This window comes from Lagopus leucura, unplaced genomic scaffold, assembly GCF_019238085.1.
Source record: "Lagopus leucura isolate 7727_CA_CO unplaced genomic scaffold, USGS_WTPT01 Super-Scaffold_73, whole genome shotgun sequence".
Lineage (NCBI taxonomy): Eukaryota > Metazoa > Chordata > Aves > Galliformes > Phasianidae > Lagopus > Lagopus leucura.
The window spans coordinates 63,222,997-63,365,918 of record NW_024962252.1 but is presented as its reverse complement, the minus strand read 5'-3'; the positions used below and the strand labels follow the sequence as shown (position 1 = coordinate 63,365,918).

At 41.5% G+C, this 142,922-nt stretch overlaps 5 protein-coding genes across 13 annotated transcripts in view; 2 read left to right on the top strand and 3 right to left on the bottom strand.

Annotated features, from left to right (window-relative positions):
* Positions 1-25,653: 25,653 nt before the first annotated feature.
* Positions 25,654-50,558, top strand: COG2 (component of oligomeric golgi complex 2). 5 transcript variants are annotated; one of them, XM_042878046.1, is made up of 18 exons: positions 25,654-25,791; positions 25,987-26,148; positions 26,864-26,929; positions 27,328-27,408; positions 27,971-28,074; positions 29,008-29,116; positions 30,838-31,017; positions 33,265-33,389; positions 34,675-34,801; positions 38,253-38,392; positions 41,447-41,508; positions 43,444-43,595; positions 44,760-44,960; positions 45,764-45,836; positions 46,733-46,875; positions 48,510-48,649; positions 48,738-48,918; positions 50,153-50,558. In XM_042878046.1, the coding sequence occupies exons 1-18, from the start codon at positions 25,720-25,722 to the stop codon at positions 50,252-50,254; spliced, it is 2,220 nt and encodes a 739-aa protein (XP_042733980.1). In that variant the 5' UTR covers positions 25,654-25,719; the 3' UTR covers positions 50,255-50,558. The 5 variants fall into 5 exon arrangements, with proteins under 5 accessions (XP_042733980.1, XP_042733989.1, XP_042733998.1 ...); XM_042878064.1 differs by having other exon boundaries at positions 25,703-25,791; positions 26,025-26,148; XM_042878055.1 differs by lacking the exon at positions 26,864-26,929.
* Positions 50,559-53,552: 2,994 nt separating this feature from the next.
* AGT (angiotensinogen) lies at positions 53,553-71,688 on the bottom strand. Of its 3 annotated transcripts, none has more exons than XM_042878110.1 (5): positions 71,667-71,688; positions 58,744-59,563; positions 55,606-55,870; positions 54,846-54,990; positions 53,553-54,568 (listed from the first exon to the last, which is right to left on the bottom strand). In XM_042878110.1, the coding sequence occupies exons 2-5, from the start codon at positions 59,558-59,560 to the stop codon at positions 54,377-54,379; spliced, it is 1,419 nt and encodes a 472-aa protein (XP_042734044.1). In that variant the 5' UTR covers positions 59,561-59,563; positions 71,667-71,688; the 3' UTR covers positions 53,553-54,376. The 3 variants fall into 3 exon arrangements, with proteins under 3 accessions (XP_042734044.1, XP_042734035.1, XP_042734027.1); XM_042878101.1 differs by lacking the exon at positions 71,667-71,688 and adding an exon at positions 64,489-64,581; XM_042878093.1 differs by lacking the exon at positions 71,667-71,688 and adding an exon at positions 61,466-61,630.
* Positions 71,689-74,653: 2,965 nt separating this feature from the next.
* Positions 74,654-102,210, top strand: CAPN9 (calpain 9). The gene is made up of 20 exons (XM_042885197.1): positions 74,654-74,866; positions 80,576-80,645; positions 81,067-81,185; positions 81,648-81,781; positions 82,392-82,560; positions 83,054-83,137; positions 83,404-83,489; positions 85,500-85,577; positions 89,840-90,000; positions 90,694-90,851; positions 91,503-91,711; positions 92,504-92,540; positions 94,026-94,106; positions 94,638-94,695; positions 95,244-95,308; positions 97,626-97,694; positions 99,074-99,152; positions 99,958-100,074; positions 101,297-101,355; positions 102,146-102,210. The coding sequence occupies exons 1-20, from the start codon at positions 74,654-74,656 to the stop codon at positions 102,170-102,172; spliced, it is 2,073 nt and encodes a 690-aa protein (XP_042741131.1). The 3' UTR covers positions 102,173-102,210.
* Positions 102,211-116,248: 14,038 nt separating this feature from the next.
* Positions 116,249-137,459, bottom strand: CUNH1orf198 (chromosome unknown C1orf198 homolog). 2 transcript variants are annotated; one of them, XM_042888795.1, is made up of 4 exons: positions 137,109-137,459; positions 129,213-129,263; positions 120,614-121,162; positions 116,249-118,696 (listed from the first exon to the last, which is right to left on the bottom strand). In XM_042888795.1, exons 1-4 carry the CDS (start codon positions 137,454-137,456, stop codon positions 118,640-118,642), a joined length of 1,005 nt encoding a protein of 334 aa, XP_042744729.1. In that variant the 5' UTR covers positions 137,457-137,459; the 3' UTR covers positions 116,249-118,639. The 2 variants fall into 2 exon arrangements, with proteins under 2 accessions (XP_042744729.1, XP_042744732.1); XM_042888798.1 differs by having other exon boundaries at positions 137,130-137,459.
* Positions 137,460-139,225: 1,766 nt separating this feature from the next.
* TTC13 (tetratricopeptide repeat domain 13) overlaps positions 139,226-142,922 on the bottom strand; it is a 37,127-nt gene continuing 33,430 nt past the window's right edge. For both annotated transcript variants that reach the window (XM_042888603.1, XM_042888611.1), the window contains exon 23: positions 139,226-139,376. In XM_042888603.1, the coding sequence (XP_042744537.1) occupies positions 139,253-139,376 (124 nt within the window). In that variant the 3' untranslated portion in view covers positions 139,226-139,252. The remainder of the gene's footprint in view (positions 139,377-142,922) is intronic.

Genomic DNA, 142,922 nt, shown 5'->3' with positions numbered 1-142,922 from the left:
TTGTGCACCAGGGGAGATTCTGGTTGGACATCAGGAAATACTACTTCTCTGAAAAAGTGGTCAGGCACTGGAATGGGCTGCCCAGGGAGGTGGTAGAGTCACTGAACCTGGAGGTGTTCAAGGAATGTTTAGATGTTGTTGAGTGATATGGTGTAGTGAGAACTATTGGTGATAGGTAGAACGTTGGACTGGATGGCCTTGTAGTCTTTTCCAAACCTGCTGATTCTATGATTTTATGATTCTCTGATTTCTCTGTTGCTGATGTGGCCACAGGTGAACTGGAACACAGGAGGTTCCCTCCAAACACCAGAAGAACTTCTGCACTCTGCAGATGGTGGACAACTGGCACAGGTTGCCCAGAGGTAGTGGAGTCCCTTGAAAACCTTAGTCATGCCACTGGGGCATGGTCCTGCGCACCCTGCAGGAGCAGATGGACCCAGAGGTCTCTGCCAGCCTCAACCACCTCATGATATCCTGTGATTTGAAGCTCAGCCTCATACATAATTCAGAGCAGCTCAAGGGCTGCCCTATGTTTTGACATCTTTGGGTCATCCCTGTTCTCCCACAGACACCGCTCCTTCTCCACTTGGCCCTGGCAGAGGCATCCCCAGGTGATGGCATCCCCCAGGAAGAGCCAGGGGGCCAGCATGGCCCTCTCCAGCCCTCGTGACAGTTCCCATCTGGGCAGTAGCCTGCATAGCCAGAGGGTGAACCCTGCCATCAGGAGGCTATTACAGGCCCATTCTTCATGTTGCCATTAGTGTGACGGAGAGGAATGGCTCTAGCCAGGAAAAGGCATTAGCTGAGGTCATTAACAAGAGGTTCTGGGTATTCTTAGAAAATCACAGCATTAGTGAGATGACTTGAAATATTTATTAACGTGGGGAATCATGTCTGTTTGCAGATTTCTCTTTTTTTTTTTTTTTTCTTATTGGAGGCTGTGAAGCAGGCCTGTGTGGAACCCAGCAGTGGTCTTTTCAATCACAGAAAGTGCTTTTAGAAAACATTATGGTAATGTTCAGCACTAAAAATTGTTTCTCTCTGAAAAAAGAAAAATCATTATGAGAAAATAAGAAAATATGTCAGAGAAAAGAGTGTTCCCTGCAGGAAAACAGCTTCTTCATCTGCACATCAAGATGGTTTCAAGCAACAAAATTCAGATGGTGAATGGCAACCAAGCTTGAATACAAGTCATGTCCTACTCAAAGAAGAAGACAAAATCATTGTTTCCATCATTGGATTTTCTTTTTCTTGCAATCAGTGTTTATGACCCAAAAGAAATTACGCAAGCATGATAAATGAACAGACTTTCAGGGTAAATTTTGAGCTAGTTTTTAAAACGACTATCGAATACGCATTTGGAGGTCTTTTGTAGGTACTTCTAAGTCTGGATGCTACAAACTTTGAATCTTCTCCTTACAGATAGCTTCCAAATGTCCACTGTAACTATTTTCTTTTGCAACTGTCAGAGTCACAACACTTGGCAAACACTACAGATCTCTGCCTACATCTGTAACCTGGGAAAGTACAGAAGCTACACAGTTTACGGGAGGGGATTTCAAAATAGGTTCTCAAACACAATTTAGAATCAGACTCACAGAGATGAAACCACTTCTAGAAAAATCCTCTTTGAAAGTTATTCACATGCACATCTCCAGCTGAGCATGAGCACTCACACGAAGTGTGTGTGACTGCAGATGAGAGGGGCTGCTTGTTCTACTTGTTGTTGCAGCAGTGAAGGGGTTGTGAGAGTTACCTGATGAAAGGAAAAATGATGATAGCCTTCGTATTTGCAAGAATTTAGGTGACTGTCACAAATAGGCGACACAGCGTTTGTCTTTTGTGTAGGAAGCCAGGCAGAAATGGCTGTGTGGGTGTGGAGCTGTGTGCACGTTCGTTACGGTTGATTTAGCTCATGTCAATAATTCTGCTGAGATAAGTAACTGAAGTGCCAGAGGCAAATGAATGCAGTTAAAGGCACCTATCTGAACTTCTCTAGAATCTGAAATCGAGTGTAATACCTCCACAGTTGCTATCTAAAGGACAATGTCAGTCAGTTCTGGACAGAATTTGAGTTAGACTGGAAAGCTATCAAAATATAAGAATTTACTACACAAGAAAAACTAGCGAGTGATTCTGTTGCTAGCGTTGTTTTTAGCAATCACTGTAATGATTAACCATTTATCTTCTCTGTATCAACACCAAAGCAAGATCCTAGGGACCAAAAGGAGATTTAAATAATCATGTAAGCATAGGCTTTATACATTTCTAGCAAACCTACCACGTCTGTTCTACTTATCAGCGGGGGAAAACATTGAAAAAGGAAGAACAGTGTATTATTAATCATTTTTAAATGTAAATGAAGAAGCATAGAACATGTAACATACACTGACTCTCTGAGTCATTAAGGGAAATCTGCAAGGCTCAAAGTCAGAGAGAAAATATCGACTTAGGATTATACCATGCAAATCTGATAGCACATGGCAGTTTCCCACTAATGCGAAAGAAAGCATTTCATTATTGATAAGTAGAGTGCATTCGATATGTAAGTAGCTGGAGTCAACATAAGTGCTAAGTTAAGTCATATTTACCATGCACAGCCTAAAAGCAGGTCAGAACACTAGAAGGTGACTTTAAAATCTTTATTCAGAATCTTTAAAATCTTCATTTCACTGTTTACAAATCTGGATATGCAGCTTATATACACCTTGGTTATCCATCCCCTTCTTTTAGAGAAGGGACAAAGATGGCACTGATCATATATTCAAAGCTACAGATAACTGTCTATGGAGATGGAGAAATTCCTTACTATTCTCTTTTTTGTTTAAGCAGGACTTCTCAGGTGACTAAATGCTCATCAGCACGAATAAAGATTAATAAAGCCTACCCCAGGAAGATCTTCCTACCACTGTCAGATGACTTTTCTTCTTATTAACAATATAAAATATCTGAAACCGGAGCACTGTTGTTTGGATTTAATTAGATATGTAGATATCATAATAAGCATGTGCCTCTGGACTGGAAGAATATCACTTTCGGAAGCAAATCCCCAGAGAAATGATTCTGTGCTATATACACAAAACGTATTTCCTTATTTTTCCATTATTTTTATTGTTATTGCTTTTAATGCTATTGCTGTTACTAAAAATACTCTGCAGAAAGTCTCCTTCAAGTGTATGCTTGCACAAGGAAGTTCCTACTTTTACATAATTAATTCTTTCAAGATGGAAATTTTTGTGGAGTTGTTCCACCGCACATTTTCATCTTCTATAATGTGTAAAGGAATTAAGGAGGCTTTAAGGCCTTTAGAAAGATCATTCCTTGGTGTGACCTCTAGAAACAACTATCAAGACAGGACTTTATCTCAAGAGGAGATAAACTGTCTAAACGGAGTTCAACTGAAATTTATCTTCAAAATGCCTTTAACTTGCACTGAAAAATGTCTTCCCCATTAATTTAAAATGCTACAGAAAGTACATCAACCCCTCTGAAAAAAAAAAAAAAACAACAAAAAAAACCCAACAGTGCACTTTCACCTTAAATGGATAGAAGGCAAGAATGAAAAATCATCCAAATTAATAATTTCTGAAGCCCTGAATTGCAATAATGCCATCTGAGAACCTGTCAGAAGTTGCAAATATGAATGTAGATCCTGACTGGTTTGGGTTTTATGCTGCAGGATGTCCTAAAAATAGCTGCTATCCCTGCTGCTTTTGTATGTAGATGGTGATGGTCCCCACAGCTTTCCATAACAGATCAGTGAGAAGCCAGGGGCTGGTCATGGTTCCTGGAGCCCCGGTAGGAGAGAAGAGACTTACAGCTGAGTTCATGAAGTGAAACTGCAACTGAGATGAGAGAAGTTTGCTGAAAAAATGAAGAGAAGTTGTAAGCCCTCAGAAACTCATTGGCAGTGCAGCCAACTTCATTCACTGATGCATGGGCATAAAATTAAATTGCTTTCTCATCATGAAAATACTGAGGGTTTTTTAATACCTTTCTTCTGGGTTTTCATTCTTTCATTATTCCTCGATAGTCTTTCTGTTTCCCTTTGTCTGAACAATGCTTTTCCTTTTCTCTCTTAGTTCTAGAATTTTTGCTTTTGTCTGTCCACATCTTTCAAGTTTTTAAACGTGTGCTTTTTTTTTTTCCCTTTTAGTAGTCCCACAGATACCCACTGATTCCAGTATTTCACTTTGTCTCTCTCTACACCTACACACACACAAGCACATAGCTATCAGTTTTTTCTTTTTGGCTGACAAGTTAGAGTGAACGAGAAGGCTATAATTAACCAGAATTGATTGTCTTCAGCTTCAGCCACCTTGGAGTGCAGTTCCAAATGAGAAGTGATCAGCAAACGTGTTACAAGGAAGGCAGAGAAGATGTCAAGAAGGTTTCTGAAGGTTCTTTTACTAATCTGGAAAGTTTGGAAAAACAAAAGTTTTGCCTAGAAATACAACATCTTCAGCTGAAAGCATGTTTAGTACTGACAATCTTGCTTCACTGGAAGGTTTTTTCAACCAACCTGACAGTATGTGGGAAGTCAAGAGTACAATTTGCTCCCAGAAATCTGAGATTGATTTGTTTGATCTCCATTCACCCAGCAGGGCAGCCTCTGGCCACACAGCAAGGCAACAAGGAGCTGCTCCTCCTGTCCATCCCACCAAGTCTTAGACTGTGGGAATTTATCTTTGGAAGATGACTGGTTTTGTCAGTCGTTTTAGCAGTACTACCGACCAGCTGAGGACTGGGGTATCCAGGAGCTGTCTGCATGCAGTTAATCTGGCGTAAGTGAAGCTGATCAGGTCCCATGGACCAGTAGCTGTCACAAAACTTGATGTTTCCCATCAGGAGTGAGAAAGCATTTGGTGCACAGCTGGAGCAGAGTTTCCAGTTTAGCAAATCTAGTTGCTCTGCACCGACACCACTTGGTGAATCAAACCAGGAGGTGGTAAGTAGAGACAATCAAGGAATTCTCTTTTAAAGACCTCATTACTTGTACAAAGTGAAGGGTCTTTGAGATACAGGTCATAAAGGCAACAGCCGAGAGTCATGGCTTCACATGTGTAACTTTTCAAACTAATAACCCTCTGGGAGAATTCTCAGTAGTCTGAAAAAAAGAAAGGCACACTGTACTATCTGACATGGAAGTTTGTTAAATGAAATTTAAATTAAAGTCATTCCAGACTGAAAGAGTTTTTGGCCTTGTGCACTAAAATAGCAAAAGTCACCACTAGCACAGCACAACAATATATCATACTGAACACTCCCTTTTCATACAGTAAAAACATTTCTTCAAAGATAAACCAGGTGCAAGTCTGTGATGAAAACTGAGAAGACTCTACAAAGAAATACTCCTTTCTCTGTTGGTCACATTAAAACAAAGAGGGAAGAAATTTTCTCATATGCAATCAGAACTCTGTCTCAGATGACTAAAACATATAATTTTATATAAACTAAAATTCCCTCTCAACCATTACTTTGTTTCAAATAGATCATTAGGTAATTTTATTTCCTTGGTTTTTAAAAATACACTCGAGAAATAGCAGTTTGAGTGAACGGAAGTGTAGGAAATGAAAATAAATTCAATCAATTAAACACTGTATTTTTTTTTTATTAATAGGACAATTTGGTAGCAGCAGAGTTCACTAAGTCTTACAAAGATGGATGGAGCATGCAGCAAATTCAAAAAGCCAAAGCTAGGGAATGAAGAGGAAAGCTCTGAATATTTTCAAAAACAATTTTCAGAATGATGCAACATTTATAAATCAAATAGATCAGAGGTAAGCAATAGCATGAAGAGAAAACAGGATAGATTGAATGAAAGACCTCACCCACCTAGAACTGTATGTCTTCAATCCTCAGCCACCTAGAACTGTATGTCTTCAATCATCAGCCATCAGAAATGAACCTGCTTGGAGGTGGAAATATGGTATTTCCTCCAGCCTATTTCTTTGGCATCTCTGCTGGCACCCTTCATCACTAACAGGCTGATGAGAAACTGAGCTCTTGGCTCCTATCCATCAATACTTGTTGTGAGAGAAACTAAGATATACCCACCTTCACTGTGTCTGAAGATCTGTACCCACTCTGAATTAATTCCCAGTTTCTAATATGGCATTTCAGGACCAAGGGTCACCCATATATATTAAGAGGTTTGATCGTGAGAACTGGACCAGGGTGGAGCAGACATAGAGGGAAAATTCCTATGTTGTCTCCATTTGAATTACTAGAGGTTGCAGGTATAATCATACTGTACACAGATGGGCCACACGATACTAGTAAGTCTTGAGCAATACAGCTCTGATCTGGATTTAAACTGACAGTCGGAGAGGAATGAGATACAGAGCCTCTACGTCAAGTCATCTAATCCTTTTTCTGTGATGTGATTTTAATATAATTCTTTGCATTCATATAGCATAGCTTAATCTGAATTAGCTTTCTGAGCAAGATCTGGCATGAGCTGATCATTTAGCCTCTCCAACCTGTTTTGTCTCAGCCAGTCATAATTTTAGGTCTCTTCAATGTTTTCTCCAGCTGTTTTGTCGTGACCTTCAGTAGCTCTAGCTTCCCTCTGGCTGACCCAGATGCTTTGCTCTGTAATCTGAATCCTCAGCACTCAAAGGTCAAAACTCCTTTCTAAGCTTTCAGTAAGCTCTTTCATAGTAAGTTTTTAAAGGAATATAGTTATCATGACTTAGGAAAGAAGGAACTTTTGTCATTAAAAACTGCTTAGCATAAGAGGGAGAACAGGAACAAATGATCGCTTTTAATAAGGGAAGAGAAATTGCTAACAAGAATCCAAAATATTTTAAGCTTGGACTTGAGAAATGTATGACAGGATGATATGAAATATAGATGACAGGAGGGTATGAATGCCTAGATGACAAAGTTTTTGTGGACAATAAAAGATAATTTAGAAAATCAGTTCTAAAGCAATTAAAAAAAATCTCATATCACCAGCTTCCACAGCTGAGGCAGCAAGAAATGAAAGACAGATTGTTTAATATTTGCCCTTTTTCTTACTTTCTTTTTCTAAGCATCTAGTATCAGAGACAGGATGCTGAGTTGTAGGAGTTGTTGCTCTCACTCAGTATGGGCATCCACCTGCAATGAAGGAGGAAGGGCTGGATAAAAACTTTCAAACCAGAAGTGCCTTCATGCCCCAAATGAAGAGAAGTAAGCACAGAACTGATTATAATAATATTTGGAATGCAGAAAGTTGCTCCCAGTGCAGAATCATCTCAAGAAAATTCTAGCCAAGGAAGACACTTCTTCTTTATATATTGTGTTGACTAGATCTTTGGATGCAGTGTTAACATAGTGCCTGTGCAAGCTATTCTGGTCAGGGGAATTTTGTGAACCACATGATCAATTATTCTGCTGCACAAGGAGCAAGCTGATGATGATCTCAAACAAGCTATAAATAAAATGGAAATTATTAAATAAACAAGTCACATGATGAATGTCACTGAGATTAGCTATTATGAGGAAAAATAACAACTTCTTGTGGGGAAAAAAAAGAGCATACACACTAATGGCTTTGCTAATAGGCTCAGCTCTGTGTCAGGAGTAGAAAGCAGACAGCAATAGAAGGAAATACGAGCTACATGTATTTCTTGTCATGGGCATGCTCTGAATGCAACAAGCCAAAAGCCAACATAAGGGACAAGCCAAAAACTGTTTACATATCCAGGAAGGGAAGAAAAGGGAAGGAAGAGATGATCCAAACAGGATGCTGTATTTCAGGACATAAGGTGGGAAGTGTTAGTCACAGTATCAGGCATGCACTTCTTTCACCAAGTGTGAGGAACCGTCTGCTTGAAAGCTTTGACTCTACTTTCCAAAGCTATCTGGTACAGTGTGTTTTCAAAGAATGCAGTGAAAGGCCACAGAATGAGACTTTGAATGGTGGAGCATGTCATGACAGACAGGAAAGTTAATCTACTCCTTTGTTACTGAATCTCAATTATCAGACTCTCGAAAGTACTGCAAAGAATGGAAATTTCACCAACAACATTCCTATAAAAACAATAATCAATTCACTTCTATCCATCCAAAGAGTTAAGAAGCCACAACTTTTGCTAGGAGCAATGCTGCCAGAAGCTGGAAATTAATGAGGATTCTGAGCTTCTGAGCTCCTAATAACAAGCAAAGTCTGAGAAAATGCAAAAGTAGGTGAAAAAGTAAATTCAAACAATCAGGGCGGCAGGTGAATGTTTTTAAGCCGCCTACTTCAAAACTTTCATTTCCCAAAGTTCAGTATCCACTTAAAATTTGAAGGCAAAAGCTACAAAACTATTAAAAAACTGGTAACTTTTTAGACTTCCATCAACTGTAGAAATTTCAGCTCAGGGTGTTTGTGCAGAACCATATTCTTAATCCAGCTCTGATTAGCAAATTTTTCAGCTTTACTTAGCTGACATGGCAGAAGTGATGATGTCATGTACATAAAGCATATTTTCACAGCTGTGTGTCATGTTAAAAGTGTGACATTGATCAGGATATCAGAACTCAAAAAGAAAGTGCTTTTCATAGCTTTCAAGGACAGACCAAATATTTCTTGGCTTCCAGTTGTTGCAGAGGAATTCCCCAAGACTGCAGGAAGAAAGAGAGAAAAGTTCAGCACCTCTTTACTTTCAGAAGTCACACCCAGTGAGTTCATTTGTGTCATGATTTATTTCTTCTGCTTTTAACAATATCAAAGTGTGAGCTTCTCTTTTTTCAACCTACAAACACTCCAGAGAACTAAAGTCTATTCAGTTCTATCTGTAAGGCTGCTGTGGCTTATCCAGTAGCCACATATATTATAATGAATTGAGGATTCTTTTCTGGATAGGTCTGTTTCAGAGGATTGCAGTCTGGAATTTCTTGTTCCAGATGGTGAATACCATGAAAAGCTTCCCTATGCTTTCTTTTCTGTTATTGAGTATTTAGCTGGCATTAAGAGAACAAATAATAATAATAAAACCCAACAACAATTTATGACAGACACCCAGCAAGGCAAGTTCTGTCCTAAGCAGCTATAGATTTATAGAAAAAGAAAGTAGTTCTACCTGGGAAGTGTCAGGCAGCCTTACCTCCAGGCAGTGATATGAACTTGGTCTGGTTTTTCATGTTTCTTCTCCATGTTATTGGTTCCTCTGGGTAACTTTGTGCCCTATTTTTCACTGGTTGTATTGGCTCAGTATTAGTCTTCCATAAAATCAATGGGGACAGTAAATTAAAAAATATAGATTAAAACGAAAAAGGAGGTTTTTGCCAACCTAATATTAATGACTTATCAAGACAGCTAAGCTTGGCATATGAAGGCAGCTTTCTTTGGCTATCCAAAATAATTTCTGTCATAATTGGCTCTTTCTCATATTTCTGAAGGATGTGTCTCCAGCACAGTACCATGCAACTGACAATTTATGCTTCACGCAAGGAAACTACAGAAAAAATAGTGCCTAAGCCACAGCAGGGAAACAAGTGGCCATAAGTTTGCTACCAGAACTTTCTTAAGCCACTTGATTAATAATTTAGAAGTGACAATATTGCAAGGAACCGTTTAAATCAGTAAAGCTCGGGGTTGTCACAAACTGCAAAGTCATTGCAGTATTCAGTGACTGGAGAAGTTATTTCCCCAGATGATTGTTAAATAACTTCTACAAAACAACCTCCAGCTACTGCGGAGGCAGTGATCCTACCAGTTCTATTGTCCTACAGTGACACCAAGGAGCAGCAGCTCTGGATTTCAGTATGCCACCCAGCTGATTTGGGCCTATGTGTGCATTGACCTGGAATGTGATGTTCTGTCTTTGAGGAGTGGGAAATGGTGACAACAGACAACAGACCCAGGCTGTGGCACTTCATAAGCTCTATTTGCTGGTGGCTGCGAAGGATTAATCTGTTTGGTAGGAGCAAAGCATGGCTGGTATTTCTGTTACCAGAGAGTTGCCTGTTTTATCTGCAGCCTCTACACACCTTCACTGCCAAGTCCTGGGTAATGGAGCATCCCTTCATGGTAGAACCACCTGCACACTCAAAACCTCAGTGATTATTCTTCCCATGTAAGGAGAAGAACTTTGCAGATAGTGGGAAATACAGGGATTATAAAGTGAGAAATCAAGTACCCTTCCCTCTCTGTGAAAAGGAATAAGGCTGGACTGTTCTAGTGTGATGGTCAAGGATATTCCTGTAAGGACTGATAGCTAACACAGAGTCTGTGTCTTAGATAAGGAGACATTTTCCATCAGCACCACATTTAATCATTAAAAGAGAACAATAAACCGAAGAAACAGCACTGAGCAGTGACTTCTTGTAGAAACAAAATTATGCTAATGCAGTAAATGATAGAGGTGCAAGAATGTGCTGTATTAGCAGTGAAGAAAGGAGTAATTCCCACAGCATTGCCTTCAAAAACTCTCCATCCAGTTTTTCTTACAGAAGTGTTTATTAGAATACAGAGATCTGTCCTAGAGGATATACAGATAACACTAAAGTAGTAGAATAGCTTGCAACATTGGCAGGATCAGAAAACACAAAACACCACGATGGTCATATTTCTCTTGTGCCTGCAACAATCTTCTCATGCCAGACCTGATGTGGGCCAGCTCTGCTGAGTATCTATCTGCATTATGCCTCACTTCACTGCTCAGAGCTGCAGGCTCCTCAAGCTTTAGCTTAAGGAGAAAGCAGGGAAAGGCTGGAGGTGGGCCATGAACACTCCCAACAGCGCTCTTGGTGAAGTTTCCTCATGTTGATAATAAGGTAGATCCTCTACTCCTCTCACTCCTGTGGTGTTACTGTAACTTGTGTTGTTGCCACTGAGTAGAGCCCTCTGACGCTCTGCTGCTGGCAGAATTCTACAGAGTGGATTGAGATCCCCATAGCTTTTTGACTGGCTTCCCCATTGTGCTCTGTGCAGCTTAATCAAACTCGGCCAGATACTAATGTGGATGCTAATGAACTAATTAACATTTATCAGTAGCTGTGCTTCCTGGGAATGCTATGTGAGCTGCTCTTCACATATGTCACTACAACAGCCCCTGTTCCTAGCTTAATCAGAGATTTCCACCTGTTGTTGTTTTTCTACACTGTTTGGCCAAACCTTGATGGAATAGAAGGGTAATGTGAACCAAAGATAGGAAGAGTTATACAGCACAGTCATTGTCACCTCACAGATCCCTGGAAGGTGCATCCATCAATGGGAAAGGCAGCAATGGGAAGACAAATAAAGGTTCAGCCACCTGAGAGTGGTCTTGTAAATCTCATAAATCAGCCTAAGAAGCTGGGCTTGATCTTTTTGGTAGCATGCTTTAGAGGAATGTTGTGTTTTCCAGGTCTATTTGATACAGCAAGAATGAGGAATTAAATGCTTGATATATAAATGTGACAAACCAATTAACTGAGCTTAAAAGGATATCTTCAAAAAATGATTCCAGGTTTTAGGCAAGGCAGAGCTTGTTAAAGAAAGTAAAAGAACTGATGTGTATCTTCTTCAAGGAAATACTGATATTGCTACAATATGAAACATTTATAAGGGAGTCTCTGTGTTAAAATTAAAAGAGATGTGGTTAATTCGGACATGGGGAAGCATGCACAAAGCCTACCAAAGGACTGAATCTCCACAAAGGGAAAAAATAACATATGGGACAGATTTGCCAAATTCCAATGCGTGATCTGTTCTTCTGAAGAAGACTCCAAATAGGCCAAACTCCAGTTCTTGTTATACTATTTTTTCTACAGCTGAAATAGATTTCTTTTGGTTAAAGTGAATTTTAAATCTGAACCAGTATTCACATGGATCCATATCTGGGCTATTCTTGCAGGAAGATCAAAGTGAAGAATTGGAATGTGAGAAAGAGTAAGAGAGCAAAAACTATAACAGATAAGAAGTGGGAGGGAAGAGAACATGAAGGAATGTCTTTCAGAAAAGTGTATGTAGGTAAGAGAGACACTACAGAAAAAAACAGTGAGAAAGACAACAAAGCACAAAAAACCGAATCTTTCTACCAAATTTCTCCTCTTTCTGAAAATGTCAGAGGGATGAGGCACTAGTGCTGGTAAAACTGCCTTACAACTGTGGAATGGAAGCCTCTTGGTGCATTTAGAACAGTCAAAGGATGACCATATAAGTTTTGGGTGGTTTGAAAGAATGATGGTTTGATAGCAGGTACTGGAGATATCCATCCAGCTACGTATTAACTTGCAGGGAACTTCAGACAGAAATAAAAGTGATAAGTTTTGGTGCAGTTGCCACTTCTTTTGAGTGTCATGCAGTTCTGATCCTAAGACAGGGTTGCAATTTGTTAAAAAAAGAGCTTCTGTCTCCTGTGTGGCAGTGTCCTATTAATCATTGAGGCAGTGTTAGGACTTGTGTGTGCAGGTACAATGGTGCCTTGTCATAGGGTGTATGACTTTGAGGAAAGGAGAGTCCCAAAGCAGAGACATTTTTAGGGATTTCATAAATAATCTTCCAGAGCCTTTACCTTAAAATCAACCCTAGTTATTTGCAAAGAAGGGGGGCAAATAAAATGAAAATAATAAAAAAATATTTTAAATAGTGTATTTCAATTTTACTAAATAAAACTCTAATTTTTTTCCCCCCCCCAGTGAAAAGATTATTTTTTGAGTTCTTTCAAAATTGAAATGAAGCAGGAAGGCAGGAAACTGCAAAAGCTCCATGCTGTGAGGGGTCAGTTCTCCACTCTTGAACTTATGCACAGCCATAGACGAATATCATTACAATTTCTGTGCTTTCATTTCCCTATGGGGTAAGGCATTCCTACTAATAACATCACGGTTATTTTGCAGGAATAAGATGAAGGTTAAATAACATTGCTTTTATATCCACCAGTAGAAAATGCTAGAAAAAAAAAAAATAAAAATCAAGTATTGTTGATAACTGAGTTTCCACAGAAGACATTGGACAATTGCAGAGAAAATAGTAAATGATAAATCTCTTGAATGATTGACCTGAATTTCCCAGATATGATTCATTTCAAATAGGATTGTTTTCTTAATTTCTCTTGAGTTAATATCACTTCTTGTCTTTTCTGGTGTACTTTCTGTGTCCAGACTCTCTTAGCTGAATAGTCAAAAGGGTGAGGGGAGTGGAAGGAGCCTCTCACCCCATGTCACACCAGCCAGTGACATGCCAGCTGGTGCTTTGGGGCAGCTAATATCCCTTCACCTGCACTGATAAATCAGTGTTTTATCACTTTGTTTTAGAGCTGTCGAGAGGCGGAAATAGCTGGGGCAAAGTTCTAAGAGCAGATTCTCATAGCTTTTATTCCCTTGATGCATAACATGCTATGTGAGTGTCTGAAACACAAAGTGAAGACTTGTCTTGAATTTAATGATGCAATTGCCCCATTCCATAGCAAACTGCAGGAATCACTAATTACATCTCTTAGAGGCCAAGCTACTAAGCGTACATCAAATGAGAAGCTAGGAAAAAATAATTACTGTTAACAAGTGAACTGCAACTATTATGCAGACTTCCCTGGTGTGCAGAAGCTGCAAGCCATAATCTGAATAAGATGGAGGATAATAAACAGCAAATGTTGTTAGAGCACATGGAATACCTTGTGTCCTCTCTTAAAAAAAATTAAAATATAACAATCTAAGAGGTCAATGCAAAAAAAATACCATCACAGATTTCTGCCCTAGGGTCAGAATGACGAATTAAGATGCTGATGAGTCTGCTCTCTGCAGAGCTTTCTGAGCTGAAGCAACAAATTACATTATTGCCACCAACCAGGCCAGTGAAGACCAGTGGAAAGTCCCTCTTCCCTTTCACACTCTCTCTGCTTCCAGCTGGTCCTGTCAGCTCAGATGTCGTGAAGAAAACTCTTCTTCCATGGTGAGGAGTGAATATGTGCTGTAAAGATTGGCCTGAAATAAAACTGGGCCAGCAGCCAAGCTTGGATTCAGTAGCTCTAAAATAAGTCAATTTACCTTCTCGCCAGGGATGAGTGCCCACCCTATGGCTGTCCCCACCATTCCTAACTCCCCCACACTCTCTCTGCTCACCTCCATTGCTCACTTCTCTCTGCACCCTACTTTCCAGGTCTCTACAGAGCTTTTGTGGGCAGCACAGGTCCTGGCATCACTCAGTCTGTGCATGGGGTGCTGCAGAAGAGGTCTGGGAGCTGCAAATGCACTGCCTCCCACCAGAATGCATCCACTGCTCCCATCACCATTCCTTGTGCCACAGGGCACATGAAGCTGTTTCTCCTCCTGAGAAAGAGGCATCAAATTATCCTGAATTAAAGCCTGCAGTTAAGCAGTTGCTGCAGAGGGTTTGACTGATAGGATGCAGAATTGGGAAGAGTGACACATGATCATAGCAGTGATTGGTTCTTACTGTGTATGAACAAGTGTTGGTCTTTTGTTTCAGTAATGGGGACACTGCAATCACTGTTTGTGTCAAAAATGGTGGTTTTTTTTTGTTTGTTTTATTTTGTGGGTTTTTTTTGACATTCCATGTTATTTTGCTTTGAGGCATCTGAGTGAATTCAAGAATTAGACTGGGAGAAATTTCAGTAGAATATTTTTCAGAGATTCAATAAATATCCTTGTTTTTAGACACCATCAAAGACAGAATGTGGGGCCAGCTGAACTGTCAGTCAGAGTTTCTGTAGCAACTGCTATCATATATATATATATACATATATATATATATATAAATAAAAGAAGAACTGAAAAGCTGAAGTGGAAACACTTTTAATTTACAAATAAGAATAGAGAAAACATTTTAGGAAAGGGATGTCGCAGCATGGGAGAGAGCTGAGAGAACAAAGTGGAACTGAAACCACCCATGCCATACTTTGTGAGACAAGGAGAGAAAATAGCAGTGAGTTATATTCATAGCAAGGTGACCCCATGCGCTTTCACGGCTGAACTCACCACCTGCACAAAATAGTCATGGCTTAGGGCCTGTGTGACAGAAATAAATTTTAAACTTGCATTTTCTACACTGCAAGCAGTATTCTTTTCTTTCTTTTGCATTCCCTTGTCCTTGCTGAGTGTGACAATCAGAACCTGTGATCTTGGGGACTATTAGAAAAGAAAAGCAGATATGATTATGGTTTTAGTCTACTTACAGCTACTCTAAATGCACCTCAATCTTGAAAATCCCTCCAAGCTTTTCTCTTTTTCAAACAATATTGTCATTGTTTTTATGTGAGTGGTAACATACCCAGCTGGGCATCACTTAGTATACGTGTAAAATACAGCTTACGAAGCTTCTGATGAATACAAAAGCAATGGAGATAGATCAAGATAGACTCTACCTGGCCAAGAGGAATCCAGCTGTGATTAGCGAGGAAAAGCATCATTGCATAGCACCACACAGCTCAGCACTACCAAGAATTCTGAAGGCAACAACTTAAAAGTGGGCTTCAGAAAGGCTTAGAATATTATAGACTTGTCTTCACCATGACTCAGACAGGGACTATCCTTTCTCTTGTCTTCAATCCACTTTTTGTTCAGTATTCCCAAATAGCCCATAACTCTTCCATGTTCCTTTCCTGTGGTTTCTTTACTTCAAACAATTTACACAGCACTCTTGGACATCTCAGCAGTATCTGCATATAGGTTTGCTAGGTAAGTTCAGTCTACATCTCCTTCAGTATCATTCTTCCTCTGATTTTGTCCTACTGCTCTCCTCAGCTGAGATGCAAGGATACTCTGGGCTTCCTCAGTCCTACAGGCTTTTAAACAGTAACTGTGCCTGTCAAAAACACCTCTCAGTCCTGCTCTGGGCTGCACCCATGTCTGGGAAGTGTGAAGCTCTGTTTTCAGGCTGAGAAGTGCTCTTAAATTCTCTAATCATCCATTCTGGGCTCCCCAGTACAAAAAAGACAGGGATCTCTTGGAAAGAGTCCAGCGGAGGGCCACAAAGATGGTGAAGGGCCTGGAGCATCTCCCCTATGAGGAAAGGCTGAGTGAACTGAGTCTATTTGGCCTTGAGAAAAGACGACTGAGAGGGGATCTAATCCAGGTCTATAAATATCTGAGGTGTGGGGGGCAGAATGGCGAGGACGGACTCTTTTCAGTGGTGAGTGGAGACAGGACAAGGGGAAACGGCTGCAAACTGCAGCATAGGAAGTTCCGCACAAAGTGCGCAAGAACTTCTTTACAGTGAGGTGATGGAGCACTGGAACAGGCTGCACAGGGAGGTGGTGGAGTCTCCTTCTCTGGAGATGTTCAAGACCTGCCTGGATGCCTACCTGTGTGACCTGCTGTAGGGAACCTGCTTTGGCAGGGGGGTTGGACTCAACGATCTCTGGAGGTCCCTTCCAACCTCTACAATTCTGTGATTCTGTGATTAAATGCCTTCCCATTGGCCCCTGTACATACCAGCAAGGATTCACCCGCTAATGAAAAGCAGCTGTTGTTCATTCTGTCATCTGGCTGTGGGAAAGTGAAATAGAAATGGAAGCACCAAGAAAACAAGCGGTTTACTGTGAGACTTACAATAAAGATCCTCAGCAAGCGGTGGGAGTGGGAACACTGAGAAGAGCTGTCACAAATGCCTCCCTGCACTTCAGGGTGCCTCAGGTGCAAACACCCTGCTAGTTCAGCAGGTAGGGGTCACAGGCAGTGTCTCTGCACCCCTGCACTCTGCCTTCCACCTTTACATTTCCAGGAGGACCAAGAACCCCAGCTGAGTACATTCAGTGTCATTCATGCAAGGTCTACATGCAAGGAAAATCCATGTGTGCTCCAAAAGTGGAGAATGGCCCTCACTGATCAGTGAGGGAGGAATGGAAGATATTCTTCACAGCAAATGAATATTGAGCATGTCTGTTTCTTATCAGTCTCCATAGCATATTTTTCCCATATCTCACAGGAACCTCATACTCATAGACAGCAGAAAAGACAAAACCATGGCTTTTGCTTTTCAGAGACTATCAAAGGTGGGCATTGTCATGTTGTCACAATGATTTTTTTTATACCAAACACTGACCATTCATCAAAGCAAGTCTCTTTAATCTATAGAAAGAAGTAATATCTTGCTGTGAGCCTTCTGTGCAAGAAATGAAAGCTTATTTGAGCTATTTGTGCGCTGCATTGCATAGAAACTATCCTGCTGTAAAGGGATAGACTTAATGACCAAATAGGTCATTTCTATTGCTAATTTCTTTGCTTATATCTCAGGAGTTTGCGTGCTAAAAATTCTTCTTCATAAGAAGAGCTTTCTTATCCTAGTGTACATAAATTACACCTCTGGTAAAGCACAGATTTGTTCTACTTTTTTATGACTCATGATTTTTCCTGCCTTGCCTTCAGATACTGAAGGCGATCCATCTTGAAAGGATCTGATTCTTAAGAACCTTCTGAATATGTGGTCTCTTCAAAGTGTTATATCCTATCTAAGCCAAAAGCACTACACAAGTAATTGCTTGAAAATTTCATTACAATATCTTTCCACACTGTAGCTAAGGTCAGGGGAAACTTCTTTCTAAAAAGGTAGTTGGCTGCAGAAGCGTCCCATTAAGAGCCATTAATTACATTTATACTGCAGAGGACAAGCTGAAAATGGTGGAATCGAGAGAAAACGTGAAGTTATCTCTGATCACTTATTGCCAGGTGTAAATTAGGTGGTAGCCTAAGTGAGACCTGACAAAGATGGCCTAAGGACAGAATGTGGACTGCATATCATAACCTTGTTGCTTTGTTTTTTTCCCCAGCTCTAACTGTACAGCATTAGATGACAGTGACTCAGCCTGCATCTCATCTGCCATATGTCTCAAATATGGTCTTTTCCCACTTAAAAAGTTTGCCTGGGCAGAATGAGAGGATTTTTCACATTTGCCTGTGAATTCTGGGCAGATGGCAGTATTTCTCACTAGCTCCAGCCATGTATGTCTGGAAAGCAAGGGGTATCTCCTCAAAGCGCCAACAGATCAGCTGTATAGTGCCTGAGATGCAGGAACAACACATGAGCACAAGGCTGTGCCCATAAATCCTGCACTTCTCAGGAGCACCCATTGGTTAGCACACGCAACTGATGTGTCCACAGGCAGATGAGTGCAGCACTGAACAGTCTACACTGCTCACTGCAATCAGCTGAGTCTCACTGTGTGTTGCATGTGTTAATTTGACAAATCCAGGACAGAGATAGTAATATTTTCTGGGCAGATTAAAAAGGTTGGTCCCTGGTGATTAATAGTGCCAAGGCCTACCTACCTGTGTGCTGACTGAAAACAATAGCATGACAAATACAAAGAAAGGAATGACGCATACAATATTTCTATGAGGAGTTCTTGAAACTGTCAAGATGGGCACATTTTTTTCCAAAATATTTGTATAAAGAGGAGAAAGATCTTTCCTCTGACAGTGGGTCTAATTCAAGGCCTTTATCAACAAGTATATTTTTGGTGATTTCAAGGTAAGGATAAGGTTTCCTTATATAGCTGCATCAGAAGGGTGCTTTAAATGACTGTGAAGACTGTGAATTTATGTCTTTTGAGTGTATGTGTCTGTGATAGGTGCAGAACTTGAACTTACAGCTGCCCAATCCTGGTCAAGATCTCATGGACAGAGTGTTGATCAGGCACCAGGTGAAACACTGGGGGAGGGGAAAAAAAGATCATTCTCTTTTTAGATCACCTTACGGGGAGCAGTGCCATGCCAAGTGAATAACAAGTGTCTGTCCATACATTTGCTGTCCTAAGCAACTTGGCATGCTGTAATCATGGAGCCATCTCTGGGTGAAGCAGGGAAGACCAACCAAAGATATTCCATGATTCTTTGATTATAAGGGAAGACTGATGGCTGATCAGAGAGGCAAACACTGAGGATGGGATGGGATGGGATGGGATAGGATGGGATGGGATGGGATGGGATGGGATGGGATATATATTGCAATCAAGTGCCTTGCTGGCTCTCCCCCCCCCACCAGCTCTGCCAGTGGCAGGCAGCTTTAAGCTTCTTTCCTGTAAGCAGCCCTTTCCTGCTGATTCTATTTACTTTTGGGGATGGCTCCCAGCATTGAGCAGCTGAGAGGTTGCCAACATTTGATGATACTTCTCTCACCACCCCCAGAGGAGGAAGGTGGGTGAGGAGCAGAGCTCCCCAGCAGTAACGTAGCAGGATTGGCAGGAAGGGCAGGATCTCACAGAGAGGAGAGGAAGAAATATTTTTCATTTCTCATTTCCACTTTTTTTCTGATCACTTGCTCTGATACAAGCTGAAGTGCCAGTGCATACTTCAGCATAGAGAAATGAGAGGCTGAGACAGAGCCTGATCACAGTGGTTGCTAAGAGAGTAACCGAATTTACAGCAGATGGTGTTTATTGTTACTTCCCATCTGCATAAGGATTAAGAATTCTTCTCAGAAGAAAACAATGCAGCCTGACAGCATCCTGGTAGGAAGGGGCAAAATTAATTCCAATCAAATACAGCTTTCCTCATAAAAGAGATCTTTTTCCAGACCTTTGGGTAAGCTTAACTTCAATAGAGTTTAGAATCATTATTTTTTCTTTAATATCACTAAGTTTCTAGCTATGCAGTGTCATTTTTAGAAATGTGAAGGAATGGAGTCAAGTAAAGGTTAAGTACATTGCCTCTGATCAGAAAGAAACTCAATGCCAGAGTTAAGATTAAAGTTTCAGCTCCCCAAGGTCTTACAGCAGGATGCTGTTCCACAAAGGAACCGACAAGACTTCTTGCAAGCATCTGTCCTTGGCCCAGGGACTGCCAGAAGAGAGCTGTAGCTATGCTGTCTATGAATGATCAGTCCCTTAAGATTGCAAACGTCTCTCTCACATTCAGCTCCCATCGATAAATGTTGACTTAGCATGCCTTTTTGCTTATAGAAAGAAATTAAATTTTTGTTCTGTTGATATAATCCATGTAAAATCATAGTTATAGCAAGATGATTAGTACACTGAGCATCATTATGCTTTGACTGGGTTTTCTTTGTATGCCACACCGTAAGATTCATACATTACATACATTAGTGCTGCTGCCACTTTCCTTTGAGTTGGGCCTAGGCTTTAGTAAACAGACAAGAATCAAAATGATGACAATTATGAAATAGCAATAAAACCTTAATCTCGAAATGGAAGGAAAAGAGAGCGAAGAGTTAACAGACAACAAAACAAATAATAATAATATTCAAAACAAGGATAGCAAAAGGATAAAGAATGAAATGGTAGTTTGAAAAAATAGTATCATTTGAGTTGGAAGAGACCTTAACAGGTCATCTAGTCTAACTAGTCCAACTTCTCTGCAATGAACAGGAACGCCTACTGCTGGACCAGGTTGCTCGGAGCCCTGTCTAGCCTGACTTGTGTAGCAGGCCATACTGTATATAGTATATAGTATATACTATATACTATATAGCATATAGCATATAGTATATAGTATAGTATGGTATATGTATAAAGTGTATCTTTTTTTCTTTTTTTTTTTTTTGCTCTCTATTGCTTGCTTATAGAGTTTTAAGCCTGGCACACCCTCTTTTACTTTCTGCAGTTTTTGTCTTGGAAGAATAAGCAGTCTGGCTATTTTTCTGGGATTTCTAGAAGCAAGACAGACCTTGGCAGATCGCTGGTGGTGCACAAGCAGATTGCCTGGGTACGTCAGGGAATTCATGGCATTCTCAGCAAGGGGACGGCAACTGAGCCTGCTGAATCTGACCAAAGCAGCTGCCTGGATGGCAGTAGACAGCCATCCCTTGCAGAGTGGCTGCACAGTTGATCTCTAAATTCACAGCAAATCCGAAGCAGCTGGGATATGTCTGATATCTGGCATATGCACTGCATAAATAGAAATATCTCTCTGAGATTTCTCGAACAGAAGTCTGGAAATCCTACATACATCTGCAGCAGGTATCCTAGTGGTTGATAATTTAGTGCAAAAGTCATGACAGCATAAGACACTGAGTAAGCTGTCTCTTTGAGAATTGCAGTGAAAGCCATTCAAAAAGGGCACAACAGTAGAGGAACCTATGTGGTGATGCCAACAGAAGATGCTTTGCCATTTTAAATTGCAGTTATTAAAATCCTCAGACGTATTCTTCCTCTTAACTTTATACAGTAGTGACATATTTTAGCCTTTTTCATTATTTCCTTTCCTTTGCTGATAATAGATGAAGTCTGTGTGTGCATGTGTGTACGCTTACACACAGTGTAAAATATACATGCAACCCAACTCATATCAGTGCCTTCCCATTTGTAGTTTCTCTAGCAGCTTGGTTGTGCTCATGTTTCTTAACTGACACATGCAAAAAACCTTTGCAGGCTTTGTTTCTCGAAGTCTTACAATAGAAGATCTGCTTACCACTTACAAAGTCATCCAGTTCAACACAACTTGGTGAACCCAACAGGCTCTGTGTTTGTTGTACACTGATACAATCTGCTCCCACTCTAACCAGAAATACTTCCCCAGGCCAGCTCCTTAAGTCTTTTTTTTTTTACAGCCTGGAAAATATACATGGATTTCTATGTTTGTGTGAAGCATTAGTGACATCCAGTGGTTACCAACACAAATGGTAAGAATGCTTAACCCCTGTTCTCAAGGGACACCTAATATTTCTCCTTCTCCTTCTGTAACAGGCAGCTTGAAAAAGTAGAAGGGCAGAAAAGATGTGTTTCCTGGAACTTTGACAATACATCCTTATCTGGGTTTGATTAAACCTCACTGATCATGCATTATGTAATTGTTCTTTTTCATCTGTATTATGTGTAAGAACCTACAGAGTCCCTTTGAGAAACCGGGTGGCTGAAATCATGCCACCAAAGGCATCTCCCATCAAAACAGATATAGATTACAATGAAAACCAACTAAACAATCAGATATGAGACTACTGGGAAGTATTAGCTGTAAACATACAAGGGTTTCACTAGATAGTCTTCTATGGAGGTGTGTGAATGACAGCATGAGAAGATGAAGAAAGAACACAGAAAGAAACAAAAGCAACAGCCATAACATTCTTCTGATGAAAAGCATCACAGGCACTTTTGGGCAGAGCGTTGGCTAAGAAAGGCTGGGGACTACAAAAAAAAAAAAAAAAAAAAAAAGCTGTTGTTTGAATTATCTCCTATTGAAGAAAATGCGCTTTGTTATAAATAATCAGGTTCTCAAAGAAATAAGCAAATCTATCATCTGTTTCCTTTCCCAATGGAAATAAATTGATAGTCTCTGAATTTTGGGCAAGAGTCTGTTGAATCAGCCACAGGCAGTTATCTCAGCTCCAATGCTGCCAATTCTGCGCTGTCTAGGATATTGATCAGTTTCAAGGAGCCAGCTGAGACACCAACAGCCCAGAAGAAATTTTCAGATTAACTCAAAATAATTAAGTTGAATTATGAGAGCTCCCATCACAATCATGGTGAGCATCTCAGAAGGAGTTTTTTTATGTAGAGTACTAACTCATACAGAGCACATCAGGGAACAGAGGCTATTCTGCAACTTTTTAACATGACATACGTTCAAAACATGTTTTAGGCCAGTTCGTTTTCAAACTCCAGTTCTATTCTACATATGTTCACTATAGATCTTACAGTACATATCATACTTAAATCAAAACAAATCAAAACAAAACCAACCCAATAGATCTTAATCACAAAACAATGGCATTACTTCAATTTTATTGTTAGCTTCCAAGTCACATCACCTGAGGAATTAGCAAACTTCCTTACCTTGTCCAATTAGGAAAAAGTGTTTTTTTTTAAATTTGCCTACTGATAAGATAACACTAGAATTATTTACGTCTTTAGAGTTAGGCAGTGACATGTTGCAATGAGTGACAGTCGTCCAAGAAATCAGCAGCATTCATTCATTCAGTGTTCAGGACTGGAACAAGGGGCATAAACACTTCTTTCTGTATTCACGTAAGCAAGTTCATTCCTATGTCTTATGCATCAAAAGAAAACAAATAAAAAGCTGTAGAACATTAATATTAGGAAAATATCCTTTTTCTTGTTGTGAACTTCTATGTTTAGCTGGAGTTCTTTGTTTCTAGTATGTATTGAAAGCAGCAAACACCTTTTTTCTCACACTTTTCCCAGAGCCAAGAGATATGTTGATGGAGAAGTCATTTCAGTCAGGCAAGATACTCAAGCTAATGCATCAGTACTGCCATGATAGTTTGTCAAATATTATCCACATTTCCTGAAGGATTTTTGTACCTAGAGCGTTCACCACAAATTACCTGTAGTATCTCTGTCCCTGCATGATGCACACTGTCACACTTCTCTCCTTTATCATAAATTGCATGTCAGGCCTTCAGCTTTTTAAAATGATAGAAACAGAGAGAAGTCTTAAGAATGTGGTGGGAGGTAAAAGCAGATGCTTTCTTTTCCAGCTTACTTAATGTATACTGGAATGAAAGTATTTCCAAGATAGTGGATTTGTTACTGGCAGCCTTCAAGAAAATTATTATATAATTATACTAAGCGTGATTTGTCATATCATTACACATCCCTCACAATGCTCATTATTTGAGAATAAGAAGGCATGCTGGAATCTTTAAAATTCAGTGCCCACACAAAAGCTAAAAGTAGCTATTCTACTCACTAGCCCCTACAACAACCCTATTCAGGTAGTAACAATAAAGTGAGATAGACTTTCAGATGCTCTCTCTTCATTCATTCAATGAGTTCATTAATCATATGCTATCCAAAACCTGCAGATTATATAGTGATTCCAGCTTTCATAGGAAGTTATTAAGTGTCATGCCTTTGTGTCTTGGGAAGAATGATGAGGAAAAAATTTAAAACCTGTGCTTTGCTAGACCTAGAAATCTTGAAATGAGTGATGAAAGTTGGGAAAGGAAAATCAAGAAAGGCTTCATAATAGAAATGAAATAAATAATCCTAGCACAAAAATAATAGAAGATAGATTCAGGGAGAAGTTTTTTACAGAGAGAGTGGTGAAGTGCTGGAACAGGTTGCCAAGAGTTCTGGATGCCCCATCCCTGGAAGTGTTTAAGGCCAGGTTGGATGGGGCCCTGGGCAACCTGATCTAGTACTTATCTAGTGGCTGGCAACCCTGCCAGTGACAGGGAGGTTGGAACTTGATGATCCTTGGGGTCTTTTCCAATTAAAGCCATTCTAGGATTCTATGATTCCTACAGTGCTGTGAAATGGCTCAATTCTCCTCTTGGTTTGATCTGCTGAGTCATGGGGATGCTCCGGTTTGTGCATGGCTGTGCCAGATGAAGGTGGCAGCCTTATTCTGGTTTTACTGTTAATTTACTGAACTTGTTATATTGCAGTTTCCACTGGCAAATGATTACATTCCACTCCATGGTTATTTTACTAGTACAACAACAAATCTGAAGGATATAAACAGTTCATCAACAAACAGATTCAAGTGGAAGCATACTCCTTTTTCCTCAAAGAACTTTGTAAGCAAACCCCCAAATTGGTAGATACTTTTAGAGCAGCATTTGTCTTAGCTAACACAAGAGATCTCAGCTCCCTTGTAAAGCACATAAATTAAAATTGTTTAGAAGTTTAATTTCCAACATCTTGGAAATTCATTTAAATTGAAAAGATGGGTGAGCAGAAATATGGCTTTGCTCCTGTACCAGCATAAGCTACAGAAAAACAAAAAAAGAGGGAAAAAAAGAAAAAAGAAAAAGAAATAAAGTGCCAGCATGGATTTATGTGGTGGATGTATCTTTCGTGCTTTGCAGCTGATGACACGTGACAGGTACTAACCTTGATTGCCAAACCTGAGATCTCCAACGGGGCTGGGTTGTGCGAAACCTCAGCCTCAACGTACTTTCCAAATGGACATGGTGAGAACGGCTGTTTCACAGGATGCAAATCAGCCTGTCTACCACACAGGGACAACCAGCACGCAGGTGGGGTAAAATGCCCACAATTGTTACTGAACTCTTCAGTTCTTCATCCTGATAAGTCATGGAAATCCTAATTAACTACATGCCGGGAGAGACCAGCTCAACAAGTTAAGCTGGGATGTAGGCTTCCAGCCTGCTAATACCCATGCTGCACAGATCTGCAGGGCTTCAGCCTTCCTTTACTGACCTCCCTACCAAAACCCACACCTGTTGCACCCAGTGACCCTCTCCCACCACTGTCCATGGACGTGCAAAGAGCACTGCAACAGGGACACCAGTGCAATGGCTCAGTACAGGTCAAAGAGGCAAGGTTAAATGGAAAGTAAAGCACTTATGTGAGGAATGAAGTCACTTGTTCTTCCATTCTGAGGCAGCATACAGAAGCACAGGATAGCCAGGCATATTTTTAGATCTGAAGTTACCTTTATTAACATGTGAGAAACTGCGAATGAAAGACTTGAAAGGAAAGAAGATGTTAACAGAGTACAGGCAGCAGAATGGAGGAGGTGGATTATGCTCCGATTCATTTCTGATACTCAGGAACACATGGGCACAACCTGAAACGCGTGGACAAGGAAAAGCTGGTTTTGCTGTCAGGGGCAGAGGTTACCAAGAAAAGCAGCAGGAACTCTACTCCAAAAGATATCAAACCTCAGGGACCGGGCCTGGCACGGCCTGAGGCTGCCAGCTCAAACGACAAGCCCCGCACTTATCCCGGCCCCGCCATTTTGAGTTGCCCGGCCCCGCCCGCAATGCCGCTCGGAGCGCTGCAGGGGGCGCTGCCATGGCGGCAGGGGGTGCCGCGCCACTATCGCACGCCGGGCCCGCCCCGTCCGGGCCGCGGGGCGGATGAGGCGTTGCGCCGGCAGCTGGTTCCTGTTGTCGTATTGGGCCTGCCGAGCCGGGCTGTCATGGAAGCCAGGAAGATGAACCTGCCGCGAGGCCCCGAGAACCTCTGCTTTGACAAGGACGAGTTCATGAAGGTGGCTGGGGGCCGTGTGTGTCCCGGGGATGAGCGGGGGGGGCTGCAGCCACGGTCGGGCTCTTTGATCCCGCAGCGGGGAAGCTGCGTGTGTGTCGCTGGGTTGATCCAGGGGAGGGGATGGGTGGGATGGGTGTGTGCGTGCTTGGTTTGCGCTTCTCCTTCCATCGTTCTGCTTTTCCTGTTTCGTTTCCAGCCGGATTTTGACGTCGATCACTTTGTATCCGAGTGTAGGAAGCGCGTGCAGTTGGAGGAGCTCAGGGAGGATCTGGAGCTCTATTACAAACTCCTTAAGACGGCCATGGTAGAGCTCATAAATAAGGACTATGCGGACTTTGTTAATCTCTCAACGAACCTGGTAAGTGCTGCTGTCTTGTTTACGCTGTGCATTGTAACGTGCTTCTTGTTTTTACATGTGAAAAGCATATGTTAGATTTAAGGCATGTTAAACAGTGTCTCCTTGCATTGAGAGGAGGTGAAAGACCATTCCTGGAGAATTTAGCTGAAGTAGAGGATTGACCCATCATATATGTTTTAGAATGCACTTTTGTTGTATAATTGATGAGGAAAATAGATTCAAGGCAGATGCTTTCTGTTTTCATCTTCTAATACTTGTAAAATTGAATGCTGTGAGTCATTAATATTCAATAGTAAAGTTTCAGACAAGGCCACTCTGCAGTATTCTTCACTAGTCTTCAAACTTACTGTCCATCTTTAGAAGTTCCAACTCATTTTACCGAGTTTTAATCCCTTCTGTGTTAAAATTACTCGTTCCCTGTTTCTCCTACTCTTTTACCTCATTTTACAACATCATACAGGTTCAAAGATTGAGGTTTATCTTTTTTATTGTAAGAAAAGTTGTTACAAATTGTTATTTTCTTTCACTTTTGGCTTTATGTGACAATCTGATATCTGTATACGTGCATTTAAAGTAACATCTTTTTGTACTGCACTTAAAACTGGAGTCTATAGGAGGATATATCTCAGTTCTCCTTCAGTATCTATAGAATAATAGTAATTCACCAGCTAACTTACCAAATGAGTTGCAAATGTTTTTATGGTAATTTCTTTAGGTTGGTATGGACAAGGCCCTCAATCAGCTTTCAGTACCCTTGGGACAGTTAAGAGAAGAAGTTATGGTATGCTCAAAAAAGTCATTATAACTTGTGTTCACTTCTGTATGATATGTAAACTATATTTTATTTTTGTCTTTGTTATAATCTTTAAAAATTATATTCCTGGTTGGGTAATAGAGGAGATGTGTTTTCTAGGACTTGCAGAAACTACATTTCCTACATTGCAGTACTGCCTTTCAGTCAAGCAATTATGGATTCCTTAAATAATGAACAAGTGAACTCCTGCAAGATAAATCTATACAGAATGTTGGAACTATTTCTGCCTTTTTTTTTTTTATTTTGAGAGTAGTTAATCTGTTTCCTATTCTGCATTGTTAGAGTTCGGATTTTTAGTTGTTTTTTTAAACTACTTCTTCATAGTAGCAAGCCAGCTTTTCATGCTGACTTTTTTTCTCTCACAGAGTCTAAGGTCATGTGTCAGTGAGGGAATTCAAGCAATAGATGATCGTCTGTCCAAACAGGAAGATATCAGGAAAAAAAAGGTACGATAGATAAACTATTACCTTGAAGAGATGTCTATTAGGGCAGTTTCTGACATTAACCCCTAGAAAATTGAATTTATAAAGATCTAGGCCATGTAGATGAATGCTGTGCAGAATTTTGCGGTTGTTAAACTGAGATATTTTGGTTGACTGACTTCATTTTTATTACGTCTTCTTGATGATAAATACTTTGTTGGAAACACTGGCTCAGTTGGCTTTTTGGATTACAGTTGCTCTTACTTTTGTTTGTAGCAGTCTGTAAACTTGTATATTGTGAAAGTAATTGAAACAGCAGCTTAATTTTTGTATGGGGGGAAAAATAACATTTGGCTTCTTGCTTGACTTGGAAAAATTCAGGGGTAAGAACAGCTGTTCTCCCACATTGAGGGATTTTATAGACTCACGTGGTCAGTAACTGATACACGATTTAAATATTAAGAAGGCAGCGATCTTACATCAGGGGAGAAAAATAATATTTTAAAAAAAAAGGTATCCCAGATATCTTCGGAGGTATTGTAGTGGGTTTGAGGTCAGACATTAAGAAGTCTTTCTTTACTTACAGGTGTGTGTCCTGAGGCTTATCCATGTTATTCAGTCAGTTGAGAAAATTGAGAAAATTCTACATTCCCAAGGCACTAATGAGTTATCCACTTTAGAAGGAAACAGGTAAAAAATAAGAAAAAGTGCTTGCTTAATTGATGGGACCAACTGAATTTTATGGTATTGTTGTAGATGAATTTACAAATGTGCATTTTTGTAATTATGGTGGAATATGTGACTATTATTTTAGTTTTGTTTTTTTTAAGCTTAGTCTTCTACAGACTCAAGTTTTGATTTTTAACAGCATTGTGGAAAGTGTCCTTTCCCTCTATCTTGGAGTGATGGAAAATGTCTCTTAGTCAGTTTTGTAACTGATGTACCATCTGGGTGCTTGTAATAGTTGATTGTGATGCAAGTGTTACTTAAAGGCAGAGGAAAAAGACAATTTCGTGAACCTGTTTGAATGTGAGATAAGCTCTGGTGTTCTGCTGGATCATACAGCAGTGAGTGGGTGGAGGTGGACAGAAGACTAACTAGATACACAGAACAAAAAAGCATATGCAGGTGTTTTCTGTCAGGGTCAGAGACTTTGCAGAATCATGTTTGGAAGCAAGACTGCTTCAATGACTCAAAATTTATTGGCACCATATAAACTTGAGAAGGATGGTTTCTCTAGAAATAGCTGTTGTTAGTTTTACCACTGGACAGAAGAAGGAAATAAGGAAATTGGGATGGTAAAGAGCACTTACTGCAGTTTTTGAGCTTTGTGAGACTGACGTCTATGACAGCAAGCATCGTCACAAAATAACAAAACACTTCATACTTCTAGGCAGGATCTCGTGTTCCTCAGCTTCTGCTCACAAATCTTGTATCTTCATGGGCCCCAGACAACTGTGATAGTCTATGTGTTATTATCATGTGGTTGCAGCAGTACTAAATTTCAAATATTTATGTCAAAGCACAAAAATTGAGGAAGGGAGTCACCTGTCTGATGCAGATGAAAGTAAGTTGATACAAAAGGATCTGTGTATGCTCATTTTCTCATTATCTCTTTTCTAGCCCGCTTTTAACTGGACAGGTTTTAGAGAGAATTGCCACAGAGTTTAATCAACTACAATTTCATGCAGTACAAAGCAAAGGAATGCCCCTTCTGGACAAAGTGAGACCAGTGAGTATTGCCTAGTATCCGGCTTAACCTTTTGCATGATCGAGCTAAAATGATACTATTAGAAAACAACAGTCCATTTCCACAGAAGAGAAAATTATTTTCAGGAGGCCATTTTATCAGCTGCGGTGAAGTGTTATTCCTTGTGTTTTGTTTGCTAATTTTAGGATAAATTCTTAAAATAATAGTGGGAAATATGACAGACGCTTTTGTTAGCCTAAATGCATCTTGCAGTTTGTCTGCTTAATAATAGCAAAGCATAGTTCCAGAAATGTACATTGTTTTTGTTAGCTGCAGCATCCAGACCAAAATATAAATTGAATGTGCTTAGAGTGGCTGACTTGAATAAATTCAAGTTCATCTCTTGCTGGTATTTGGTGCCTAACTGTTGTGGTGTCCTGGCTGGTAGGCTGATCTCCCTGATAGCCTGTTTATAGCAACTATCTAGTGTAAAAGATGAACTACTGATTTTTTTTTTTTTCCCTAGTCAGAAGGAACAAAGGCAGGTGCTTAAGAAGTAGATAGTATGAGTTGAGGTAATGCTTCAGGCAGATTAGCATGGAATCTGTCATTCTTAATGGCTTTTGAGCTAGTGAGATGTTTCATCATTACAGCTTCATGCTATTACTTATTCCTACTGGCAATATGAGCTTGTTTTATATCAAGACTTCAGTGGTACCTTGTTGATTCATGGACTGCTCACAAGACTATTCTGGCTACTGAATATGAAATAGCAACAGGATGTAGTAGGAGTAGTATTTATGGTGGGAGAACCTTTCTTGTGTAGCTTTCTTAAAAGTGTTTGCCTGGTGTCCTATACTTTTTGTTGATATCCCAGTTTTGGTTGGGTGATCTCTTAATAGAGCCTGTTTGGTGCTTTTTAAAATTTATTTTGGACTGGTGATGAAAAATTTGAACGTACCAATGTTTTGGTTGTCATCAGATAGTGGTTTCCATGACTTGTCAGCAGTTGGGTTATTGGCTTTGTGTATTCAAATCAGATTCTCTGATCATGTAAAAAATAACTTTAAGATGGATGTGTGCAATAAGTGTTAGAGAGAGGATTTGGCTTGTTGAATTGATAGTTCAACTTTGATTAAATTATTGCATGTTATTGAATTCACTTTCAGTACAGAGCTGCAAGGGACCATCTTGGGCCAACATCGTATCTGCAGCTAGTGTAGCAGGGAGTTGGGTCTAATAGAAGAAATGTTGTAGAGGATATACACTGAACAGGAGGATATATGCTAACTGAAGCAGCTGTTTAGCAGAAGTCAGAAGGAATGTACTGACAGATCGTTTTTTTGCCAGTATAATTCAGTGTCTTTGGTATGTGACAGAGGGATAAATGCTGCAGTTGTTACCCAGGTAACATACTGAAAAAGTTTTGTGTATTATCACACATAGTTTTTCAGCTGAACAAGGAATAATTATCGACCTATTTCTTCACTATAATGAGTACCTTAGGTAAGTTATGATGTCTCTTTCAAAATATACAAGAAAATAATTGCCTTTTAATTTAACATTTATTATAATAATACTGTGTTGAATAACGTCTGTAACCAAGTAAGCTTGTGTTAATTCTCATTTGATGTTAACATTTATCAGAACTCGTGTGCCTTTCAAATAAAAATTGAAAGCTGAACAAAGTATTTCTGGAAGAATTTTCTTCAGCAATGATGGCAAGGCTTTTTTTAACTACCGTGTTTTGTTTCTCTTCGTAGCGTATAGCTGGAATAACAGCTATGTTGCAGCAGTCTCTGGAAGGACTACTCTTGGAGGGACTTCAGACTTCAAATGTTGACATAATACGTCACTGTCTTCGCACTTATGCAACAATTGACAAAACACGAGATGCAGAGGCATTAGTTGGTCAAGTGCTTGTAAAACCTTACATGGACGAGGTAAGAGAAAATCAAGAATCCTAGGAAAGTGAACTGACTTGCAAGAATACTTATTTTTCCAGCTCTGGTTAGCAGTTTCAAAGTACCTTTGTGGAGGGAGCGAGGGAACGGACTGTGTTGTTTTTTGTTTCTTTTATTTAAGGAAAAAAGGTGGAGGAATTCTCTATTCACCTGTCACCAATTTTGGGTATATCCATTCGAGGTTCTTTACCTATGTTTTTCTTGGGCAGGGGAGAGATCCAACTGACAGACTTGAAACTAAGCAAATGACTGTAGTAAAATACAATTTACTCTGGACCAGAGTGCATTGAATCAGGACTGAAGTGAGCATTTTTCATCAGCAGGCTCAGTACCAAGCAAATGCAGCAAAAGTAGTTCTTAGTGCAATGTCCTTTTCTTCCCATTGTGGGAAGAGGCAACATCTGCAGTTCCCACCAGTGCCAGGACAAAAGTAGGAGCAAGATCAAGGGTTTGTTTGGGAAGCATTGACGCTTGTAAGAGCAGAGTGGCAACAGATGCTAAGAAAGTTTTCATCAGTGTGTTGGCAGTTATGTCCAGGTCAGGTAGTAATGATGTGTCATTGCAGACAGATAATTTTTTCTCTACTGGGATAGATGTGAATCAATGTCCTTTTACAGTATAAATTCTAATGCTAGCTAATTGCCCTATTTTAGGCAGTTTCCCTGGTTTTCACTAGATTATCAGAACATTTTATAAAACTATTAAATTCACTTTTCTTACAGAAAAAGTTAAGCTGGGCCAGTGCCAGGGCTATAAAGTTGTTCTAAAACTAGCATTATGCATGGCTTGGCAGTGTTAATTATGATTTCCTACAGGAAAGTTGAGAAGGGACTTTTTGTAAGGGCGCATAGTGACAGAACGAGGGGAAATGGCTTTAAACTGGAAGAGGGTAGGTTTAGACTAGGTATTAGGAAGAGCTGTGAGGGTGGTGAGACACTGGAACATGTTGCCCAGAAAGGCTGTGGATACCCCCTCTCTGGAAGCATACGAGGCCAGGCTGAGATGGGGCCGTGGGCAGCCTGGTCTATAGCAGGGGGTTGTTACTGGGTGATCTTAAAGGTCTTTCCAACCCAGACCATTCTTTGATTCTGTGTTTGGCTCCAAGCTTTCACTTTTGTGTCCTTGGGGAGGAAAGGCCTTGGAAGTATGAGAGCTGCCTTGGTGATTGTGATTGCTCAAATTGGTGTATGCTGATAGGAAACAGAATAGATCTCCTTTCCCTCATCATTGCTTCTAAAAGAGACAACACTTTTCAGTGACTTTAAGTCCCAAGTTACATTACTGTATCTTTCTCTTTGCTGTCTGTATTTTCCTTTATTGCCATTACTCTTGAAATGGAAATGTTTTAATGGTGTTCTCCTGGCTCCATAAACCCCTAAGTGAGAGGCATGGGATGATGCAAGGCACTGTTCTGCTTTCAGGATATTTAAAACAATTATTCTCTACTGGTTTTTTTACACTCATATTAAAGAGTTGACATTTCTGTTAAGACCCATAAAAGCAATGTGAACATTATTCCTAAAAATGCTGAACATGTAGCATTAAGCAGTATTAATTGCCTTTTCAAAGGTTAGCATGCCTTCCTACACATAAATGCAGAAGTGAACTTAAGCTATTTGTTTCCTTCTTTTATTTAGAGGCAGTTTGCCATTCAGTGTTTCTAACCAAGGCAAGCAAAAGCTCATCTGTGTAACTTTTGATAAAGGAGTTTTTCTAAATCAAGATAGGGGAAATAAATTACTATTTTTTTTTTTAACACTTAGTAATTCCTTCAGCAGCCAAGATATGAAATTATTTACCTTCCCCGGTGAAAGAATAGTCTATCTGATAAAATGTGAGCTGTTTATCATTGTCAATAGGATGCCTCTTCCCTTCTTTAGCAAAGGAAACATTTAAAATTGTTCTGTTTTTAGTTTATGTGCACATACTCAGAAAACAAAGCTGATGGCTTTTGGATGGTAGAAGAAGTAGAATGTTGGTGACATCCACTTAAGAATGGACTTCCTTTGGGTGCTTTGTAATGCTGTTGGAACTGCTGCAGTGGGAAGTGGTCTTCTTTCTCTCAAGCTGATGTGTCCTGCTTGGAAACTGGGGAAGCAAAATACTGAATATTGCAGTATTTTTGGATATGGTATTGGGAGTTTTGAGTGAATAGACATCTGAATCTTTTATTACTGTGTTTCATACTTGCTCTTCTGATGTTCAGCATTGAACTCTTCCTGACAGGTGATTGTGGAGCAGTATGTTCAAGCTCATCCTAACGGCCTTCAGGCCATGTACAATAAACTGCTGGAGTTTGTTCCTCACCACTGCCGTCTCTTGCGTGAAGTTACAGGGGGAGCTATTTCAAGGTAAATGTTTGGGGTTTCTTTCAATTGCTCTAAGGTTATCTCAAAGATAATATATTTTTGAAGTATCTTGTGTATTGACCTTCCATGCACAAATGACTTAGAGGGTCTTTCCGGAGGATTCATATTCAATTTTGATTTGCATCACGTGTGTGTTTTTAAAACAGTGAACAAATTTTCTTGATCTGGGGTCCACACCTTCACAGGAGGCGAATAAAATCCTGTATTTCAGTAGTAGAATTGAGTACTAATCACAATTAAATGTGTCACAAATCTAGAGTTCTGTTGTGTTTTTGTTTTTTTCCGCTCAAGTAAACATGATTGAATGTTTCATTCAAGGGCATCATAAAGCTATTAGAAAACAGAAGTTCAAAAGTGACTGGGTTGCTAGGGTGCATCAAAAAAGTGGAGATCCCCAGCAATTTGACAGATTTATTGCATGACAATGTTTAATTGATTTCTATGGTACTTCCACTGTTGTCTTAAAAAGAGCTTAATTCCCTATGCAGTTAAATTGCCTTTTCTGAAGTTTAAATGTTTTATGTGTACTGAATCGTATCCACTTATCCATCTGCTTGCAGGCTGGTTAATAAAGTGGAATGCTGTAATTAGCAGAACTACAAACACATCCCATAGGGACTGCACTGTTTTTCTGGTCATCATTTGCTCTTAAGTTGTATTACTGTTACAATACCTCTTTTTCTTTCAGCAAGTTTTTTTATCTGTATTTGTCATAATTGAAGGTTTTGACTTTTGTATACTGAAATGGAAAGAAATGCTTGTGTCTCTTCTGCTCTTGATTTATAAATTTTCCTAACGAGGGTGGCTTTCATTCCTTTGGAATCACTGTAACGTGTATAAATACAGCTTGGAACAATGACAAAAGAGAATTCTCTTTCTTTCCATTGCATAAGTCACCTTGCACATATTTGCTGTTTCTTTCAAGTTTGGAGCTGTTTAAATCTTGAAAATACATGAGTAAGAGTTAGGAGTTTTCAGCTGAAAAGCAGATGCTTTCCAGACGCACTTGCAAAATATGTAACTGATAAAATTGTAAAACACTTTCAGGATTATAAAAATACTTGCAATTTGTTGAGATCATTGGGATCATCCCAATGTGGAAGGAAGAACAGTGTAAAAAAAATCAGCATTCCTATGTTTATTAAAAAAGAAAAAAAAAGTAATTACATTTTGTCTAATGCAGTGCATGTCCTTTTAGTTATCCTTACCTCTAAATAGAAGCCTAGTGGTAAAATACAACCATGGAATCATTTCATTTTTATTTCAGTGAAAAAGCAGATATTGTTCCTGGATATGATTTCTTAGTGAACTCAGTGTGGCCAGAAATAGTACGTGGTTTAGAAGAAAAATTGCCATCACTATTTAACCCTGGAAACCCAGATGTGTTTCATGAGGTAATTAATTTTGTGACTTATTTTCCAATTGTTATTTCTGTGACACATGTATGAATGAGTGATATGCTCTAGCTTTCTTTTCCTACTGCTTTTATGTAAACTTCTGTTGTGCATGGCTTGGAAGAGAAGACTATCTCACAACACTTGATTTTTTTTGTAGTAATTAATTCTCCCCTCAGGTTTGTCAGCGTCGTGGTTTCAGTTTGGTACCTGGTATGGTGCTGTGCTTTGGATTTAGCATGTGAATTGTGTTGATAACAGAATGGTGTTTCTGTTGATGCTGAGCAGTGCTACACAGAGCCAAAGGCCTTTCAGCTTCTTGTGCTGTGCAGCTGGTGAGGAGCTGGGGATGCATGAGAAGGGGCTGAACCATGATGACTGATCCAGAGTGGCCAGAGTGATGTCTCCTATCTTGTGGGTTCATGTGGAACTATAAAACTGGGGGAGTTAGCTGGAGGGGCTGCCACTGCTTGAGAACCAGTCAGGCATTGGCATCAGTCTGCAAGTGGTGAGCAATTACATTGTGCACTGCTTGTCTTATGTATTCTATTATTATTATTATTTTCCAATCTCTTTCCTGTCCTGTTAAACCAATCTGTCTCAACACAGAAGATTTACCCTTTTTTTTTTTTTTCTTCTTTTTCCCCCCAGTTTTCTCCCACATCTCATGCAAGCAAGCATGGGGTGGAGGAACAAACGGCTGTGTGGGGCTTAGCTGCCTGCTGGGTTAAATCACAGCTGTCAGGAAAGCTCTTACAGGGGTTACTGGAAGCCAGTTTGTCATGTGAATTTGGCCTTAAATATTTGTTTTAGGAGTGACTATCCTTTTTTAGTTATAGAATTGCAACATTGATAATGGTGGAAGTGGATGGCTATGGTGTTTTTGCAAGATCAGGTCTTCTGTATGTAAAGGGCTGTTGTCTTAGTTTTTTTATTAAACAGCTGGGTTACAGCTTGCCCTAATACCTCTCAGTTTCCCACAAAGCTTCAGTCATCCTTCAGGCTTTCACCTAACGTTGTGACTTGTGCTGTTTGCTTTATACAAGAATGTATTTTATACTTAGATGGTTTTACTCTTTTAAAAGAATTATTCTTAAAAGCCTTTCATCTTACGTTGAGCTGATATCAACCAATGGTGCTGTTGTGTTTATTTAAAAAAAAAAAAAACAACCAAGAAACACCCACAATGACTTCCAGTTACTTGATGTAATCAGTCCAAAGTTCTTAAGTTCTTTCAAGACTGCTTTTGTCTACATAAGATAAAACTTGGAGTCTAGGCCATTAATATATTTTATCTAAAAATCACTGAAGTGCCAAGTGTAAAAGTGCTCAGATGTCTGTGGAAGAACTGGTAGGAGTAGTTATAAATGAAGGAGGGAAAAATGCCTGTGAAACATTTGCCATGTTGCTGATAATCTATTAGTGCAGACTGTAGTCAGTAGTCTTCTGTTTCCTAGGTTCATAGAACTGCAGAGTAGTCTTTTTCTCAAGTTGGTTTGGTTATTTTGTATATGTAAGTATAGCTGTAATACTCAGAAGTGTTATTTGTTAAAGGGTCTTTACCTGTAGAGGGAGTGGATGGAAAAAACATTTCTTTCAGGTCATGCTGTAAAATCAGACTGGCTTAAACATGTGTTAAAGTAACTGTGTCGTTGTGCAGAGTTTTTAAGTTGTTTTAGGTTATTGTGCCTTTCGTTCAAACTCAGATTTGTAGTTTTAGAGGCATTTGAGAATAATGTATCTTCTGTTTCTCAGCACTGATTTGAGTTTAGGTTCCTGTATTTGAAAGCTGCTGCATTTTTTTTTTTTTTTTTTTAATATTTTCATCATTCAATAACTTCGTCAGGTATCCAGTCCCAGAAGCTGAAAGGGAACCAACCTTGCTTGTAGTTCCCTCTCTTAAATATAATATTATCAATAACTAGGTAATGTCTCTGAGTTGTCGTCTGTTTTGAAGGTGTCAGAGATCTTTCTGGAGTGTTCTGTTTATACCTTTGACTAATATGTCAGGCAGTTGAGCATTAATGCCTTGTTTATCTTTTTGAAAGTATTGAGTTTATTATTTAGGAAAGCAGGTAGAAAGAACACTGATCTCTCATTGTTTCTGGATTCAATTCCCACATCTCTTACAGTTTTATTGTGTTCTAAATACAACTACACAGTGACAAAAGTAGCTAATCTGAAGACTTTTGTGTGCCACTTCCAGAATACCATCTCCACACCATGCAATTGCCACATCACAAGAAAAGCATACTGTAATTATACATTTGACAGAAGGCTCCAAATGCACTGAGACATGCCATGCAAAAGCTTGTCCATGCCAGTGCATTGCCCAGGATCGTTTCTGGGGGCGGAACCTACCAGCATCAACTCAGGAACTTCTGGGGATGTTTTACTACTTCGTAAGAGAATCTGAGTGTGTTGCTCACCGGCTGCTCTGGAGTGGGGTAAAAGTCCTGCTGCTTACAGCCCTGCTCTATAGAAGCACTGAGAAGTAAAATCAGTGTACCCCTAGAGAAGTAGAATTAGCATATCCTAAGTTGGAAGGGAACCACAAGGATCATGGAGTCCAATTCTTGGCTCCACACAGCACTACCCAAAGTTCAAACCCTGTGCCTGAGAGCGTTGTCCAACCACTGCTTGAACTGGGTTGACTGGAGATTAATCCAGGCATATTTCGTTAATTCAACAGTGGCTTAATGAGCACAATCTAATGTCACAAGACAACATCTGATTTGTTTTCTGGGCGTTTCTTGTTTTGTTTTGGTTAGGGGTGTTTCAGTATTGTTGGGTTTGTCTGTTAGCTGAACAGAACTGTGCATGTCACCATGCTATTTTTCATTGCAGAGAGGCAGATTTCAACTGGAGCTATATTACAACTCCTTGATTTACATAGTTTTTGTGCTCTGTTAGCATGTATTTGTTGTTTCTAAAGCTTACATTTGGGGAAACAGTTTTAGAAATTCCTATACTATAGCTCTATATAACAGAAATAAAATACCATACTTTCATTCTCATGTGCTTTTGGTGGAGCATATTTCTGGAAGTAACTAAGAACAAAAAATCCATCTGCTGTCTCCCTTTATTTCTCATTTACTGGGTCTGACTGTTCTTAGTGCTGTGCACCAGTGTTGCTCCACCTTGGTGATTCAGCTCAGAAATACTTACAGGTCTCTCTGATCTGGCTGTTGAGGTAGCTCTGACAATTTAATGCTTTTCAGAAGTGCCATGCACTGGGTTTTCATGTTCCAGTGTAACACCTATTAGATAACTGGCTCTGGTTTCACTGCGCTCCAGGATTTTGGCATTATATGATTAGGTATCGGTGCTGGCCCATTCTGAGCCTTGAGCTTAACTGTAGGCTGATATGGGAGTTCTTTTCAGAGGGTTGTGGCCTTCATTGCTTAATGGGACCCTGGCAGTGATCAGAATGCTTGTTTTCTTCCTGCAGAAGTACACTACCAGCATGGATTTTGTACGGAAGTTTGAACGGCAGTGTGGCTCACAGGCCAGTGTGAAACGGTTGAGATCTCATCCCTCCTACCACAGCTTTAACAACAAATGGAACTTGCCTGTTTATTTTCAGATAAGGTTGGTAAGCATCTGTTGGTTGTTTCAAAAGTAAAATGTGCTGTGTGTTATCTCTCTCATTCCAGAGTCAAAGAATCACTGAACCGTAGGGGTTGGAAGGGACCTCTGGAGATTGTCAAGTCCAACCTCCCAGCTAAAGCAGGTTCCCTACAGTAGGTTGCAAAGGTTGAAAAGCGTTCTGAGAGTCTCTCAACAACTTCATATGCTATTTGTTGCAGGAGTAGATCTTGTTCCCTTGAGGGTAATGTGGCACTGTTAGTTGGGAATCAGATCACAAGCAGAGGCAGCTAACAGTTTCCTTTCTCAGTTTTCTGTTCCACATGTCTTTTAGTTTGCATACAAACAGTGAGGATGAATGCTTGAGTTTATGGCTTGTTCTTGTTTACAGTCCACAATATTAATGAATTCTTTAATATGCTTTTAGTTGAGAACAAGCTGGCCTAAGAACTGTTCTGGCTGTGTTGTATACACTGTGTTCTACCCTAACTCTATGTAGCCTCTTGTCCTGCATTCTACTTGAATGTGGTTTGGATAATGTTTTCTATGCTGGCAAATCCAGTCACAAGATTTTCTTGCCTTTGTTTCCCACTATGCTACACATTTATTTGTTCCACCTCAGCTGTTTGTGGGGCTGACCTACGTGCTGGATCACTGAAATTACCAGGTTTTTTTAAGAAATAAAAGAGGAGAAGTAGGTAGTGGCAGCAAAGAGAATGATATGCAAAAAAAGAAGGATAAGAAAATGAGGTTTATTTTTTAACCTGGATCACCATGGTGGCTTTCCTTATTGCATGTCTATAAATGATGATTATGGTACAGCCATAGCCACATTTATACATCATCTTTAATCCAGTGTAAATCTGATGCTGCTGAAAAATTCCATCTGGGTATCTTATGAGAGCTGGAGCTAATTCAAGACAAGTGTTAGGAACGTGGGGATGGGAGCACGTTTGTTACTGTTTTGATGATGTGCTATGTTTTGTAAACTGGTGGTCCTGGCCTCCTCTGACAACCTTCTTTATTATTTTTTTTTTCCACTTGCACAACTGTTCTGCAGCTGTGTAGTGAACCAACATGAAGAACTGTTACCTTGGGCAAAAAAAAAGGCTGACTTCCAACTCCAATCAATTTTTCCAAGCCACTTAACTGTACAAATATTGATGCTGGCCCAAGGGAAAGGGCAGGAGTACTCACTACAATAGTGGTGCTGACTATGCAGACTGTAAGTGTCTGTAGAACTACAGCAATTATAAACTTCTTAGCAAAAGGCAGGTATCATTAATGAGTCTATGAATCCTCCCTTTTGTTTGAAAGCACAGCTTTTCTAAGAAGTGACCACTTGATCAAGCTGTAATACTGCTGTTCTAAACATTGAAAACAATCTTCAGCGTATTCTTTTAAAAGAAAATAATAATCTCTTAGGTGTTTTGAGTTCTGGCTAACAAAAAGGAAAAAAATAGTAATTCTCTTTTAAGATTACTGTAAATCCAAACAGTGCACTATTTCAGGAGATGATTGGGCAACAGGAGTTGCTTCATCTTTCATCAGTATCATTCCTATATGTTGGAATGATCTGATAACTTTTGGAATTGCCCATGAATCCTTTAGTACACGAATAATGAAACATATTCATAGCGTGGAAGCTTTTTCTTTGCTGCATGTAACTATCCCCAAGTCACACAGGATTTGTAGTGAAGTGTGTTCTTCCACTATTGCACTTATGGTTAAGATTGCTAGTTTTTTCAATTACAGAAATTGCCCAGAACAAAGAGCCCTCACTAAAGCCTCTACAAAGGAGTCTGTAAGGAATAGACGGATGTAGAGGCATTTCTTCTGTAGCAGTGCAGGTACCAGCTGCCTCAGTAACTCTTTTCCTTGCCATTTCTTTCAATTACATCAGTACAACAGATAATGGGACTGTAAGGAACTCACGCTTGTGATTGTTTTCCCGTGTGAGAAATATGCAGCAAAAGCTGAATAATTTAAAAAAAAAAAAAAAAAAGTGATTCAGTTCTCTAATTCATTTCACTGTGAGACCTGAATGTGCTGCTTTGTCAGTGAAAGTGTTGCACAGGCAGGAATTAAGATTTGAAGCCATTTCACGAATCCTTCAAAATCCGTGCTAACTCCTGGTAGTAGCTGAACAAGAAACCTCTTGTGGGTTTCTTTCTCCTTAATGTGTCAATCACTGATATTGCTACTTAAATTACTTTAAATATGCATCTGGTACATTAGTAGCTGGAACAGGAAAAGCTGGGCAGGTGCCTGCTCTGATTTGGAAATGACAGCTGAGAAGTTTTAAAATGATCTTTGCAGGTTCATAATTAGAAAGTTTGGTAGGTGTAGAGATTTCTGTGATGAACATAAAAGCAATAAGGAAGAACAACAAAAGCTTTCTATAGAGAAGTTTAAAATATAGTTTTATTGCAGAGTTAGGAATAAAAATGTTACTAATGATTACATTTTTATCCAAGGGAAATGCTGTTCTTATTTGCTGTTAAACTTCAGGGGGGGAAAAAAAAAAAGGCAAAAAAGAAAAAGAGGAGGGTAGGGCATCCTGTGAGGAACTATTGATTTTTGTCAGGTACAGAGTTGTTTGCAGAACCTTATGCCACTGTCCATTAACAAACACATAGAAAACTAGAGGCTCCCAGTGCCACGTGACATACCTGAAGGTCAGTTTAAGTAAGTATGTGGTAATATGTTCACTTCTAGTGTGAAAACAATAACAATTAGGAAAAAGAGCCCACTAACACAAACCTTTCTCCATAAAAAAAAAAAAAAGATCTAAATGCTTGACATGATCTTAATTCTAAGTTGTATATTTACTTGTAATGTGTATGTTTTAAATCTGCCTATATAAAATGAAATGTTGTCTTTCAGTATTTGTTGATTGCTGGCCTTATTTATATCCTGGGTTACATTGAGGAAAATAATAAATGTATAACCTGTCAGTGTGTATACACTAATGGCATACAGACTGAACATTGAAAAGTATTGAGGCATCAATTTAAGAAATGATTTATTTATAATCAACACTGCTCTGTTTTTCAGATTTAGAGAAATAGCAGGGGCCTTAGAAACTGCACTTTCAGATTCCCTGGAGGAAGCACCAGGTAAACTTCCACTGAAAATTAGTAGTTCTCCCTATTGTGATGGAAGCTGTATTTTAAGTAACAGTGATTATTGCCTCTTCATCATTTGCTGACTTGCATCCTTAGTGTTCACGTTTGCTGTTTTGTTGTTTTTTTTATGAACAGATTTAACAGTAGACTACATTTTTATGGGGAAGGCAATGTAAAAGCATTGTTCGGTGATCACTTACTAAAAACACTTCTTATGGTAGCAGTAATTAACATAGTTGTGGGTCTATTCCCTTATTTCAAAAAAGGTCTAAATTTCCACTTGGCAACCTGTGCATGATATCTAAAAGGTTATGCTTTGTTGTTGAGGCACATTTCTCGTTACATGTGGAGAGGAAGATGTCTATCTGTTGGCAGCATTTAGGCTTTCTGTGGTTTGTATTGTTGGCTTCTACTCAAAACATGTACGTTGATTTATGAGCAGGTGAGAAGGCAAGCATAGAAAAGATTATAGTGGAAGGACAAACCTAGGGTATTTCTTAGAAGTATATTTTAATTAGACAAGCTTTTACTTCAGTTAATCGAGTAAAATACCTGTGAGGAAGGCAGTGAAAAGTAATGTACATATATAATGCACACATATGTATACATATCTTTATACACATCTTGTGTGTAATATTTTGAACTTTTAAGCTAAAGAAAGTAAGGAGGAAAAAAACTCATGAAGATGAAATGAGTAAATCCTACAACTTCGAGGCATTTATTTGGAACTCACGATCACATTAATTAGCTTTTGGATTCTATGCTATAAAATCAGAATCATAATAGTCTGGGTTGAAAGGGACTTTAGGATCATCGAGTTCCAAACCCCCTGCCACAGGCAGGGTTGCCATCCACTAGGTCAAGTGTTAGATAAGCTTGCCAAAGACACCCCATCCAGCCTGGCCTTGAACAGCTCCAAGGACAAGGTATCCATAGCCTCTCTGGGCAGCCTGTTCCAGGACCTCACCACACTCTCAATGAAAAACTTCCCCCTGACATCTAAATCTAACCTCTTTTAATTTAAAACTATTCTCCCTCATCCTACCACTATCTACCCATGTAAAAAGTTTATATATAGTTTCCCTTTAAATGTTGGAAGGCCATAATGAGGTCTCTGTGCAGCCTTCTCATCTCCAGTCTAAACAAATCTAGCTCCTTAGCCTGTCTTCACAGGAGAGGTGCTCCTGTCCTCTGATCATCTTTGTGGCCCTTTTCTCAACACTTCAAAAGCTCCACATCTTTCCTGGGCTGGGGGCTCCAGACCTAGATATGGTGTTCCAAATGGAGCCTCACAAGGATAGAGTAGAGAGGGGCAATCACCTCTCATCCAGCTGGTACACACTGGATACCCTTGGCCTTCTGGGCTGCAAGCACACACTACTAGTTTGCATTAAGTTTTTCATTTTCTACCATGTTTCTATGATAAAAATAAGATCGTAGTTCTTCAATTGCACCACAGTTTCCAACTCCTTCTGCTAATTTCCCATTGCATGCACTGGTATAGAGGCACTTCAGCTGGTCTTTCAGCCACATTATCTTTCAGGAGGAAAAATGTTAGTGCATAAACTGCTTTATAAGTATTTGGTTTCAATATGGATATTCCCACTGTTTTCAGTACCTGTTTCTAGCATGTTCCTCAGACTTAACTATGAAAGGAACAGTAGTTCAGTGCTAATACAGTTTTACTCTTGCATAAGGCCCTGCAAAGTATGCTTGTCATTAGACAATATTCTAAAGGAGTGAGGAACTGGTATTTTCAGAGTTTGTTTTAGTCCGTGTTTAACAAATCCTCTTTGCTACCCTTGTGGTTGTGTCTCAGGGATATTTTTTTGTTACATGTTGGATAATGCATTTATTAACATCAGTAATTAACATCTTTCAAGAGTGTGCTTAGGAGCTTAACTTTTGTTGCCTGATTCTTTTTAGAGGGCAGCTCGTATTGTCTTTTGGCTACTCACATGGTCTGGATGAGTCTTTTGAAGTGTTGGTCGGATCAAATGTTTTTACCATTGTTAGCACACCGTCTGTGGAAACTTAGTCTGCAAATTTTGGCACGTTACTCTGTGTTCATTAATGAGGTAAGAGAACAACGTAGTTATGGTTCTGAAGATTATGCCCATCAGTAAGAGTCCTCCTTAAAAAAAAAAAAACAAACAAACAAAAACAACAACAACAACAAAAAACCCACAGCTGATATTGGGGAATAATTGAAGATAAAAGAGACTTTTGGAAGTCCCATAGTCCAAATTCCTGCTCAAAACAGGGCCAGAATAGGTAAGGTTATGAAGACCATGTTAGGTTAAATTTTGAATATCCAAAGTTGAAGGCTTCACAGCCTCTTGAGCCTGCTTCCAGTGATTGACCACCTTCACAATCAAATATCCTTGTATTCGATACAGTTGCCTTTGTTGCACTTGTCCATTTCTTCTTACTCTGTCATTTTAACTTAAGGGAAAAGTCTGATTCCATCTCCTCTATGCATTCCCCTTAGGTTGCTAAAGGCAATGCTCCTCGTGAGACTAAATAGTACAGTTCTTTCAGCTGAATTGTCTCTTGAAAAGTGTTGATAAGTCTCAGGATTAAAACAGATAGCTGAGTGAAACGCGTGCTTTGCAGTAGAGGGCTTGAGGAAGTGAGAGAAAGGAGATGATTGACAACAGTGAGTTATGTTTCTTGACACCAAGCAAGACCTTGGCTAGCCTTGTACAGATATGAGCAAAGGGAGGATGAATGACTGGGGAGGGCTCAAACTCCTCCATTTGGTGATTTTATTGGCCTAGAAAATCCTTACAACTCTTCTAGATGTATGCCTGAGTATTCCTCTCAAAAGTGTGACAGTGGAATAGATTATGTGTTGATTCTTGGCTTTGACTCAAACACTCTAGCAGTGGAATTGGTTGTCTCTGCAGTGGAGAATTACCCATCCCACACAATTCACAGGTACAAACAGTTTCTGTAAAGTGGGTGATAATCAGGTCTGTTAATCTGAGCACCACACGGGTGAAAATTACTCCATGACTGTACTGCCTTGTTGTTTAGTGACAAAAAAGCTCTAAGTCATCACATTATGTAGTGCACCAAAATCTGCTTTGAAATCATCTCTTTTAATGTAATTGAGGAATACAGTTATCTCTTGCAATTGCAACATTATAATGTGAAAAACTTATTAATCCTTTATATACTGTCTCGATAAATGCAATCTTAACTGCCTTTACTGTTGCCCTCTCAATTTGACATTTCAGGTTTCTGTAAGGCCCATTTCCAGTGAGAATACAAAAGAAAGCAAAAAATTAATGCCAGCTGGTAGAAGGGAAACTTCTGTAAACCTCAGCTCTAATGAGGACCAAGGGAATGGATCTTCCCCAGAAAGTCAGCCTTTGCCTTCCATATCAAGTACTCAGTTGGTGCATGTTGCTGCAGATCTGGATAAACTCCAGGAAAAGGTTGGTGCTTGTGACTTCACATACAGAAGTCTTTGTCAATCTGTGTGCCAGTGTTGTTGGTTTTGGATCCTGTTAATTCAAAAATAAATGAAAAAAAGAAAAAAAAGTACTTATTTTTTAAAATGCATCTTGAATACTGAAACTGGAGTAGTCTGACAGAGAAAATATCACCTGGAATAAGGGGTCTAATCTCTACCTAGTTTGAGTTACAAGTTACAAGAAAAACCTGTTTGGATATTTAATCAGTAGCTGATAGACTCTACTCCTAAAATGTTTCTGCTCATTTTTTGGTGCACAGTAGCACTGTTCCCAGAGTCTCACTTTTGCCTGTAAGATCTCTGGCCTCAAAGTGTGGTGCAATTTTGGGTTTAATAGTATTATGTTCTCTTTTATAAAAGACCTCTTGAAAAGAGTTGTATCATCATCATATTTTACTAACGATCCAGAAACTTTAAAAGAGCTATATGATATTAATATGCTTTCAGTGGGAACTCTTCTAATGTACTTCAGTCAGTGAGACTGAAATTTCTGTATCCTGTGAAGCTGCATCTGGGTCAATAATGTTTTGTGAATTGTCAGTTATTTTCTCTGAGGACAAAAATGGTAATGTAGGGAATTCAATGAATAGGCCTTAATTCCCATAATATTCTCATTAACCCGAGTCTGGGTTTCCATAAACATGACAAAAAATCAGAGAAGATTGAAAGGGTCTTTTGATACACTTGCTAGCTTGCGGAGTACAGGAAGAGCTATTGAAATATGTTTATAATAAGATTGTGTCTATTTTATGTTTCACTCTTTAGATTCCTGACATCTTAGAAATGATTAAACCAAAACTTGAGATGATTGGCTTCAAGAATTTGTCTTGTATTGAAGGTAAATCTGAGAGACTGAATTCAGTCTTTCCCCCTTTCCCAAGTCCCTCTGCTAACTGAACCATATCAGCTTTTATGCAGAGTTTTATTGTTTACAATGAAAAGCTTGAAAATAGGAATGTTTTATGTTTGTTTATGTAATGGTGCTTGTTTCTGATCTGAACCATTCTGTGACTCTGAGAAATAGAAACTGCCTTAAATGGAACTGTGAAGACTAGAAAACATTTGATTAAAATTTACTGAGTCTAAAGTAGTTTCTTGGGAGAGAACTTGTCTAGTAATTAAGATGGTTCTCCATGAAGCGAGGAACCTCAGTCTGGAAGATCAGTATCAAATCTTTAAACTCTTGCAGTAAGGAAAATGGAGAATAAAGGAGATGGTTTGCAGTATCCAGTTGAAACTAAAATATTACGGGTAGATGTCCAAGTCTGTAAGAGAGGTAGGAGCTTGTGTACGTTGCAACTCAGTAGATGGTCTCCTGACAATTGCGAGTGTGCATTAGGCATGTTCCAGTTACTCCCTGGGGAATTTAGGTGCTGTGGAAAACAATTTTACAGTCCCAGTTTCCATGCTGGATCTGAGCTTTTTGATTCAAGCCCCTTGTTACGTTGGTAAACTGCTGGTACATTGCTGGAAAAATAATGTGAACTTGGAGAATGTCACTTTACCCTGTTTGTTTGTTTGCTTCTTCTGTGAACCCATTTTTCTGGCTGAGGAATGGCTGATATTAGTGGAGATGTCTTATAAATGGCTAATATGTATGTATTTATTAACTATCCTGTATTTGACACCAGGAGCAGCCATCTAGGACAGATGAGAGAGATGGGAATGATGCGGATTTGTACTGTGATGGGGCAGGGTAGCTCATCTTAAACTTTAGTATTTTTACTTCAATAGGAGCCTTGGAAGACTCAAAGACTTCCTTATCAGCCTGCATACCTACGTTGAATAGCAGGATTATCCAGGATCTCAGCGAGTCCTCTTTCACTTACCTGAAGAGTGCACTGGAAATTCCAAGATTATATAGGAGAACCAATAAGGTCAGTACTGATTTCAGATTTAAAAATACATCTAGGGGAGTCTGCGTGAAGAATGCTAACTGAGCAGTACATTTTGCTCCAGGGCTGTCTGTATCTGTTTAGCAGTCAACAGAACTATTTTATAACTTTCGATGACTTAGTGATTGCCATTTACCTCATAGAAAGGAAGGGAGCCCAAGGGAGATGAGGCTGAATTGTCTTCCTGAGTACTGAGAGCTCTCTACAGCTACCCAAAAGGAGGCTGTAGTGAGGTGGGAAACGTCTTCTCCCAGACAAAGCAGGACAAGAGATGGTGGCCTTACACTGCAACAGAGGAGAATCAGGTTGGATATTAGGAAAAATTTCTTCTCCGAAAGAGTGTTGAGGCAGTGGAATGGACTGCCAAGGGAGGTGGTGGAGTCACTGTCCCTGGAGGTGTTCGGAAAATTTGGAGATGTGGGACTGAGGGATGTGGTTAGTGGGCATGGTGGGGACAGGCTGATGGTTGGATTAGGTGGTTTTAGTGATCTTTTCCAACCATAATGATTCTACAATTTTTTTGAAATTTTAGGTGAGGTAGCAATGAGAATACAGGCTTGTGATGGAAGGAAAGGCAAGGAGTAGAACTATTAGGCAAACAAAAAAGGGTTAATAATAAGAATAAAAGTTTCCCTTGTGTCATAGCATGTATCAGAAGATGAGCTGCTACTGAGCTGCAGGCTTGTTTTAGAGTACGTTCAGGGGGGTGGTTCTTTCTGACTGCTGTGTCAAGAAACTTTTTCCCAGTGAGCTAATTTCTTAGATTTGATTCAGGAAGTGTATTGTACAGAAAGAACAAATGAGAATGGCCAAAAAATTAATATTGTTTTGGTGAGAAGTTAACAAAAGCTAATTCATAAATATGTTACCAAAAAACCCCATATCAGATATTGCCTTGTTTTGCTACTGTGATTTTGTTTTCACCAGGCTGTACAGTTGTTACTGTGGCTAGCTTGGTCTGATGTAAGAAAATGGCAATGTAAGAAAACTTGAGTAACAGTTATTTCAGGTGTACCCTGTGTATGTTTGGTTCCTCTGCAATAGTGAGGCTTGTCCAAGCTCTTGGATGGATGATCAGTCCTGGAGAGCTGAAACATTCTGCATCCAAGACTAGCTCAGAAGAAGGTAGTAATGGGGGTGGATATTGGAGTTATCCCAAAAGCATTCTTCTGGAAAATATGCTGAGGTAATAGGGTGGTATAATAATAGAAGGAGCAGTGTTTTCAGTTTAGTGAAGTATAATACAAGATAGTAGCTATTCTAGCAAAAGTGCATCATATATACTGAGTCTTTTCAGCTTTTCTTGAGGCCATTGTGAGTAGGAAGTGCCCTTATGATACGAGTAGCTGGCTGGCACGTGCATCCTCAGAAACTTGGGTCATTTTGGATATTGTTCCATAGTATATTCCATAGAATAACACTACTAAATGATGTTGTCATAGGGTCTTTCCTGCATATGAAGACCTCTTTGTTGATTGGGCTTGAATAAGTATCTATTTCTTGGCTTACATCCACCCTTAGCATTCTACATACATGCTGTAATTGGTGTCTGTCTTATCAGTAGATAAATTACAGGTTATTTGTTTTTTCTACCTTCTTTCTCTGTCTGCTCCCAGGAAGTGCCAACTAAAGCTTCATCTTATGTTGATAGTGCTCTTAAGCCCTTCTACCGACTGCAGAATGAGTACAGAAATGTACTGAAACAGCCTATGATCCATCAGTGGTTGGAAGGTGCCCTCTCTGAAAGCACACAAAGGTAAGAGAGCCATACATAACATTCTGTGCAGCAGGTGGGCTTTTTGTAACAGTAAAATTTTTGCTCTCATTAATTTTCCTTTTTTTAGGTATTATGAAACTGTATCAGATGTTCTGAGCTCCGTTAAGAAAATGGAAGAGAGCTTAAAAAGGTTGAAGCAGGCCAGGAGGACTGCAGCTTTGAACCCTGTTGGTACAAATGGGGGCATGAGTGATGATGATAAAATCCGACTGCAGCTGGCTCTAGATGTCGAGTATTTTGGAGAGCAAGTAAGTTAAAAGAGGAAACATTTGTTTACTGCTATTGCTGGTTTTGGGAACGGAGGGGAGGTACAGGAGGAAAGTTCAGCTTCATTTTTCAAAAGTGAAACTTTGTATACATTTTGTTTGGTTGACTTTTACAGCTGTGTAATGCAGATGACTTGAAACCTGAGTGTAGAGTCTTCTTGAGCGATAGATGCTTTCCTGTGATTTCTTACATAAATGAGAAAGCTTGTATTTCTCAATGTTCTGAATTCAAATATTTCTTAAGTACTCAGAAGCTAAAAAGAAATACTAAGTGGACAAATCAGAGGGAATCTTCTTCTCTCCTCCAGTAGAAATGACTCTATGGCTTCAGTTGTTGATTGCCTTTTCTCTGGGTATTTCCAGCCTTGCCTTAATGCATAGTCAAGGGTTTACATCCAAGAGCTTAGAGGATTTCTTATTTGTTGTGTTACACAGTAGTAAGCTCTTTTCAGTGCCAAATATGAAACCTTAATTACCAAAGTAAAAAAAAGGGGAAGAAGATAGTCCAGGAAATATGTGTAGTAGCTGTATCAAACTGCATAAACATCCTGATTTGCAGTCATCATTTCTGTATGTAATATGCAGATATAAACAAATAAGTGTAGTCTACATCATTAGTTGCCAAGCAGTTGTCATCAGTGTTGTTCATGAGCACATGCTGTGGCTGCATTATAACAGGCAGATACATTTGGCCTGTGTGTGAACTGATGCTTTTCTCATTTCTGAGGCTTAACTGAAAGGAAAGTGATTTAAGTGGAGGCATGAAAAGTATTAACAGGAAATACCATTTGGCAGTTTTTAGCTAGGAGCATGAGCTGGGTTCTTGGTTTTTGTGTTCCTGTTATGTGCAATAACAATATTGCAATGTGTGAATTTAAGTTGAATTGGGTAGATTATGAATAATCATTTAGGAGCTGATTTGGTACCTTTGGACGAAATTTGGAGTTCCAGCAACGAACACCTTTTCAGGATTATTTCATTACTAGTATATTTAGATTTCATTGCACTTTCAGGTTTATCATTGTTGTGTTTTTCTAACTGTTAGAACAACAGATTTCCTAGGTAAGAAATTTCTTGTAGTAACTTTTCTGTAGAGTTTTCTTTTTTTTTTTACCATTCATTAATGTAAGATAAAACATATGCTTTCCCAGTTGTTTTAACAACATGAGCTTTTGTTGTTTTAAAGCAAATCAATGCTGCTTTTGTTTCTTTTTAGATACGAAAGATGGGACTGGAAACAAACAACATAAAAAGCTTTTCAGCCCTTACAGAGCTTGTTCTAACTGCCAAGGATCAGGCTACAGTGGAACAATCCTAAGTGGTTTTGAAAACGTGATTGACGATGAAGGAGAACTATTTGTTATTTTCCCAAATAAGTAGCAATGAAGTGCTTCCTGCTGCATCTCAAGCAACAAATCGGTGCATCTTCTGTTTGTTTCACCAAAAGATTGAGAGTTTACCAATAGTTTTCCATTATATGGAAAGCAATCATAAGTTCTAAACTTCTTACTGCAGAAGTGGGAAGTGGAAGAAAATGTTTCCATTATTTTTCTTGTAAATGTTATTATGTAGAAGAATGAACATATATGATGAAAATAGTATGTAATAAATTGTCTTCCTAACTCTGATGTCCCATTTGTTTTTTGAATCAAATGTATTGCTAGTTGTCTAAATCTTCCTAAGGAACAGCTGTTCTGAAATAATGAAACTGTTCACAGGAATACCTGTCCGCTATTTATTGCTGTTGCTTTGCATTTATCAGCTTTCTCTCATCATGAGTCATGGTTTGCTCTTGTTAGGATTTCAGATGTTCTTATCTTACAGATTTTTTTAATGCACCTTGTTGGTGAGAAGTGCTCCGTACAGAAAGCTGCTAAGGTACTGTATAATTAAAAAGTCATTTGTAGTACCGGTACCTAACTTTCTGGCTAGTGCTTCCATAATTGTTTCCCTTCAAACTAGAACTTAATATACTGAGCTACCTGTTGTGTACATTATTGCAAGTGTGGTGGAAGAATTCGTTGGGACTGGGGAAACCTAAGTTTCCTAAGTGTTTCCTAAGTTTCAGTGGGATTTTTGCATCCATATTCTGATGGGACAGAAGACTGGGAAGAATATATGTGGCAATAACAGAATAGCTGCTGAGAAGTGGCAGACTGAGAAGATTTCACTGTTTTTTGGTAGTGTTTCGTATGCAGTTATATAAGATACAGTGTGAATAATGCCAGGAGAAAATCTGTCTTAATATGTTTCATTTTATAAAAAGAGTGAGAGCTTTTTAAACTGTTAGCTTGGCAAACTCCCTCATGGGTTTGGAACTCTGTCTGAGCTCTTCTTGGAATCTGCTTTGCTGCCTGTACTGAAGTTTTGCAGCTGGAGCTTAAATAGCAAGAAAATTATTAACTGTGGAGGTGAAAAAGAAGAAAGCAAAAAAGAACACATCCACCTTTCTGTTAGAACTTCATTAGTTATATGGAGTGAAGAGTAATACGTGGTAAGTATTTTAGACGTAAAATTAATGTCAGAGCAAGTCTCAGTAAAATAATGTTGGGAAAATGAACAGATGCCATGTTTTCCAGCATTAGAATATTCAGGAAAGCTTATCTTTTTCATACTGTAGCATGGACTCCAGAACTTCTCTCTTCCACGTGGAACCCCCTGATCCCTTTCTACAGGGCTGCTCTCCAGCCTCTCTTCCCCAAGGCTGTACATATACCAGGGCTTGCCCAATCCCACGTGCAGAAGTAGGAGCTTGTTCTTGTTAAACTTAATGCAGCTGGTGATTGTCCAGCTCTCTAGTTTGTCAGGATGTCTCTGCAATGCTTTACAGGAGTCAGCAGCTCCTCCCAATTTAGTGTTGTCCTCAGAGTTGCTTAGTTTGCCTTCAAGTCCTATATCCAAGCAATTGATGAAAATGGGGAAGAGAATTAGACCTAAAACAGAGCTCTGGAGAACCTTAACAGTGACTGGGCACTAGCCTGATGTAACCCCATCTGCTATTACCCTTTGAGCCCAACCTGCCAACCAGTTGTTCACCCATCATACTATGTTTTTGTCTAGCTATGTGCTGGACATCTTTTCCATTTGAAAGCTGTGAGAAACACCATGGAAAGCTTTGCTGGAATACAAAAAGATTAAATCAGGTGGCCTCTTTTGGTCAACTGAGTAGGTAATTGTGTCATAAAAGGAGATATAAGATCATTAAACAATTTCTCATGATTCCATGTTGATGGTGAACAAAGACTGCATTGTTTTTCAGATGTTTTTCAATAACTCCCAGAGTAATTTTCTGGCTTGTAATTAGCAGGCTCTTCTTTCATGTAATTCTTGAAACCTGGGACTGCATTTGCCAGCTCCTAATCAGCTGAGACCCCTCCAGATTCACAAGACCATTGAAAAATAGGTCTTACAATAACATCAGCCAGCTGTGAGTTCCCTAGGATGAATCCATTTGGACTCTCAGACTTAGGCATCCAGCTGGATGCATCTACTTTCTTCCTTTTCATCCTCAGGGTGTCAATGGACAGCTGCTTTCTACTGCCAGTATTTTCCTTGTTTCTCTTCTCTGTAATACTGAGCAGTGCACAGAGTCCTTTAGTATCTTGTAGTCCCCAACTACAAATAATGGTGTTTTGTCCTAGAACTTAACGGCATCATTGCCAGGGACTCCCTTACATTACATTCCCATCTTCATGGTAAAAATGGAAACTTTTATGATCTGCAGTTTTATTTGCGGTTGATTGTACCTTCTGGCTTCAATGAATAAGTAAGTGGAATAACTTAATCGAGCCTTTATGAATACTTGGAAGCTGTCTGTTTCATGCTTACAGCTATAGCATTGGCACTAACTTGCAACTTACTGTCTTGTAAAACATAAATCTGATTTAGAGCAAATTTCAAAAGTTGGAACAAGAGATCGAGTTGTTACAGGCATAAACCCAACTGAACTGTGGCAAAGCAATTAGAAGTCGGTTTTATTAGTAGCTTTCTTGTTCTGCAAATTCATAGTTAATTGCTGCTGTGTATATTGCAAGCGCAGTATTTATATGTTAAAGCATCAGGAATACATACAGAATAATTAGATAAATGCATGGATATTATAGCATTTGAAATCCTAGTATTCACAAGAGTGAGTTGTGTTATTAGTAGTCTTTTTTATTAAGTAGAAGAATCCACTGTGTATCTGTAGCACCGATAGCTAGCTGCTGACATGAGTGGTTTTGGGCAAGATAGAAATCTGTACCGCTGTGGATGACAGTGAGATACTGCTCTCTGCGGAATACATCTGGTATCGTACTGCAGAGGGGTTTGCAGTTACTGTCTGAATGCCATCAGCTCCAAAGGCAAATCTAAAAATGTGAGGTGGAAGTCTTGTGTGCCAATAAAATCAAAGGGAAAAGCTCTTGCAGGCTTTTGCAGTACCAAGATTTCACTCCCAGTTTCTCCCTTTCTCATTCAGGATTCAAGTCTTAATAATCTGTTGTTCCAGTTTAATGTTCCCAAGTTCTGCGACTGCTGAAATTTGGACTGTTAAAACCATTTTATTAACACATAGCAGCACACCCACCATTAGTATAGACTACTGCCACTAATACTATAATGTTCTTTTTTTCCCACCCCCCTCAGAAAATATAGTTTGGATGTGTTAAGGCTTACAGATCTACTCTAACCAGTAATGTTCTTTTTTTCACCATAAGACCGTAATAAATGCATCCCATATCAGTAAACATTCTAAGTAGTGAAATTAATGAAATTGTATTGGAATAGTAAGTGGGCCTCTTTTTTCTTTTTTTCTAAATAATCAGAGAAACTGCTGTCAAGCTATGAGAATTCATCTGCAGCACTTCATTAATGCTACCAGCCCTATTTTTAGTTTTTCCACAGAGTTGAGAAATAAATGTGTCCATCGAGGCTGCAGAAAGAAGAAACTTCCTACAACTGTGTTTTTGCTTGCAAGGCAAAAATCTTGCCTCAGTGGTACAAGTAAAGCCTTCCCATGCTGTTGGCAGCATTTTAAAGGCAAATACTGCTGATCAAGCTAGAAATCCCTGTGGATAATTTGAAAAATTGGAGAGATGTCTTGCAAAACTGATCCTTTTTCCTACCTTGCTGTAGTAAATGGCATTTGCACTTATAAAGTAACAGTGTAAGTTGACTTGCTGATTACTGTTTTATCCCCACTGCCTTGAAAAATGGTGGAGCAGAGGAAGACAAGAGGGGGAGAAGGAAAGAAGGGAACTGGGTGGTTTGCATGAAACAAATAAAAGATGGGATGTTGTAATTTTTTTTAGCTTTTAAAAAGCTGTATTTCAAACCTTTTCCCCTTGACCTACAAGTAGGGTAGAGCACTCAATATGATCATAAAAACAGCTTATTAGTACAAAAAGGTGATGGGAAGCGTGCATCCTTTTTCTTCTCCCCTCTTCCTTGCTGCTTGCATTTAAACCTCCTGCAGGGGGTTTGTTACTCTACCAAGGAAAAGCATTGCCCTTGACTTTGCTTCAAAAACTGCTAAAAGAAACGGTTTGTTCAGCATTACTTCCTGTGGCACTGAATCTTTTTCCTGTGCTGTGGTGTCTTCTGGTTGATGTGTTCCATCGCTGCTCAGTTTGAAAAAGGCTTTGTTCATTATCTGTAATGCAAAGGGTGAGCCATCAGGATATGATAAGAATTTAAGTAAATAAAAAAAGCACATGCAATAATCAGTAACTTGGATCACCTGTAACCACCAGGCTCACGGATGTTAAATAAGCCATTGAAATATTTATTCCATAACGAGAAAAAAGCTTGGGTTGACAGTTGGACTGGATAATTTTAGTGATCTTTCCCAACCTTAATAATTCTATGATTCTGAAGTTATACAGCTACAGGAGGCATATTTTGTTGAACACCAGTGATGTGTACTGTACCTTTCCAACCGTGAAGTGGGTGTTGCTTATTTTACTGAGATCTGCCTCCTTCCCCAACAGCGCAGGCAGCTTCATATCTGCAAGAAATTCTTGTAGATCACAGCTGTCTTCTATTCTTAACTCAGGCAAAGTTAATTTAATTTTTCTGGAGGGGAAAAAAAAAGTAAAAAAAAAAAAAAAAAAAAAAAAAGATGAGTGTATCCTGTAGTATCAGAGCAGAGTGTATGGGTAGTTTTTGGGCAGCTGTTGAGTCAGGACCTGAACCACTGATAGAGCACCTGAAGGATGGACCTGGTCAGCCCTGGAAGCACAGGTGAAGGCACTTCAGCTGTGTGACCAGAAGGTGTGGAACCTGGCTGCACCTCTGTTAGGCCTCATTTAAGGGCTTCCCCCACAGGGGAAGGATCTCTGGTTGGGGATCCCTTGGTGAAACTTTCTCCTGTGAACCTTGGAATCTTCTGATACGGGTCAGCAATCTTCTTCCCTTCCTTTATAGCACCTTTCTATTGTGCCTGTCCTTCTGTCATCACGTATCTGTTGTAACGCATTTCACATTGTATAGATCTGTCAGTTGCCACACAGTGGAAGTTTTTCCTACTAATAATGTGGCATCCCTGGGTTTCTGTGCACCTCTGCATTAAACGCTACATTCTCAGTGACAGGATCCAAACCTTGCTGTAGAGCAGGAAGTAGGCAGAGCTGCACTGCACACCCTCACCCATTCATTCTTACAGGAAATCATATGGTGTCCAAAATGTACCTTGGGGACAGATTTTCAAGCCAGGCTGATGACTGCAAGGGAAGCTCAGCCTCTACTTTGTCCAGGTCATTGCCATTGATGGGCTGCAGCAGCACCAGCAGAACGTTCTTGCCAACAGGGACTTCTGTTGCAGAAAAGGTCTCACTGGTGTCGGTCATGTACTTGAACGTCCCAGTTACTGACAGCATGGGGACTGAGATTGCCCTGTTTGAATCAACCCAGAACTCCTGAGGCTCTTTCATCCGAGAGGCTTTCTTAGCATTCACTAAAAAAACAAACAAACAAAAAAACATCAAAAGATTTTAAATTGATTCTCCTTTTTCATTCTCCCCTCTGCCCCTTAACTGGGGGCTATGTTTGTTTATAACACACTGTCTCTGGCAAGGATTGCACATGCACAATTGCATTTAGCTACTGTAAGCTTGTGTAACCTACCTTAATATGCCTTTTGGTAGCATCAGGTAGAGGCTGGGACAGACTCACAGCACAGGTTCTGAAATGCTATCAAGACTGATCAAAACTGCTGTGTTTACACCACTTTTTGTAACCAGAAAGGGCTACAAAGCTGGCTGAAATTTCCGCCTGCTCAGTTGTTTACTCCCTCCCAAGCTGCTAAGCAGTTCTTGAATGGCTTATAGTGAGATGCAGAAGACATGGATTCCTTCTACATCCCCCATGCAGCTGTGATGACTGTGCACAACAGCTGCATATTTTGAACCCATCTGCCAGGGCAGCTCTCATGCAGTGCCCTCTCACAGCTGAGGCAGCCAGGAAGGCAGATGCAAGGCAGGCAAGGCACTGGCACAGCTGCTCAGAGAAGCTGTGGGTGCCCCATCCCTGGAGGCTCTCAGCCAGGTTGGATAGAGCCCTGGGCAGCCTGAGCTGGTGGGTGGCAGCCCTGCCCATGGCAGGGGGCTGAAACTGGGAAGGCTTTAGGCTCTGTTCCAAACTAAGCCATTCTATGAACACAATAAAATAACAGAAGAGAGTTGCTCACTGTTTTTTTTTCCACATCTCAGGAGAAAGAGAAAGCACCTGAAAGCAGTAACGAGCCACTTTCACAGCATCTGTAACCTTGCCAAACTTAGGCCCAGGAGAGCAGAAGCCAAGAACAGAATTAAAAGAGAAATGAATAGAACTGAAATTTCAGGTTAAATGCATTAAATTGGGATAGTAACTGATTTTTAAAAAACCTAACCTGGTCTTGAGGAGAGGAAAATAAAGTGATGTTCAACTCTTTGTGAGGCAGCAAGCAATCAGTAGGCTGCCTACTGGTGTTTCTCACTCCTTTCCCCGAAGCAGCACTGCCCTCTGGCAAGGGTGAATGCCTGGGGGCATAGACCTTGGATTAGCTCCAGGCAGTTTCTGCATTCCCATTAAATGAAAGGAGCTTCCAGAAAGGCTTAACAAAACGTGCCAGGAAGCTGATTGCTTCTGGAGCATTTAATATGACTTTAGATGCAGAAAGTCTGCCCTCCGAAGCAAGGATGCTGCTTGGGAATATCACCTTTTCGTTGCACGCTGTTTTGCTAAATGCCAGTGGGTTTAAAATCATGTATGCAACTGCAGTGTCTTCACTCACTGGTTGGTAATTATTTTGCAACCTCAAAAAAAAAAAAAAAAAAAAAAAAAAAAGTTGAATCAGTAAGATTTGCACTTAATGTTCCCTGCTGGATTCTGAATAGCAGTTCCTGCTCAGCAGTAAGTCTATGAATGTGAAAACAACTGTGAGAAGTGAGCAGCACTTGAGACTATTTGAGGAAATTTAGCCTTCAGATTTCTGCCACGTCATTCTATCAATCCTTTGGCTCTTGGAAGCATTTCATAAACCTCTATAATATGTGTCAGAGCAAAATATTGGGGTTTTTTTTTTTTTCTTCCTGCAGCTACAAGGCAGAACATGGAACAAGACAGCATAAGCTGTCATGGTTGTCCCTCCGTAGCCAAATGGCCAAGCCAATGCTGCCATCCATTTCCCACATTTATTAATAAAGAGTTACTTATCTAATTATTTCATCCTTGAGCCAATATTCTCCAGCCCACAGGTGGAGAATGCAGCATCTCAAGTGCATTGTTTTGAAAGAGGAGGCAGAACAGCTGACCTAGTGCCGTTCAGAGCTTCAAAAATGTGTTGCTAAGCAAATAAAATTACAAGTTTCCTATATAGAAGAAGAAAAGTTTCTCTGTTAAAAGAAAATTCTGCTCTTGTGACTGTGTCCTAGTCTTCAATACAAAAATTATTTTTGTAGTGCTATCTCTATGGTAGACCTCACATAGACTAAAAGGTGATGGTCTGTCACACCTCTTCTGCAGAATTTGGAATCAGTTAATGAGCATTACAGAGCATCCTCTGACAGCACTCATGAAAGGCAAAGGAAATCTGAAATCAAGTTTGCAGTTGAGAAGATAAAGGTACAAAAGCGTTTTATGAACACCAGAGCTCCAGTGCTAGCAGTAGAAGCCCACTTAGAAACTTATGATTCACTGCAAATTTTCTGAAATACGGTCACCGGTACACAGACTGCCCAAAAATTTGCGATCTCTGATATTGCATTCAGGCATTAGGATGCTGAAAACCAACTACACTCTTAGATGCAAAACAGAGGGAGTTCTGGCACATCAGCAATGGAATAACACCACATAATTATGAGATTGCCCTATTTCTAGTTTTTGGATATTCTCCCAGCTTCCTTAACTGGTGGCTTACTTTCTGACCTTGATATTTCCTTTAGCCTGTGGAAAGGTATTGCTTTTGTTTGCTTTAAACCTATTTTCCAGATGACTTTTGCCCAAAGCCCCTCAGGACATTTAGATACTTGTTTGTAAGAAATCATGCATAGCACTCTATTATTCACCTTCCCAAGCCCTTCTTCACCTTAGCTGCCTGGTCTAGGAAAAGTCTCCTGATGCCACCCCCTCCACTTCTCCATTGCCCTGGCTATCTTGAGGCTGGCTGAAAGAAGGCAGCATGTGGGCAGAACCCCAGGAACAGGACACTGCATGGAGCAGTGCTCAAGGTTCCCATGCGAGTGAGCTCTTCTCTCTCACCTCTTGGCCCTGTTTCTACCCTGGGAAGCACAGTAGCTAACCTTTCTTCCACCCAGCCTGCCTCAACATAAGTACTTGCCTCCCTCTCACCTGCCATGCGAACATCCACTGCGAACACCAAGTCAGTAGTTGGGTCGAGGTCTGTCAGTATGTGCTTGCTTTGGCCATTGCTTTTGGCCTCCACAAAGGCATTTATTTGTTTTGTTGCCTCACTTGGGTTTGTAAAGTCCACAGCTCGTGTGTAAAAAGCATCAGCAGAGCGGAGCAAGTTATGCACAAACTGTTGAGATAAGGGTATGCCAGGGGCAGAGAAGAGGCAGAACATCTTGGAAAAGAGCAGATCCTCATCCTGGGTTTTGACAAGGTTTTCGATAGTCCTCAGGCTTGCAAGGAGCTTGTGCCCATCCACCCTGGAGGTGCAATCGAAGTCTCCAGAGGGGGGAACAAATCCCAGCAAACCCTGCAAATCAGCAGCTGTCTGATTGGATGCACCCAAGTAGAAAGACGCCAAGGAGCCATAGAGACTGGTAGGGGACAACAGGACATTTTGGCCCTGCCGTGCTTCCCTCTGCAAACTGTAAAATCGCATGCCGAGGACATGCACAAAGTCCTTCAGGTAGATCAGTTTCTGCCTTCCACGGACACTTAGGCTAGGGGAATCTACCCTGACTTCATTCTTCACATCCTCTTCATAGGCAGGCGTAGTTTGGGATTCAATGGAGGCAGGCACAAATGTTTTCTTTCCTTCCTGGGCCAAGTGTTCCAGCTCCTCACAGGCACTCTCATTGATAGCATTCAAACTGAAAGGGTGGACGTAGACCCGATCGCAACCCACTGCAGTGAAGCACAGGAGCAAACAGAGAAGGTCTGCTGCCAGCTTCATGTTGAAAAACCACTTCCACGGCATTTGCTGAAAGAAAAAGCAGGGAGGAAAGACTGATCAGCCTGTTATAAATACTGTTTCCTTTATGGTGAGGTGCTCGCACTTCATGTGTTACAAAGGCAGGAAGCAGTGTCTAGTGCTACCTGCACTGTTTGCTCAACAAAAAGGCCAGGGTGGAGTGACCACCAGATTCAGTGGCTGCAGATGGGAAAACGCTAAATGTGGATCTGACTACATTACCCACTGTCACAACCTGAAGACTGTGCACTGGAAGAAACAGGGCTGCAGTTTCAATGAGCTAGGCTTGCAAACTAGGCTGCTAGTTCTTTCAAAACATTATAACAATGCAGCTATGTTGCTCCTGGGACCTAGTCAAAGATCTGTCTGCATACTGCTGCACTAAATCTTGCTGACATGAGGACAAGCTAAGCTATTTGCCTGCTGTTACAGGGGAAGTGGGTTTGAAAACCAGTTCTCTTAAGGTCCCACCACTGAGCTCTCCTGGTCTGTATGTCAAGTCAGTGTAGTGCATAGCACTAACAAAGCACTTCATATTTCCACAGCCTAGTGCAAACATTCATTCTAGCTTCTAGACAAACTGCCTCAAGGCTCTCTTACACAAGTGTGTTGCCGCTGAAACCAAGTATTTATCTTCATAGCACTTTTGTCACTTAAAAACAGGATTAAGAAAGATAAACTCAGTTTTTCTCTATTGCACAAGTAATCCTTTTCTCCAGTAAAAGTTTTCCTGCCACTCTTGTTTTTCCTGACTAGAAATGGAGACTTCTCCTGAACATGGACATTACCAGTGTTTTAGCACAAGGGATCAGCTGCATATAGGTTACAAGAAAGGCACAACATGTATGCGTGCACATACATATCCATATACACTTGTATACATAAACACACTGACAACTTCTCTGTATTTATAATTCTCACTTCTCCTGTATCTTTTTTTTTTTTTTAATAACTAATAACTCTGCTGCACCTTCCTTGGGTTTGTAGTCTACAACTTCAGATTCACATAGTTGAAATCCAAATGTGTAAGACATTACTCTTCTGTGAGAGTAATGCTTATTATAGGCCATAATGCTATTATTCAGGGCTACATTTTTACACCACTAGTCATATCTTGTTTGTTTCAGCTCTTTTCACCTTCTTATTGCCCTTTCCAGTCTCTGCAGAGTTTGTTGAACAAGCAAAACGCTAACCAAGCTCTGATCTCCACCTTCTTCCTCCAGTTTTTGAGTGGTGCCAGTCTCCAACTAGTGCCAGCCTGGTAGCTTGACACTTTTAGGAAGACGCAGTGCAATGTCTGTCTCACTAACGCTTTAATTTACATAGAGTGGAAGCGCTATGGATTGAATCCAGCCATTCGAGAGCTGACACCCCACCTGATTTACAAGGTATAACAATATTCATTTTGCTCAGGGACCTCCAGGTGTTTCATGCCTAATAATGCTCGGGTCTGCAGTATCACCACCCTCTTGCAAATGTAAAACCTGAGAGGAATAGACACTTGGTAATTAGACAGACACCTCACTAGGTACGTGCCTGTTAACATGCATTCACATTCCCAGGCTGTAGGCACGTCTAACAGGTTGGCTTACAAAAGGAATTTCTGCTGTTGTAGTTAATCCCATCCCATCTTCTAAATCAGCACATCGGCAGCAGTAGCTGGTGCTGCTGTTCCCTCCACTCTCTGCCTTCATCCTCACAGCAGCTGGTGCTGGCAGATTGCTTCCCCCAGAGCCACCACACCAACTCTCACAGGCAGAAACAGCAGGAGGGCAGTTCTCACTGCTGCCACTTAAACAACCTGATCTGTGCAAAGCAAACATGCTGTATTTCCCTAAGTAAATACACACAGAGCCTTTCAGAAAAGGAAGAAAACTTGAGCTGAACAACTGGCATTCAGAGCAAACCCACCATGTGTGCTTACTGTCCGTGCTGCTGTCCCCCACAGATGCCCTGTCCTCTGGGGCAGACTCCTTGTGGTTCCTTTTGAGCAGTGCATGGTGGCTGCAGGGGCATTTATGCCCTTCCCAATTTGGGGGCCTTCCCAAATGTCTCCAGTAGCATTGCACAAAGCTACCTCATGGGTGGGAAGGCTGAAGAAAGTTAAATCAGACCAGAAAGGACCCAATGAAACTCGAGTGCAATTTAACACTGGACGATGCGCAAAAAACCCTAGAGATCAATACACAACCTTTAACCCGACCCAGCTCATTTGTGTAGCCTGCTGTTACACATTGACTAAGATGGACATTGATGTTTTGTTATGCAGAAGAACTGATTATAGGACCTGAAAATAACTCTGCTCATTTTGTGCTAGACTCAAATAAATGCAGATTTCCTTGTGCCTGCAGTTTTTGCAGTCAGATCAGATATTTTTCTTCTTGGATAAGAATCTCTAACTTGTGGCTTGTCAGTGTGATTGTGACACATCAGCGAGTGGGATATTTCACTTTTTATCCTCTTAATCTATCCGTAACATCAACAGTTTATTCATTTTCCTTTTCAAAGCAAATGTGCTGGAAATAAGAGGATGAAAACTAGAAGGGATTAGGACACCAGATCCAGGTAACAGAATTCGCCTCTCCCAGTCTCAACTTCCAACAGTCCTATTTAGGAAAATAGAGAGGGATTCAGAGATCTTTCTGCTGCTTTGGAAGCAAACCTCCAGCTTTGGCCTAGAGTCATAGTATTGCTCAGGTTGGAAGAGACCTACTCCCCTGTATGGCCCCTCTTCCTCTTTAAGCAAGTAAGTGGTAAATTAAACTGGGGGTGACATAGATGGTCTCATTCAGCACCATCATTATAGTCAGCAATTTAAATCCTATGGCCTTAATGGGAATAGAACTGACAACATCCTAGGGTCTCAGTTTTAAAGAGCCAGTCAGGCCCAATTTGTGCTATAGAGTTCAGTCACACGAGGACTTCAAGAAGCAAGCCAAGAAAGACTGAACAAAGTTTTAGATGAGTTTGGGCTGTTGGAAGTGGTGAAACTGAAGGGTCTGTCAGTGACATCTGAGCCCTGATGGAGGGATGGAAAGTGTCCATCTCTGCAGCACTGCTTTTCATTTGAACAGTTTCACTACTTAAGCTGTAATGAGGCTTGAAAGCAGTCCTGAGCATAGCCACATATGGCATGCTGTCATGCAACAAGGCCTAAACAAACAGCTTGAAATATTTAACATGTTTTCTCCATCTGAATCTAAGGAGCGTCTGGCTGCAGAACAAGCCCTGTGCATCTGCACCATCTCCAAATGGCTATAAGATGCATGGAGCCCAGCCATACATCTAAGCAATGGGAGAAGCAGCTCTTGCATTAAGAATGCATTGTGTTCAGCTAAACGCTGAAGAGACAGAGCTGGGTCTCAGATTGCAATCTCCCTTTTTAGCCTTCCATTCCCCAGGGCCAGTGAAGGTGCATGTGTTACCAAAGCAGCCAGGCCTGTAGGAGGCATTGGGCCTAGCAGCATGTTCTGAGCACCATGCCCATGGACCACAGCCAGCCTGCTGCATCCTACTGAGCCAGGCCTGGGCACAGAGAAAATGCAAGCTCCATCTGAAGTTCTCAGTATCAAGAACACTGAAGTCTGGGCTGTTTCAGCAAAGGGCACCTTGTGCTCTGTAAAACTGAAAAGTATCCTTAATGAGGGTTGCTCAGTAATAAGCTGCCAGACTTACGTATTTATTGTGGATGTTATGTACTGGATGGGAAATCTAGCCCTTAGCTACTGTACTTTTTTTTTTTTTTTTTCTTAAGTCATTTTGCCTCACATGTGATACAGAAATGCTGTTGTAGCACCCAGAGGGAACAGCCTGGGTAATCCCAGCTTCCAGCTGCCCTGTAGGCTGTAACCACATCACATTGCAGCTCCTGCAGTGAATCACGCTCTCCTTTTGCTGTCTGTAGGCACAGTTCTCAACAGCATGGTGGGAACTGTGCCTTATGGTGGTAAAGACTTTGATTTCCGCCCATGTTTATGCCCCAGTGCAAAGCTCAGACACAAATCCCACCAAATTTGCCAGTCCCTTATGCTCATTCAATTAGCATTCCCCTACAATTATGCATCATTCAGTAGTGTATTTCTTAGATCTCTGACATTTACTTTTTCATTTTATACTAAAGAAGATACTCTAAGATTATAGAGAGTATGCATTGTCACAACTGGGAACATATTTTTTCCTAGTATGACTTAATTACAGGTTTTCATTTCACTTCTGAGCTCTTTTTAAGGTAGAGAGCACAAGCATTATCCCAATTACTATACGTGGACGCTTTTGTCAGGCTTAATTTTGTTGAGCTGCCATCATTTTAGGAATGATGCTGTGCTTGAAGAGCTAGACTTCAGCAGGATGACGGTCTCTATCACAGAATCACCAGGGTTGAAAAAGACCTCAAAGATTACCCAATTCAACTGTCCACAACTCACCAATATTCTCACTAAACTACATCCCTCAGTACAACACCTAAACATTTCTAGAACACCTTCAAGGATGGTAACCCCACCACCTTCCTAGGCAGCCTGTTCCAACACCTGACCACTCTGCCAGAGAAAAAGTATCCTGCCTGTCAGCTGTGATGACTCTTGTCCCTAAAGAGAACCATGGCAGAAGAATTGCACTGGGAAAAAAGTGGTTGAAAAACTTTCATACAATCATAAGGTTGGAAAAGACCGCTTAGGTCATCTCATCCAGCTGTCAAACCATCACCACCATGCCCACCCACTAAGCCACATCCCTAGGTGCCATACCTGCCTTTTCTTGAAAGCCTCCAAAGACAGCAATTCCACCAGTTCCCCAGGGCTTTCCAGCAGCTAGGGATTCAAGAACATAGAAGCAAGATCCCTCCTAAAATCATTGCCTGTACAAAGAAAGCCCTGATTTTCTGTTGCAACTCTCATCTTTCAATACCCACAATAAAGGTATAAAGAAGCACAAACCTCTCAAGCTTGCTGTTCAACGAAGAAGTTCCTGCCCTTCTTTTGCTTCACTCCTCCTGATCTCTGGAGGGGGTCTTGGAACTCCCTTTTGTACTCACCCTTACATAAGCAAGCCCAAGCTTCTCATCCCTCCCCTTGCCCTACTTTTATTAAAAAAAGAAAAAAAAAAAAAAAGACCTGCCTCTGTTTTTCCTGTTTGTTATTCATGGTCACAGCTGCCTTCTCCAGAAAGGAAGCAGAGAGTGGCTGAGAATCTGCTCCTGCTGATACTGCAGTCACTGCTCTGATTGCAGCCTTCCTCATCTCCTTTGTTCCATTAAAAAGAAATCCCTTTACCAGCCTTTCTCTTCTGAAGTGCAAATAGGGGATAGCTTTATTGCCCAAGAAAACTTCTGGGGTGTGTTCCTGCCACTTCTTACTTATGTAAAAACTGCCAGATATGGTTCAGAATTTTTAACCCCAGTAGAGTAATGTTGATCTTGTAGCCAGAAGTGAGTAATTAGGTCTTCAGTAGGAAAAAAATATTTTTGCCCAACACCAAACTTCAATTGATCAGCAAGCCAGCAATTCTTTTGCTGAAGAACACCTTGTTCTGCTGAAGCACCCATTGATCCAAGTTCTGGGAAGGGCCGTATAAAATTCAGCACTTTGTGCAGAAATAGTAGTAAATATTTTACTTTTTTTTTTCCCCCCCTTTGTTTTCCAGTCTTCCATAATTCACTCTGAGACCTGAACTCAAAGGGGCCAGACATACTACTAGGACAGCATCCCAATAGTCACCTGTGAAGTTCAGATGGGATTTATGGAGAAAGAATTTACTCCAGAGAGAGGATAAGGAATGATGTGCTCAGACTCAGCCCAAAGGCAGTGCTAAGAACATCAATACAAGCTCTTCATAGGCTGAGTTGACACTTCTGGCCTGCATTGATTATGAATTCACATAGGATTAACTCAGAGTGTATGATACGTGACTATGTGCACATGGTACTAAATTGTAGAGTATCTTTCTTTAAGACTGATTTACCTTGAATAGAAAGCAGGACCAAAAGAGTTTATCTGTACAACTTGTGGACTTTGGTTGGCAATCACAAATCTCTATTCACCATCAACATTCACAACTCTTCTCTCCCTTTTGTTTTGAAAAAGGAACATCACATCAGGTCTGGACAAGGAGGGGACAAGCTACAAAAATGACAGGAAAGAGAAAGAGGAAGCCTGTGTGGGAGAACTTGCCAAGAAGTGGACAGGAAATATTGCTTTAAGGATAGGTGTAGTGATTGCTGTGAGATGGCAGGCATGCTGGAAGGAAGAGATTTTGTGAAACCCCCAGTATAATCTTTGTAGAGCAACCAAGTGCCTGGGGAGAACATGGCATTTTGGTTTGGAAGAATAACCACTGGGATTGGAAGAGAAAATGCAAAATGATGAAGTCACACACCAAATGTTGGCTCCATTTTGCCATAATTAGCAAGTTCTCAGTAAAATTACAGGCAGAAAATGTAAAAGAAAGGAAGTGTCCTGCTTCATACACAAACTGAAGAAGACACAGCCACAGGACACTGTAGAAACTGAAAGTGTTTAAATGAAGCAAAATTTTGCACGAAATCACTAAGGGCACAGTCATCAGAAGATGCAGAACATGATAGTTCAGGTGCTAACTCAGGAGATGCCACACAATAAGCAGTCACGAGTTTTAGATCCATGTAGCACTTCACAGACTCCTCTCTAAGTGCCTGTCTACTGCCTATGATGGAAATAGAAATTTCTGAGCTAAGGTCAGCTTAACCTGGCTCATTCTGCAGAAATAGAAATACTATTTCAGTGTCACTGTGTCAGTGAACCATCACACCCAGCAAACCTGACCCCAGCTGGGCAGTGCTCCTTCGTACAGCACATTTAGGAGAACACTGTTGTCTTTTCAAAAAGAAAAAAAAAAAAACCACCAATAAGCCCAGGGAAACGTGAACAGTGTGCAAGAACAGTGTCTAGGCTCCTAGTATCAGTTAGCCACTTTAAGGGGATTTTTTCTTTTCTTGCTTAGTCAAAGCACTCATATTAACTACTGGCAGATTCACTGCCACGAGGTCTGAAATTTGATTCTCTATCTCCTGCCAGACTTTCAGGGTCTGTTCTCACTTCCACTGCACACAAAGTACTCATTGAATTTTCCCAGAGTAAATAAGTAGGGAGGAGTCAGGTAGTACAGACCTGCTGATAGGCCAGGCAGGTTTCTGCATGACAATAAATCAGCCTTCCCCCATTCTGTGACAACTATGGCAAGTTGCCATTTTTTGTTTGTTTTTCCTTATCTCTGATGGGGAAAGGCTGTGCAAAGTAATTTTTTTTTACTATTTTAATAACACTTTGATAAGGAAAAGCTTTGTATGTAATTTTTATTTTCCCATGTTCTCTCTGTACACCTGACTTCTGCCCTTGTTGGCAGGACACACTTCTGTGAAAGCAGCTGGTGAACATGAGGGATGTACTCAGCACTTGCCCAATTTTTTGTGTAAAGAGGATTGCAAAAATGCTTCTCAATAATAGCATTCAAAGTGCAGATGATGAAAGAGATTATCCTGCTGCTGATGCTGGTTCTCACAGTGAAGAGAAGCACAACTAAACCCAGGGACCATGTGAGCAAAGGTTAACCCTAATGCCAATTTTTCAGCATGAAAACTGAATCAGTGCCGTGCTCGACTTGGTTATAGAATCATAAAATCAGTGAAAGACCAGTAACATCACCTAGTCCAACCATCAACCCACCATGCCTACTACATCCCTCATGCCACATCTACACAGTTCTTCAACACTTCCAGGAACGGTGACGCAATGCACTTCCCTGGGCAGCCTGTGTCAGTGCCTCACCACTCTTTCTGAGTCCTAATATCCAATCCAAATCTCCTCTGGTACAACTTGAGGCCATTGCTTCTCATTCTACCAGTCAGACTGGGAGAAGAGACCAACCCCCCCAACCTTGCTACGACCTCATTTCAGATAAAGAGCAATAAAGCCTGTGAGTCTCCTCTTCTACAGACTAAATAACCCCAGTTCCTTCTGCTGCTCCCTGTAAGACTTGTTCTCCAGATCCCTCACAGCTTCACTGTCTATACCTGGGCACACGCATTGTGAGTGGGCAGCTGTGGGACTGACTCAAGTAGCTAAGGTCTCCCCAAAACGATGCATGGGGCACCATGTTCCCAAGGTGCTCTAGCAGTGGCACAAGCCCTGCTGCATGATGGAGGAGGCTGCTCCCAGCTCCCTGCAGCAGCACCACCACCACCTCTGCATCTCCTCTTCTCTTGCGGATGACCCTTCTGCTGGTGCACACCTATCTCCAAAGCTCACCTAACAATACAACACCTGCAAACATATTAACACCAGCAGGCACTGCTGCAGCTTATAACGACATTTGGTACGATACAGCTTCCGTTGGCAGGCTGTATATGTAGCAAGGCTACATATACAAGCTGCTGCAGTCGCACCAGCTCCCATTGAGCTGCTTGCATCCACAGTGGGGCTGCCTGGAGCCCAGAAGCTCGCAGGACAGCACAGCACAGGACACAGCAGAGCAGCAGCTCCGGCCGCCGGCCGCCTACCGCCGCTCCTTTCTCCTGAGCCGAAGCTGCCACCGTGTGGAGGACCCCGGTCACGCAGCGCTTGGAAACGTCATTAACCTTTCGCTTTGCCCAGCCAACAGCTCTGGAAGCAAGGGGGATGAAAGTTAAACGGAGGCCCACTGCTGTTTTCTTACAGGAAATAACGAAAGCTCGTGACTGAAGTTTCTGAGGATGCAGTAAGTGGCAAAAAGCAGTCAGAGAGCAGAGTTTCCTACTCCTTTGTTTTTACTGGATGGATCCTAAGCAAGCACTTAAATGTTTGCTGTGGTTTTGGGTTTATTTTACCTTGCCTTGTTGTTCCACCTTTTCAGTATTAACTGTAGAATAAGATTTCAGCTTACTGCCTGGGGGATGGAACTGAACGAATTCAGTGAATTCAGTCCAGGATGCTCTCAGTGAGAAAACAAGTAGGACTGCCTCTGGTCAGGGTGCTGGAACACACACTAATGGAAGCCTTTGTAAACCCTAAGCTCCCCAGAAGCCCAGTGGATGCTCTGACATCCATTTTCCCAATACAATCTGAGTTTCTGTGCGGCTTTCCTGTGATGAAAGGGTTGAGGAGGTGCAGCAGCTGGCTCCTCTCCTACACTGCCACTTGGTGTTTCACAGCTCAAAAGAAAAGAATAAAAATAAATAATCATAAAAGCACCCTTTTGTTCGTTAAACAACTCCTCTTTCAAAGTAGCGTATGAATGCAGCAGTGCTGGCTCGGCTCAAACAAAACCTGGACCTGCGGCTCAGATAGCTATGCCTGTTTGCCCTGGTAAAGTACTTAGAGAGCTGCCTGATACTGCAGCTGCCAGCACAGATAATGCTGTCATTACTCACCAAAGCATACAGAATGATGTCTTTTGTCTTTCATTCTGGGTGCACAAAGAGAGAAGTAGCAATGCTACTGCCAGGCTTGTGCAGGGAGGGCAGAGAAGGGGCCTGCGTGTAGCAGCAGGGGTCTGCCCTGGGTGTCACCCCTACTCAGGGTAATGACACAGCCCCAGGATACATCTGCTCTGTGTAAGCATCTCCTTGCCAGCAGTCAGGGATGGCAGAGCCGCAGGTGGTGTGAGCATGTCTGAGTATTAAGATCGCATCTGGGACAGACTCCTCTTCTGCTACTATTCAACACAGAAAGCAACTGCCTAGAGGTATCTAGCATCTCTCTGCTGGGCAAAATGGTGTAAGCATGTAATTTTGGTCTCCTCCTTTAGATAAGATTCTGATATCTTTCAGTCCCTCCAAGGGATTTTTTCTTAAAAAAACCAACAAACAAACATCAGACAGGATTTTCAAAGGGCAGTTATTAAAGCCCCTCCCCGTGATTTCCAGAACCCTTTTTTCTCATTGCTCTGAAGCATTTTTCCACTAGGCTGGCCATGACATTTAGTAGGGCAGTCTAGATCTCAGGCCTGGCTCTTGCAGTCCCAGCACAGCCCCTAAAACTCTGCATGACCTTCCTGACCTCCCCTTCCTTTACCTCTCTTCTGCCACTGGAAACAGAAGAGAAGGATGTTTTCCCTAGAGAACAGGCCAGAGAAAGCCTGTATTGCCTTACTGCTGAAAACTGAAGGAAAAGTCTTTAAAAACTAACCCCAAGCTGGGCTCAATTTCATCCAGTCTCAGTTTCAGTTGTAACATGCTCCCAGTTAGCAAAGATGTGTGCAGGAGCATGAGCAAACCCTGCCAGGCTGCAAGACACTGGGCAGAAGTCCACACTACAATGGGCCAAAGTAATGGAAAGTATAAGAAACTGTGGTTTCATGTGACTGTGGCTGTGACATTTGGATTCAAATCAATGCAAAGTTCAGAAGAGCACCAAGTAGTTTAAAATGAGACTAATCTCAGAGACAGAACAAAGATGTTTTGTATAACTTCATACAAACTCAGAGAAGGAAGCAAGGACAGAGAGCTGCTCAGTTTCACAGAGGCACCTCAATCTACATAGTAAATTCTACCCATAAATCAGTGCAAATATAGGGAGAGCTATAAAGAGACCCAGACAAACCAATCATGTTTCTCAAGCCCCTGGAGACAGCACAAAATGAAATCATCTGGCCTAAAAACAGCCCCTTATAGAAGGATAGAGCAATGGAAGGGCTTAGCAGCCAACAAGCTCTAGAGAACCTAGGATCAGTCAAGTCAGAGGATAAACCCTGAAACATTAAACTGACGACAGCACATGAGGTTTAATGACAACAAGGTTATGAAAGACTTAATCAGGTTGCTGAGTGACCAGGGTCCACCTGGTGTCGATGGAGAAGGAATTACATAAGCGTGACTAAGAAAAGCTCATACCAGATGTTTTAAAATGAGGGCTGAAATTCAGAGCTGTAGCACAAAGCCCAGCAAGAAGCTGGGCATAATTGTTTTCTATGTTGGGCTTTTTAGGTTCCATTTATGTCACCTTGACTAACAGCTGAAGAGAGAGGCGCTAAGAGTCTTCCTCATGTGAAAGGCAGTTAAGGCCACAGAAATCCAAATCAAACCTTATGCCTTCTCAATGAAAAGGCAACAAGTCAAGGAAATCTAATCTGACAGCATTAATGATGGAAGAGGAAACGCAGTCTCATCACTCAAAAGCTCTGGAGAACAGAAATAAAGGTATCACCTCTGCGGTAATAGAAAAAGTGAAATCCTACCTGTCCAAGCTCTCCTGGCTATGGGCTGGTGGTTCCCAGGAGCTGTGCTTCACACAGCCTTTGCCTAAAGGCTCCAATAGCAGCCTACACCTTTGGAGCCTGAATGATGGTCTGTGGGCAGCAGCTGTTGAACTAGTGCTCACATTCTCTGTACATTTTAGAGCCCTTGAATAGGGCTGAAGGTAACAGACAAAGCTCCATCCATTTTAAGGAATGGGTGTTTAGCCATGGTGTATAGAGGAAAAAAAAAAAAAAAAAAAAAAATTGACATTGCCAGCCTGTGCATCACATGAACTCTACACTGTTAACTTAACATCCTGCCCAGTCACATCTACAACAGCCTATTGGTTTTCCAGAGAAGGCCTACTGGGAGCTAATTGCGTGCACTCTGACATCTATCTCTCAGATGACCGTGCCTTCACAGCTATGCAGGCATTCACTCTGCAGGGCCAGGACAGACCTGCCCTATCACCCCTGCTGAGAGAGGGGGATGGAAATCTGCTGTGCACTGAGACAATGCAAGCATGGAGGAATTGCACAGGCCTGTCACAAGCCCTCCTCTTTACACTGCTTTAATATGACAGTACGTCCATTGTAACAGCTTGCCAAGTGAAAGCGTACAAAACCTGCTGTCACAGCCTCTCACTGTCTGCCTTCACCTCCTTTTCCAGTGTTAAAATCTACTCAGCTTTTTCTCAGAGGACAAGCATGACTAAGGATCAAAGCCTTTTTAAGTTAGTGGATCTAATACTGTCTGTCAGTACCCTGAGCTATAACAACATGTTTCTATTGTCTGTCTATAATACTATAATGTGATGGAAAGCAGCACAGTAACAGTGGAGCGTCACAATCCTAGGCTACAGCAAATGAGAACAAGCCCAGATGCAGCAGCCATAGATGCAGAAACAAGAGAAGAAAATCTGCTTACCTTTAGAAGATCTCCAGCACACAGAGAACTCCAGCAAGATACCCTCACTTGCACTGCTAATCCTTAAATGAGGTCTCGGAAGGGGTGCATCCTGACTCCACCTCTTCTGGTCATTCAGGTACATTGCATGCACCTGAGCTTCCCTGGGTTGGCCTTCCCACCAGGTGCTGAATCACTGGGTCCAGCTGCAAGTTAGCATTTCTGCTACACTATCCGTAGTGGAATACCACAAAAATAATTGCTACTTTTGGTATCCTTGCAGTTATCCGTGGCAAAGTGGCCAGGACAAATAGGTATAATTGCCTTTTTTTTTTTTTTTTTCTTGTATCAAAGTAATCTCTTCACATTAATCTCCCTGCCACATCCACCTTTCAAAAACACTTTTATAGCCTTTCTCTTTTATCTCCCCATTACCTCATATCTTATACATACAGCATTGTTCCAGCAGGGAACATATCTACACAGCTACAAGCGCAATGCAGAGTTTAATAGTCCCTACTATACATAAATCTAACACAGATAATTGCCCCGATGAATGAAGAGACCAGCCAATGTCATTCATGGAGAGAGATATTATCAATTTCTTTCATCCATTCTTTTCCTATTAGAAATCCACAATTTACTGCACTATTCTACCTGAAATAAGATGCAAATGTTTCACTTTCCCCCAGCCTATAACCACATCTGAGGGCTTGCGGACAGCACAAAGTGGTAATAATAACAAGAGTTATGTCAGGAGAAAAATGTACTTCTCTGCTTTAAAAGGAGACTTCATGTTAAAGACCAAAACTGCTTGAAGACCCTTTTCTTGTAAAACACTTCAGCATGGTAGATACAAAGTGATGTAGAAATCTGGGAACTGAAACATTCTGGGGAGCATTTTCTGCTCATTCGTCTCTTTCACAGAGTCATCATAGAATCATAGAATGGCCTGGGTTGAAAAGAACCCAGAGATCATTTAGTTTCAACCTCCCTGCTGTGGGCAGGGTTGCCAATCACTAGATCAGGCTGCCCAGATCCACATCCAGCCTGGCCCTGAATGCCTCCTGGGATGGGGCTTTCCGTCTGCCTTTCCCAGGCATCATCTCTTTAGGCCATTTTCAGGCAGACTTGAAGTAAGGCTGAGATCTCAGAGATATGACATTTCATGCAGCATCGTGACTTGAAGCTTCATGCTGGGGGGGATGGAGGGGAGGAGGTGGGAAGGGCTGTCCATACCCTCTGAGTGAGTTGCTGCAGTATGAAAACATCCCTTAAGATGCACCGAAGTATACACATAGGAGACAAACTGTATCAATTCCCCTTCAGCAGCAAGAGCATCCCTCAGAGCTCAGCACATTATAGCTGTGTCCGGGGTGCTGAGCATTTCCTTCTCCAGTCTTCATGTTAGTTTGACATATGAGAGTGACCCTAATCCACAGCATCTCTGTGAGGGCTAAAGAACATTCCCGTTTTAACCACTGTCTGAATATGGTACACTGGGTACATCACATCCGTAAGGCTCATGTTGGCATTCGTGCCCTTTGCCTATCTTAGACTTTTAGTTGAGATTCATCTCACTTGGTACACACATTTAATAGCTTCTGTAAGATAGGCCATGAGGCTTCACCTCTAGGCAGTCAAAAGACACGGTCATTTGCAGAGAGATCTTATGAATGAGGACACAATGAATCACTCACTGGAGGCACAGCTCTTCTGTGCTGACTGTAGAAAAAGCAGAGATGTGTAGTTTAGGATCTGCTCTGCACACCCAAAGTTTGATCAAATGACTGCCACATTTGGAGTACAAGACCTGGCCCTGCTCACACATTTGGACAGCATCTATATTCTTGGACAACTTGGTCTCAGGAGGGAGCCTGCAGACATCAACAGTGGGTACAATTATGGGGACTAAACATGGGAATATGCACTCTGAGAAAGCTTTGCTCACAGCACTGCTGTGAAAAATAGCAGAATGGAAAGGAATTAATTCTGTTTCACCTAATTGCTCTCCATAAATCATCTTTGACAGCAAGCTCTGACTGGTCCACCAAAGGGCCAATTAAAGAAAAGGGAGGCTGTGTAGCGTTTGTACTCAAGGCTGTGTTTTGTGTTACTGGAACTGTAATTTTTTCTGAGAGGGTGGCATCTCTTTCTTTTCAACGCATATAGGAGTATCCATGCCTGTTTGTCTCCGAAATCTTGCCATTATATCTTCAGATCATCCTCAGTACTGGCATCCTCTCTAGGGCAGTGTTTTGCTGTCTAATGTGAGATGTGATGTGGCTGGCAGCAAAAGCACAACAGGAGATGAACAAGGTTGTGAAACCCTGAACTCAGTGGCAGGTAAGCGTGTGTTTGGTTTTAAAATCCCGAGTTACAGAGGGCATGGAACTTCTTAAATGCACAGTCCAATAGGATCCCTCCCTTAGTTAAAATCTCCTGCTACCTGCCCAGCTCTGAGCTCTCTGCATCAAACCTCAAACACGGAACCAGCCCTTGCAGATCTCAGCCCTGGTGTCCTTGAACATGGTCAACACCTGGCCGCAGAGACAGCCCCACCATTGGGCATGCCAGGCTTTTCTCTGATGCGGGATGAAAAGGGCGAGCTTGCAGTGTCTGCTGAGGCTACACCCTCCTGCAGCTCCAGTTTCACTCCAGTGGCTCACTGCCACGAGGGCTTTCCTCAGGAGCTGCATACCTTGAAGTCAGCAGCCACCTCCTGCCTGTCCCCACATCCTCATTGGGGCAGCCGGGAGTGGTGCCAGGCCCCGGGTGGGCCCATTGCCACCGGGTGGGCACAGCAGCCCTGCCCCAGGGAGGGTCTGGCACCACCTTCCCGCTTCCACCCCAGCAGCTGGTGTGTCCGGGCCAGACGCTTTCACTCCCTGTTTGCTTTCAGGGTGTTCATCACCTCTCGTGCTGTTCGGATCTGCTCCCGTTCATTTCTCCCCTTCTGCCCTCTTCTGCTAGACCTCAGCCCACTGCACTTCTCCCTTTTGGGAACCATGCCCTACCTCCTCCACGACTCAAAGCCAAGGCCACCGCCACTGCCACAGGAGGCACGTGCCATCCACAGCTCAGGGAAGGGCTACCAGGAGCTGAAGCAGGAGTGCCTGCGCAGTGGCTGCCTCTTTGAGGACCCTGACTTCCCCGCCAGTAATGCCTCCCTCTTCTTCAGTGAAAAGCCACCGATTCCCTTCCTCTGGAAGAGGCCTGGGGTAAGTACACAATGTCCACTCAGCCCACTGTTCCGTGGGATCGCTGCTACATCCAGCAGTGAAGCGTGATGTCTGCTTGGAGTGCTTCTGTGAGGTCTTGTCCTCTCAGCAAGGAGAAGAGCTGGAAAGTTTTGCCTTCCAGCAAATGCAGATTTGCATGTTGCTGGCTTACAACTGCAGAGAGGAGTGGAAGGGTAGGGATACTGTTGTAAATGCTAAAATCTTTCATAAAACGTTGCAAGTGTTTCTGAAGCACGTAACTTTTTAGACTGTCCTGAAAAATCCTATAATTTGTCCATTTTCCCTTGCTCGTCTGAAGGCCTTCAGTTTTTTCATTTTAAATATTGTATGTAGTTTTTCTTCTGCTCTGCCTCCTGTAGCTTAATGTGCAGGCACACTTAATGTGCAAATGTTTATATAAATGCATAAGTAATTTCTAATCAGGCTTTTCTTCTACATTATTGCTAAACAAAAGTAGTGTAAAGATGAAAATGTGAGAGCTTGCAAGGAATGCATCATGGTGATGTGATAACTATCTAAACAACAAGTGTTCTTAATAGAGGAAATTCATAATTAAGGCTAAACAGGAAGAAAAAAAACTTTTCACTTTTAAAAATGAGATGCTTCCTTCATGAAGCACATACCACAGTCACTGAGCCATTCTGCAGTAGCCAAGGGCTCGATGAGCATCTCTTAATGCATCTTGCATAACAGTCATTAATAACGCAGTGATAGCCTGAAGCTTCACCAGTCACATGCTCTCAGATCACAAATCCATCATCAACCAAGTTTAACTAGTAGCCACAGAAAATTTGTGGCTAATTTCGTTTCTTTGCTAATGCTTGACATTTATTCTCTTTTCCTTCATAGTCTGAAAGCTTCTCACTTAGTAGATAGCTTACTTTTATCGATAGTGATAATGAGCGACAAAGAACAAAAGAAGCTTAAAGCTGGGTTTATATTTTAGCTTCACTTAATCCATGAGAAGCATTCAAATGCCTTACTGTCTGATAGCTGATGGAGTGCCACTGCGGTGTTATTAAAGCTGTTACTCCTCAACAAGTTTCAGCTATGAAAACCCAAGAGATGGCCCCAATGGCACTGATGCCACCTTGTCTGATATTGCCCTGAAAGACAGGGAGGCTGTGGGCTGCCCCAAGAGCAGGCTGGAGGTGTGAGTTGCCTTCTTCCAAGGTGTGACTGGTAGCAGCTGAGAGCTTCTGTGTCCCTGTATGTGGCACTCCAGGAGAGAAGAGGGTGGTCTGCCTGTTGTTCTTACTGCTCTCAGCTTCTGGGAGTTTGTAAGTTGAAGTGGAAATTTTTCTATGATAAATAAGTCACCTGATACAGTCTCTGCCTTTACTCTGCTCCAATTTCCACCATGCAAAAAAAAAAAAAAAAATTTTAAAAATAAGAAAAGATAAAAAAAAAATTGAACTTCTGTGAGCAGCACAGCAAGAGATACAGCTCAGGGGAGGCTTTGAGGACCCAAAAAACAAGGTTTAACTCTCCTCTAACTCCTCAGCATTTAAGCTGAATTATTTTCATCTCTATTAACCATCAGTATATTTATACACTTACAAGTATAAATATTCACATTATAATTATGTTTATGCTTATATATACTTACAGCAGTGAATACAATCACTGTAACATCATTTTGACTTAGCATTTTGCAGGTGGGGTATGAGCCTGGAGCAGGTGCCAGGTTGATATCTCAGCTCAGCTGGCCAAGCTGTGTGCCTTGGCAGTGTGAGCCCAACAGCATCGCCCCTGCATGTGGGTATCAGAGCTCAAATTGCTTCTTGGTGGCTGGTTTTGCCTGCTTTGCCTACCAGTGTTTTACAGTGGCTCCACTGAAGCATAGCGTAGTACAATGCATGCAGGCAATTGCAGGGCAAAATAATGTTAACCCTCAAATTTGAACCTTGATATAGTTCAGAAATGGGAGTAAAGGCTTTTTCCTTGTTTTCATGTGCATAGACCTTTGTACACATTGTGAACCAGACCCTCAGCCACCCTAAGTCTGTAAGTCTTCAACCACAGCGAGCTGCACCAGGGCAACACCTAGATTTCTACATAAATCTTAAGTGCTCGGAGAGTCAGAAAGATATTTAGCAGTTTAGTTTGGTAATCCCTTGTCCCTTGCAAATGAAACCTTTGAAATTAGGCCTTAGTAAAATTTCAGAATAATGTTAAGAATAAATTACCATTTTCTTATTGTATTTCTCCTTCTCTTTCCTTGTTAATTTATATCTGAATTCAACTGTTAAACTGGTATATCTGTCACTTATTTCTAATAGCTCAGTGTCTGGGAAAGCTAGAGACTTGTAAGACAAAGAATGAAAAACCAGAAAAGGAAGTCAAATATATTTTACCTATGGTTTATAGGAGGAATAATAAGGAAATTATCCTAATATAAACAGCCATTGGTCTGACAGGAACTATATACTAGAAACAGACAGAGAAATATAATAACAAAAAATAACACCCCAGCGAACAGCCTCAGCTTTTCTTAGATCTCCACATATCTCCCATATGTGACAGAGACCCAAGGGATGCCATTTATCTTCCGGTAACTCTAAAGAAACATAGACAGCAGGAGAGGTACAGGTGCCTCCTTTCATCTCCCTGAACATTGCCCTGCCCTGCTTCTAGGCAACACCCTTCTGCAGGTGAAACCTTGAATTGCTATCTGCTGTGCATGAATGCAGGGCCTAATTTTAGGCTTTGTCCTTTAATGTTCTGAATGAACTGATTAAAATTTATATACTACCCAGACTGAAAATTCCTTTAACAGTATTTTTATAACTTCCACTCATAAATCTGCAGTGCTTGGTTTTCTTTTGTGCAGCAGAGAACGTGACACAAGTCCACTCAAAGTCCTTTAAATTCCTTTTCATTGATTTTCATTTGTGCTTGCTTTAGACACAGAGATTGAAAACATTTTCTCATTTATTAGCTGTAGAGCTGTGTAATAGGCAAAGAGCAATGACTCACAGTGCTCAGCAGCATTTATGTCTGTGTCAGTGTATTTCAGTATCTTTGTTAACACAGAGTTTCTTGGTAACTGCTAAATGCAGTGCTTGCTGTGAGAATCACATTCTCCAGAAGCACTAGTGCTAAAATAAGGCATGTTCTTGAAGATCAGCTACATTATCAGCCATCACAATACTCATGTCTAAAGGCAATGAGCTGTGCTTTTATCACTCCCATCCCATCCACACATGACTGGCTGTATTTAACAAGCAGGTGGGCCAGGTGACAGGGAAGTGCTGTTTGGTTTCCCTGTGCCAGGTACACTGGGGATACAATCTTACCACTACCTCCTCCACAGCAAAGGCAAACAAAATATGAAACCAGCTTCCTGCCCATATGGTGCCTCTGTGGGACTGGCTTCGTAGGTGTTGCTTTCTTTTCTGAGGCTGTGTGCCATTTTCCTCAGCCATCTAAGTGATTCTTTCTTCCCCTCAGCTGTTAGAACTGGCTCATTGGCTCCTGCAGTGTGTGCTTCAGTAGCTAAAACTGGCAGTAGGCAGTGAGAATTGTTGTCCAAATAGAGTGTTAATGACAGGAGAGTGCTGACTTGCGGCTTTTCTCTAAGGACCGCTCTCTCCAGCACTGAAGTCACAGAAAGCCACTTATCAGCTAGTGACAGCCAGGTAAGTTCACACGTAGATATAGTACCTGGATCATTTTCGCCCTCATCATAGCACTCTGACAAGGATGGAATAGAGTTGGTGACCTGTCAAGCTCCAGGTGCTATGGGAGAGTCCCTGTTACATGTTCGACAGGGATGTGTATTTTCTCTGAAAGACTGGGTCACTCACTGCTTGTCTTAAATGTGAGCTTTGAAGAGCTTTGAAGAGGATTCAGGATAGCGTTGCCTTAGATCAGCACTGTGGGCTCTGTGGGCACAAAGCAGAAAGCTTAAGCTGCTATAGCCAGGGCCATTTCAAACACATTCACCAGTAGTCTGCAGATGTTCCTCTCTTCCCTCCTGTTTGTCCAGTCCACAAGAGAGTTTCGAACACCTCAGACCTGTGTAAATGCTTTCAGCAATATGGAGACAGGCTGTGTGGATCAGCACAAGCCACCCATTGGAGGGTAACTTTGCCAAGAGAAGCTTACTCATCAACAGATAAGTCATGGCTAACTTGCTCTTGTAAGCAGGGAGGTGGCTGATGTGATGAGCTGCATGGTTTGCTGTAATGCTGGTCATGTCTTCTGGGCACAGCCACCTCACAGGAAGTGGATGAATACAACAAAATGTACTAGGAAGGGGTGAGGAAATGAAAAAGTGGCGCTGGCATGCCTTGGCTTGGCTCACTAGACAATGCTTGCGCATTGCCCATCATGGAATGACATACAGCACGATCTTTTCGTACTGCTGCTGCTGCAGTAAACCTGCTCTGACTGTCCAAAAAACACACCTGTGCTTTTTGTTTAAAAATGTTCAGATATGATGCAAGTTGTGTGCATCTTAGCTGAACTCTCAGGCATGATATCTGCAAACAGCCAACTACTCTGTCTAGTACATCCGCTGTTCCCTTCAGCATCAGTACTAGCCCATTGCCATCTGCAAATCTTTACAAAGCATTGCATGACCTGACAGACCAAAAAGTCAGGCTGCACATTTGGGGCATGCCCAGGCTTTGCTGCCAAAAATGAGAACAGCAGTAGGGATTATCTGGTCACAGCCCAAGCTGCAGCAGAGATGTTTCATGAGTAATTGTAGGAAGCTGAACAAAACTAGCTGTATCCTACCCTGATGGCCTCACAAAATGCACTGACATGAACCAAGAGTAACCCAATTTCCTTATGGACAACTGCACAGGTTAAGTGATTGAATGAACTCTGCTGTTTTTCCTTCTTCTTTAGTTTGCCTTTTTTTGGCAAACTGATGGTTGAATAAAAGAACTTCAGGCAAAAGGTCTGCAGTAGGATATCAGGGAAATCTTCCAGTAGAATATTACATGTTATCCTCCTCTCTTTCCTACTCAGTTCAATCCAATTTACCATTCATTGGAAAGGGGAGGAGGGAAGGGGGGTTTTGCCACTTTTGTGGGTTTACCACTTCAATTTTTCTATCCTGCTGAGATACTTGAGAATTACTTTAATGCCATCATGATCACATACTCTCTCCAACTTCGGAGCATACAAGGGTGGGTAGTATTAAAAAACAACTCCTAAAAACCAGCTATATAAAACAAACAAGCCTGGAGTCTACTTTTTTGTTTCCTTATTTGAGAAGGAAATAGAATATACAGTGTTTGACAACCATAAGTCCATATTATGTGCAGGTAAATACAAGACATAATACTGTGTTTGAGGTAAATTGCCAATTCTAGGGTTTTCTTTTTCAGCTGTTGAGGAACAAAAAAAAAGTAAGCGTTAGCCAGGCTTGTAGCTTAACTTTGGGATTCTGAACAAGGATGTACTATGTTTTAATAATTGCTTATGGGTGAACAAACAATGCCAGCCTTTCATTAACAGCCAACTAATTTGGAAGAAATGAGGATAGCTAATTCTTTAATTGCTCTACATTACAATTAATTAGTAGGGATTCCACATCTAGTTCTTTGTGGTGGCTACAATGCTCAGGAAAACATGGTTCATATGCAGAGTGCCACACATCTGGGGTCAGAGTGACAGCGGTATTTTCTGGCATGTTTTCAGTCATTCTATGTCTCACTCCCACTCTTCCAGGACATTGTCAAAGATCCCAAGTTTATCCTCGGAGGAGCCACAAGAACTGACATTTGCCAAGGGGATCTTGGTGAGTGATTCCTCTGCAGCCTGTGTAGAGCAGTAGGCATATATTCACAAGTGAGGGGATGTTGTCCCTCCTGAACCAATAGCAGCAATCAGGCTGGAGTCACCTCCCATGCTGCCTTTGCCCATAACCACCTTGTTGGTGGCATGCTTCCATGTTTGCCAAGTATCATTCTGGTGCAGTGGGATTCAAGGCCAAGGAAAGATCACCATGCAAATGTACTGGGAGCCCAAAGGAGCTTTTCATCCCCTAGCACTTCCCAACTGCACTCACTGGTCACGGACACTTCCTGGGGACACACAGGATAACTTTTCAATGGGGATGGCAGCTGTCTGCGACAACATCTCCCCTCATCCCACAACACCTTCTTTTCCTCTCAAATGGAAGAAAATGAAGCTTTTTCTTCCCCCTTCTCAATTCACAGGTGACTGCTGGCTATTAGCAGCCATAGCTTCTCTCACACTGAATGAGAAAACACTAGCAAGAGTAGTGCCATTGGAGCAAAATTTTGGGCCAGGTTATGCTGGGATATTTCACTTCCAGGTAAGATGAACATCTGGCACAGCATGATAACATTTCTGGTCAGTTGACTGTTGCACGTTGTGTCTTGCTTTGTGGTGGGGCTGTCACTTATTCCAGAGAAAACTTGACAGAAAGTGAGATTGCTGAACTCACTTTGCTGTTTGCATTTTGAGAAACAGCCTCTTACAGACAGATATACACAGTCAGTCTCTATGAAGCAAAATATGGCTTTATAAATCATTTCTCATTTTCCCTCCTAACCTCTCTTAGGAGATAAGGTGTTAAAGATGAATCAAGAGTTGAACTGTGTCCTTCCTTCAGACCAACATATCATAGCTTAGTAGGAATAGATGGTTTATCTTTGACTTCTGAGAAAGCCTTTGATTGGCACTAACTAATGCTTAAAAGCACTGGAACACCAAATTCTTATGCTCAGGAAATGACATGCTGGCAACCAATTCACATTCCATCCTTTCTAAATAGTTTTGGCAGCACAATGAGTGGCTGGATGTTGTGATTGATGATCGATTGCCCACCTTCAAAGACCGGTTGGTATTCGTACATTCAGCTGAACACAATGAATTTTGGAGTGCTTTACTAGAGAAAGCCTATGCCAAGTAAGTCTGGTATACCACAGTGTACATTCACAGTTCATTATTTGTACATACATTATACACAGTTTGTACATACATTATACACAATTCAAGCTAACAGCTTCTATCCTGTTTTTCTTATTATTATTATCATCATTTGCTGCTGCCCTGACCTAAAGATATTATGTCTATCCTTTTTGAGCTCATCCATCTTCCATCAGATCATTAGATACAATCTGATATTACAGCAGTAGAGCTCGATCAAAGCCTGAACCCTACCATTTGTGTCACTGCTGATACTCAAATGATGGTTCTGGCTAACTCTAGATTTTTAACTGATTTGGGAGGTAGCTAGCCACTGATAATGCAAATATATCAGCCCTTGCCAACCTGATGACTGGCACAAACAAAAGAAAACCCCCAGGCTTTAAGGTATGGAGGATCAAATGAATCAGAAAGGAAAGAACAAGGAAAGCAGAAGGTTCCCAATACACCTCACATATCTCTCGGTTGCGATCTGGGACACCTCTCTTGATCTGAGTGCCCTTGCTGCAATTTTATACCTATGGTGAGAAAGCTCTCACACATGGATATCTTCAAAGTTTTGAAAGCATGTCTCACATGTGTTTTCCAGGCTGAATGGCAGCTATGAGGCTCTGAAAGGAGGCAGTACAATAGAAGCCATGGAGGATTTCACTGGTGGAGTGGGAGAAATGTATGAGGTTAAAAAAGCTCCTGACAATTTCTTTGAAATCCTAGAGAAAGCTCTGAAAAGATCATCAATGGTGGGCTGCTCTATTGATGTGAGTAAGAAATGGGGTCTGATTTTCTCAGCTTCGTTTTATCATTTCTGCATTTGAAAATATGCACTGGACTCTGCAAATAATAGCTATGAAATGATAGATATGTAATATTAATGTAATCCCTAGTTTGAAAGTTGTCTAAAAGAAAAGAAGATTCAGCATATTTCATCAGGTGATGGCTATGGTATTTAAGGTAATGATGACATTAGTATGAGCACATGGGAAGAATGAACTTTATTTCCTGGCTGCAATCACCTTGTTTTCCCTCATAGTGCACAACGCTCCAAAAAAGAAAATCACACAGCTCTAAGGAGTTCCCTTTCAGAGGAGACCATTGCACCATCACTGCCTGCATGGAGCAGAAAGACAAACTGCCTGTTTACAATGCTGTTTAGCTGCTGGTCTTCCATCTGATTCTTGGAAGGGACCAAGAGCTACTGCTTGCAGCTTCACCATGAAAAGAGATATATTCACATTGTTTTCCATATTTCAGACCAGCAGTGCTGCCGAGTCAGAAGCCAGGACACCCTTTGGCCTCATAAAGGGCCATGCTTACTCTGTAACTGGCATTGATGAGGTACGTTCCCTCTGGCTTTTGTCAGCAGTGCAGGGCAAGGAGAAATACGGTCAAAAGATAAAAGAGTGCCTACTACTCTTAAGAGATGGAAGGAATTATCCTGAATGAGGGATTCCAATTCCCATCCATCTTTCCCTCCCACGTCTCCTGTAGCAGTGCACCTTTAACCTGCCAGTTACACCAACTTCTCCAACCTATGCGTGCTGGAGAAGTCCTGCTCCCTAGCTAATGACACTCAATATTTTCTCTGCTTCCTTCTACTGCAGGTGAGCTATCAGGGCCAGAAAGTGCAGCTCATAAGAATAAGGAACCCCTGGGGAGAAGTGGAGTGGAACGGGCCTTGGAGCGATAAGTGCGTGCACTGTGCCATATACACTCACCATGCAAAAAAATAAATCAATCTGCTGCTCTACATCTAGCTTTCTGTAGATGCAGTAATTTCACAGATAATTAAATTAAAGGATTTGCATATGCTTAACAATATTACTGTCACACTGGCTGTCATCCTCAATATTTTCAGGGCTGCTCAATTAATGGGACACTGTCCAGACTGTTTAGCCCTAAAATAGAGTACTAGCAAAAATCATGCATTAATATAAATAGGATAAGTGAATTTTAAGACACTCCCTAAAACTATATGTTTGAAGTGATTTTTTTTTTTTATACAAGCCTGTTCCTGTAGTACTTGTAACACAACATCCATACTTAATCTTACTATAGATAAAGTTAAAACTGATATTGTGTCACCCCCTCTAGTTACATTTCTGTTTTGGGTTTCTAAACATTTTAGGAATAGGTCACCTTGAGGTGAGATTTAGATTGGACATAAGAATTTTTTTTTTCATGATAAGGTTGGTAAAGCACTGGGACAGGTCTACCAAAGAGGTGGTGGGTGTCCAGTCCTTGCAGATGTCCAAGGTCAAGCTGGTAGGCAAACCCTGTTCATTGCAGTGGAGTTGAACTAGATGACCTTTAAAAGTCCCTTCAAACTCAAATGATTCTATGATAAGATAGTTAGATGAGACTCTCTCCTTGTGGTGCCATTCAAAGCTGTGGGAAGACACAAAAACACAGTCGGATTGGTCTGAAAAGCAGTCTGCTTCTACTACTAAAAGTAAATGAAGTGCAAATAATACAAAAAAAAGCATATAGTAAAAAAATAACACATCTCCCCCCCAACAAACAGATTTCCAATTTATTCGTACACATCTCACTTCCTTTTTATTTCTTTTTTTTTTTTTCTAGTGAGTTTTTTCTTGTTCACACAGATGTCACAGAGAGAAGCCATAACCTGGCTGGGCCTTTAAAATTCCTGCAACTTCTAATCCTCTCTAGCATTCCTTTGAATGCAAATCAATGAAATATTTTTGCATAATCTCAAATCCTTTGTTTTATATGAAAAATGGGGATAATTGGCACATACAATGAGTGATGAAATCTCAAAAGAACAGAGAGGTTCAGATCAGGACAAGCATCTGACAATTCAGGTTGTATATTGAAAACACTGTCCCTGTAAAGCAGAGATCTGATTCTGCACTGTGGAGGATTTCTGGGACTCAGGATACCAGAGCAAAGTTTTGCTAAGGCAGAGAACCTCGCTGGTCAATGCAGTAATCTGCATTAACTTTTTGCAATGATTGCTGGAATTGAAAACCTCACAAGAGGTGCCCTATACATGCTATCAGGGCATTTCCTATTTTTTTTTAATGAAAGTTTTAGTAGATTTTTGTTTGGTTTTGATCTGCTGCACCTGGAGACGTAAAGATAAATAAAAAGGAGGCAAGGATTTTATCTGCAACCCAGCTACTTCAGCAAATCTCTCTGTATAGGGCAAGGAGCCTATTTGGTTCCCTCTACATCAACTTCGTCGAAATGTTTGTCTACAGATGAAAAACAGATTTTAAGGAGAACTGTGACTTACAATAAATATTGGTGTTAATGACTACCACATTTTACCTATCTCCAATGCCTGGCAGCAGTCCCAGTGCTGAGCGCAAAGAGTAGTTCAGGCAGGATCATCTCAGGGAAGTCTAGAGATCTTTGTCCCAGTCCTCCTTCCAGGTACATTAGCTGAGCCTATACCACTAGGTGAAATGGTAGTAGGGTTCAGGAAATCTTTTAAAGGCATCCATATCTGTGTGTGCTGCTCAAAGAAAACATATCTGGGAGAACAGCAGCTTGCAAATGTGTCCAGCCAATTGTTCGGAGTGAGGAGAAATTAAATGCCATATACCCTGCTGGAGTTGCATTCAATTACTGGAGTTGAAATTGATGACAGAGTTGGATTTGTGATCCACGTGGATCCCCTTGCAACTCAGAATATTCTATCATTCACAGTATATCTTAGTTTTTTTTCTTGCAGCTCTCTAGAGTGGCGTTTGGTCAGCCCATTGGAGCAGAAGCGTTTGGCTCAGACAGCACTGGATGATGGAGAGTTCTGGTAAGCCACAGGGTTGGAGTGCGACTCCAGTCAAAAATCAAGGCACGAGTGATCAAAATGAGTGATAAGGAAGAAATGTGAGTGATCAAATGCTCAATTTCCTCCTAGGAGAGAGAAGGTACTGCATGTTTTCATGTGAGTACATATGTATTTTATTAACAAAAAAGTGTTTTAAATATCAGTTTAGTTAATGATATTAGCATATTTCAAATACTGTGTGTCTCCCATGGCTGTAATATCCTTTAAATCCCTGACAGGAACTGAAGCACACAAGGGAGCATTGTTCTACACTGTATTAGCTATGAAATGCCTTCAGGGTTGATGTTAGTGATACACTGGTAGAGAAGGAAGTGCTTATAAGCGATGCTATGTTACAGAAAGTACAAGAACACCAGAATATGTGTGAAATGATGGAAAGATTTAAGAAAAGATGAAAAGAAAGGGGGGGGGGGAAATTGTAGGAATTTCTTTAGAAGTGTGAAGCATTCTTCATGCCAAATTCACTACCTCAGACAGAGCAGATGGCTGACTTGCACAAGATTCCCTCTCCTACTCTACCTCATGTCAGCCATGCCATGCTCTACTAACAGTGTGTCTGATCATATTTTCTGGGTCCAGATGCTTGTCTCTTTTACACAGAGGTAAATGTAGAGAGGTATTCAGCAGCAGTATTTCTTCCACAAGTTAACTTCAGGCCTGACAAGTGATATAAGAAAGATGACAAAGAGCATTTGGTCACATAAAATCGTTTATCCTACTGTACAATCAAAGAATATTAGGCTATTAATATATAAGAATATTAAACACAAAATAAACAAGAGTGTTAGGCAAAGTAGACTATGATAACAAAAGAGAATAAATGGAAGGCTTACCCTTATCCTGGGCTCACCCACAAAACACCAGTAGAGGTGATCTCCAGAAGAGATCCTTCCCCTCTGGTAGCCAGCTCTTAAATAGGTCTAGGAGGGGTGGAGCCAGGCACCACCCCTTCCTACAGCACAGGTGAATTGCCTTCAGCTGTGCTCCTCTGGCTGACTCATGGCTCACCTCAGGTGATCAGTCAGAGGTTCAGGCTGTGACTCAGCAGTTCCCATACACCTACACTTTGATAGCTCCTGATGGAAGTAGGACCAGCGACTGATACATTACTTAAGCATTTTTACATGTGATGTTTTTTAGTTATTTTGCTACTGATAGCTAAGTACGTCCTCAGAAAGTCAGTAAAATGAATGAGATTCACCACGCCCAGGCAAATGGTAGTCTTCTTCATACAGCATCTCAGATACTGAGAGCAGAAACAAAAGCCATTGGGACTGAAATTTTCCATGAAGTGGTTAAGTGGACAAAAATCATATGTAAAATATAATAAATTCTTCCAAAACCAGTCAAACAAGTTTGAGACCAGTAAACTTTCCACCTAGTCCATCAGACTTATTTATCCTGATGCCTTTTGACTTTTGTGTATTTCTTTAGGGAGCATTTGTCTGTTTGCCCTTTTTAAGACACACTTTGATGGCTTCCCCATCAGGATAAGTATACAGACTTTGCATGATCAATGGCTGTGGTAAATCCCTAAAGACACTGAAGTGGTCAGAATGAGGAACAAGATGAAGAGAGCTGCTTCTCCCCTGCTTTCAGTTTGTTTCTACTGCTGATGCAGTTTAAATGAGGAGATGTAGCTTTACTGTTACTTCTGTAGCTGGGGACCTTCAGCCAGCCTGTTCACCAGGACTTCTGGTGGTGACTTGGCTTGTCTCCCTGGAAAGCTGGAGTGATCTTTGTGTTTTTAAACCTGCTGCTAGTAACAGTGAGTAGCAAAGTAATTAGGTCTTCAAGAGTTCAAAACATGTTCTCTGTGATGCACATTATCATTGTACTTAGCAAATAACATTAGGTGCACTGTCACTTTTCTTGTTGGTGACAACTAGCTTCTACTGAAGTAGACCTAATGTTAGGTAATACAGTCAGAGAGCTCAACAAGTCATTTGGATGTCATTTCTTGATGTGTCTGCAAACTGAAAGGAAGACCAAGAAACATACTGTGCATTTCTGAACAACTTCTGTAAATGTGCTCCAGGTTTTGGGCCCAGCTTATTTCATGTGCATAAAAAGCAATGGTCATTTCTCATGCACACACTCATTTTTGTTAAAATGAAACAGGGGAAGCAGAAGAGGAAATACTCCTGTTTATTCTCATGTATTGCATTTGGTTTCATGCTAGGTAGAACAGGAAAGTTAGGAAGGGAAAATTGACCAAAAGCTACAGGACGTTTAAAGGAAAATAAATGTTGTTTCATCACGGTGGCTTCACTCAGTCCAAAAAGGCAGCACAGTTGTGAAATAGTACACAAGATAAGGCAGCCAAGGTGAGCAAAGTCATCTCATAAGTCCTTTTGAACTTTCTGTTCTCTGAGCTGAAGAAAATCTTCATGGTAACATGCTCAGGGTTGCTTACCTCATTAACTTTCCCAAAGGTATTTTGTCAGTATTTTAGTAGTAAAGATCTGTCTTGTCATGGCAGATGAAATGATGATTCTACCAAATAGGAAAAAGATATCCTACTGTTGACTAAGAAATCAGCTTTTAACTTGCCTTAGTCTCTTCCCTTATAAAATCAGAGGCTTGGAGTCTTCTCTTACCTTCACCAGTGGAAATTTAGGACAGCCCTACAGAAGTCAAAATAGATGTTTTATCTCTTAGAAGCCAATTCTGATCCATAAAGTGCAATTTTTTCATCTACTTTGCAGCATGCTTCTGGAGAGCCCCAGATTGCCTAGAATGGCCAGGAAATTAGAGGCAGAGATTTTGCTATACTGCTCCTGCTATAGTCTACTGAGCACCATAGTAAGAATTAACAGAGCCTGTGGCATGCAAGGCCAGCAGTACGTATGAGCTGACAAGAAAGAGGAAAAATCTCAGGAACGCAAGTTCTACTGTTTCATCCGTCACTGAAAAAAATATTGTAAAATGGCCCATAGCAGGTGTAAATTATTGACACCATAGACAATCCATTTCTTATACAGCAGAAAAATGGAATATGATCTATCCAGTGAGCTGCACTGATTGCTAGCTGGGTCCTATTTGCCACTAGCACAGATATACATGTGGTCTTGAAGAGCTTTTACTTTCCTTCTATTCTATTTTATCTGTTATGCATTAGTCACAGGAGAAAAAGGATAGCTACAGGAATTTGTGTCAGGAGGGAGTAGTTTCTCTGCTTAGTCCCTTTGCCCAGGACTGCACTCTATGCACTATGCCTGCCTCCAGCTGTTCCTTTTCCTGGCTCTTTGCTCAGCCCTGAATACTCAGCTCCCCAGCCAGAAAGTTTGTCATTTCTTTTCCAATTTACTTGCTAGCTAAAATCCCATGAATTATCTGCTTCTTAGCATGCTGAGTAGGCTAAGTTTGACCAATCCAACATAGAAACTCAAAAATGGCTGTATTTTGGCATTAACTCTCCCCTTTCGGTGATCATGTGTATGTATCCAGCTTGGGTTTAAAATACATATACTGCAATCTGTATGATGCTCCAGCAGTGTCCGTATCACCTTCAAGGACTGGATGGTGTCTTTATTCAAGTCCAAATATACTTTTTGCCCCTCTGCTTGGTGCATGTTTTTTGCTAAGACAAAGTCCCAGACATCCATAATAGAGGAAAGGGTGAGAAACTTGAGCCAAAGAACCTTACCAGAGGCCCAAACATTACTTTAACTGCAGTGCAGACAGGCTAGCTGTACCACAGCCTGGCTAATCCATCACAGTGTGTCACTTGTAGTGCTGCCGTGTGGCTGGTGTTGAATGCACAGATGATCTGTAGGCAAACTTGGCTCTTATGTGGATGCCTGCCATCCTTTGGTTGGCTCTCTGTCAGTATGGATGCAACTCAGGATTGGAATCTGGAAGTCCAGACAGAGGGGGACAGAGTCTGTTAAGTATTTCTTTCCGCAGTAGGTTTTATGCCAGTGTCTCTTCACTGTATCTTACACTCAACTGTAAATGAATAAAATTGGTGTAAAAATAAAGGTGTAAGAGATGTCAAAATCAGACTATGACAGTAGGGTTGTTTGTGTTTTACACCACCACAATGAATTAAAGTTATCTTCTTCCTCTGTGGGCATCCAGCTTATCTCCACGGTCACTGGAGCTATTCAAATCCATGTGAACTGGTAGTCTGGCCCTGGGACCCAGGCGTGTAAGTTCTTGTCTGGGCATCCTTCACTGAAGTGAATAATTGTCCATTAATTCCCATGTCTTTCACTCAGGATGAAATTTGAAGACTTCAAAGTGCATTTTGATAAAGTTGAGATCTGCAACCTGACTCCAGATGCCCTGGAAGACAGCACTGCCCACAAGTGGGAGGTGACCATCCATGAGGGGAGCTGGGTCCGGGGATCCACTGCAGGAGGATGCAGAAATTTTCTAGGCAAGTAGATACTGCTCTGAAAATGAAAAACAGGCACAGAAGCCATTAACCTCTCTCAGACGCCTCTCCTGTTACCCTAGAGCTACAACTGTGGAAATAGGACAGGCCAGCTGAGTCTCAGCTAGTAGAAGCCAGCCAAAGGTACAAATACAGTCCTACTTGAGACTTGGGGTAAAGGAACTGCTTTCTTTGCTCTCAAGTTTGTTGGATCTGATTTCTCTCTCACTTACATTTGTACAAGCCGTACTAGCTCTAAATAAGTCACTTAAAATGCAGCAGTAAGTGTAAAATGAGACAAAAATCCAGCTCAGCCAGCATGTTTATGTGGCTCTGAAGTAGCACTGTGGATCTGAACTGTGTTACTCCATATTGGCACCAGTAGTATGGAATCATTGTAACTGTGAACAAAATCCCAGCTGACAGCTTTATTTAAACCACAGTAACTTAATAAAATATCAGCCCTAAAATCTTTTCTACACCTAACTCCATGAAGGACTTCAGGATTTGGCTAATTTTCTGCAGAGCTGTGTGGAAAGAAGCATGACAACTAATGGAAAAAAATAATTTTGAGCAAAACCTCAGCTTAATTGTCCTCTTTGTTTACTTTTTTATTCTTTTACTCTTTTTTTTTTTTTTTGTGGTTGTGGTATTATTCTGAGGCGAGAAATGTTCTGGTGTTCTTTACATTGGCAGACACTTTCTGGACCAATCCACAAATCAAGCTGCATTTGACAGAGAAAGACGATGGTCAAAACGACTGCACGTTCATAGCAGCACTGATGCAAAAGAATCGCCGTAAACTCAGGAAGCTTGGTGCTGAAATGCTAAGCATCGGCTACTCCATTTATGAGGTGCTCTATTGCTTTTACAGTGCAGTAGCCGCACCATCAATATTAGCATCTTTCTCCAGATTTGCAATCCTGCCAATCATCAGATATTTTTAGGGCCCTTTCTTCTAAAATACTCTTCTTGGTTACATCAAACCCCATGGAGAATTTTGACTTGGTTAGGATGGAGTCCTTTCAAAGGAGAATTTAGGAGTCCCATGGGTATCCAGGGTAAACTCCTCAGCCCTGTAACTGTGTCATCTCCCTGCCTGGCTCCCTTGCATCTTGTGAGCCTCTTGGGGTTCATTGTGTATGATGGTTCCTGTCCCTGTGTGAAGTTTGGATTAGAAAATCTTTTGAGGCATGTTCTCCATCCAGAAGAGGACCGTGAAGTCTCACTGCTCTGTGACACCTCTCCTGGGATTGTGATCTTTAATAACAGGAAATGTTTATGCAGGAAGGCAGTGTTCTAGTGTCCCCTTAGATTGTCCTCTGGGTGGGAGAAGACAAGTCCTTGCCAACAAGCATGAGCTAGGTTCTGTGAGTGCTTGGGCAAGGGGGGTGATAGTCAGGGTTGCACTGTGTCAGGCAGAGTTTGGTGCATGACTGGGAAGAGGGTGGGGGTAGCCCTCAGTATACCACAGCCAATGCAGTGCTGCCTTGAATCCCCTGTAGAGCCCTGGTGGAGAAGAACACTTGAGCAAAGACTTCTTCAGGTACCATGCCTCCAAGGCCAGGAGCAAAACCTACATCAATTTAAGGGAAGTGTCTGACAGATTCAAGCTGCCACCAGGTGACTACATCCTTGTTCCAACCACATTTGAGCCACACCAGGAGGCAGATTTCTGCCTGAGAATCTTTTCAGAGAAGAAGGCCATCACTGAGTAAGTCAGCAGAAAGCACCAGCCCTTTTGATGTTTTCCTCTGCATGGGGCTGCCAATTCCTGGGAAGGGTCTGGATGCTGGGAGCCCAGTCCTATGACAGAGCCGCATTGTGGGAAGCTCCCGAGGACTTTTTGCTTCTCTGCGATTTTTATTTGCTTAGTAAGGAGAATAAGGAAAGGTCTGAAAATGGGCTTTTGGCCTGCAGTGTGCCCTCCAATGTGAAGCTGAACTTGGTCAAGGCTCATCTGCTTGGTTGCTTTCAAAGTGGTTGGAAAAAATCCATCTGCAGATGCATTTGCCCATTTTTGCTAAATCTGGCTATTTTGGAGAGGAATATAGGAGGTGGAGAAATATGGCTTGCCATGGTGAATCCAATGGAAGCTTGCAGGGAAAAACTGCTAGCTGCCTGCTGCTGTTCAGTAATATGTGGCTGCAATAGTGTTTGGTTCCTCTTTGTTTCCTCACAAAATCTGCCCATGTGACAATTCTGTATGAAAAAAAATGAGGAAAAAAATACACAATTAATAAGATCAATTCTTTTGCAGACAGCATGCATGGAGGCTCTGCCCTCACTAGGTCCTGCTTAAATTCTGTTATAACGGCTCATGCCAAAATTTGAATTGTGCAAAAATCTCTCTGATTAATTTTGTCTAAACATAAGTAGTTCAGTAAGAAAAAAATGCAGTTTTATCTTTCACCTCTGGAAAATGTAATGAGCAAGCTTGTGCCCTTTCCACCCCAAGCAGACATTGAACATCTTCAGATACTGAATAAGGTTTTGTTTTCCCCAGGGATCTGGATGAAAATGTTGCCATTGATCTCCCCGAGGTAAGTCCACAGAGTTAAAATAGCAAGAGGATAGCTCGGTGTAAGCCAGCTCACACTGCTTTTACTGTCTTTGGCTAAAACACATTCATTTCCCAGGAATGTTCCACAATTGCCAGCTTTGTGTGAGTGACTGAAGCATTCAGTTCTGCTGAATATGGTAAAAGAGCTATAACAATCAAAATCACAGTTGCTGTACTTCTGCAGCTGCTTCAAGGCAGTCAGATAGACCAGAGCTTGCTATTAGCTACCACAGATGCACTGAAAGTGCAAATTTAGTTAGCATGGGGTTGCACGTGACCTTTGATATCTGTTCGAATTCTGTTTATTGTGGAAAAAATAAAAGGCAATAGAATTTCCACAGACCTATGTTTGTTTTGAATACAAACCTACCAGTATCCACAAGGCTTGGAAGGAAAGGCTTGGTAAATGCATGTGCCCAGTGAAGCGATAAAATTCTTTTTATTCCTGAATGGCCTGACCTGCCTGCTGAGCACCAATTGCAGGTGAATCCAGGTCAGCTCCTGTTTTAGCATTTCCCAGCAGCTAATCTGCTCATTGTGGTGTGAATTCCTACGCAAACAAGCTAAGCCATGATTCTATGTGAATCTCTTTATTAGAAACCTTCTCCAGAGACCAACTAGCAAGTGTACCCCTTCATTTCTAGGGTCTCAGGGCCACGTTCAGGGTCAAAGTAAATTTGCCCAGTATCATTAAAGGAATGCACCCAAACCCGAGCAGTACAAAGTGAAGAATAGGCATTTGGTAAAAAAATATGACCAAGCAGTGTTGAGAGGGTGACAGCATGCTAAATATCACCTATATTTTATCTTCTTTATGTAGAGAAAGCAAAGCTCAATTATTTGCATTGTTTGCTGTGCTGTTGGCTGCCTTCCTTTTCCCCAGAGTTTGGCACAAGAACTGCTCTCTGTTTGCATGGTCACCACAGCTGTAGCAATGGCCCGACGCTGTTGCATGTCTCATTGGCAGACTGAATCCAGGGCTCTACACCCTGCAATGATACTGAGGCTCTCAGTTGACTGAAAATGCTTATAGGCATGCAATTGCCCTGGGTAAAGTGCTGAGATGCAGCCACCTCTAGTTGATGCCATCAAGAGGGGCCTGAAGTCCCTGGATGATGCTTCTGGAAAGAGCTTCCTTGAACAAGGTAGTTCAAGAACTGTGGAAGCAGAGTGGTGTAGTGTTGAGATGAGACAAGAGGCATTTTCCAGTGCTGATGGTTGTGGTTTTGAAGTAGCCAAAGCAATGGCACACTATGTAATCATCCAGGGAAAGGCAGTGAGGGATGAGACTCCCCTCAGAAAGCTAGATGCTAGGAAGGCCTAAGGTTTGCCATCAAAGCAAACGATGCTCAAAAACATGTACCCTTTTGTAAGATACACTATGGTCCCCTGATGCAAAGAGGGACTGTGTGCAGGAGAAACACCATGCTTCACATACAGTTTCTTACTGTGATTGATACTGCAGCCTTCAAACCCAACCCCAAGTCCACAAGAAACTGAGGAAGAAAAACAGTTCCGGGCACTGTTTGAGCAGATCTCAGGAAAGGTGAGTGCAAAATCTTTGTGTGTGATGACAACAGATAGAAAGGAGGAGAGAGTTCTGCTCCCTCCCAGGGCCAAGAGAGGCAAAAACTGCGTTTTGGGGGCAGTGTGCCTAGCTGTAGTGTGTCATTTAGGCACCAGGTGTCACCATGCCTTATACTTAGATGAAGAAGGACACAGTTCCTACTGAGCAACAGGAGGTTCAGGACTAGAACTCAAGTCCCTAGGGAGCCTATATGGTTCAGTGTCCAGCTGCATTTTTCTTCCTCTGAATCGATGGTTCCATCTTAAGATTGCTTGCAGACAGCCTCACACACAGTAGCATTTCTATATTTTGCTAGCTCTTTGATTTTTAGCCTTTTCTGGGTTTTGTATGGTTCTCTTTTCCTGAGGTGCAATAAAGTGCAGGTGAATGGGATGATATTTTCTGAGTTTTTTTATATGTCTTATTCTAGAAACATTCAAGCACGAGATGTTTTGTTTTTTTTGTTTTTTTTTTTTTTGACTTTTTTTCTTTTTCTTTTTTAAACTTCAGGACATGGAAGTAGCTGCAGAAGAACTTGAATATGTTTTAAATGCAGTATTAAAAAACAGTAAGTACTGATAATCTCTGTTATTGCTTGGCGGCATGCAGTTAAGAGCCATAAAGAACTTTATAAAAGCTGCTCTTAAGCTCCCTTACAGATGGAAAAATAAAGGCTGTGTTACTAGTCTTGCATGGTGTCCTCCAGCCAGGGCAGAGCTGGAAAATCATCTAGTCTGTGAATTAACCACTTGACTGCCCTGCCTCCAACATGACCCATGTCAGTTCAGTGAGGCTAGTTCTACACTGCACTACTCTGCTCTAGAGAGACTGGGAATGGGACTAGTAAGACCTGGACATAGTTCATGGCACTGCCATAGGCCCTTTGTATAACCAGAAACGAAGAGAATATTTTCTTTTATGTCTTCAGTTCATACCTCCTCTGTCTGGATTATGATTTCCATACAGAGTGGGATGTCTTCATGTTCCAGTGCACAAATTCGTCCACATGAGGCCTAAGAACCAGTTATCAGTGCTTATGAAATTCTGTTTTCTATTATGGAATTATAACAGGCAGATTTGCCCAATGATTTCTTTCTTATTATTGTCCTTTTTCAGGAAAGGACATCAAATTCAAGAAGTTAAGTCTCATTTCATGCCGAAACATCATTTCTCTTATGGATGTATCCTTTTAAATAAGTGCTCATGGTGCTGAACAAATACTGAATATAATTGTTCATAGCAGGGCCTGTCATGGATATTGGAAATGAGTGTGGCAATGTCATGTTCAGAACACTGTCCACTGGGAAGGAAAAGAAAATAAAAGTGAAAGTTGTATCCTGATTTTTGCTTTAGAAATTCAGGGTTAGGAGTTTCAAGACAGACCATTTTCTGCTGCATAATTCAGAGGGAGATGCTTCAAGCCGAACACCTGTACCAGTAAATCTCAAATTCAGAACAGTGGATTTTTCAAGATGCAGGTTATTAAAAAAAGATCCGGAAAAGATTACTGAAGTATTACCCTGGTCTGCTGTCTGTAGAGTGGAATTCACCAGACAGAGGTGTGCATGGAAATTATGGGTCAGAAAATTAGGAGTCAGCAGATTGGTAAAAATTACTGACATCAAGGCAGTGGGTTTTTTGACAGCCAGATGACAAGCTGGTAAATCTGGTCATTCAGCTGGACTCTGGAACTCCAGCAAACAGACTTGTGGGTAAGATTTTTCTGTCTAAATTTAGGCATTTGTGATGGAAGTGCCTACATCTGTGCTAGCTTTCTAGACTTCTCCTATAGACAGTGAAAAGAATGGTATAATTATGCTTGTTCTGGATGTGCTTGACTGTGAGAAATGCTAAATGACGACATAGATGTTAGATTTGATGAATCACAGCCCTGGCAGTTCTCCACTGGGTTCATCGTTTGCAATATTTTGCTGTCTGTTGAATTTTGTATGGCTTCTCTTCAGGTACACCTATTTTTGGTAGTACGCTTTTCTGATAGTTGATTTTGTTACAAGAGACAAAACAGATACAGTTCTGACAAGATAACTATCTAATATGTGAGTTTTGTCCTGCTTGTTCAACTAGTAAATTCTTATGTTTTCCTTCAGTTGCTCAAGTCCATGATGGCAGTAGCATGTTCTCAAAGACTTCTAATACAAAACCGAAACAAATAAAACTGTATCCTGTAAAAGCTATGACCATAACATTAAAATCTGGTGGAGATCCGTCACCATGCACATGCAACAAGAAACAGCAGACCAGTCCTAAATCTCCTCCCTTAAAAAACCAAGCTTCAGTAGGGAGCCAGCCATGTTCACCTCTCATCCTTACATGGTTTTAGAGCAGAACAAGAGTCTACACTTGACCCTGGCTCATGGCATTTCCTACTATTTAGGTTATAACCAAATAGTTTCCATGTCTTGTAGTGCTTCCAAGAAAATCTCTACATAGTTTTGAATTAATGGGGAGATATCTCTTCATCTGCTTTGGAAGCAAGAGGAATGCAGGCACAATCATCTCATAATGGTCGTGGAATTTAAAGTAAAATGGAGGAGCAAAAGGACACAAATGTAAGCTTGAGTTGATGCTTGCAAGTCCATTCCATGTCACGTGCCACCAAATTCCCTGATTGTCACCATGCAGCAGTGGGGATGGGAGCAAAGTCTTGACATGACACCAGGAAGGAGAACCCGGCTGGGTACAAAGACAGATTTTTCATAGGAATGACAGTGTCCACGGAACCTGTGGGTGCCCTCAGTAATGTCACCAGTACAGAAGCTTAAACAAAAGCATGCTATTTAAATAAGGGTGAGCTAGACCCTGCTTGGCACACACTGGCCATTGTGAACGCTTGCTGAGCTAGCGTCCATCTGAGCAAGGGCTTTGTCTTGAAAAGTAAGATGGGAAGGGGAAGAGGAATATGAGTGAGGTGACCATCAGTAACTAAGTACAGTAAGTATTAAGAAGACCCTCACATTTCAGGAACGGTGAAGTCCAGGTACATCTTGTCACCATCTCTCAGCACTAATTTACAGACTATTATTTCAGACCAGATTTTACCAGCCTTGTCTCACAACTCTCATTTAATCTTTGATGGAGTCACTGCAGTAGAGCATCATCTCTAGATAACAATACTGAATAACACATTGGTTGACTAACTGCTTCAACTACAGTAGCAATTTGTTTTAATCAGGTAATTTCATTCTCTGAATCATCTAGATCACATTTACATTCAAAGCTGTTCTTGCCTCAGAACGATCTGTCCTTCTTATTCTGTTGAGCCTGCATTGTTCAGCTGTGTTTTTCTATCACATTATGCTCCCTAAGTATCTCAGCCACAGCCATGACTGTAACTGCTTGAGCTGCACCTCGTGATAAATCCTGCATCAGATTCAGTGGCACCAGACAATGTAATGTTATATGTTTAAAGAAATAGTAAATTCAGCTGGAATTTGCACCTGTATACAATGTGTTATTTTCCTTAATCCAGATTATTAGACCAGTGGCAACGGGAAACTGGAATTCAGTGAGTTCAAAGTTTTCTGGGAAAAACTGAAGAAATGGATAGTAGGTGACATTATGCATTGTATTTGTTTCTCCATGTTAGTAGCTATTTCCTGCCTAGCTTATTATGCATATGCAGACAAAAATAGAGACAGGAGTGTTTATAAACCAGAAATTTAAACTCAAAACAAATGTTTTAAAAGTATACTGCTTGTTTTGGATCATCAAAGACATCCTTGGCTTTCCATGATGCTAAACCTTAATGGTTTTCTGGAAATAACAGAGATTTTTATAAGGAAATCAAGTATGTTTGGGACAAAGAATGTAGTGGGTGCTACCAAGGAATCCAATCAAAATGAAAATTAAGGATAACTGATACATAACTGATGCACAGAAGAAAATGATGATTCCTCTCTAGTAGGAAACAATCACCTCATAAGTCACTGCATTTACATTATCGATCTCTCAGTAATCAAAAGTACTGAAGTCTGGGAAAGTTGATTCCAATTTTAAACACATTTTCCTGCCGCTGTATATGGCAGTAAAAAGAAGCAGACTTTCAGAATCAGGGCACAGACTGAATATTCAAATAAAGGCATTATAATTGCTTCCTCATGGTCATTAATAGCTTTTTTTTCTGAATTCATACTTCACCCAAGCATTCAAAATATGCAGCTCTCTGCTTCTTGTCTGTGCCATCAGAAATGGCAAACACTTATTCTGGGTCCTAATGTCATACCTCTTTTATCAAAAGATGCATTGTTTTTTAATAAGGAAGCTTGAGAAATCCTTTCTTCTGTAAGAAGATTGCACATATATCTGATAGCAAATTTCAAACTGAACGTGAAAACACCTCTATTTAACTTATATTCTAAGGGAGATTTGTGTTTGTCATCTCATTAAAAGGATGGATTTGAACTCCAATTTCATTATTTAATACTTAGGTCAAAATTAAAACCAGTTGCACCAGGTACACCATGAGTATTTATAACATTTATATCCACAAGCAAATGAGTAAGGGATAATCTCAATTTCTGGTTAAACAATTAGTTTCTACCTTCAGGATTATAGAGAAACACATGAAAAGAGATTCAGGATTCTGCCTTAGGAGAAAGAAGTTAGAAGACAAATAAAAATACATCCTTCTCAGATAAAATTACTTCTTAAAAATCACAGGATTCTTTTTATGAAGAGCACTTCATCATTTCTGAATGCTTGGGTTTGGCAGTACTTAAGTTTCACAACAGCCTGTCTATATGACAGAGAATTGGGGCCCAGATGTTCTTCTCAGTTACTGCAGATCAAACTAGATCTAGTCTAAAGTCTTGTCAACTTTCCTGAGTGCTTATGCCACACAGATAAATACCTTGCCCTTGTATGCCATTTCTGCTCTCCCTTTCATGTGGAAATACTGAACTTTCCATCTGCTCCTTGCATAATAGAATATCTTTCTTCGATTTGACTTGGATAAATCTGGCTCCATGTCCTCCTATGAGCTTCGCAGTGCTCTCAAAGCTGCAGGTAAGACAAGCACTATGAGCACTACAGGTAAGACAAGTCATGCAAATTTGCTGTAGGCAAAGATGGTTGCAACCAATGATGCCAGCTGGGCACTCCATAACTGCAAGAAGCGTTAAGTCCCAGAGAAGGCTTTAGGTATGTAGGAGGGAAATTGAATGGACTTTTAGCATCTAAGTGAAAACCTGCATGTTGCTTTGTGACAACCCTGCAGCCTCTTCCGAAATGTGTACAGAGATGTTGGTAAGATCATAGTTCCCTTTAGTTAGAGCACTTGCTCGGCCAACCTTAGCTTTCCTTGTGCCCACAAGAGTTTGAAGCAACATGGCCAAGCTGGGGCTGGAAGCAGCCAGTAATGGGCCAGTGGCATGCTCCATCCTCTTGCTTGTCAGATAAATGTTTACATTTTTGTTGAGCTCTGTAAAACTCAACACTGCAGGGTTAAACCCTAAAGGAAAACACTTTGGAGCCCATCTCCACCTCAGGTGTGTAGGGGCAGTGAGTAAGCTGTTATGAAGAGCAATCAGTGGGTCTGCATAACATCAAGAAGTATTTTTATTATTAAAGCACCTAGCTTTGCAGAAATCTCTTCAGTTTTCAGAGAGACAGAGTTGTCTGTCATATCCAATGACTGCAAAATTTGTTGGTCAGAGTTAGTTATTCACTTCACAATCAGATCACCTCCTGGGTGGATGTGTGTCATTGCACATCCTCCCATTAATTGGTTTTCAACATTAGTACAGATTTGCAGATTCTTACCTGTTCTATGAGGCTGCTCATTTTTTCCTTTGTGTATGTGTTTGGGAAGGATATCAACTCAACAACTACCTGCTGCAGCTGATCGTCCTCCGATACTCTGATGAGCAGTTCCAGATTGATTTTGATGATTTCCTAAACTGCCTAATTCGCTTAGAGAATGCAAGTCGTGAGTATCTTCTTCCTCTGGAATTTCTTTCCCTTTGAAAAAAAAAAACAACACTTTTGGTTGCTATCAAACATATTGCATAATATCTGAGGTAAAGCGTGTATATTCAATGGCTAACATAAAGTAGCTCTGTTTAGCATTTGTCTTTAGAATAGCTTTTCTCCTGTAAAGAGAAAAATGCTTTGCTGCTGATGGAAAATTTCCCCACATGAATAGAGCCAGCTTCATAAACTCCACAGCAATGCAGAAGGCATGTAAAGAATGCTGGCAAAGTCTGTGTTGTGTCCTTTTCTTGTGTCTCACCCATTGGAATAGGGGGCCAAGCCAGTTTTTAGCCAAATCTCACTCATAAAAATGTGGAGCAGTTGTGTGTCCTGTTGGGTTCAGCTCCGATTCTCCACAGTACTCAGACTCACTGTCACCACTTCCCTCCAGTTTCTTTTGAATTGGCTGAAGATACTGTTGTCTGCTCATCAAGGCACCATAGGTCTTAGTTCATTCACATGCAGTGTTCCACTTGTTTTGGAGCAGAAGCAGTAGAGACAAGTAAAATGGCAGGATAAATACTGAAGTGATCATCAGTGTGGCTCCAAACTCAACTCAATGAGAATCGCAATTAACTTTCCTGAGTAATATTTTTTGTTTTTTCTTCTCTATACTTCCTGGTTATGTCCGTGGCAATAGAAATGGTGAGGTGCTGGAACAGGCTGCCCAGAGAGGTTGTTGACACCCCATCCCTGGAGGTGTTTAAGGCCAGATTGGATGGGGCCCTGGGCAGCCTGGTCTAGTATTAAATGGGGAAGTTGGTGGCCCTGCATGTGGTAGGGGGGGTTGGAGATTCATGATCCTTGAGGTCCCTTCCATCCTTGGCCATTCTGTGATTCTGTGAGAAGTATGAAGTACTGAGAGAAAAATTAGATGAAGAAAGAAGTGCAAATTGCTTGGCTTCATTTCTGATTATCCAAATCTGAGTGCTTAGGCATTCATTTCCTTTTGATTCCTGATGTGAGGCTTTCACAGAGGCCTGAAGTCAGCAAGACTTTTCCCCTTCCAAGGAATTCATTTTTCAGAGCAGTCACCACCACTCAGCAGCCCTAAGCATCCAGCCTTTGTGCCAGGCCCTCCCTGTCCTAGACACAGCCACCCGATATGGGATGGGGAGCTCATGCATGAATATGAATGAAGTATATTTATAGCTCCTGTGTCCTGCTTTTCATTTCAGGAGTATTCCAAGCATTGAGTGTGAAAAACAAGGATTTCATTAACCTGAATATTGGCGAGGTATGAGCACAGCTTCATAAACACCAGCAAAATGATGTGGCTTCTCTAGTGTTTGGTCTTCACATGAGAACTGGAGATGAAATCTGTGTCCATGAGAGCACAGGACTGTCTGCCATGGATTTTATCAGGGCTATGATTTTACAGCACACAGACTGATTACATCTCCTTGGTGCTATTTCCTTCCTTGCCCTATTACACACAGACAGCTTCCCATCCCCCCTTCTGGCTTTTCTGCTTTTACCTTCCTTGGGTGCCAGCTCACAGTGGGGGAAAGGAGAGGCAGCAAACTGGGACGGGATTCTTTCAACTCCCTCGGGAGTTGAAATCAGCATGTCAGTTAATGTGCATCCTCAGCTTCTCAGCATAGGCTTGTTGTTTTCTTTGTGCTCTCTTTGTCTTCCTGTTGCACACATGGTCTGTCTCTGATTTTACACTTATCCAAAGTTTCCTGGGGCAATGCACATTGAGTTCCCTGGCACAGCAAATGTGAAATCTCATGTGGGCTGTGGTGAAGGAAATAAACACACTGCTGTTATTGGCATTCAGTACTCAAAGAGCTCTATCCTCTTCCCTCTAAGCACAGAAGTAAATGCTGGAAAGTCCTGCTTGCATACTACCTAGGGTCTCCGTGTAGGAATGGGACATAAAAGCCAGTGAACAAAGATTCCCTTCCCTGTGTGAGGTCAAATCGGAGCAAGGCAGTGCTTTTGAACTTTGCTCTTTCATTTGGGGAGGCAGCTGAAGGGCCTGAAATTACTTATTGTAAATTTGATCTTTCTTTCAATATTAGTTCATCAACTTGGCAATGAACATCTGAGGAAGTCAGACTTGGATGCCAGGAGTCTCCTGTGCTGTCACTGCCATGACTTCTGCTCCAACAGCTGTGATGCCCTTCTCATGCAGACTTCACCAGGAGCTTTTGTGTGGAGGAAGACTAATGCTGCTCATCTTTCTGGTCTCCAGCCCTGTTGTGTTTAGGAGTTCAACAGACAGATCTCATTTTGTTTTTAATTTTGATAAAACCTGTTGATGTATTTGTTACTGGGAGAGACATTTGGATGGGGCACACGTGCCTCTCAAGCAGACTGAAACTGATGCCCCTGAGTCCTTTATGAAATAGGATTGTATTTAGTTCCAGCATAGCACAGACTACAATGATTAAACATCTTTATTGCTGCTTGGCTACAGATTGCTTTGAGATGCTTTTAAAAATATAAAGTTGCATTAAATTTTGTTTGATTTGGAATTTATTTCCAGGCCTGCTGTGTGGCTACATAACAAGCCTCTTGTTGCAGCCACATGAATTTCAGCCTGCTATTCTGTGAAGGGATGGATGAAAATCCATCCCTGAATATGCACTTAAGACACAGGTCCCTGGTCCAGGCTTCCTTTGAAGGATGTTTATTTAAGCTAAGACCTGATGTTCATCATAGATTTAATTTAGAGAAAAATTTTTGCATCTCACTCCCCTCAGTTCCTCTTCTGTCTGAGCCAAAGTATGTCCCACAAGCCAGAGTCTGCACACAGTTGCACACAGCTTGGCTGCATCTTCAGAGGCACACATGGCTCAGGAGACAGTGAGCTCTTGCTTGGGGACATCTTCCCCCACCCACAGTCAGAGTTTGATCCCACAACAACCATGCCTCCAGAAGAGCAATTACAATCATATTATGGGATCTAAATGCTACCAGTGGTAAGGCTCGGATCTCTGCAGCTATTGCTATTTTGCATTTGTCTCTTGCACTGCATTATTCATGCGATGCTGATAGTCAGTGCTGACTTAAAAAATAACAGTAATAACAGCCAGGAACTTAAGAGGTCTTCAATGGATTTGTTTCTATGAATATCTTCATAACTTATGTCTATTTTATAATGAATCAACTATCTGGATTTGTTTCTGAAAGCCTTTCTTGCAGCAAAACAGATGGCCCTAGAAGAGCTTTGTGTTCTCCGCTGTCCAGGACACTAAGACAGCCAGGGCTCTATTTTCTCTAGATTTAAACCTACTGAGCAATTCTGGAATGAAAATCGAGCTGCAATAAAGATGAAGCTCAAACTACAGGAAAAAAAAATGACAAGGATCATGATGGTTAAAATATCCATTTCTTTTCCCAACAATCCATATAGTAACAGTGGTATCTGTATAGAAAATGCTGTGGAGCTAACTTAAAACTGAGAGAAAGGTAGTGATTGTAGTATGTGACCAACCGAGGTGCTCAACCCAATGGGATGTATTGATTTTCAGATGTGCTGATTGTATGTGCTTTCAACAGCACTGGAGGCAGCTGTCTAAATTTGTGAAAGTTTGCATGGAAATCTAGACTGTCCTATAAATATTTGGCCACACACTTGAAACTAACTTAATAGATTCTTAGATGGTTCTCTGTATGAGCTTGGATGTTGATACAAATTTGTTGTAATACATTTTCTTTCTGAAGCAATATTCACAAGCTATGCAGAAGAAAAGAGACTTATCCATGTCTGGCTCCTCCACTGTAGTTTTCTGTTTTTCCAGACAGAGCTGATGGTGTCTTGGAAAGATCAGGTTTACTAATGGAAAGTGATAAATACCGGAGTGGGAGCAAGAGAGCACAAGTAAAAATCTCTGCATTTAAGTGAAAATTCATGCATTTAAGACAAAAACAGTCTGGCTTGTTTTCTGCCCACTCAGAACAGTTACCTGCTGACTGTATCACAAGGAATCTGAGAGTTAACACCCGAATCCTTTGCAAATTAGAATAAGGCCCTGTTCCAAAAGTGAAAAGCAACCTTGGGAGCCAGGGCATCTGAAAGTGGAGGGTTGTATAATCTCTCCTATAGGTATGGGCTTTTATTCTGCTGTTACACTGCTTGTGCAAGTGAATGGGTGGGCGAGTGAAAGACATTTGACTTCACAGCTCCGTCAGAATGCAATAGTTCCTTTCAGCGCTTGGTTCTCAGGAGGGCAGTCCAATGCCCAGAAGCAGAGCTCTGGGCTTGCTGGCTCCCTTTTAATTCAGCCAAGGAGTTTGAAGTCAGATCCTTCTGCCTTCTGTGACATGAGGTATGGACATGTTTGGCTCTGCATCATTACAAGAGCTACGGCAAATCACTTAGGGTGGTCTGAAAGCCATGAGAGCTATACATTCCCTCATGTGGTGCATGCAGATCTTGTCAGCAAGTACTGGCTCATTCTGGGAGCCATGCCTCTATGTTAGTGGTTGCTTTAATGGGAAACATTAGATGCATTTTTCAGACATATTTCTGGTGGAAAAAAAAATCACTTAGCCACAAGGTTGCAATTTGAACGTCCTCTCCTGCTCCTCTCGGAACAAAAACTGCCTCCCTAAAACCTGCTGCTGAAACCTCAAGCCAGATGTTGGCCAGAGCTGGCCCACCCACCTCCACCACCAGTTTCTGATGCAGATTTTGCAATGGATTTTCCAGTCTCAGAGGTTTCCTGCCCTAGTCACAAGAGATACAGAATCGTAGAATCATTAAGTTTGGAAAAGATCTCTCAGATCATCAGGTCCAACATTCAGCCCACCCCCACCATGCCTACTAACCACTTCCCTCAGTGCCACATCCAGACAGTTCTTGAATACCTCCAGGGACAGTGACAACTCTGCCACCTCCATGTGCAGCCTATTCCAGTGCCTCACCGTTATTTTGGAGAATATCCAACCTGGCACAGAGCACCATGAGGAACTGCCATCAAAACGTAAAGAAACTGAGAAATAGCAAAACTGCATTCTGTTCTTTCACCACACAGAGATGAAAGAGCCAAAATTTTGGGCACCTGTGTGGACAGAAGTTACCTCATGCTTCTTTGAAAAGCTCAGTAACGCCAAATCTTCGGCAGTGCCACCCACCTCCAAAACATCCTATTTCTGTCATAGGTATATTCCAACCCCCATGAGGTGTGACGCTGGTCCCCAGACTCTTGATCCATCAGCACAGTGGTGCCTGAGGCACAGCAGGGCCAGGAGGTGTGGGAGAGAATAAAAACCAAAGCATGGGCCTACTGCTAGCACCAGCTCCTTGTAGTGCCGTGGCGTCAGGCAGGAGAGATGCTCAGAGCGATGGAGCCTTCTCCCCATTTGTAATAGTTGTGGTTGCTTCCAGCCATCAAAATTAAATATTTGTATAGAGATAGATGAGTTATCTCCACCATTTTCATTTTATCTGCATCATCTCCCTGTCTCTCCCCAGAAACATCTGAGTCTTCGTGCTTTTCAACTCATGGCAGCGCATGTTTTGGAAGCACATCAGAGCACTGAGGGTCATTTGTAATGTCCCCAGTATGTCTAGAGCTTCATCATTTTGGAAATGAATCACAAATACTTGCAGATCGAGGTAAACACAAGCTGTCAACTCTCGCAAACAACTATCTTTTGCACGTCAGCCACTTACAAGGACAAGTGATATTATAAACTGCCCTCCCAACAACTCTGTTTTCATCTATTGCCCTTTGCATGGCCCTGGAAGGGGGGTCAGAACTACTGAGCAGGGCCACCCAGCAGGGAGAAGGCCTGACTTCTCCCAGAGCATTGTCAGACTGGGCGAGGGCTGGAGCCTGGGCACAGCCACAGACAGCAGGACCTGCTCACTCTTCTGGCAGACAGTCCCACGGGATGCAGCCCTGCCCCTGCCCTGGCAGGGAGGGCACCGCCAGCATTTTGTGACAGTTTAATCCTGTTGCTAAGCAGCTGGGGACACAAATATAGCGGAGACAAGCTGCCTAGATGGAAAACTGCTGCATTGTTCTGGAAGTCTCTGGGCCTCCCCTGCCCTCCTGGCCTGATGGGAATCCCAGCACAGCTCTCTTTTCTGCTGGGGTGCACAGATCTGACTCCCCAGCTGTCCAGCTGCTGCTGTGCCAGATCTGCAGCCCAGCACTGGGCACCCAGCCCAAGGAGAGAACAGCTGGGATGCAGCTTCTGCTCCTCTTCATGGTTAAGTGTTTCTTGACAAGCATTCTGGGGTGCATTAAAAAGAGCATGGCCAACAGGTCGAGGGAGGTGATCCTCCCCCTCTACTCTGCCCTGGTGAGGCCTCATCTGGAGTACTGCGTCCAGTTCTGGGCTCCCCAGTACAAAAAAGACAGGGATCTCTTGGAAAGAGTCCAGCGGAGGGCCACGAAGATGGTGAAGGGCCTGGAGCATCTCTCCTATGAAGAAAGGCTGAGTGAACTGGGTCTGTTCAGCCTTGAGAAAAGAAGACTGACAGTGGACCTGATCCAGGTCTACAAATATCTAAGGTGTGGGGGGCAGAATGGCGAGGCCGGACTCTTTTCAGCAGTGTGTGGAGACAGGACAAGGGGAAACAGCTGGAAACTGCAGCATAGGAAGTTCCGCACAAACATGCGCAAGAACTTCTTTACAGTGAGGTGACGGAGCACTGGAACAGGCTGCCCAGGGAGGTGGTGAAGTCTCCTTCTCTGGAGATATTCAAGACCCACCTGGACACCTACTTGTGCAACCTGGTGTAAGGAACCTGATTTGGCAGGGGGGTTGGACTTGATGATCTCTGGAGGTCCTTTGCAACCCCTATGATTCTGTGCTTCTGTGATTCACTTTGTCTGACCATCAGGATGGTCAAATTACTTTTAAATCCCGGTGTACACCTTCCACCATTACTGATATTTTGAAAGCTGCCTTGTTCCAGGGCAAAGCAGAGCATTTGCAGCACTGCAAGCTGCAAAAATCCCTACCACTAAGGCACAGTGTCTCACATCACAGTGCCTAGAGGAGAAACAGGAGATCTGGGCTCAAAACCACTGAGCAATTTGAATCACATGTATCTTTCTCCAGTCTCCTGCAGTCAGTATACATGTGGCCTTTCTGCATGAATTTAATACCCAAAAGAAAGGCTGTAAGCAATTCAGGAATTAATCAGTTGCACCTTTAGAGAGATGCATTCCTACGGTACATCATGCAAGAGTGGCATATGCCATACCTCAGCAGGACACTCTAGGACACAGTGCCATGAACCAAACCAACTTAGTGTACACAGGAGCAGTGACACAAGTCTTCTGGGCTGCAGCCACATTGCCCTGCAGTTCCTTGGCTGTCCTGAAGCTGGCTGTCAGGACAGACAGTTCAGCACCCACTCCAGCTTGAAAACAGATTATCTGGGACCACAGAGATTGGATTTATCATGACTGATCCCATCTGTTTCCTAGAGGATGTGCTAAGTGACCAAAATAGAAACGGGGTCAGCAATTAATAGGGTAGCTCTCAGTTACTGTCACCATCTGTTGATGGGATGGATGGCCCTTTTGCATATTACCTGACAAATAACTCACAGAAAGTTTTAGCAAGACATAGGTCAAGGAGAGCAGAGGCAGAAATACTCTAAGTCCCTAAGAACTGGAGAAGCCATTGTACAGAAAGTGCCATCCTCACAGATTTCTTCTGCAGTGTGAAAGCATGAATAGATCTCCTCCCATTTTAGTGAGGGCTTTCTAGGCACTGCAGAAAAGATGGCGGGTGGGTGGTAGTTACAGCCTCAGTTCAGCTTTGTGCCCCACCAGGCTCAGCTGAAGTTCCTGATATTATCCCTAAGAAGAATATCATATATACCATTTTGTCTCAAACTGGGGTAAGCAGACGTTCGAGCACAAGAAGCAGAGATTGAAAAGTGCCCTTTATGAGGGCACTGCAATGGCAGCAACCCAAGCCATGTCCTGTGCTGGTGCCAAAAGCCCTCTTAAAGTCAGGAGCTTTGGGACATCCTCAGCACCACGATGGCCGATTCAGTTTCTGATCCTTTTAGTGAGTGCAGCTTTCTCTGCAGCTCAGGGTAACATCTCTCCAGGAGAACCCACTGCACTGTTTAAGAGATGTTGTTCTTTCCAGGGGCAGGAAACCTCACGCTTGTCAAAACACTTTTCTGAGCCAGCAAGAGCTACAGTAAGAAATTTTAATTGAAAACAGGTGTGTGGCTGGCTAGTTGCTGAAAAAGGGTCATGGTGCAGTTTGAATAAGCCCTGGGGGAAAGATGTGCATTCAGTGAGAGGAAAAGAATGTGGGCATGAGGTTTGGTTTAGCAAGGAGGACAAAGGGAGAGAAAGCAGGGGCAGCGCGAGCAGTCTTCAATGCTTTAATGTAATTATGAAAGTCTATTACTTTTAGCCTTAAGAAAACAAATTCCTGTGGGTGACTAGCAAATCTTCAGGCTAACATGGCAGAACTTCGTACAGGGGAAAAACATGAGCACCATTCACTCCTCCCCTCCTTCCTGTCCCTGCAATTTCTCCTGCTGGCATTGATCCCCCTGCAGAAGCATGTTCCACTGCTGCTTCTCTGAGTACAGCGTGGGCAGAGCAAGCACTTAGCACTCAGAGTGCCCCATTTGCCTGTGCTGATGTACCCGAGGTTCACTCTTCTGCCAGGTTTTTCTATTTAGTAAACAAGGTGCCTGCTGGGTGAGCAGTTATGCTGCTGGGATGCAGGATCCTGGGTCTTGGGCATGGTCCCATGCACATGGGCAACCTTGCTGAGCAGAGATTTGGACCAGGTGACCTCCAGAGGTCACTGCCAACATCAATCGTTCTGCATTGTAGCCATCTTGTACCCCAAATGCCTTGGTGAGAATGGATTGATTGAGGGAGCAAGGGTCTGGCAGGACAATGGGGGGACCACTCTCCTGTGGAGAGATGCAGAGATGTACCCACAAGAGCCATGGCAAAGGGGCAAGACATGTACTTAATGCAAACGTGGCACTATCCTTATTTCCCTTCATAGACGAGAGAAAAATTCTCCAGCAAGGTGCCATTATCACTCAACTCTTGGACTTAGGACGTCCCAGAAAGCACCAGACAAGAAAGACACAGCCCATGGTCTGGCTCACTTTTCGGGGAAAACAATTCCACTACTCAAAATTTTGATCTTTATTAGAAGGTGTGCTCCTTGTTGGCAGCTTTACAACTGTACTGTCAGTGTCACAGGATTTCGTGTTCTCCATAAAATCTGATTCTCAGAGGTCTATGAGAAAGTGAGAATTGGCAGAATTTCTACAGTAAGTTCCAGCTTTAATGACAGAGAAAATCTAGGAAATGGCATTTTGTGCAGGTTAAAGAGGCCAGAATACAATGATCGATGCTATTTTAGTTCTTTTTGAAGTTCAAACCACGTTGATAATTTTAGTGGCCTTAACTCACGACTTGTGACTGATTTGATGAGTTGTTACTGCTCCTGGCTTGAAATAACCCTTTGCTGGCTCTATTTACAGGTAAGAATTTCCTTCCCTAATAAATAATTGAAAGTGTTCTGACAATTAAGTCTCCAGAGCTGTTAATTTAGTAGCTTCTCTGATCACTAACATCCAGCTCTTGACAAACATTAACATCAAACTGCCGCAAGAGTGGAAACTGGTGATTTAAAGATGTTTGGAAGTCTAATATTAATGTTATAACACTGCAGTACTCATCTAAGCAGAACAGTGCTCCTCCTTGCAGTCTGACTACTCCTGTGCATCACTCAGATGCACAGAAAAAGGGAAAAGCAGAACACCAGCCCTTCAGTGTGTATTAATGTATACATCAATTTCTGTGTATATACTTTAAATAAAATCTGTAACATAAATAATGATTTATGTATATATATATATATGCACACACGCATATATATATATGTGTTCCATATACATGTAGGACAGCTTGTGTAAAATTCTTCAGTAATTATCCCAAATAGGGAGGTGGTTTGTACCCTACACTGACAGCCAACTTTTGACTCACCACACATGGATCGCTCAGCTTCAAAACTGACTGGATACAAAAAAACCCCAAGCTTGCTCTGCAGAGGCAATTGCCTGCAGTCACAGACCCATCTCTGTCCCAAGGGAAAAATGCAGTTTCTCAGCTGAATTCAGCATCATTCAAAATTAGATTTAAAATTTAGCACTCGGCCTTTCCCATTTGAAAGCCAGCTTTAGGGTAAGCAGCCTTGATTAGATTTATCAATGTATGCTGCAACTCAAGAGGGCTTTCACTGCTCCTGGGGCTAAAATTAGAGGTGATACCTGTGCATTGATTGCATTGGCAGACCATGGTGCCCAGCTTCTCCCATAGTCACAGGAGACACTGCCTGCCAGCAGGATTTTGCAGGAATTTTGGGGAATTTGTAGGAATCTATTCAGGAATTTCCACCCAGTTGAATTTCTGTCCCTGTGTAGTACTGCAGAATTTCTGTGCAGGACCCAGCGTGAAGCCTATCAAAGCATGGGGGCATTTCACCTTCAGCTACCCGATGGTTTCAGCTAGTGTTCACAAAGGTGTATTTCCCATCATCTCAAGTGGCTTACAGATGTCAATTCCTTGTACTTCCTACCATGTGATCCCTTCCAAGTGACTTCAGCTGATGCTTTTTGCTTCCTTTAGGGAGGTCAAGATGATGCCTTGAGCTGCATGCAGGCTTTCAGCCTGAGGTGAGTGTTGTCATTTGATATCAAGATCAGAGCCGGTGGCTTTCATTAGATGTCTCTGAAGAGGAATCTCTGTGTACTTTCTGCTATCAGTGAATATCTGAAGGAGTTCAGCATAGAATAACCTCAGTGATGGAACAAGAAAATGCTCTGTAATTATAAAATTTGCAGCTTCACTCATCGGGCTATGATTCATGTAGTTCAAAAATTCAACAGAGGAAGATGTATCCTCTTTGGCTCTTAACAGCAAAGAGCAGAGTGCCGTGAGTAATTTGTAAAGGGAAATACCACAGCCAATAGTGTCAGGTAGAGAATGGCCACAAGTGGTCTTCACCATCATTATTTATGACCACTTTAGCAACAAACTGTGGCATCTGTCAGTGAGACACAGAACTCCATGGTCTTTATCTCACCAGTCCTCTAAAGATAACAACAACTTTCAGCATTGTTGTTGATAGACAGAGGACGTTCCCACCCCACAGGAAATCTCATGAGAGCATCTCAAGGTGGGGTGCGGTGCTAAACCTCAGAGTGTCACTAGTAGAGGAAACACCAGTAGATCTTCAGTATTTCAATTCCTATTAGCAAGAGCTAGCATTTTTGTGCTCCAATTTCCTGAATTTGAAAAAATATATACGTGTGTGTTTGCATCCAGTTGATATTTGGCATCAACTACCCCATCCCTACAGCTACCACTAAGTGCTGAGTCCTGCTGCCTCTTACAAGAGCTGTGCAAGGAACATAAACACAGAATGAGGAGCCCAGCTCTGGGCGAGAAGTTCTGAAACAGGAACACTTTGCAGGTAGCTGGCTGTGGGTGCTGAGGCTGTTGAAGTAAAAAATAACTTTAAATATGGCAGAAATAATAGAAACTGAGGAATTTTTGATCAGTGGAGCTCTGCATAATTCAAAATACTATCCTCCACCTCTCTAGCTACAAACTACTTATGTGTTGCAGGTTTTACCTCTCTAATTAGATTGTAATTACTCTGTTTACATCGTTGTTCATGGCAAATATACACGCATGCCTTGCCTGCACCTCTGGAGCCAATCAACCACTTGGATCTTTCTCGAATGAGAAAGGGGGTCCTTCAAGGCAGGGAAGAGGCCGAGCCTCCCTAGCTCCAGCAGGGGGGATGAAAGCATATGCAATTTGGCTTTGCAAGGGAGAACTAACCCTGCACTGCAACATTACCTCCCGTAGCCCTCCTCCACTTGCTCCCTGCACTCTCGGAAGGCAGAGGGCCTGCACACAAGGCACCCAGGAAGGATCTGCCCCTGGGTGCTGTCATGGCCTTGGACACCAGCAGCTCCATCTGAGCTTTCATGTAGAGTGATTGCTTTTGGAGCAGAGCTGACAGAGCAGACGTGAGGAAACCTCAGCAAGGTGAAGAGTTACATGGAGACTGAATGTGGTTTTACCCATGCCAGGATGGAAGTAGGGTGGTGGGGTTGGCAGGTCAGTGGGCTGGAGGTCTGGGGATGGCAGCCTTACAGAGACAGGGATGAACTCCAATTCATCCAGTTCACAACAGCACAGATGGGCACTGCTGAACATGCACAAACTCCCATGTGGTGGATGCAGTGAAGGGAGCATATTTGAAAAGCAATGTGTCCTGTGATGTTTTTAATTGGAAGTTCGATAATTTCTTCCCCAAGTAATTGCATTGCCTTGCTAAACATGGTATCTAAAATTAGCTTCCCCAGATAAAGACATTTTTGCCATATTTACTACATTCCTATACAGGCACTGAAAGCCAGCTGTTTGGGCTGGGTAATGGAGACAAATCCGTTTGTAACTGTAATGATGTGGCATTATTAGTGCTGGAATTAATAGGTTTTTTTATCTGTCTACATCCTATGCTCATTTTTTCCATACTGAGATAGTGCCAGAGGAAGCATTACAGTATATAATTAAAACCAGAAATGCCTTGCAGTAAATTTAACAGTAAACACTAATGGAATTTCTAGCAAAAAGTAGTGCCCTGGGGGCTAGTTGGAAATGACCTAAGAAGGACTTGGTGTTGTTGCTATTATGGATTTCAGCTGAATCTGTACAGTAGAAAGGATTCGCAACTGCTGTTTACTCATGCAAGCTAAAGTTCTCTGTAGGTGCAGTCCCTTACTACCAGATGAAGTCCATGAGGCTGGGGCACGCTTGCCAGCTCCTGGTTCCTGCTCCATCCATCAAAACCAAAATTCCCCTGAGCTGTGACAGGACTGGATAGCCCAAATGGGACAATGCTGTCTGCTAGCAGTGACCTAGCAAACATAGCGCTCCTAGCAGTGGCGCGTAGCTGTAGGCTTCAAGGGACTGGCCTGGCAACTCTTGGGGCATATGCAGGTTCGCTGTGGTCTTGGCCAGATGCAGTCTGTAGAGCCAGCTGGGTGGCTGGGGGTGAAGCGTTTTGCTGACAGTCAGGGGTGGCTGTGAGGCCTTGCGGAGCTCACCCAGGTTGGCTGCAACCCTGCTCCTCCATCCAGCCGGGCTGCTGGAGCTCCCAGGGGCCCTGGATCACTGGCTGCAGCTCAGTTTCTTCAGGATGGAGAAGTGAAAATAATCTGCAATTAGTGGCCACAAGTATTTGCCATCATTCTCTGCTCTGGAGGAATGGAGCTGCTGCCAAGTGAGAGTGGAAGCCAAAGGGTTTGGTACAATGCAGGGGCCAGAGCAGTTTCTTAAACATAGTCTTAGAGGCACACAGCACTAGTTTCCTTTTTGGCAGATATCAGTCCTGAAAAATGTGGCAAGGAGAGCAGGATATTCAGTCAGCCCTTTAATAACAAACAGCTGTAATAAAGTCCAGGCTTCCTGCAAGTCCCAGTAAATTTTGCCACCAAGCTAACTGGAGCCAGTGCTCCAGATCCTGTGGCTGGGAAATGTCACAGTGGAGAGAACCCAGTGCAGTGAATTTTCTACTCCCATTTGGCCTTTTCTCCTTCTTCCCTCACCTTTCTTTCTTCTCTCATCTCCACGAGGACACTGTGTGTCACTGCAGCTTTTCATAGCAGCTGGCACTTTACAGCAACAAAAGCAGTCCCAATAAAACACTTTGTACCTAGCTGTAAGGGGGGAATCTTCAAAGGCTGCCTTCTCTCTGGCTATTTGATTTCAGAGCATGTACCCAGGAGACAAACAGCCAGCTTGAGGGTCACCGGCACTCTTGCCACTTTTGGTAAGAAGGGAAGCTAAGGCTGAGGGCAGGCCTCTGTGCAAACCTCTGGTTGGTTACTGAAATTGTTGAACCATCCAAAATACACAGAATACTTCCCCTCCCCCCCCTTCCATCTTTTTTTTTTTTTTTTTTCATTCCTTCATTCTTTTTAGAGACAAGCATTAAAAGAAAATTGCAGTCTGCTATTTTCAGAGCAGCTACATGTTTTTTGATTCATTGGCATCCCAGTAAAACACTGACCTGCCAAGGGCATTTATCCCTGTATCTGTACTCTGAAATGAGGTCCAAGTTTCACAGCCATTAGGCAGCAGAGCCGATAAATGCTGTGATTTAGAGGTTCCCTAATGGAATCTTTTTCCCCAGAAGAAATTCGGAGTAAAATCTGGAGAAAAAGCAATAAGCTTTAAAAACAGTGTGCCAGGCTGAAGGTGAGCAGAGACATAGCTGCCAGGCTTTCAGCCAAGCCTGCCTTAGAGAGGGATAATGGGCAGCTGGCCAGGCCAGCAGCCTGCTGCCCTGTGAGTGGGTACCTGTACTGTGCTGGACACATGCACTTGTTCAGGCAGGAAAATCAGCTGCTGGTAAGAGGTGGGGGAACTGTGGCCTCTCTTTCCCCTGGAAACTTTGCCTTGAACAGCAGGAAGGAGGACGGGAAGGAGCAATGCCTCTGAGAAGAGGATCCTAGAAGGGAAAGGGCTGAAGGAGAGTGTTGAATTGTGAGATTTCCTTCCCTGCTCCACTAAGACAGAATATATCTGATCTCAGATCAGCAGCTCTTGAGAGACGGAGAACTGGACCAAGGCTGCAAGCATATCTTGGGATCATCTCTCACCGTGCACTCAATGACTCCAGAGAGTGCTGTCAGGGCCCCTCAGGTGGTGGAAGGTCAGAGAGAGATGCAGATCCTCACTGTGAACTACCTGGCTGCAGTGTGCGTTGAGGTGTAAATCACACGTGTGAAAAGGGACAGTAACAGATTTTCAACAGCAATAAGAAAAATGTCCTGTTGCAAAGAATCGGGCACACTGTGATTACGTGCTCTGTAAAGGCTTTCACTTGCATTATTAACTCATAAATGTTTGACAGCCAAATTATGGGCTTATCTCAGATAGCCAATAATTACTGCTCGATTCTGCCACGTCTGTACCTCACAGTAACAAGAACAAAAGTAGGTCATGGCAAACTTGGGCAGCAAATTCCAGCAGCCTGCCTGTGAATAACGCTTACAAAGTTGGGTTTCGTACCTCTCATGACTTGCAAGCTCTCGGGGAACGCTGAAGAGTGAACAGGACTCTGCCTGCTGATCGCCACAGTGGTGGCCACACAGCCAGTTTCTCATTCCCTCAGCAACCATGGCAGAAGCCACCAGTGACAAACTCGATCTACCACTCTGCTGCCCTTAGGCAGACAGCCAAAGCTTGTTTTCTACGCTGCCTGTATCCGGTTATGAGACCTGCTGACTCTAACTGCCCAGACAGCTCCCAGAAGCTGTGGATTTGCCTTTATTAGAATGGACTTTTAAAAGTTAAGATAAAGCTTAAACAAGACTGAAGAAAACAATGTGTAAGCCAGATCCTAATTATATTTGGAATACCACCCCTTAATTGGCTGTCGAGGCTTTCCAAACCAAATTCTTCTTCAAATGTCCTTTCAATTGTTGGTAGAAATTCAGCTCAAGGATCAAACAAATGTGAGCTGCTTTTCAAAATACATTTTTAGAAAAGAGCAGATGTGGGTATGCAGAAAAAGAAACATGCTTGTAGCAGTAAGTTTGATTCTCTTGTGCAGCAAGCTTTCAAGTGTTGGACAGAAAGCACAAAGCAAGACTATGCAGTGGCCTCTGCCAGCATCTTCTTGTGACTTGCTTTTAAAACCTGTAGGTAGCCATCCACAGCGAGCATAATTGTGTCAAACTTTGTCACTGCTAGTTCTGGTCATTTGCACTAAGCATAGCTCTCAGAATCCTCCTGCAATACTGCTCCTGATACCAATGTGTGCGTTACATTTCAAGTCCATTACAGTGAAGTCTTCACAGAAGCCTCAGGTCCTCTCCTGTCCCCACCTGTCAGACAAAGCAACAAAGCACGGAAACTTCCCCAAACAGCCTCACTCTCAGTTTGAAATCCAGCCACAGTGTGGAGAATTGATATTTTTTTTTCCCTCTGATCTGAAGAACTCCATTTCTAAATTCTAGACCAGACTGTTCTTCGCTGCCTTTCAGGCAAATTCAATATGAACAAAAAACTCAAATGGCACTGATGAAGCAAGGGCGTTAAGGGACAAAGCACAAACTAGTACAAAAGCCTTGAATGTTCTATTTAAAGTGAATTTATTAAAACATTGTTAATATAAAATGTGACCAAGTACATTTTTTTTTTGTAAGAATGCTTAATAAAAACATATGAAAGAAAGAAGGAGCATCAACTCTTGTCAAAGCACAGGAAAGAGCTACCAGGATAAGTATAAAGTTCTGCAGCATGTTCTACCAGCTGGTCCCAATGTGTATCAGGGTAGTGTTAGCCAATGGAGGAGACAGACGGCCCAGGTTTTGCTTTAAGAAGTTTCAATGCAGTTAGCAGAGATACGAAATAACACCCCTCAACAGTACGAGAGTTTGCTTTAAGATCTGCCCATTTCTAAGTAAGATTAGAATACACATCTTAACATTGGATTTGAAACTTTTCAGCAGCTAAATGCATAGAAAATTGGAGTCAATGAAAGGAGTAACACCCAGGGTTAGTGTTTGTCAGCTTTGAACAGGAGGTGTAAGTCAGCACTAATTACACACCTAAATGTTTTTTTGCTGAAGTTGTTCTAAGCTATATTAATGCTTGTAAGATTACTTGTAAGAAATCCTAAAAACAGACAGCTAAGAAAAAGCAAGCTGTAAAGCCTAGACCAACAGAAACAATTATAGTACTTTGCAAACTGCTGAATGCAGAGACAATATCTGTGAATTAGGGAATGTGTGCATCTCAGGAGGGATATTTAGAAGCCTCTGAATTCTATACATAAGGCTATGCAATGGCTTATACTCTGTGGCAATCTGCCCCTTTAGCTAAGAAACCTTTTAAGAAAACTCTAGAAAAGCTGGAGGTTTGGGGCTCTGTTTTTCAGAGGGCAGCTTACAGCATTTTCCTTGATCAGCAAGTAAGTTTTAATGCTCTATCAGCACACAATGCTTGTTCGGAGCAGGCAGTACAGCAATTAGAGGCAAGGACTCCTCCAGTACATTTCAAACGCTTCCTGTAACAGACTTGGAGTAGGCAGAAGAAAACCCTGCAGCAGCCAGTTCTGTGCATGTCACTGCCTCTGGCATTTAACCAAATGCTAATCCATGAGAAGCCCAGCACCATCAAGGTCTAGGAGATGGCGACCTTCTTACAGATTTGGCAGGGACCTACAAGAGCCATCAGCGTCCCATGCTTTGCCTTCTACCCCAAACAAACGCTACGGGACGACTGCTGAGGTAAAGGGAAGGTCAGACCTTTGGCATTGGAGCAGACCACCCACTGGTTGTGCGTTGGGGGAATTAAGGCTTCAAGGTGAGGTAAACACAGTGAGAGTCAGTGTGTAAATCATGCTGCATTTCGGAGACAACAGACTCAAATGACAGCTAACCTTGTTCTCTACACTTAAAACACCAAAGATCATTCGAACGCAGAACTGCTGAGGGCCACCTTGAGATGCTACTTTGCATCTTGGGAATAAATGTAACCCAGATGTTGAATGCTGAAGAGAGAAAATACCCACCAGGAGGAAAAAGCACCAAAGTTTGTAAGTCTTTGAGACTGTAAGTTGCTTATAAATACAAAGAAGCCTCATACTGCTAGGACCTCCCATAAACATAGTGGTTTCCTGACACAAAGGTAATTCACACTGCAGCAATTACCAGTGCTGTGCTTCCAGCACCACTGTTAAGAAGAGTTATGCTCTAACAAGGAGGCAGTGAATTGTTAGGCTTGTATTCCCTGAAGACTGTTTCTCCCATTCATAAGGTGTTGTCCTATTTCCCTTCCCCAATTCAAGTCTTTAATCCAAAGATCAGAAACATCAATTCTTTCCTCAGGACATTTCTCTAACACTCTTCTGGTTATTTTAGCAGATTTATAGGGTAGAAGAAGTGCTTCTTTGGATCCATCATTTTGGCAATACCTCTGCCCTCTTCAAAAGAAAAGTATTTTCAAATAAGTAATACAAAAGTTACTTCCAGACTACATGAGATACAGAAATCAACGCGCTCTGTATGCTTATTTTTCATACTGCTTTTGCTAGTTATCTGAAGTACAGAATCATTTGGTTTATTTTTTGGAACCACTGCATGTGCTATGCTATTACTTACAGGCCATGCTAGCAAGGTTTCAATTGAAAATAACAACCTGCTCCTGTAGGTTCCACTTCTCAGATGCACAGACACTCATTTGTTTTCCTTTAACATCTGTTTGGTAACTTCTCCCATCCTCTCAAAACAGTAGCTACTAAAATTTAACAGATTTTAAAAATAAGTCAAAATGAAACCACACATCTAACACTGTTTAAAAACCAAAAATGCATCTGGTATTACAAAAGTTTATACAAAGGCAACATTTAAGAATTTGAAAGTTACTTCTAGAAAAAGACACAAATACTAGTAAATTAACACATGAAGAGAAAGATGTCTCACTCCTTCCCCAAAATTGGTTCGGACTATTTTGATGCACCTTTTACCAGTTGTCTAGAAAATCAAAGCCAGTCTTCAAGATAACATTGCTTGTACTAGTCTGCAAGAGGAAAAAAGAAAAGATGTGACTATTAATTATGGAATTACAAGCCCAGTACTTGACTGCTTATCTACAAAAGAAACTTTAAACTGTTGTCTGCCAGTATTTCAAGTCCTTCATCTTGCTTAGGATGCCTAAGAATCTACACTAAATAATACCAGACACGAAGACAAACAAGAACAAAAATGCAACTCCAAGGAAGCAAATAATCCTACCGATCTGCAGGCAAAAGGTAATTTTGTGCCCATGGAAAAAAAACTCATAAAGATCAACTTTCAGAGTAGGGTGAGCACTGCAGAGAATGAAAAAAACCAAAAGCCAACAACACAGGCATTACTCATCCAAATGGATTGCCTGTTGCAGTGACAGCCAGTTGTTTTTAGAAAAGTATGTGCTTTAGACTCTGTTGACAAGCCATTTTACTTGGCTATCAAGAACATGCTGCTCCTGCAGTACTGCACTGTCAGCTGTGACATATGCAGTGATTTCAGTGTTCAGGAAGACTGTTCAGGAGACACGTGTGTCTCTAAAGTCTCTATTCCTACAGCGTGACTTTTCTTCATTTCCTCTTTCTGCAGTCTCTTCCCTGTTCTGGGGAAAGAATCCAAAAAGAGGGAGCGACGAAAATTCTTTCATGCAACCCTGTCTTCTCACTTTCTGATATGGCAGGTTTGCTTCTGCATGGATAGGAAAACCAAGCTTTTCAAACCACTCCAGTGAGCCAGAAAACATTCCAAGGAATTAATACTGAACAAACCATTATGATGTAGGAAATCATGACACCGTTTTTATCTAAAATTAAAGAACTACTGCAGTCACAATTTGTAGTAGAACAGCTCAAGAATAATGTTTTCACTTCGGGGAAAAAAAAACCTCTAAAACCTAAACTAAATGTGGCACTCCAAGCACTGATGTGGCTTAAGTAAAGTTCTCTCAAATACTGCCACTCTCTTCACTTTCAAGCATTTACCTCAGCCTGCATCTTTCTGACCTTACATCATCTTGTTTGGAATTTAAACAATCACCAGTGTGAAAACCAGTGGTAAGAGAAAGCTTTGTGACATGCTTAAGGTGTACAGTAATACATTAGGCTTGAGTGCAGTGCTGCATTTCAAACAGAACTGCATGGCTTTGTTTCAAGAACAGTTCTTCACAGCTTTTAGGCTTTGTGTCTCTTTCTTCTCTTTCCCTCACCACGTCATATCCTGTTGTTCCTTTCCTTTTCTTTTCTCACAGATCAGCATCTGCTTTTTAAATAGATCCATCGGGTTATTGAGCTGCCTAGGGTTCTTTTTTGTTGTTATTTGTTTTTCTTTAAGAAAAAAAAAAAAAAGCCACATTCAGAAGGCTATTCTGGGAGCTCATTCCATTTCCATTTTGGACTTTAAGAGAAAATACATTTAAAGCTGTCCAGCTGCCTGGGACAAAACACTGCGACACGGCTGCTGGGCTTAGAACAGCTGAGAAACAAGCTCACCATTCACTGTTATGCTGTGTATACCAAGAAAGAATCCTAGATTTTAATTTTCCTACTATTCAAGTTAAGCTTTTTATAAGAAGCATTCAGCTGTTTCAAGAAAAAAAAAGTTTTTTAATTTCATATAGTAAGCTCCCTACCCTAAATGTAGGTAGCTTGCTCTCAAGTCAGCCAATGGATGCCATGTCAGTGTTTTAGTTGTTATATTTAAATGACGGCCTTATCCAATGAACTTCACTACATTAAAAAATACTATATTGAAACAAACAGCAGCAGTTGACACATTGGTTAAATAGACTTCCCTAAATTTGCAGGATAAAAAGACAACAAGCTTATCTACGTTTTAATACTTCATTTCTAATCTTTCAGAAAGACTTTGTCATATTTTAATATGTTGTATGGTTTTTACATTCAAGGAAAATGGACACAGAAGTCTTTACCTGTCCAGGCTTTTGTGGATCTGTAAGTATAGTACCATCAGTATCTTCCTTGTTTGTCCTAGAAGATGCCAGGTCCTGTGGTGGGTCATGAAGAAAGAAATCATCTAGAGAACTAGAAGGGAGTTGAGTGGGTCGAGGTTTCTCCCATTCAAGAGATACAGAAGGTAGATTGGGGGTAACAGACTTCTCAGGTTTAGTTACGCTGGACTTGTCAGCTTTTGCCACCTCCTTTGGAGCAGACTCTTGTCTGTAAAAAGAGGGAAGGGGTTTCTCTCCTTTCTCCATGGACTTGATCTGGCTGGGGGTCAAGGACTGGAACTCAGACTTGTCTCCTTCAAACTTGGAGCGTTCTGCATTTATCTTCCAGAAAGAGGACTCCTCATCCTTTCTGGGTGCTATTAACCCATCAGAGCCAGGGGTCTTAGCCTGAGAAGATTTAGGGACTTGGACACCAGGTGCTGCTTTAAGTGGTTGCCTCTGTTCGTTTTGTGACTGGGCACCACTCTGTTCTTGTATGGACAGAGATGCAATGCTGAACTCCATCTGACTCTGTTTGGGAATAAAGGAAAGAAAAAAAAAGTATTTCAGAGCCCTTCACAAAGACACAGTAATGAAATTCTCAGCTTGATGCATATAGATAATATTTTTACCAATATCTAGGCAATTCTCATGCAGCAGATATCACAGAAAAGCCATTCATTTTTTCCATAAATGTCTAAAATAATTATTAACAAAAGTCTGCAATGCAGGCACATGTAAAAGTCCCAGACCTGCTGAAAAGGAGTCAGAAGGAAAACAGATTGATTATATGAATGTGGTTGAAAATATGATTTGAGTTACCATCCAAGTCCCATCCAAGATAGCTTATACAATCATAGAATCACCAAGGTTGGAGAAGACCTCTGAGATCATTCAGTCCAACCGTCCACCTATCACCAATATTTCCCACTAGACCACATCCCTCAGAACAGCACTAAAACATTAGAATAGATGTGGATGCTTTCTGAAAGCTATACGTGTTTTACACAAGAAGATTAAGCAAATGAAAGCACAACATGCTGAAAAGGCAGTCTTCCAGTATAGTCTTCGATACAGTTGGCAATGTTTTAATTCCATCTACTTCCAAGACAGAGTACTAGATGTAATGAGTATGTGTAAATCAGTAGTTTTGCAATTCTAATGCCACTCTGGAGTAAGAAACAACTCCAGCAGGGCCTGTTCAACACTCACCCCAGAGCTGTGTTTTGGTTTTACTTGCAATTAGGATAGCTGCACTCATTTGTGAGAAATCACACTGAGTCAATGAAGACCGTAGCTAAGGCATGAAACAGATCCTGCAAAAGCCACCCAAGGGTGAACAGTGCAACGAAACGTTCATTTTGCTTACCACCACTTCAGCACTCTTGGCTGCCAGCTTTATAGTCTTTAGGCCAGTAAAAGTTAAGCCTTAGTTCCTCCTAAGGAACATTCAGGTGTTACTGTATATGGAACATGATGGGAAAAAAAACAAACAAAAACCAGTGCATTTTCAGCTACTGCTACACTCTTGTTACAGACTTGACTAGTTTGCAAAAAGCGTACAGGACATTTCAAACAGTAGATTTTGCCATAAGTTGTTGATACATCTGAAGTCCATTACCAATTTGCTAAGTTTTTCCAATTCTACCTCATTTTGGGACCTTCCTGAACCAAATTGCAACAGCATCTGTAGAATTAATGTTAAAAAAAAGTCCAAATTGCATGCTGTTTTTAATAGCAGTCTTTGATGTCAAGTTCTGTGCTATTGTACACGTTCAGTTCAAAGGGACTCCAGATTTAGGATTTGCACACCTCATATTTCACATTCAGTATTTCTCATCAAAATGCAAATGTTAACACAGCCTCTGATTATTTAAAATCCAGATTTGTTTTGGCTTACGTGACCAATTTGTTTTGGACTGGCCAGCAGCTGGCTACACATAATTGATTCATGAATCAACATCTGTACTTTCTAAGGAATTATATAATATTAGGTATCTTTCTGAAATTATAGGCAGGGAAGCATTAGATTGCGTGTTTCCATTAAGAATATGCTGTGTCACCAGATAATGAAGGATATTAAACACACTGCTTTATTTTTATTTTAAACCCAATTTTCCACTTGATGAATTTTGTGTAAACACAACGGTGTTGAGGATTATTCAGTGACTGCTGTTCTCTGTATTAATTTATAGGATTTGTTCCCCTAAGCTCACTTGACAATACTACTGAATAGAGATTTACCATCCTGAAGTTAAGATGCTTTAAGACTTCAAAAATGACAAAATCCCACCTTAAAAAATCCTCAAGCCACAATATAAAGTGAACACGCATTTCCCTAATATCCAAAGGGAAAAAGATAATCTGGCTTTGTTTTTATTGCACCTTGGAAAACTTAATTCCTGCATGAGAAGGTACTTGAACCAGGGCTATTCCCTATCCTTCTGCAGTATCCTTTCTTCTCAGCCTGCTCCAGAGCTTACACTAGAGATGACACTGGTAAAAGGCCATTGCAGGAGCACTTTCAGTAAAATGATCCTTTCCTACCTCAGTTCAAGCGAGAAAGAGGGTCAGTGCCCAGAGCAGAGAGAGGCTATCCCAGCCCTGTTTCCTCTAGATAGATGCTGGAAACAAAATCTGGCCAAAACATTGACAGAAGAGAAGCTGGAGAAAATTAGAAAGAAGAAAGAAGATGACTTCGCGTTTCCGTAGCACCGAGACACACAAAATAATGTCAGGTTTCCTTAAAAATTCTTATGTTGTGGACCAAAAGCCACTTCCTGTGGTCACATTTCATTTTCTTTCAGAAAGGCCCAAATGTCAACCTAGAGCTCTGGTTTGGAAGGAGCAGGCTCATGCTGGTGCTGGGAAGAGCGTGACCTACAGAACTTCAGACGCTTTTAACCTTTCCAACCCAGAGAGGACATAGTCTTTGTCCTTTTACAATGGAGAACATGGGGCAGGGAAAGGAGTTGCACACATTTTTGTATTTTCATAAGGCTGTGAATGAAGCAGTCCTGATGCCCAAATGATCCTGGGGAATAACGTACCAAAACAAGACTACAATTTGAGTAGCTGAAGCGTTGAGATTAAAATCTAACAAAATAGAATCTTGATTTGAGAAGGAAAAACACCAGCTCCTCAGTTTGGATGCAACTCTTTAAAGTTTGCTCTCAATTCTTGGAGATTTTCACCTTTTAAGTGGTGAAGAAAGTTTCTGAATATTGATTAAATCAGCTCACTCTATAGATGCCCTGTCTAATTTAAGCTTAATCTAGTTTATCTAGCTTTGAAATACATAAGAGCTAAGCTCACCTTTCTTGGTCAGTCTCTAAAACTCCATTCAGTGCACTGCTGAGGGTGACCACACTTTACAAGGAAAACCCACCCAATGTTTAGGTTTGCATACGTGCATCAAGATATGCTCTGGAGATGAAGCAGATCATAACGTGATGCTTCATATGGAAAAATCTGATTGAAAACACTTCTTCAAGAGTTCTTCTTTGTCTTTACAACAAGAAGAGACCACACCAATACATTCTGAAAGCACGGAGCTTGGGCATTCTCTAAGAACAGCCCCAAATGGTCAGAAGTACAATTCTGCTTCCCAGGAATTTCTGTGGACAAGTTGCAAGCCTATTTTTCTTGAAGCACTTCTTCCTTCTATTTGACTTTAAAGGTTATTTAAGGTGTCTGAAGCTCTGAGAAATGTTGCTGAGGAAAGAAAGTGATTAATATGTGATATCTTCACATATTTTGATCTTCTATCAAAAGTCACAAAAGTGGAATATAACACTAAAAGAAACAAAAAAATAACAAACCAGAGCAGCAGATAAATTCATATGGAGACAGAGAAGGGCCATGTGAGAAGCCCTCAATGTAGAAAGCTAAAATGCAATTTCTATGTTATCAAATTCCTTTGCGAGGGTTAGAGCAAGGGATGCCTACATCTCAGATCACTTTTCTGCCCAACAGATAAAAGAGAAAAAATAGGCAAAACTGAAGTTTTTAGGAAGCTATGTCTCCCTCTTTTTTTAAAAAGGCCATATTAGGATATTTATCACTTTGATCCATTCAATTTATTTAGACCTTACAGGCAGAGATAACCTACCAAATCATACTCCTATCTGTAGGTGCTCATGGGAAACAATGTATTCTATAAGACAGGCACCACACACTTTAAGGGCCTAATGATTAATGGAATCGGGTTTGAAGTCGTAAATCTATCTTAAAAACAAATGACCACAAAAACTCAGGAACTATTTTTTTTAAGCATCTTATTCACTCATCAGGAATGTGTAGTATTTTACTCAACAGACACGCAAACACAGCCAAAACAAATTGTTTTGCTTGGCAGCCTGAAAAATCTAAATTGTTGAGACAAAGACTGCAGAAACACTGTCAAAAGCAACTTGTTTAAAGCAAAGCTTGATATATATGCAGAGATAAGAAAGCCAAGTTGAGAAGGATTTAGAAAATGACTCTGGTTTGCTGAACGGACAGAATCAGAATAAACATGGGCACAAACTTGTTGCCATTTTTTCCTTTGTTTCCTGTGGGCGTTTTCAGGATCTTTTCAGGACCCTTTCAGAAAGAAATCCTTAGGTCAGCAGAGACCAATCACAACGGTAAAAATAGAGCATACAAAAACAGTCTGTGTAATTTTAGCGCATACCAAAAGATAACATGAAAGAGGCACAGCGTGTAGCTTCAGAGGAAATTTCATTATCTACTCTTTGGTGATATGAACGGTAGTCTGGCTCTGGCCACAAGTTTGTCTCCTCTACTGCTGAGTCTGAGCAAACTCACTGTATCAGTGTTTGGCACGTGCCTGGTTTTACGCTCAAAAGCAGCTGTCCAAAGATTGATGCAGGTAACTGAATCCTTAGCCAACAACACCAGGCCATCACATTAAAACAAATCTTGAACACAGCTCCTGTTATCACAGTTTATTTCTTTTGCTCAAGAACTAATATTCAGCAGTAGTCTTACGGCACTGATTTTTAAATCTCTGTAATCTAGACTGAAAAGGGGAAGAAAAAAGCCAAAATCTCAGACATCCCTCTTCTTTCCTTCCAATAAACTATTGCCACTTATGCCAAATCAATAATTATAAGATGAAAAAACGGTTCTAATATCAGGCTATAATGGAAGGAGGGGAAAACAAATCCTTTCCTGATACTTTTTTTTTTTTTTTCCCTTTTAAAGAAAAAAAAAAACCCAGCACATAGGAGTTGCACAAATCAAGATATTGAAGACTGTCTTTTAGTTTTAGCCCTTCAATACAGGAAACAGTTTGCATATTATGTTTGTTTTGTTTTTTTTTTTTATAAGTAGCGTAAAAAGTAGCACAGATTAGAGCTGAAGGAGGCATAAGTGAACCCCTACAGAAAGGACTCTCTAAAGCTGCCTTCACAGCTATTCTAGCTGTAGCAAGACAAACAGATTTTTTTGATGTGCGAGTGTTTGTTTTAAATATCTGGAATTAAAGTTATTTTAGTTAGCAGTATGATTTAGAAATAGGTTCCAATTTGTCCCCGTGCTGCTCTGTGCATTCAATGAGTTAACCAAGGTGGCAGGCAAATTATATATTCTGCTCACTATTACATTCATTAGAAACAAAACAAAATTTTATTTCCAAAACCAGGCATGATTCCTGTTTTCCATTTATATCTTGAAATCCGTGCTGTTTCACTCAATTTTTACATCAAACAGACCAAGAAACCTCAAAGGCTAAACTCAGCCAAAATGTCAGCTTTCATCACACTTAAACCTTTAGCCATAAATAGAATGCCCTAAATTCACAAACCTGGCTTTGGCCCCACTTAAAAAAAGAGTAACCCACATTTCCTGCGTTATTCATAAGGGCTCCACCCATGAACCAAATCACTCCATCCAAGTCAGCCTCTCATTCTAAAATGTCAGTTTATTTGCAGTGCCATGAGAACGTGTTCCTTCTCCAGTTATTATCCTTCTGAGAAGTGCTATGGTTTTCCACTAAAAACATTAGATCATTCAAATGATGCCTAACTGCTAGCTCAAACATTTACATCGTGTTCCTGCTTTGTTTGCAGCTTCAATGGCGGAAACATCCATGGGAATATTTGACACGTTATGAGCAACTTAACCCTTATCTCATACTTGTGTTTAAAATGAGAACACAGAAAATTTACTTCTGACGGAAGGGAAGTTATCAAATCCTTCTACTACATTCTGTTCAAAATGAAAGCAATTTATTACAGTATTTTAATGGTAAGTGTAACAGCCATGAAATCAGGGGATTCATTCCATTAGCTACTATAAGAAAAATGTGTCCATGCCTAATCAGCTGGAAGCAATATTGTCACCACTGCAACACTTCCAACTTGCAGAAAACACAACCTTGCCATTTCTCTGCTGTTCCCTCCACCTCCTCAGTTGTCCAAAAACGGTGTCCTACAAACAACTACTGATTTTGCTATTTCGTACTTTTTCTTACAGTGTTAAAATACAAGAAAAAGCCTATTGGCTTTACTGATTTAAATCTCTACTTCCTCCTTCTCTGCAGAGGTCGGCTGTCACATTTTTCTTCTACAGGTATGCCAAAACATTGACAGAAGAGAAGCTGGAGAACAAAAATTTGTATGTATTCATACAAAGCTACAGAAGAATGAAGGTACTCTGTTGTAACAGCACTGATATGTAAAAAAAAAAAAAAAAAAAAAACAAAAAACAACACCAAAACAACACAAAAGGAAACAAAAAACTCTTCATGAACAGGAGGTAAGGAAAAAAAAAAGGTACAGAAAGAATAGCCCCCCGTGAGGGAGAGCTGATGAAACGGAAAGAGCCTGACAGCCTAAAATAAGAGTGGGAACAGATGTGGCACACAAGACACCAAACATGCTTTACAACATTGCAACCTTATTAAATGGCCCATTCAGGTTTCTTCACTGTTTCCCCAGGCTGGACTGATTGGGCAAGGGTATTTTCTATTCAGCCAGTTACTCATGGAGAAATTGCATTCCAACATTTTCTTGTTGAAGTACTGGTTAGGGAAGAGATCAAAGAGTAAGCATGAAGCAAGACATTGGCCTTTAGAACTAGACAACTCAGCAGCTGAAGGGCTGGGCTGGAAAGCTGACACAAAATGATGAGGCACTGGGAAGAAAACAAAAGGAAGAACCCACACAAAGCAACCAACCCGCATGCCATGAAGTGGGACAAAATGGATTCCCTAGAGTTTTGCTCGAGGAAAAACGTCATTCAGCTTCTCATCCTGCAGCTGAAGCACAGCTAGGAAGGAGGGGGAATCAGAAGCACAGTTTGATTAGCTGAGACAAATTCCTAATGCAACTTCCCCTGTTTCACTTTTCTTCAGCAGTCACAGGAGTGTTTCTATATCATCCTGCAATTCTCCACACGTTACAGAAAAGCATGAACCTGGACCACTGAAGACCTTTATTCTGAGACACCAGAGGGACAGCACAAAGTGTCTTAAGCAGCAAAGGAAAAGCCATAACTTCAGCTAAAAAAAAATACTTGATTAGCCATGCAAAAGCACTTAAAAGACAACTGCCCATTAAAGAGGAAACCCATCTGACTGCAGATCATCACGGATCACTGGTCAGCATATTATAGGCAGCACCATCTCCAGGAAGTTAAAATATTCAGAAGTTATAAAATTTTATTGAGACAGAGCTTCAAAATATGATGACAGCTGACATGGTCCTAAGACTGAGTTTTTGGGTTTGTATCAAAAAATAATGGGAGAGACAACATAAATGTCCCCAATATACAATTTATTTCACCTTACGGTCAATGAGTATCAGCTCCATCCAAGCGCACTCACACTACAAGCCTTTCTAGTATTATCCTAAAAGTCAGTGGCTTCTTTTTCCAAGGGCCCTGAAAGACAGGAGGGCATGACTGAGCTAGCTGGATCCTGCTGCCAAAAATCCTCCTGAACACCATAGCTTATAACAGAGTTTTAAGGTAAGAGAAGATCCACAACGCTTTCTGCTAAACTGCAGCACTGTATGCTGCAGGGATCCAGGAGCCACATCAAGTTATAGGTTAATCTACATCTGCTGAGCACAGATGGGCTGCTAGTTAGAGGCAGTGACCTTGAGCAAGGAAGGCTGACAACAACTATAGGGTTAGGTCAGCTGGATTAATTTAGTATCCACTGGCATTTCCAGATAATTACTCTGCATTAGGCTAAGATTATATCCATAAGCTCATGCATGATATCTACATAGTTCAAGGGCAAAAAAAAAAAAAAAAAAAAGTGGGTGAAAAGCAGCTTTCTCTGGCAGATAAATCCAGAAAACAAAAAGCCTGAAATATGATTAAATGAGCATGCTCGTCATACACCCACACTTGAAGTACGAGCGTTGGTTCACAAAGCACACTTGGTGTTTCTGTTGATGTAAACCAAAGTATACCAGTTCTGTTTCATTTGCAGTATGGTCACTGTACACAGCTCTCATAGAACAAAGGCAACACTGCCTATCAAGTGTCAAAATATAATAGAAAAGCAGAAGGAACAGCAGCATCAAATGACAAACCAACATTTTAAGTAAAAGTGACTCATATTTACCTTCGTTTCCCAGGAGAATGGAGCTGAGTGCTCATCTTGCCAAGTTATATCCTGAAATAAAATTCAAGAATGATTAAAAATCAGAAGGGCAACTTTACCTGCTTAGAGTATCATTCAGATAACATTATGTTGCACTGCTGGAAGTATAACCACTATCAAAAAAGTAGCTAAAAAGCAAGAGCTCTACTTCCACATATAACTGATTACATATTAAGACTGACTGAAAGCAAATTCTTTGAGGGAAGGATTACCAAATAGTATTCCTATTTAACCTATAAGGTATATAAAGATTTAACTTGGCCTAAACTTTTTGAAATTGCTCTGCAAATTGCTTTAAAATCTCCAGTTTTCTACTGCACACATTGCTTGGTAGCTGGTAGCAACACACAAGAATATAACCAGAGGAGCTGGGGCCTTAGGGAAATAAAGTTCCATTTCTTCTGCCCCACAGGCTGAAGAGCATGTGTGCAACCAGGCAGCAAAAAGGCTGCATATCCATCAGCACAAGCCACAGCTGGATCCAGCCCCAACAAGACTCAGCACTATGCACTTTGAGGATGATCAGCCTGAAACAAGTACTTGGTGCTGTTTATGCAAGACTAAAATCCCAATCTGAATCCAAGCAGTACCATTCTGGGAATGCGGTGTGTAGTAGGCGCTGCAACAGCGTTGCGAGGTTTCACAACTATCAGAGGCTCTGGTCATATGTCATGCAGAAAGAATGGTTCACAATATATCAACTGCTGCACACGGTCGTGTTCTGAGTGAACTCGCTCAGTTTTCAACTAGTTTTATATAGTTTCAAATAGTTTTCAACTATTACTACATTTCACCTTCATGACTAGCAGAAGGCCAGTATCAATAATGGAAAAAAAAAAAAAAAAATAATCCCAATGAGAAATTTAGGTAATCTCTTCATGCACAGCGTGGCCTCCAGAATACAATCCACACTGAGAAAGAAGGGGTGACAAATAAATAAATCAATTCTGTTGTTCATGTCTCTTCACAACCTGCAATAAAATCACTGCACTTCTAGTTCTTATTTTTACCTTGGATGCTCTTATTTTTACATTTTACCAACTCATGCTGGTAATGAGTTGCACCCTCTATACCAAGTATAATGTTGCTTTGCCACCACAGTAAGTCAGAGGAAGAACAGGAGTAGGAATGACTGGTGGATGGATGCATGGATGGATGGATGGATGGGTAAAGGCCCGGAGAAACTATGCATTGAGAAAGAGATGACCTGAAGTGCTTGCATCAGACTTTTGCTTCTAAAGTAATAACAGAACTGAAATATGATTTAAGCTAACTACTGCATAGGAATCCTCTGTCTTACATGACTGCCCTTTTTTCATATTTTTGATCTTTGTCTTTATGGAAATGCATTTCTCAAAGACATCTGACAGCATTCTCTTGCTCTGCCATCTCTAATTTCACTCTAGCGAAATTCTACTGACCAATGGCTATGAAAATCACAATTAGAAATATCTATCCAACTCCTTAACATGAAAACATGTCAGTCTCCAACTGGTTCTCACCTGTGAAATGTACGGTTTCTAAAAGTAAAGTGTTTGAGATATATGAAAGTTATCCCACATTCTCTATGGGGATATAAAAGCAAGATTCACCTGACTAATTCTTTACTGGCTAAGACCTAAGTATCTAAGGTGAGGATGGATGAAAATAATTTTGGATGGATGAAAATACTTTTGAAAATTAAACAACCTAAAGGTTTCCTTTACCTGAAAGGAAAAGCCTGGGCTCTACTGGAGCACATATTCTGGCCAAAGGTAGCTTAGCACGGGAAGTTATTGCTAAGAACACAAATGTAATACTAGAACCTCTTGTTCTGGGAAATGGATACTTCTATTTATTAACATTTAAGGGAAACAGAGTAAAAGTCTGTTATTACTATCTGTTTTGACTTCTATCAGTATTTGAACTGTGAGGTGCTGCTGACCACACTGGAATGCCATACAAGGCATGAGATGGGATGCCTTGAAGCTGGTGAGCTATCAGATTATTTCAAAAGCATTTTCAGACTGCACCTTTTCACTTGAAAATGACTGAGTTGGAACCCCATTTCTGAAGGAAGCACGACAGGTATCACAGTCCAGGAGGCAACAGAGGTTGGAAAGCGCCCTCTGTGAGCCCAGCCACTGCATTAAGTCACATAGTGTAGGCAGGACTAGAGTTCTGTCTGCACAGGGTCTGCACAAACTAGTACTGGATGTCAGCCATAGCACTAAAAGACAGAAGCGAAGTCCAGCAAACTCCCACGTGGTGTCAGAGAGCCTTAAAGCTCCAGGCATGTAAGCAGAGTTGTCAGTGCATTTTACCTCAGGAGTTTAAGGGAAGCTCTTGCTGATTTAAGTGACTTCTTGTCAGAAGGCTCCGGCTAACTTATTTGCTACAGCAGCTGAGACAGTCCCACATAGCTCACAAGGATTACTTGCTGGAGAACCGGGCATAAAAAACTTAACACAAGATCCCAACCATAAGACAGATTACAGGTCAGCCATCTGTACAAGTGATTTAAATAAACTATTAACTATCTGACATTTCCAGTGGAAAACAGCAAAAGAAAAACTTGCACTGGTAGCACACAGGGCACAGAAAGTTAAGCTATTCCTTGTAAAGGACTATCATACATTAACAGAACATGCAAAACAGCTATGAACCACTTTTGAAGTTGGCAGCAAGCCATAATCACATTCGTTCTGGATCCAAGAAAGTTCGTAACTCTCCTGTATCTGGGACTAGTATAGACAATGTCAGGAGGAAACACACCCTTCAGCCCAGCAAAGATACTGCTGCTGCTAGTAAGGCCTGCTGATAAAAGGCTGCCTGAGGAATGACAGGAAGATAGCACAGGGAAGACGGAGTGAAGGTCTAAGGTTGCCATACACAAAGGCAGATCATTCCCTACAGAATGGAGCGCATCAGGTTTCCATTTCATAGAATTTGTTGTTTTCAACTGCCATTGAACTTGCTGGCATACAATGTCAATCTCCAGCTTAGACAAAAAGCTCCCAAAACAAGTTAACAGCATTTTGATATTGGTTGTTAAAAAGTTCTTATTGGAGGAACGATCTAAGACTTCATTGGGTAATTGCAGAAGATGGAAGTAGTACACATTTGCTTGAATCATAGAATCTTTGGAGTTGAAAAGGACCTTTAAAGGCCATCTATTCCAACACCCCTGCAATGAACAGGGACATGCACAACTAGATCGTATTGCCCAGGGCCTGATCCAGCCTTGGAAAGTCTCCAGGGATAAGAGATCCACCACATCTCTGGGCAACCTGTTCCAGTGCCTCATCACCCTCACTGTAAAATACTTTTTCCTTATATTCAACTAATTCTACCATCTTTAAGCTTGAAGCTATTTCCTCTTGTTCTATCACAACAGATCCTGCTACAGAGTTTGTCCTCTTCTTTCCTGGAGGAGTTCCCTGAAAGAAAAGGAGGAGATTTTTCATCTTTTTTCTTTTTCTCCTCAGGCTGCTCATCCCCGCACACTTCAGAGCCAGTAAATCTGAAGAACTGTCCACATTCAAGAGCTCTTCCACTGGATCTAGCAATCTAACATATGATTCAAAGACAGAGAGTTTCAAGGAATTGACATCTGCAGTTAGTTGAAGAGTACCTGAAGGTAGGATAAAAAGTTACCAAGTTCTGTCCATTGTCACAGAAGGGAATTCTGTGGCTTTCACTTCTTGGTTCTCAGAGGACGTGGAGAGGACCAAGGGAGCAGCAGGAGAATAACACAGTTCAACTGTTTTCTGCCTGATGTGCTTGACTCATGTTTGTCACCAACAAAACCTGAGAAAAGAACTTTGTTTTCCCTAAAATATACAAGTTCTTGCACGTTTGAAGAAAACAGAAGGAAAACCATAAAAAATTTAAAGATTCACAAAAGTAAATGATGAGTGAAACTTAAAATAGAAAACAGCTTTGAGGCTATTTATTATCAACACAGATTAGAAGAGATCCATATCTGATAAGCTTTTGTTTTCACCACACAACAAAGCTTTCTTCCAGAAAGAAGTCAAATAAACTTTTGTTCAACAACCTATTTGTAAGAAAGTGAGTCTCATAAAACATATTACATGTTAAAAAAAAAAAAAAAAAAAAAGAGGTGTTGGAGAGAGCGACACAAAAATCCAGTCATACACTTCACTTCAAGAACCAGCTAGAGAATATATTAATCATAGAATCATAAAATCCTTAGATTCTATTAAAAAGAATCACAAACTATGCCTGCTACACGTAGGCAGCTTGTTGCCAAACAGCATCAGAATTTCAAAAAGGAAGCCACTGGGAGAAAGGTGCCAGCCTATCTGACAGAAGCATTGCTCAGAGCAGCTGACAGCGACTGTGCCATCGCAAAACTACCAACAAATGGGTTTCTGTGCAGGCAAATGCATTTCAGAAGCACTGTCAGAACAGGACTTGCTGGTTATTGTGGTTTAGCTGCGCTCCAAACTACACTGCTTTTCTTATTTTTTAAAAGCACAAATCTATAACAGGCCTGACATTAGAGCTATTGATATACTAAATATTTGCTGCTTCAAAGCATTTTTAAGTAGGAGACAAAAGAGTCGATTCTTTGGCTTGGCAACAAAGTTCTTAATGCAAAGCAAAATAAATACTGTATCCACCCTCAGGTAGCTTCCCTATCAAAAGATGATGGATGAAGGTAAAAAATTCCCTTATGTGTCTTTCCTCCACATAAACTGTTTAACATTTTCTAAATCACATTGTACTTCATTCAATGAAAATTCTCATTATTGTGATTGCCTGTCAAATACTCGATATCTCAAAAAAAAACCCCAATTCTCTCAGCCTTTTTTCACAGGAGAGGTGCTCCAGCCCTCTGAGCATTTTCAGGGCCTCTGGACTTCTCCAAAAGCTCTACATCTTTCCTATGCTGGGTGCCCCAAACCTGGACACAGAATTCCAGCTGGGGGCACACAAGGGCAGAGCAGAGTATTCCTGCTGGCCCCCTTTCTTGTAATGCAGCCCAGGATACTGTTGACCTTCCAGGCTGCAAGAGCACACTGCTGACTTATGTTTGGCTTTTTGTCCACTAGGACCAAGTCTTTCTCTGCAGGACTGCTCTGTGAGTTCTTCTCCCTGTCTGTACTCCTACCTGGAGCATTGTTAAGAAACACAAAACTCTTCTTGAAGGTTGCAGAGTCCAAAAGCCCTTGGCTAATGGCACTCAGGTGACTCGAGACATTTGCCAGGAGTCACACGTGGTGCTGCAACACTCTGGCACTATGATATGACCAGATCGTGGCTGCAGCATGCTGCGGTCCTATTACTGCACATCTATTTTCTGTCACAGTCTTCCCACGCAGGTAACATTCTGAAAAATGTTTTGAGAAGTGCTTATGCTTTGAGAACTTCCCAGTCCTGCACAAAAAGTTCAGCAAATCAGTTTGGCATTAGAAGATACATGGGAAAAAAGTGGGAGAAGAAAGAGAGAACCACCTGTCCAGAGATGAAAGACTACTAAATATAAGCTCTGTACCAGCTTATCAAAACAGCCACACACACTGAAGTGAAAGGAAGTGGTGAGGACTCTGGATGGGTGAACAAGTATGTTCAGCATTCACCCTTATTCTGCCTTCTCCCCGGTCCTCTACAGAATATGAAAAGACACGAACTTTCTGTGCTTAAGTAAGCACAGGTAGATGGCTACATATTTCAGTGTCAGCTAACATGGAAGCTGTGCTATGCTTCTCTAGCTGCAAATGTGATGCTTAAGTAGCAGGTATCAACAAGAACACTGTCAGGACAGCACGCTCACACTGTAAGGGCTGCAATACCAATTAGAGATTTGGGGGTATGAGGGCTTATGTAGGCTGTTCTCAGCATCCTTGCCAGGACCAATCTAATAATGCCAGGTGACTGCGCTAAGTGGAGCAGCTATATCTTACACAGGCAGCAGCGGTACAGCTCAATAAGCTGCCGGTTCTGAAGGTAGCACGGTAGCAAAGCTCTGTAGGTAAAGCATTTGCAAGCCTGGAAAGTTGAACCGAAATGGCAAGAGTGGCTGCAGTGGCTCTGTAATGGCAGGACAAGGAGGGAGAGATTAGTGAGCCAGGGCAGATGTCCAAGAATCAGGCTGAATGCCAGAGAGGGAGCAGAGGGAGAGGAAGCTATCAGATGAGGTGCCAGGAAAAGCTCCAAGGCTCAACAGTGCAGTTAGAAGAATTAAAATGGAAATGCAGAGTGCCAAAACAAGTGGAACCTCTTTTCTTCAAAAAGCATTTTACATTACTTCAGCTTGAAAGTCAAGGAGGAAGTCAGCTGAGGCATATGCTTCCAAAATTAAAGTTTGTATTTTGATGGACCATGCTTTTGTTGGTTAGTGGCTGCACAACAGCTAAGAACAACATTGTTTATATTACAGCTGCATTTTGGAGGAGAAGGAAAAAGACAACGGCGTGCAAAAGTTTCAGATGGATGCCCTAGCTGTAATTCGGATGAACAGAAAATATTGTTTCCATATGGTGCAGCACAACCACCTACGACATGCCTTCGTCCCTTCTGGATCCACATAATTCAAAGCAGAAAGCCCAGCAGAGCTGTCTGAGACCAGGAACGCTGAACACACTGTTTCCACAGTCATTCACCTAAATCCTTTCAAAAATAACTTCAAGTTTAGGTTTCAAGGACTGCTCATACAATAAGATTTCTGTCTGTGTCTTTAACACTCCTTTTTACCAGTAGTGACTGCCTATTACCAGAAAACACACAGAACTCCTGGTATCACTGACTACATAAAACCTTTCTGCCACAGGAAGCAAAGCAGTAGCCTTCTGCCACAAAGCCAAGCAGGTACAAATCCCACTGCAGGGATTCTGCCGAGCCAGCTTCAAGAAGCACTGCTCAATTTAAACTAGATTGATGGCTAGAAGCACAGAAGCAGACTGTTTTGTTCTGGTGGTAGTCACGTAAGTTAATTAACAACGGGTCGCTTTAAGAAATTAAATTAAGAGAATGAAAGATATTGGCTCTGAAATCATGCTTAAAAAAAAACAGCAACAAAAAACCACCACTCAAAACAAGCACACTAAGCAAAATGAAACAAAGGAAATCTCACACATGGAAAGAGGAAGTCAGGAGCACTGTCAGATCTCCTCACTCACAGGAGCTCTGGCAATGGGATGATTCCACGCAGGCACCCTCACACTTATGTTCTCCTGGAACGACTGCCGCCCTTCTCCACTAGACAAGGGACCCTCAGAAGCTCTGACATCTATATATTTTTTGTTATCTACCCCTTCCACGCCCTTGTTATTCTTGGCAGGTAACATGGGAAAGACAGCGCTTATTTATTTATTTACTTTAAGGCGTCAAAAATACCAACAGCTGGAATGTCTTCAATGTTTTATTTTTAGCAGAGCCTGAAATTAGGAGCAGAAAGGAAGAGGTTTCACTCGGGGTAAACATTCCGTGCCGCCGCCTTCAGCTCTGGAGAACTTCTGGGAGAGCTGACAGCGGCCTCTCACTGAGCCTCTGCTTTAGGAAACCCACACCGGGATCCCTCCTGCTTCTCCCAGGCACGCCTCAGTACGCTGCCTTTCCTGTTTCTACGGTTTCACCGAAGGCAGTGCAACATCCCGCCCTCCCGCAGACGCTCTCCATCCATCACCGGGGCAACCCCCGGTCGTCAGGAACCACAAGGTTCCTCCGCGCAACCGAGACACGCTACCGAGCCCCGTTTGCCGACCAGCAGGACCCACCGCCCGCTCGCCCCCGCCGCTCGCCCTCCCCTCCCGCAGGCCCCGGCCATGGCGGACCCCCTCAGGGAACCGACGTGCCGCGCCCACTCAGCGCGGTCGGACGCCGCGCGCGGGGTGCGGCTCCGCTCGGTACCTCGTCGCCGAAGCGCACCACCTTCTGGCCCGTGTTGAGGCGCAGGCTGGGGTAGGAGGCGGGCGCCGCGGGCGGGCGGGCGGTGCCGCGGTGTGCGGCGTAGCGGGCCTGGATGTGCGGTTCCACCAGGCACTTGTCGATGATCTCGTCCTGCTGGCGGGGCGGCAGCCGCTCCCACTCGGGCCCGTAGCGCTCGCGGATCCGCTCCTTCTCCGCCATGATCTTGCGCGCCATGGGGCTGAGCGAGGAGAAGTAGCTGAACCGCTTGCGCTCCCGCTCATCCAGCGGCCGGTTGCCGTTCATCACCGCCGTGCGGGAGGCGGCGATCGCCGCCGCCATCGAGGCCATGGCCGCCCCGCCGGCGCCAGCCCCGCGCGCACCGACCCGGCCGCGCTGTACGGCGGAGCGGGATCCGCCTCCTCCTCCTCCTCCCGTCCCTTCCCCGCTCCGCTGCTGCAGACACCGCCTCTCCTCGCTCCCTATAAGCGCGGCCGCCGCCCCCTCCCCGCCTCCCGCACGCCCAGCGCCCGCGGCAGCCCCTCCCGGCGCCCGGCGCCCTCCTCGCTGCCCCTCGCGGCCGCTCCCTGCCGGGCTTCTCCCGGCCGGCCGAGGGGCGACCTGCGGGCGCTCCTTCCCTGCGCTCGGAGCTGCACTCTTCCCCTCACAGCTGTACTCGTTACCCCGGGCAGCTCCTCGTGGAGGAGAGGAAGGAAGCCAGGAATTGTCACTTGCCATCCGAGTTCCCGCACCCCGCCGGCCTCTTCTTTAACATTAAGAGTGGTTTCTGACAACTACAGCTCCTGAGTTTATAAGTCAGAACAAGAGTGCAGTGCAAAACCGGCATCTTGAAAACGTTCATTACCCAACTGCCGCGATCTCCTGAAAGCTGTTGCCAGCACTACGATGAACTTGCAGCATGAGCGCGCTTCTCTGCAACCTTAGTTCTTTCCTCTGAATCTGTTTTTCCTAGTACTGTAATTACAGACAGATCTTGCGTTGCATTTGCCTGCGGCTAAATTGGTTTTATCTTTCATCCTTACCAGTTGCACCAAGCCCTTTCATGATTTTCACACTATATTCTGAAATCTCACAAATATTAGGAGATCAATAGGTTTTAATTACTTAGTCTATTTTTTCCCTTTGCACTTTCTCTAGTATGAATAGATAAATGGCTGGGCCTACAGCCTACACTTAAGAGCTCAAATGAAATGGCTGGACCAGTTGCCTGATGACACAGAAGGGGATGGAAAACGATAATTACATTTCTCCACATCTCTAGTTCTTAGGAGGTAATTACAGCTCTCCCAGTCACCACATACCAGTCCAGTTATATAATCCTGCTCTGTTTGTTAAACTTGTTTGAGAGCATTGTTTGACTCGAGCTCACTTTCTTAGTCACACATAGTGCCCAGAGAACCACCCCTTCAGAACACCTCTACACACACATGCAGGTGCAGCAGGCACCGTACCCACACCAGACAGCTCTCCTACAACGCTGTCACTCTGTTGGGACCAAACACCACCACCAACGGAAAAGAAAACCTCACGTACTGTTGTGTTTCTGACATTTACTACTGAGAAACTGACCGTGGACATGTCATTTCTTTGGTTTTATTTCCAAATTATCTTCTCATGATCGCTGCTCTTTTAAGCTGACATCTGTTCCTTCCTTGGATTACATTACATGAAGTGTCTGCGTATTTACCAATTACTCACACATGTATACCTTGAAGTTTTCCATTCAGAAGGCAGAGGCTTTGGAAAAAAGAATAAATGGAAGTTGCATCATTGGGACTTTCAATGCACTTTAATCTTTTCCTTTTTTTAAAGTAAAATCTTCACCTGCAGAATGTATAGAACATAACCGAGATGGGCATTTCTTATTGCTCTTCATTTTGGCCCCTGGACAGCTGTATTCCCTGTTAGGGTATGTCAGAATACAAGAAGCTAACTGTTTTTTTGTTTGTTTGTTTGTTTTTGAATTCTACTGGTCACAAAGATTTCTTTCTGTAGTGATATTTACTCAATTAAGTTCTCATACTCTATTTACCAGAAAAACCATAAGTAATAAACCCAATTTGAACATGTTTTCCCTTTTAAAATAAATTAAGAAGCAGTATACTTTGGCTTTTTATTTGTATAAATTACACCACAACAACAGGTTTTTTTAGACACTGAGAAGAGTCTGTATTTAGCACTTCAATCATCGTTCTCAGGGTTGGAAAGGTCTCTGATACTGATGGTAGGCTCTTGTAAGAAGGTGAAATACTGAAAGAGGAAAAAAAAAAAGACAATTATTCATTTATTCTAAATTAGGAATTATTTACCTGGAAGCTAACATATTGTTTTACATTTCTGCTTATCCACTTCAACAAATTTGGGATTTGAAGTTAAGAACCTGTTTCCAACCCTCTCAGCTGTACTGCTTAAATTATCAGTGATATCCCATAGCAAATCAGATCAGGAAACTGATCTGTTTTAAACTGTGGTTTTGGCAGGGTTATTTGTAACTGAGGCTGTTTCATAGCACAGGTTTTCCTCTCTCAACTGAGAGATGAGTGAGGAATGAGCCAGAGAGAAGAAAATGCTAAAAGCTGTCTTTGTTTGATGCTGAGAAAAATATCTGTAGAACCACAACTTAAAGAACATAAAGTAATAAGTGAAGGTAATTACCCTGAGTAGCTAATTTGTCTGTGGTATAGAAATAATAGTGCATAAGATAAGGAAGTCTTGAAGAATTCAAGCTATAAGAAAGGGGAAAGCTATTTCAAGCTATTTCCAAAGAGGAAAGTTTCCCTGATGAAGATATGTGAATGTGAGATTTAAAAAGAGGTTGAGTGTATAAAATAGGGAATTTACAGAAGAAGAAAAAAAAAGTGGGAACCATCAACATTTGGTATTTCTAAGACAACCAAGTCACAGTATTTGCACAGACTACTTTTAGCAAAAAACCCACAACTGTTAAAGAAACATCAACTGCAATTTGCTACACTAGTTTAAAAATATCACTTCTTAATGAAGGCTGAGCTTGACTGAATTTATATGTAGAATTTTAACTCCTGTCTGATAAAGTCAGACTTGAGTCTTCTTAACAGCATCCGTCCTTTACAAATACATTTTATAGCCTAGCGAAATTCAAACCGAGCGCCACAGATGGAGTTAAATAACATTGAGCAGCATGTGATATTTAGCACTAACACAGAGCTATGGAGTTCTGTGGGCTCTCAGGATCACACAGTAGCTCAGGAGGTTTGTGATCCAACATCCCGCTCAAAGCAAGGTCAACTGCAAAGACAGCGCAGGCTGCCTGGGGCTCCATCCTGTCAGGTCTGGAAAATCTCCAGGGATGGAGACTGCAGAGTCTCTCTGGGCAGCCTGCTCCACTACTTGATTACCTTCAGGGTGAAAAGATTATGCTCAATCTGAACCTTGTTTCAACTCATGTATGTTCCTTTTTATCCTCCTACCAAGCACTGCTCTTATACTTCTAACAAATATCAGAAAGCTGTTGTTAGGGCTAAGCCTTCTCTTCTCCAAGCTGAACAAGATCAAATTCCTGCTGTTGAGATATGTGCCTTGCCATCTTGATGGCCCTCTACAGAATTCACTCCAATTAATCATTGTCTTTACTGTACTAGCAGCCCCAAAGTTGGACACTGAGTCCTAGGTGTGATCTAAAGTGCTGAACAGAGAATGATTATAATCTCTCTCAATCTATGGGCTTCACTCCTGTTAACAAAGCGCAGGATGCTACTGGCTTTCCCTGCAGCCAGGATTTGCTGCCTACTCATGTTTTGTCTACTGTCTACAAAAGCATACAGGTCTCTTTCACCAAGTTGCTTGCCAGCCTGTACTGCTGCATGGGATTCTTCCTCTTCAGGGACAGGGCATTGCATTTGTCTTTGTTGACCTTTATAAGGTTCCTGCTGGCCTCTTCCTGCAGCTCATCTACATCCTCCAGATCCAGCCCTGTCCTCAAGTGTGTCAGCTGGACACCAAAGTGGGGAGACACCTCCTAACCCCACAAGCAAGAACTCCATTCATTCCATTGCCTCTTCCAGGTCTGTCTCAAGGTAGATTACTGCAGTGGTGCAGTTGTTACCTGGTTACAGGCAAAGCCCGACTCACTAACTACTCTTTAAATCTGATCATCCAAATTGCTTTCTATCCAACTAGTCCATTCATCCAGACGATTATCAGCTATTGCTGCTGTTTAACCCAGCAAGCGTCTAAGCAACATGCAGAAGTTTGTTCACTTCCTTCTCTTCCCAGTGGGATGGAGAAGAAACAAAAAAAAAAAAGTAGAACTTGTGACTTAAATCTATTTACTAAGATCAAGAAAAGGAAAATAGTTATGACTACATATATATATGAATGCATAACAAGCGATGCACAAGTAATTGCTCACCATCCCCTGACCAGTGCTCAGATAGGCCCCAAGCAGTAGGAAAGAGCGAGACAAACTCCTACTCTCTTGAAAAATCTTTCCACTTGACATCATATGGTACGGAACATCCCTTTGGCCAGGTTAAGCAAGCTGTCCTAATTCTGTTCTCTCCCAGCTCCTTAGGCCCTCTGCTGAGAATAACCTTGGCTTTGTACAACACTGCTTATCAGAAATTATAAACATTGGTGTGTTATCAACATTGTTTTTTCTCCTATAACCAAAACACAGCATCATACCAAACACTCTGAAGAAAACAGTTCAGTCCCAGCTGAAATCAAGCAGCTACCTTAGTACAATAATATTGTGGGAGGCAGTACCAAATACCTTACTGAAGTCAAAATAAACATCAGTTGCTCTCTTCCCATCCACAAACGTAGCAGTTCTACTGCAGAAAGCAACATGTTCATCACCCTATCTTAAGAAACAGCCAATATGGACTCTCACATAGCCTGAAATGCTTTGCTAGAGGAAAGACCTCATGACTGACTTAGCAACTAAAGCATGGCTAACGAGCCTCTAGTTTCCCTGAATGGTCCTTCAGACCTTTTGGAGACAGGCTTCCTTTCATTTGGTCACCACAAACATCCTGTGATCTGTACAAATTCTCAGAGATTACAGACAGCCTTCTAAGGACATTGGTCAGTTCTCTCAGCACCATTTAAGTGCTGTGACCCTGACCTCGAGGACACTAAAACTGTTTTGCTGTTGTTTTTGTTTGTTTGTTTTTTTTGATCTCTGACTCCATTTTTAAGATTTTGTTCAGGGAACAACTACTAAGAGACAAATCAAATGCAACGATCTTGCTGTACTGACAAGGAATTAAGATGTTCAATACTCAAAAATCTATTCATTAGAAAACCTAAATCTGTAGGCATTATGCTGAAGTCACAGTTATATTAATGCAATTCTTTAGAATCAAAACTTCCATTTACTTGGAGAATACCTTTTCTCCAAATTAAAATAGTACTAACGAGTAAGCACACCACTTCCAATGTATAATTTGAAGAGATCCATAATAATGCAAAGAGCAACCAAGTTGCATTTTTTCTCTTGTTTTATTCACTCAGTGACAAGATTTGTTAATAACAAAATCAGAAGAAAAGGAAATTAGACCACAGGACAAAACAAAGCAAATATTAAGTCAACAAATTTTCTCAGAGACTAACACATGATGACTCTCTCTAGAACGCTGCTCTGTTAAACTAGAAATATCTTTATAAATTAGGATTTGATAAGAGTAAAAAGAGTCATTTACTAAACTCATCATGTCTCAGTCAGTTCTTCTAGTACAAGCTTAAAGTTGACCTACAAAGTTCCTCATAGTTTACTTCTCCACCCTCATTCTCCTCATCTGAACAAAAAGATTT

What these genes read in the sequence shown, in the direction of transcription:
- CAPN9 (XM_042885197.1), top strand. Translation starts at nt 74,654, where the DNA reads ATGCCCTACCTCCTCCACGACTCAAAGCCAAGGCCACCGCCACTGCCA. An exon ending in CTAGAGAAAGCCTATGCCAA is followed by an intron (nt 81,782 to 82,391) that starts GTAAGTCTGGTA and finishes TGTGTTTTCCAG; the next exon opens with GCTGAATGGCAGCTATGAGG. An exon ending in TTGAGCAGATCTCAGGAAAG is followed by an intron (nt 94,107 to 94,637) that starts GTGAGTGCAAAA and finishes TTTAAACTTCAG; the next exon opens with GACATGGAAGTAGCTGCAGA.
- COG2 (XM_042878046.1), top strand. Translation starts at nt 25,720, where the DNA reads ATGGAAGCCAGGAAGATGAACCTGCCGCGAGGCCCCGAGAACCTCTGC. An exon ending in ACAAGGACGAGTTCATGAAG is followed by an intron (nt 25,792 to 25,986) that starts GTGGCTGGGGGC and finishes TTTCGTTTCCAG; the next exon opens with CCGGATTTTGACGTCGATCA. An exon ending in TTCTGGACAAAGTGAGACCA is followed by an intron (nt 29,117 to 30,837) that starts GTGAGTATTGCC and finishes TTCTCTTCGTAG; the next exon opens with CGTATAGCTGGAATAACAGC.
- CUNH1orf198 (XM_042888795.1), bottom strand. Translation starts at nt 137,456, where the DNA reads ATGGCCTCGATGGCGGCGGCGATCGCCGCCTCCCGCACGGCGGTGATG. An exon ending in TGGTGCGCTTCGGCGACGAG is followed by an intron (nt 129,264 to 137,108) that starts GTACCGAGCGGA and finishes ATTTTATTTCAG; the next exon opens with GATATAACTTGGCAAGATGA. An exon ending in CATTCTCCTGGGAAACGAAG is followed by an intron (nt 121,163 to 129,212) that starts GTAAATATGAGT and finishes ATTCCCAAACAG; the next exon opens with AGTCAGATGGAGTTCAGCAT.
- AGT (XM_042878093.1), bottom strand. An exon ending in AGTGGATGTTCGCATGGCAG is followed by an intron (nt 55,871 to 58,743) that starts GTGAGAGGGAGG and finishes TTGTTTTTTTAG; the next exon opens with TGAATGCTAAGAAAGCCTCT. An exon ending in CTTGAAAATCTGTCCCCAAG is followed by an intron (nt 54,991 to 55,605) that starts GTACATTTTGGA and finishes TTTCCCCTCCAG; the next exon opens with AAAAATTAAATTAACTTTGC.